A 144,179-nucleotide genomic window follows, 5' to 3' on the forward strand; every position below is an offset into this window, starting at 1 on the left:
TTCCTTAATGGATCTAAATTTTTATAGTCATGTGGGACTGTAAACCATATCGTTACTACCATTGTTTATACCGCCGTATAGAAATCACTGATGTACAAAGTGTGAAGAATAAAGAAGTGATTCTAGTATTTCAAGACAATATTGCTTGAGGACAAGCAACGCTCAAGTGTGGGAATATTTGATAATGCTAAAAACGAACATATATTTCATAGCATTATTCCTCAAGAAAGACAAGCTTTTAGTTGCAATTGTTCTATTTACAAGAGATATTCGTTTAAATAATAAAAGGTGAAGACAAAAGACAGATTCGACGAATTGAAGACGCAAACGACCAAAAAGCTCAAAAGAACAAAAGACAATCAAAAAGGTTCCAATTATTGATAAGAAACGTCTCGAAATTACAAGAGTACAAGATTCAAAACGCAAAGTACAAAATATAAAATTGTACGCGAGGACGTTTGAAAATCCGGAACCGGGACCAGAGTCAACTCTTAACGCTCGACGCAACGGACTAAAAATTACAAGTTAACTATGTATATAAATATAATATAATATATAATTAATTATATTAATTATATATATATTATATTTATATATAAAAAACCGTCGGCAGAGAAAACTCCAAGGACTGAGCTGTAAATACTATCTCCGCGACTCGCGGAGATTGAAGGGGTTTTTGCCGCGAGTCGCGGAGCCCCAAATTTCACTTCTGGCTATAAAGCAAACCGAATTCTGATCAAATTTCATATCTTATTTCAATCTCTTTCTCAATATATACGTAATATATATATATATAATTTATATTTTAATTTTAATTTTAATTTTAAATCCTAATAATAAGGGTATGTTAGCGAATGTTGTAAGGGTGTAAGTCGAAATTCTGTCCGTGTAACGCTACGCTATTTTTAATCATTGTAAGTTATGTTCAACCTTTTTACATTAATGTCTCGTAGCTAAGTTATTATTATGCTTATTTAAAACGAAGTAATCATGATGTTGGGCTAATTACTAAAATTGGGTAATTGGGCTTTGTACCATAATTGGGGTTTGGACAAAAGAACGACACTTGTGGAAATTAGACTATGGGCTATTAATGGGCTTTATATTTGTTTAACTAAATGAAAGTTTGTTAATGTTAATATAAAGATTTACAATTGGGCGTCCTTATAAATTACCATATACACTCGATCGGACACGATGGGCGGGGTATTTATATGTACGAATAATCGTTCATTTAACCGGACACGGGAATGGATTAATAGCCACTAGATTAATTAAAATAGGGGTGAAATTGTAACGACCCTACTTTTTCCGTTATCTTTTACCGTTAATTATTTAACGACCGTTAACTGTTATTCGTGCCACGTCATTTCTATGACCTATATTATTATTTTTGTAGTAATATATTAATTATTATTTGTTATATGAATATTTGTATTGATATTTTAAACTATACATTTCTACGTGTCGCGGATTTCCATCCGGCGAATCTTTTCGGTTTTCAAACCAACGGTCGAGCTTTCGAGATTTTTAAATCCTAAATATTTTAAATATGATATTTTAAGATCATATTATTATATGGTGTATTTATATTTATTTTTCGTCGCGCGTTTGTTATCTTTCCGGATTTTTAATCGCGTACGTGCGTTTTCGCGTTTCGGGATTCGTTCGGGCTTTCGGGCCATAAGGAATTAATCTTTTAGCAAGTTGGCCCACAAATGGGGCCCACCCCATTCAGTTTTGGCCGCACCATTCAAGGGGGAGGGGGGTTTACTCCTCATTTTTCCATTTTCCATCTTATTATTTCACATTCCATTTATTTTTATCAAAACCTAAATTCTCTCTAACTTTTTCTCCCTTCCTCTTTTTCTTTTTTTTGGCCGTCGACTAGCACTCCCCAAACATCATCATCTTCATCAATTTTTATTATTTGGATCAAGGATTAATTAACACCAACGCGTTCCTCATTTCGTTCTCTACGCGATCTTACTACTTGATTATTGATTAGGGTATAAACCCTAACCCTAGCTTTTTGATTTTTCTTATATTTTACTGATTTTGTATGTTATATTGATAGTATGATAATTGTATGTTATTGTATGGTTGATTGGATGCGTAGAATTACTCGTTTGCATATGTTTTCGGTTTGATTTAATTGGGACAGCAGCTTTTTCGTGTGTTTCTGACTTTGTAACTGATATAAAAGTTAAAATAAAGTATATAAATGAGTTCCTCTCATCAAGACATTAATTTTAGACTCCGGATTCATGTCGTTTCGATTCCCGGAGCCCTAGATATGCTTAATTTGATTTTTGGTAAAGATTGAAAGGTGTTATGGGCAAGAACAAGGTATGGTCCGACTTTGTGATCATCCTTGGTGTCTTTAGGGTGTGTCATTTGGTTAGGACTGATGGTGGGACGAATTTTCATGTTCGGGTCACCTAAATCCGAGCCACGGTTCACCCGTTGTGCCTAAATCACTGTTTTGAGTAAATTGAATTCCCAAGTGTTGTCATGGCTGATATCCACGACCTAGGGACTGTTCTTGGAGTGTTCTTGAGTACATAATTGTGTCGGGTGGTTTGAGTAGGCGGAGGTGCATATGTGGCTCGCCCGAAACCGACACCCGGGGCTCAAGATACGACCCGATGAACTTTTAAACTTAAAACTTATGGTTAATGATTAAACTTATGTTAAAATGAATGGCTTTCATTATTAATAAATTACTTATGATAAAAGAAGTAATTATTATTATTTAAGACTTATGATATAAATATTTATTATATCATTTAATTATTAATTATGATTTAATTAACATTTTAATTAAACTTATGATTAATATTACTTTTATTATTAAAGGAAAATACTTATGATAAGTATTAAATTTATTTTTGAGAAATTATTATAAGACTTATAACAAAGATTAAATAATTATTTAATTATTATAAGACTTAATTATTATTTAATTATGATTTAATTATTAAATACTTATGATTTAATAATTTTAATTAGAAACTTATGATATAATTAATAATTCATTATTAATTTATAATACTTATGATATGAATTAAAATTCATTATTAATTAATAAAACTTATATTATGATTAATATTTAATTAATTAAATACTTATGTTATACTAATTATAACACTTCAACTTATATTAACTTTAATAATTCATTTTATTTAATTAAACTTATGTTATGACATAACTTTACACTTTTGACTTTAATAAACATTATAACCTATGTTATTATTATAACTTACACTTTTCAAATTAATGTTGACTATGTTGACCAAGTTTGACTTTTGAGTTGACTTTCGGTTGACTTTGACTTTCAGTTGACTTCTGTTGACTTTCTAAATAAGGAAACTTTCCTAACTTCAAAACTTTCTAAAAATAGAAGTTTCTAAATTTGGAAACTTTCCAAAGATAGAAACTTTCCAAAAATAGAAACTTTCCTAAAATAGAAACTTTCCTAAAATAGAAACTTTCCAAAAATGGAAACCTGCTAAAAATAGAAACTTTCTAAAAATAGAAAGTGTGTGTCCTTATGCTGTTCCAATCAAACCGATGCTTGCTGAGTAATGTTCTATGTCTACTTGCAACATGTACAATAGCTATCATACTAAGACTTGACCTAAGTTAGTTATTTATTTCGACCTGCTTTATTTATAGGTCGGCGTTGTGATCTTTCTTGGTCACTTTACTTTACTTGCTGTTCGCTTGTTTGTGAGATTTCTTCAGTTGCTATTTAAGGTGAGTTATAGTCCCATTTTTCTATTTTAAATCTTTTGGGATGAGAATACATGCAATTTATTTTATATTTTGGACACATGTGGAAGTTGGTTTAATTTATTCATTGTGAGTTGAACAAAAATATTCCCTAGTCTGGTAACTGTAATCACTGGTTTCTACTGGTGAACGCAAATCCTATGGATAGATCTATCGGGTTTGACAACCCCATTTCGAGCTAGTCGCGCTAGCAATTTATAATCGGAATGTTTAGTACTTCGTATTTTGTTGTAGATACACTTGTTCGGTGTATATTATTTATTGTGTTTGGCAAGGGTAAATAAAGGGTTAAGTGGTTACCAGGTGGCTCACGGAAAATGGAATAATGTTTTATTATATGTTTTCTAGCATATAATTTGGTGGTTTAAAAGGAGTTTTATGTTTTCAAACATAAATTTTTATTGTTTAAATTAAATATTGTTTGCAATATTAAACCTATAATTCACTCAACATTTTTGTTGACAGTTACTCGCATGTTTTATTCTCAGGTTCATGATTGATTGCTTCCGCTGTGCTTAGAGAGTCTGCATATTTATGATGGCAGCTTTTGTTAAACATTAACTTGCATTCTATTTTGTTACATTAAAAAGTGGTTGTTTGTTGACTTTATTTTGGTCAACTTTTGGTTAAAGTATTATTGTATAGTTTTTCTAAACTTATACATTTTAGTAGATTTCCTTTATAGGAAATCATTTTTAAATAAAGAATGCAAGGTTGTTTTATTAAATTCATATAGAGTTTCGATCAAGCTGTGGGACCAAGTGACGGAGCCGTTAAGTGTTTTGACGGAGTCGTCACAGTTGGTATCAGAGCTCTGGTTGTAGGGAATTAGGCTGCATTGATGTCGTTACCCGGGTCAATAGGGTGCATTAGTGAGTCTAGTCTACAGCCCGGCCTATTATATATTATTATATGTGATTATTTGTGTCGTGTTGGTATGTATATTGTTATCATACATACATTTCTATTATGTTCTGAATCCGGGAGGAACTCCCATTCCGATTTAAACTTATTCTCCGATTCATGCGAGTTCATCTTTTAAAGGAACACCTCGGTTAGTGAAACCGAGGGGGTGTCATTCTTGACTTCTGGAATTCTCGACATATCTATGTCATAATTAGTGTTTATTGATATAACGTTTAAGTTACATTACGTGTTCTAGAATTCTCGGCATTTCTATGTCATCTATTATGGTTATGTATATAACGTTTGAGTTATATTACGCGAGATGTCATTCTTGACTTCTAAAGGCTCGGCATTTCAATGTCAGCTATTATGTTTAGGTATATAACATTTTTGTTATATTACGTGCATTTGTGCCGTTGTGCCTATGTGCTTTGGTTGTTGAAACGGAAAACGTCATTCTTACTTTTAGAGATTCTTGGTACTTCGAAGACATTTTTATGTCATTGTTACTCCTATTCATTACTTTCGATGTCTTTGTCTCTTGTGCTATCCTTAGCACATTGTTAAGAAATTGTTTTAGGGAAATTGTGTTGAAATTCGAGGTTGACCACGTGTCCTGACCTTATGTAGTGATATTGGAATGGAACTATGAGTTAGTGAAATATAATGGCGTCAGGCCAACGTGATTATATTACGTTAATTCATAAAAAGTCCCAATATTGTGACATGAGGAATAGAAAGCGAGTCGAAGAAAATTTGTACACCACTCATTCGGAAATTCTAACATTGTTACATGAGTAAAGAAGATACTCATTATCTTATTTGTTGATATACGAGAGACTCATCTTAACTGGACTACTCACCCCATGTTTTATCATTCATAACTCGCTTGTTAGTGACAGCTTCGCACGTGAATAGTTTTGACCCAAGGACTCGTGTCCTGATAGAAGTCAAAACAATAATTAACTCATTGGTTTTCATGACCTCGTAGCATTTATTGACTAGATGTCGCAAGACGATTCAAGTCCTTCACTCGAGCTTCAACGATCTTACTTCAACTCGTAACCTCTGTAATGCGGATACCCTGCTTTTCATTAAAATTTTTACACATTTGTGTAATTGGGCGGTTCTCATGAGATTTATGGGCGAATAGAAGTAATGAAATATTTTGTCATGTATACTATTTATAAAATCATATATGTACGTATGAATTCAAATGGACAAATTTACCCTTACCTATTTTGGCTAGTATACACTAAATTATACCTTTAAAATTATTTTAAAAAACCACTCTTGTTGAGTTGTCTAGTTAACTCAAATTGTTTTACGTAAAATGGTACACGTTGTACATACTTCTAAATTTACTAAGAGCTTCGTTCCATTTATGGGGTTACATCAGACGTTTAAAGTTTTTTTTCAAAACTTCTTTGATTGACTACATTAGAATTTTCGCATTACTCTACAGAGTGTTTGGATCACAGTTCTTCTCATCCTCCGTTAAGGATGAAATTTACCATTAAGTTCGTTGATAGGAATTCTTACACCAGTTTGGATGCCGGTTTTATAAAATTTGTTGGAAAGTCTTTGCGCCCATAGAATTTTCCCTCTTATGGTTGGACATGGCCGAAACGCAGACCGATAAATCAAGTTTCTGGGGTACACTCGATGGTCACCCTATTGTAGAAAAGGTGCTAGGTGGGTTTCTACCCCAACTGTTGTTATAGCGGGTATCATGGATATATATTACACTAGACCGTTTGAGGAGTTTCTACTCTCAATATTCGCTGTCAACCGCAACATCGATCCTAGGATTCAATACTTTGAGGTACACGAAATTAATTTTGGAGATTCATCTCACCTGGAGTTGACCATTCTTTATAACCCATGATTCGCGTTCTTTTCATCCGCACATAAATTTAAGGGTATGGATGAACCCTAGATTTCCTCGCTCATTGTACAAGGAAGTTCACTCTCGTTGAGATATCACACCTTTCGTACGTCTTCCTTTCGGAAATGTAATAAAAATTTACTTTGAAGTCCATGATCCTCGTTATTTCCTTTGAGAGAATTGCCTTAAATATCTATGCCACTGATGTGACTACTCCATATATTTCTTCCTTCATTGTTGCAACTATATTTCATTCGTCCCAGTTCGTCCCCTTGGGGAGCTCCTGTTTGATTGTTAAGAAGGAAGGTGGTTCGTTCCGATTGTGTATTGATTATCGCGAGTTGAACGAGCTTACTGTTAAGAATCGTTATCCTCTTTCGAGAATTGATGATCTGTTCGATCAGCTTCAAGGTTCGTCCATTTATTCTAAGATTGATGTTCGTTTCGGTTATCACCAACCGCTGGCTGATATTCTGAAGACCGCTTTTCGTACCCGTTATGGTCACTACGAATTTCTTGTTATGCCGTTCGGATTGACTAACACACCTGTAGTGTTCATGGATCACATGAACCGTGTGTGTAGCCAATATCTGGATAAATTCGTTATCGTTTTCATCGATGATATCCTTATCTGTTCCAAGAGTGATGAAGAACACGAAGAACATTTAAAGTTAGTGCTTGATCTATTGGGAAAGGAAGAATTGTACGCTAAGTTCTCTAAGTGTGCTTTCTGGTTAAGAGAAGTTCAATTCCTTAGACATATTGTTAGTAAACAGGGAATACAAGTTGATCCTGCTAAGATTGAGGCGATTGAAAAGTGGGAAATTTCCGAAAACCCCCACTCAGATTCGTCAGTTTCTAGAGTTGACAGGTTACTAAAGAATGTTCATTCAATATTTCTCTCGTATAGCGGAACCTCTGACTGCTTTAACACACAAGGGGAAGAAGCATGAGTGGAAGGATGAACAAGTGACTGCTTTTCAAATTTTGAAGAAGAAGTTGACTACCGCTCCAATATTATCACTACCTGAGGGTAATGATGATTTGTTTATCTATTGTGATGCTTCGTGTCAAGACTTTGGTTGTGTTTTGATGCAACAAAAGAAAGTCGTTGCTTACGCGTCATGTCAGTTGAAGATTCGTGAACAGAATTATACAACCCATGATGTAGAATTGGGAGCTGTTGTGTTCGCACTCAAGAATTGGAGACATTACTTTTATGGGGTCAAATGTACAGTGTACACTGATCACAAAAGTCTTCAACATATCCTTGATCAGAAACAGCCGAATATGAGGCAATGAAGATGGATTGAGATGTTGAATGATTATGATTGTAAACTTTTATATCATTCGGGGAAGGCTAATGTTGTGGCTGATACGTTAAGTCGAAAAGAGAGAATTGAACCTCGCAGGTTTAGAGCCTCAAACATGACCATTCGAACAAACCTTGCAAGGCAGATTCTTGCAGCTCAGCAAGAAGCTTTGAAGGAGGAGAATTTCGTAACGGGAAGGTCAGAGGCTTAAGTAAACATTTTGAGGTACGAACCGATGGCACTCGGTAATTTTGCGGGACGTCTTTGGGTTCCAAAATTTGGTGGTTTGCGACAACTTGTTTTAGATGAAGCTCATAAGTCTGGGTACTCTATTCATCCTGGTTCAGGAAAAATGTATCATGATCTTAAGGGGCTGTATTGGTGGCCTAATTTGAAAGCTGATGTCGCTACGTATGTGGCTAAGTGTTTGATCTGTGCTAAGGTTAAAGCTTAACATCAGAAACCGTCTGGACTTTTGGTGCAACCTGAAATTCCCGAGTGGAAGTGGGAAGATATTACGATGGACTTCATTACGAAGTTACTGAGAGTTGTGGTGGTTATGATACCATTTGGGTGATTGTTGACCGACTCACACAATCAGCTCATTTCTTACCGATTAAGGAAACAGATTCGAAGGAGAAGCTCACTCGTTTGTATTTGCAGGAGATTGTTTCTAGACATGGTGTTCCCGTATCTATTATTTCGGACCGAGACAGTCGATTTACATCGAGGTTTTGGCAGTCCTTACAAGATGCTTTGGGGACTAAATTGGATATGAGCACCGCTTATCACCCACAGTCGGATGGTCAGAATGAAAGGACCATCCAAACGTTGAAAGGCCTGTTGAGGGCATGCGAAATTGATTTTGGTAATGGTTGGGATAGATACTTACCGTTGGCTAAATTTTCTTATAATAACAAGTTATCATGCAAGTATTAAAGCCGCACTGTTTGAAGCTCTGTATGGTAGGAAGTGTAGGTCTCCTGTCTATTGGAATGAGGTTAGGGATGCTCAACTCACAGGTCCAGAAATTATTCATGAGACTACCGAGGAGATTGTACAGATTAAGGAGAGATTGAAAACCGCCAGGAGTCGGCAAAAGAGTTACGCCGATGTTAGAAGGAACGATATCGACTTTCAGGTCGGTGATCGTGTTATGTTGAAAGTTTCACCTTGGAAGGGTGTGGTACGTTTTGGTAAAAGGGGAAAGTTGAATCCTCGATTTGTTGGACCTTTTGGGATTATTGAGAGAGTTGGACCAGTGGCTTATCGTTTGAAATTGCCACAAGAACTCAGTGCTATTCGTGACGTTTTTCATGTATCGAATTTAAAGAAGTGTTTGGCCGAGGCCAATGAAACTATTCTTTTTGATGAACTTCATGTTGATAAGCAACTTTATTTTATTGAAGAACCTGTTGAAATTATGGACCGAGAGGTAAAGACTCTTAAGCAGAGTAAAATTCCTATTGTTCGAGTTAGATGGAACACCGGACGCGGTCCCGAGTTCACTTGGGAGCGTGAAGGTCAGATGAAGCAAGAAGTAACCGCATTTGTTCCCAGATGCCGAGGAAACCCCTGCACCTGCTTAAATTTCGGGACGAAATTTCCGTAACGGGAAGGTACTGTAACGACCCTACTTTTTCCGTTATCTTTTACCGTTAATTATTTAACGACCGTTAACTGTTATTCGTGCCACGTCATTTCTATGACCTATATTATTATTTTTGTAGTAATATATTAATTATTATTTGTTATATGAATATTTGTATTCATATTTTAAACTATACATTTCTACGTGTCGCGGATTTCCATCCGGCGAATCTTTTCGGTTTTCAAACCAACGGTCGAGCTTTCGAGATTTTTAAATCCTAAATATTTTAAATATGATATTTTAAGATCATATTATTATATGGTGTATTTATATTTATTTTTCGTCGCGCGTTTGTTATCTTTCCGGATTTTTAATCGCGTACGTGCGTTTTCGCGTTTCGGGATTCGTTCGGGCTTTCGGGCCATAAGGAATTAATCTTTTAGCAAGTTGGCCCACAAATGGGGCCCACCCCATTCAGTTTTGGCCGCACCATTCAAGGGGGAGGGGGGTTTACTCCTCATTTTTCCATTTTCCATCTTATTATTTCACATTCCATTTATTTTTATCAAAACCTAAATTCTCTCTAACTTTTTCTCCCTTCCTCTTTTTCTTTTTTTTTGGCCGTCGACTAGCACTCCCCAAACATCATCATCTTCATCAATTTTTATTATTTGGATCAAGGATTAATTAACACCAACGCGTTCCTCATTTCGTTCTCTACGCGATCTTACTACTTGATTATTGATTAGGGTATAAACCCTAACCCTAGCTTTTTGATTTTTCTTATATTTTACTGATTTTGTATGTTATATTGATAGTATGATAATTGTATGTTATTGTATGGTTGATTGGATGCGTAGAATTACTCGTTTGCATATGTTTTCGGTTTGATTTAATTGGGACAGCAGCTTTTTCGTGTGTTTCTGACTTTGTAACTGATATAAAAGTTAAAATAAAGTATATAAATGAGTTCCTCTCATCAAGACATTAATTTTAGACTCCGGATTCATGTCGTTTCGATTCCCGGAGCCCTAGATATGCTTAATTTGATTTTTGGTAAAGATTGAAAGGTGTTATGGGCAAGAACAAGGTATGGTCCGACTTTGTGATCATCCTTGGTGTCTTTAGGGTGTGTCATTTGGTTAGTACTGATGGTGGGACGAATTTTCATGTTCGGGTCACCTAAATCCGAGCCACGGTTCACCCGTTGTGCCTAAATCACTGTTTTGAGTAAATTGAATTCCCAAGTGTTGTCATGGCTGATATCCACGACCTAGGGACTGTTCTTGGAGTGTTCTTGAGTACATAATTGTGTCGGGTGGTTTGAGTAGGCGGAGGTGCATATGTGGCTCGCCCGAAACCGACACCCGGGGCTCAAGATACGACCCGATGAACTTTTAAACTTAAAACTTATGGTTAATGATTAAACTTATGTTAAAATGAATGGCTTTCATTATTAATAAATTACTTATGATAAAAGAAGTAATTATTATTATTTAAGACTTATGATATAAATATTTATTATATCATTTAATTATTAATTATGATTTAATTAACATTTTAATTAAACTTATGATTAATATTACTTTTATTATTAAAGGAAAATACTTATGATAAGTATTAAATTTATTTTTGAGAAATTATTATAAGACTTATAACAAAGATTAAATAATTATTTAATTATTATAAGACTTAATTATTATTTAATTATGATTTAATTATTAAATACTTATGATTTAATAATTTTAATTAGAAACTTATGATATAATTAATAATTCATTATTAATTTATAATACTTATGATATGAATTAAAATTCATTATTAATTAATAAAACTTATATTATGATTAATATTTAATTAATTAAATACTTATGTTATACTAATTATAACACTTCAACTTATATTAACTTTAATAATTCATTTTATTTAATTAAACTTATGTTATGACATAACTTTACACTTTTGACTTTAATAAACATTATAACCTATGTTATTATTATAACTTACACTTTTCAAATTAATGTTGACTATGTTGACCAAGTTTGACTTTTGAGTTGACTTTCGGTTGACTTTGACTTTCAGTTGACTTCTGTTGACTTTCTAAATAAGGAAACTTTCCTAACTTCAAAACTTTCTAAAAATAGAAGTTTCTAAATTTGGAAACTTTCCAAAGATAGAAACTTTCCAAAAATAGAAACTTTCCTAAAATAGAAACTTTCCTAAAATAGAAACTTTCCAAAAATGGAAACCTGCTAAAAATAGAAACTTTCTAAAAATAGAAAGTGTGTGTCCTTATGCTGTTCCAATCAAACCGATGCTTGCTGAGTAATGTTCTATGTCTACTTGCAACATGTACAATAGCTATCATACTAAGACTTGACCTAAGTTAGTTATTTATTTCGACCTGCTTTATTTATAGGTCGGCGTTGTGATCTTTCTTGGTCACTTTACTTTACTTGCTGTTCGCTTGTTTGTGAGATTTCTTCAGTTGCTATTTAAGGTGAGTTATAGTCCCATTTTTCTATTTTAAATCTTTTGGGATGAGAATACATGCAATTTATTTTATATTTTGGACACATGTGGAAGTTGGTTTAATTTATTCATTGTGAGTTGAACAAAAATATTCCCTAGTCTGGTAACTGTAATCACTGGTTTCTACTGGTGAACGCGAATCCTATGGATAGATCTATCGGGTTTGACAACCCCATTTCGAGCTAGTCGCGCTAGCAATTTATAATCGGAATGTTTAGTACTTCGTATTTTGTTGTAGATACACTTGTTCGGTGTATATTATTTATTGTGTTTGGCAAGGGTAAATAAAGGGTTAAGTGGTTACCAGGTGGCTCACGGAAAATGGAATAATGTTTTATTATATGTTTTCTAGCATATAATTTGGTGGTTTAAAAGGAGTTTTATGTTTTCAAACATAAATTTTTATTGTTTAAATTAAATATTGTTTGCAATATTAAACCTATAATTCACTCAACATTTTTGTTGACAGTTACTCGCATGTTTTATTCTCAGGTTCATGATTGATTGCTTCCGCTGTGCTTAGAGAGTCTGCATATTTATGATGGCAGCTTTTGTTAAACATTAACTTGCATTCTATTTTGTTACATTAAAAAGTGGTTGTTTGTTGACTTTATTTTGGTCAACTTTTGGTTAAAGTATTATTGTATAGTTTTTCTAAACTTATACATTTTAGTAGATTTCCTTTATAGGAAATCATTTTTAAATAAAGAATGCAAGGTTGTTTTATTAAATTCATATAGAGTTTCGATCAAGCTGTGGGACCAAGTGACGGAGCCGTTAAGTGTTTTGACGGAGTCGTCACAGAAATTACATTCAAGGGTAATTGGTGTAATTGTTAACAAAGTAGTAAAACCTTGGTTTACACGCAGTCGATAACCTGGTGTATTCATTAAACAAAGTATTAAAACCTTGTTACAATTCGAATCCCCAATTAGTTGGAATATTTAACTTCGGGTATAATAATAATTTGACAAGGACACTTGCAATTTATATTTATGACTGATGGACTGTTATGGACAAAAACCAGACGGACATATTGAATAATCCAGGACAAAGGACAATTAACCCATGGGCATAAAACTAAAATCAACACGTCAAACATCATGATTACGGAAGTTTAAATAAGCATAATTCTTTTATTTCATATTTAATTTCCTTTATTTTATATTTAATTGCACTTCTAATTATCGCACTTTTATTTATTGTTATTTAATCGCACTTTTAATTATCGTACTTTTTAATTATCGCAAGTTTATTTTATCGCATTTTTATTATTCGCAATTTCATTATCGTTATTTACTTTACACTTTAATTTAAGTCTTGTATTTATTTTATATTTTACATTAGGTTTTAACTGCGACTAAAGTTTTAAAATCGACAAACCGGTCATTAAACGGTAAAAAACCCCCCTTTATAATAATAATATTACTTATATATATATTTGTATTTTTAATAAAAGTAAACTAATATAGCGTTGAGCTTTGTTTAAAGATTTCCCTGTGGAACGAACCGGACTTACTAAAAACTACACTACTGTACGATTAGGTACACTGCCTATAAGTGTTGTAGCAAGGTTTAAGTATATCCATTCTATAAATAAATAAATATCTTGTGTAAAATTGTATCATATTTAATAGTATTTTCTGCTAAAATTTAATAGTATTTTATACCCCTTAGCTTTAACATCAAGTATTTTATAATATTTTAATTTCATCATGATACTCTTACTCATTATTTCCTAATCGTTTCGTTTAATAGCTTTTAATCGTCTTTTATATCGTGTTCATAATAATGATAATAATAGTAATCAAAATAATTAGGTGTTACAAATATTTATTTTTATTACACTAATATTAATAATGATAGTTACTATAACATTATTAACAATAATACTAATAATTATCTTAATGATAATATAGTAATAATAATAATAATAACAATAACAATAACCATTTTTAAATAATGATATATATATATATTAAAAATGATAATAATAATAATAATAATAATACTAATAATAATAATAATAATAATAATAATAATAATAATAATAATAATAATAACAATAATAATAATAATTGGATAATAATAATAATAATACTAATTATAACTTTAACGATAATAACGATAGTAATAATAAAAAAAATACAATTTTTAATGATAAATCTCTTTTATTGATAAAGATAATAATAATCATAATAATAAGATAAAACTAGAACGACGATAAAAACGACGATAATAATAATCATTTTTAATAAAAATATCGAAAATTCAATTGATTATAACTTCTAATCCGTTCATCGAAACCATTCGATATCTAAAGGAAAAGTTCTTAATTTTTCGCTAGCTTTCCAAGGACATGCATATCTTATACATTCTCTCAACCGCAAGTGTAACTAATTCAAGATTCAACCTAACCTGTCTAAGGGCAATATCAAAAGTACAAGCATGCATAATCCTAAATACTCGAGCACTAGTCAGGGATACACTATTAGTATGTAAAAGTTAAATTATGAGTACTCACGTATCAATATTGAGATTCAATATTGCAGGAAAGGTACGTAGATGCAACGGAAATGATAAACACTATATTGACCTCACGAGCATACCCATGAACCATACTCAATCACCTCCATAGTTATAACCCATAATTTCCTTAATCCTATCCTACTCGAAAAACAATTTCGAAACCACTCGGACAGCACTCCGCCGTAATATTTTATGTATACTAATAATATCTTGAAATAATATGGAGTAATACATATATGTAAATCGATTGAGAGAGTTTAGAGAAAAATATTTTAAAGTTTCTATGAAATAATGAAACCTATTGAATTCTATTTATAATAGATTTTTGAATTATTAAAGTGAATTATTAAAGTATGAATTATTAAAGTGAATTATTAAAGTATGAATTATTAAAGTGAATTATTAAAGTATGAATTATTAAAGTGAATTATTAAAGTATGAATTATTAAAGTGAATTATTAAAGTTAAAGTAAAGTAAAAATAAAGTAAAGGTAAAGTTTAAGTATAGTAAAAGTATAAAACTATGTACGTATAATACGCGTATAAATATATATAATATTAATTTAAATTGTTATATATATTTAATAAAATAAAATATAAATATCGTTATCTTTATCTTTATCATACTAATTAAGTAGTGAGTTGTCAAAAGTGGTTCTAGATATTTATAAAAGTTATATACATTTTAATAATAAAGTTCTTTTTAAACTGAAAACGTTTTTGTACGTTTGAAACTAAATAGATCAATCGAGTCTTTATGAGATTCAATCTTCCACTATCCTTTGTCTAGTTCTCAATGATTGACAATTTGTTCTTATTTATAAATCACTTTACCATTTCTCGAATATTGTTAAAATGGAAAGATTTCTCAAATCAACGTGGGCCTTTCAGCAGAGACTTGTAATCATAATTCAATATATCTGATAATTCAATCATTTGATCTTATCTTCTAATTCCATTGATAAACATTTTGAAACAGATACAATCATATAAAGTATTTAATCTAATATTTTGTTTTCGTTTCAAGTTATAATATATATACACATATACATATATAATCATATTCGTTTAATGGTTCGTGAATCGTTGGAACTTGGTCGAGGTTGAATGAATGTATGAACATAGTTTAAAATTCTTGAAATTTAACTTAACAAATATTGCTTATCGTGTCGGAAACATATAAAGATTAAAGTTTAAATTTGGTTGAAAATTTCCGGGTTGTCACAGTACCTACCCGTTAAAGAAATTTCGTCCCGAAATTTGAGTGGAAAGGTCGTGAATGATTATAAGTATGTTTTCATGATGCATACGGGCTGAAAATTAGAGTTTTATCATCAGCGAATAATTTGGATAAACAATCCATTTATATGAAGAGTACGAATGAAGCTAACATAGAAGAGTGAAATGAGTAAGTGTAGATTCATCTTATCATTTGATGTAGATATGATTGATTCCCATATTTCAAGGGATTTGAAGAAAATCTTCTTAATAAGATTTGACTCTCCGGTAATCAAGAGAATTAGGATCCGCTTTAAATGCGATCGTCCATTTTAATTGTTCTGTCGGAGATTTTCTTATAAATTCACCTCCTTCGTTTCCTTACAACTCACACCTTCTGTTGATGTATTTTATGCAAGTTCCTAGACATCTACCCACGTCCATTGCAGGTATAACAGTTTACAGGCCACCATGATTGCTCGTTATTATCCTATCCGTGTTTGTATGTGATTACAGGAACTGCAGGAACGAGATTTGGATGTTTGACTATGTTAGACTTAGTCAGACGTACGAGTGAAGCCTCACTAGTACGGCTGACAGGCTCATACGCACGGTTGATGCTGAGCTAAGTCACAATTACAACCTAAATGAGAAGACACGAGTGAGTGATCACCCGTACGGCTAATGAAGCCAACTCGTACGTGTGATGGATGAATCGTACAGGTGAGTCAATAGCAGGGGTATATGAAGTCTTATATTCTTCATTTTTAGGTTAAGCCTCTCATTTATTACACACACTCAGATCTGGTGAGCTCCTCCGATTCTCTTTCAGTCCAAATCTTCTCGGTAGTTTCTTGTATAATCTCCGGACCCGTAATCTGTCTATCCCCCACTTCACTCCAAAAAATCGGAGACCTGCACTTTCTACCATAAAGTGCTTCAAACGGCGCCATCTCAATGCTTGAATGGTAGCTGTTGTTGTAGGAAAATTCTGCTAACGGTAGATGTCGATCCCAACTGTTTCCGAAATCAATAACACATGCTCGTAGCATGTCTTCAAGTGTTTGTATCGTCCTTTCGCTCTGCCCATCAGTTTGTGGATGATAGGCAGTACTCATGTCTAGACGAGTTCCTAATGCTTGCTGTAATGTCTGCCAGAATCTTGAAATAAATCTGCCATCCCTATCAGAGATAATAGAGATTGGTATTCCATGTCTGGAGACGACTTCCTTCAAATACAGTCGTGCTAACTTCTCCATCTTGTCTTCTTCTCTTATTGGCAGGAAGTGTGCTGATTTGGTGAGACGATCAACTATTACCCAAATAGTATCAAAACCACTTGCAGTCCTTGGCAATTTAGTGATGAAATCCATGGTAATGTTTTCCCATTTCCATTCCGGGATTTCGGGTTGTTGAAGTAGACCTGATGGTTTCTGATGCTCAGCTTTGACCTTAGAACACGTCAAACATTCTCCTACGTATTTAGCAACATCGGCTTTCATACCCGGCCACCAAAAATGTTTCTTGAGATCCTTGTACATCTTCCCCGTTCCAGGATGTATTGAGTATCTGGTTTTATGAGCTTCTCTAAGTACCATTTCTCTCATATCTCCAAATTTTGGTACCCAAATCCTTTCAGCCCTATACCGGGTTCCGTCTTCCCGAATATTAAGATGCTTCTCCGATCCTTTGGGTATTTCATCCTTTAAATTTCCCTCTTTTAAAACTCCTTGTTGCGCCTCCTTTATTTGAGTAGTAATGTTATTATGAATCATTATATTCATAGATTTTACTCGAATGGGTTCTCTGTCCTTCCTGTTCAAGGCATCGGCTACCACATTTGCCTTCCCCGGGTGGTAACGAATCTCAAAGTCGTAATCATTCAATAATTCAATCCACCTACGCTGCCTCATATTCAGTTGTTTCTGATTAAATATGTGTTGAAGACTTTTGTGGTCGGTATATATAATACTTTTGACCCCATATAAGTAGTGCCTCCAAGTCTTTAATGCAAAAAACAACCGCGCCTAATTCCAAATCATGCGTCGTATAATTTTGTTCGTGAATCTTCAATTGTCTAGACGCATAAGCAATCACCTTCGTTCGTTGCATTAATACACAACCGAGACCTTGCTTTGATGCGTCACAATAAATCACAAAATCATCATTCCCTTCAGGCAATGACAATATAGGTGCCGTAGTTAGCTTTTTCTTCAATAACTGAAACGCTTTCTCTTGTTCATCATTCCATTCAAATTTCTTCCCTTTATGCGTTAATGCAGTCAAGGGTTTTGCTATTCTGGAAAAGTCTTGGATGAACCTTCTGTAGTAACCAGCTAGTCCTAAAAACTGGCGTATGTGTTTCGGAGTTTTCGGGGTTTCCCACTTTTCAACAGTTTCTATCTTTGCCGGATCCACCTTAATACCTTCTTTGTTCACTATGTGACCGAGGAATTGAACTTCTTCCAACCAAAATGCACACTTTGAAAACTTAGCGTACAATTCTTCCTTCCTCAATACTTCTAACACCTTTCTCAAATGTTCACCGTGTTCTTGGTCATTCTTTGAGTAAATAAGTATGTCATCAATGAAAACAATGACAAACTTGTCAAGGTATGGTCCACACACTCGGTTCATAAGGTCCATGAACACAGCTGGTGCATTAGTTAAACCAAACGGCATGACCATAAACTCGTAATGACCGTAACGTGTTCTGAAAGCAGTCTTTGGAATATCATCTTCTTTCACCCGCATTTGATGATACCCGGAACGTAAGTCAATCTTTGAATAAACAGACGAGCCTTGTAGTTGATCAAATAAGTCGTCGATTCTCGGTAGTGGGTAGCGGTTCTTGATGGTAAGTTTGTTCAACTCTCGGTAGTCGATACACAACCTAAATGTACCATCTTTCTTCTTGACAAACAAAACAGGAGCTCCCCACGGTGATGTGCTTGGTCGAATGAAACCACGCTCTAAAAGTTCTTGTAATTGGCTTTGCAGTTCTTTCATCTCGCTGGGTGCGAGTCTGTAAGGAGCACGAGCTATTGGTGCAGCTCCTGGTACAAGATCTATTTGAAATTCAATGGATCGATGTGGGGGTAATCCCGGTAATTCTTTCGGAAATACATCGGGAAATTCTTTTGCGACGGGAACATCATTGATGCTCTTTTCTTCAGTTTGTACTTTCTCGACGTGTGCTAGAACAGCATAGCAACCTTTTCTTATTAGTTTTTGTGCCTTCAAATTACTAATAAGATGTAGCTTCGTGTTGCCCTTTTCTCCGTACACCATTAAGGGTTTTCCTTTTTCTCGTATAATGTGAATTGCATTTTTGTAAGAGACGATCTCTGCTTTCACTTCTTTCAACCAGTCCATACCGATTATCACATCAAAACTCCCTAACTCTACTGGTATCAAATCAATCTTAAATGTTTCGCTAACCAGTTTAATTTCCCGATTCCGACATATATTATCTGCTGAAATTAATTTACCATTTGCTAATTCGAGTAAAAATTTACTATCCAAAGGCGTCAATGGACAACTTAATTTAGCACAAAAATCTCTACTCATATAGCTTCTATCCGCACCCGAATCAAATAAAACGTAAGCAGATTTATTGTCAATAAGAAACGTACCCGTAACAAGCTCCGGGTCTTCCTGTGCCTCTGCCGCATTAATATTGAAAACTCTTCCGCGGCCTTGTCCATTCGTGTTCTCCTGTTTCGGTCAATTTCTAATAATGTGGCCCGGTTTTCCACATTTATAACAAACTACATTGGCATAACTTGCTCCGACACTACTTGCTCCGCCATTACTCGTTCCGACACCATTTGTTCCTTTCGTTCTATTAACCCCTGGTCCGTAGACCTCACACTTCGCCGCGCTATGACCATTTCTTTTACACTTGTTGCAAAATTTGGTGCAGAACCCCGAGTGATTCTTTTCACACCTTTGGCATAGCTGCTTCTGATTGTTGTTGTTGTTGCGGTTATTATTGTTGTTGGGATGATTGTTGTAGTTGTTGTTGTTGTTGTTGTTGTTGGGCCGTTTGTTGTAGTTGCGATTGATGTTGCGATTGTTGGGATAATTGTTGCGATTATTGTTGTAATTACTGTTGTTGTTGTATTGGTGATTCTTATCACCGTTTTCCTCCCACTTTCTTTTGACTTGCTTCACATTGGCCTCTTCAGCAGTCTATTTTTTAATTCTTTCTTCAATCTGGTTCACTAGTTTATGAGCCATTCTACATGCCTGTTGTATGGAGGCGGGCTCGTGTGAACTTATATCTTCTTGGATTCTTTCCGGTAATCCTTTCACAAATGCGTCGATGTTCTCTTCCTCATCTTCGAATGCTCCCGGACACAATAGGCACAATTCTGTGAATCGTCTTTCGTACGTGGTAATATCAAATCCTTGGGTTCGTAACCCTCTAAGTTCTGTCTTGAGCTTATTGACCTCGGTTCTGGGACGGTACTTCTCGTTCATCAAGTGCTTGAATGCTGACCACGGTAGTGCGTACGCATCGTCTTGTCCCACTTGCTCTAGATAGGTATTCCACCATGTTAACGCAGAACCTGTGAAGGTATGCGTAGCGTACTTCACTTTGTCCTCTTCAGTACACTTACTTATGGCAAACACCGATTCGACCTTCTCGGTCCACCGTTTCAATCCGATCGGTCCTTCGGTTCCATCAAATTCCAAAGGTTTGCAGGCAGTGAATTCTTTGTAGGTGCATCCTACACGATTTCCTGTACTGCTAGATCCAAGGTTATTGTTGGTATGTAGCGCAGCCTGTACTGCGGCTATGTTTGAAGCTAGAAAAGTACGGAATTCCTCTTCATTCATATTCACGGTGTGTCGAGTAGTCGGTGCCATTTCCTTCAAAATAGTCAAATAGAACAAGTTAATCATACAGAATATTAAGAGTAGTTAATAGTATTTCGTAGCATAATATGAACTCATTTATAAAAGCTTTTTCTTCATATTAGCGTTTTATAAGTTTAAATTCGGGTAGTACCTACCCGTTAAGTTCATACTTAGTAGCTAATATACAATTCAACTACTACAATTCTATATGAAAAACTGATTATAATAATATTTCGCGTTCAAACTTTTATACAATATTTTACAAACTTACAATACCGCTTATTTTACATAAAGCATGAAATATAGCACACAATAACTTTGATACAAGATAGTTGTGAAGATAATTCTAGCTAGTACACAAGTCGTTCAGCAAAGGCAATAAAGACACGTAATTCATACATCCAGAAACAAGTCATGCATTCTGGTTTTACTAGGACTACTTCCCATCCTTGGTCTTGTGGAACATAACTGTTATGGCCGTTGATAAGACAGCGTGTTGTAACGTCGTCAAAAGGACGAGGGTTACGTAATGTCCAACAGTCCCGTAACAATCTAAAAACCTCATTTCTTATCCCAATTACCGACTCCGTCACTTGTGGAAACGTTTTGTTTAATAGTTGTAGCCCGATGTTCTTGTTCTCACTTTGGTGAGAAGCGAACATTACTAATCCGTAAGCATAACATGCTTCTTTATGTTGCATGTTAGCCGCTTTTTCTAAATCACGAAGTCCAATATTCGGATATATTGAGTCAAAATAATTTCTTAACCCGTTGCGTAAAATAGCATTTGGGTTCCCCGCAATATATGCGTCAAAGTAAACACATCGTAACTTATGGGTTTCCCAATGTGATATCCCCCATCTTTCAAACGAAAGTCTCTTATAAACCAAGACATTCTTGGAACGTTCTTCGAATGTCTTACAAACTGATCTCGCCTTAAATAGTTGTGCCGAGGAATTCTGACCGACTCTAGACAAGATTTCATCAATCATGTCTCCGGGTAGGTCTCTTAAAATATTGGGTTGTCTATCCATTTTGTGTTTTTAAACTGTAAAATAGACAAGAGTTAGATTCATAAAAAAAATACTTATTAATACAAGCAATTTTTAACATAGTTTTTGATCTCTCTCAAGTTCTATCTTCAAGTTCTAAGTGTTCTTCATAAATTCTACAAGTTCTAGTTACATAAAATCAAGAATACTTTCAAGTTTGCTAGCTCACTTCCAATCTTGTAAGGTGATCATCCAACCTCAAGAAATCTTTGTTTCTTACAGTAGGTTATCATTCTAATACAAGGTAATAATCATATTCAAACTTTGGTTCAATTTCTATAACTATAACAATCTTATTTCAAGTGATGATCTTACTTGAACTTGTTTTCGTGTCATGATTTTGCTTCAAGAACTTCGAGCCATCCAAGGATCCATTGAAGCTAGATCCATTTTTCTCTTTTCCAGTAGGTTTATCCAAGGAACTTAAGGTAGTAATGATGTTCATAACATCATTCGATTCATACATATAAAGCTATCTTATTCGAAGGTTTAAACTTGTAATCACTAGAACATAGTTTAGTTAATTCTAAACTTGTTCGCAAACAAAAGTTAATCCTTCTAACTTGACTTTTAAAATCAACTAAACACATGTTCTATATCTATATGATATGCTAACTTAATGATTTAAAACCTGGAAACACGAAAAACACCGTAAAACCGGATTTACGCCGTCGTAGTAACACCGCGGGCTGTTTTGGGTTAGTTAATTAAAAACTATGATAAACTTTGATTTAAAAGTTGTTATTCTGAGAAAATGATTTTTATTATGAACATGAAACTATATCCAAAAATTATGGTTAAACTCAAAGTGAAAGTATGTTTTCTAAAATGGTAATCTAGACGTCGTTCTTTCGATTGAAATGACTACCTTTACAAAAGCAACTTGTAACTTATTTTTTCGACTATAAACCTATACTTTTCTGTTTAGATTCATAAAATAGAGTTCAATATGAAACCATAGCAATTTGATTCACTCAAAACGGATTTTAAAATGAAGAAGTTATGGGTAAAACAAGATTGGATAATTTTTCTCATTTTAGCTACGTGAAAATTAGTAACAAATCTATTCCAACCATAACTTAATCAACTGGTATTGTATATTATGTAATCTTGAGATACCATAGACACGTATACAATGTTTCGACCTATCATGTCGACACATCTATATATATTTCGGAACAACCATAGACACTCTATATGTGAATGTTGGAGTTAGCTATACAGGGTTGAGGTTGATTCCAAAATATATATAGTTTGAGTTGTGATCAATACTAAGATACGTATACACTGGGTCGTGGATTGATTCAAGATAATATTTATCGATTTATTTCTGTACATCTAACTGTGGACAACTAGTTGTAAGTTACTAACGAGGGCAGCTGACTTAATAAACTTAAAACATCAAAATATATTAAAAGTGTTGTAAATATATTTTGAACATACTTTGATATATATGTATATATTGTTATAGGTTCGTGAATCAACCAGTGGCCAAGTCTTACTTCCCGACGAAGTAAAAATCTGTGAAAGTGAGTTATAGTCCCACTTTTAAAATCTAATATTTTTGGGATGAGAATACATGCAGGTTTTATAAATGATTTACAAAATAGACACAAGTACGTGAAACTACATTCTATGGTTGAATTATCGAAATCGAATATGCCCCTTTTTATTAAGTCTGGTAATCTAAGAATTAGGGAACAGACACCCTAATTGACGCGAATCCTAAAGATAGATCTATCGGGCCCAACAAGCCCCATCCAAAGTACCGGATGCTTTAGTACTTCGAAATTTATATCATATCCGAAGGGTGTCCCGGAATGATGGGGATATTCTTATATATGCATCTTGTTAATGTCGGTTACCAGGTGTTCACCATATGAATGATTTTTATCTCTATGTATGGGATGTGTATTGAAATATGAAATCTTGTGGTCTATTATTATGATTTGATATATATAGGTTAAACCTATAACTCACCAACATTTTTGTTGACGTTTTAAGCATGTTTATTCTCAGGTGATTATTAAGAGCTTCCGCTGTCGCATACTTAAATAAGGACGGGATTTGGAGTCCATGCTTGTATGATATTGTGTAAAAACTGCATTCAAGAAACTTATTTTGTTGTAACATATTTGTATTGTAAACCATTATGTAATGGTCGTGTGTAAACAGGATATTTTAGATTATCATTATTTGATAATCTACGTAAAGCTTTTTAAACCTTTATTGATGAATTAAAGGTTATGGTTTGTTTTAAAAATGAATGCAGTCTTTGAAAAACGTCTCATATAGAGGTCAAAACCTCGCAACGAAATCAATTAAACCTTTATTGATAAAAAACGTTCCATATTAATTGATTTCGTTGCGAGGTTTTGACCTCTATATGAGACGTTTTTCAAAGACTGCATTCATTTTTAAAACAAACCATAACCTTTATTTCATCAATAAAGGTTTAAAAAGCTTTACGTAGATTATCAAATAATGATAATCTAAAATATCCTGTTTACACACGACCATTACATAATGGTTTACAATACAAATATGTTACAACAAAATAAGTTTCTTGAATGCAGTTTTTACACAATATCATACAAGCATGGACTCCAAATCTCATCCTTATTTAAGTATGCGACAGCGGAAGCTCTTAATAATCACCTGAGAATAAACATGCTTAAAACGTCAACAAAAATGTTGGTGAGTTATAGGTATAACCTATATATATCAAATCATAATAATAGACCACAAGATTTCATATTTCAATACACATCCCATACATAGAGATAAAAATCATTCATATGGTGAACACCTGGTAACCGACATTAACAAGATGCATATATAAGAATATCCCCATCATTCCGGGACACCCTTCGGATATGATATAAATTTCGAAGTACTAAAGCATCTGGTACTTTGGATGGGGCTTGTTGGGCCCGATAGATCTATCTTTAGGATTCGCGTCAATTAGGGTGTCTGTTCCCTAATTCTTAGATTACCAGACTTAATAAAAAGGGGCATATTCGATTTCGATAATTCAACCATAGAATGTAGTTTCACGTACTTGTGTCTATTTTGTAAATCATTTATAAAACCTGCATGTATTCTCATCCCAAAAATATTAGATTTTAAAAGTGGGACTATAACTCACTTTCACAGATTTTTACTTCGTCGGGAAGTAAGACTTGGCCACTGGTTGATTCACGAACCTATAACAATATATACATATATATCAAAGTATGTTCAAAATATATTTACAACACTTTTAATATATTTTGATGTTTTAAGTTTATTAAGTCAGCTGTCCTCGTTAGTAACCTACAACTAGTTGTCCACAGTTAGATGTACAGAAATAAATCGATAAATATTATCTTGAATCAATCCACGACCCAGTGTATACGTATCTCAGTATTGATCACAACTCAAACTATATATATTTTGGAATCAACCTCAACCCTGTATAGCTAACTCTAACATTCACATATAGAGTGTCTATGGTTGTTCCGAAATATATATAGATGTGTCGACATGATAGGTCGAAACATTGTATACGTGTCTATGGTATCTCAAGATTACATAATATACAATACAAGTTGATTAAGTTATGGTTGGAATAGATTTGTTACTAATTTTCACGTAGCTAAAATGAGAAAAATTATCCAATCTTGTTTTACCCATAACTTCTTCATTTTAAAATCCGTTTTGAGTGAATCAAATTGCTATGGTTTCATATTGAACTCTATTTTATGAATCTAAACAGAAAAGTATAGGTTTATAGTCGAAAAAATAAGTTACAAGTCGCTTTTGTAAAGGTAGTCATTTCAGTCGAAAGAACGACGTCTAGATGACCATTTTAGAAAACATACTTTCACTTTGAGTTTAACCATAATTTTTGGATATAGTTTCATGTTCATAATAAAAATCATTTTCTCAGAATAACAACTTTTAAATCAAAGTTTATCATAGTTTTTAATTAACTAACCCAAAACAGCCCGCGGTGTTACTACGACGGCGTAAATCCGGTTTTACGGTGTTTTTCGTGTTTCCAGGTTTTAAATCATTAAGTTAGCATATCATATAGATATAGAACATGTGTTTAGTTGATTTTAAAAGTCAAGTTAGAAGGATTAACTTTTGTTTGCGAACAAGTTTAGAATTAACTAAACTATGTTCTAGTGATTACAAGTTTAAACCTTCGAATAAGATAGCTTTATATGTATGAATCGAATGATGTTATGAACATCATTACTACCTTAAGTTCCTTGGATAAACCTACTGGAAAAGAGAAAAATGGATCTAGCTTCAATGGATCCTTGGATGGCTCGAAGTTCTTGAAGCAAAATCATGACACGAAAACAAGTTCAAGTAAGATCATCACTTGAAATAAGATTGTTATAGTTATAGAAATTGAACCAAAGTTTGAATATGATTATTACCTTGTATTAGAATGATAACCTACTGTAAGAAACAAAGATTTCTTGAGGTTGGATGATCACCTTACAAGATTGGAAGTGAGCTAGCAAACTTGAAAGTATTCTTGATTTTATGTAACTAGAACCTGTAGAATTTATGAAGAACACTTAGAACTTGAAGATAGAACTTGAGAGAGATCAATTAGATGAAGAAAATTGAAGAATGAAAGTGTTTGTAGGTGGTTTTGGTCGTTGGTGTATGGATTAGATATAAAGGATATGTAATTTTGTTTTCATGTAAATAAGTCATGAATGATTACTCATATTTTTGTAATTTTATGAGATATTTCATGCTAGTTGCCAAATGATGGTTCCCACATATGTTAGGTTACTCACATGGGCTACTAAGAGCTGATCATTGGAGTGTATATACCAATAGTACATACATCTAAAAGCTGTGTATTGTACGAGTACGAATACGGGTGCATACGAGTAGAATTGTTGATGAAACTGAACGAGGATGTAATTGTAAGCATTTTTGTTAAGTAGAAGTATTTTGATAAGTGTATTGAAGTCTTTCAAAAGTGTATAAATACATATTAAAACACTACATGTATATACATTTTAACTGAGTCGTTAAGTCATCGTTAGTCATTACATGTAAGTGTTGTTTTGAAACCTTTAGGTTAACGATCTTGTTGAATGTTGTTAACCCATTGTTTATTATAAAAAATGAGATGTTAAATTATTATATTATCATGATATTATGATATATAATATATCTTAGTATGATGTATATACAGTTAAATGTCGTTACAACGATAATCGTTACATATATGTCTCGTTTCGAAATCATTAAGTTAGTAGTCTTATTTTTACATATGTATTTCATTGTTAATACACTTAATAATATATTTACTTATCATTTAACATAATTAACCAAGTGTATCAATATCTTAATATGATTCATATGTACCTAGTAAGACGTTGTTATAACGATAATCGTTATATATATCGTTTTCGAGTTTCTTAAATTAATAGTCTCATTTTTATGTATATAACTCATTGTTAAAATACCTAATGAGATACATACTTATAATAAAAACATGTTAACTAAATATATAACCATATATATGTCATTATATAGTTTTTACAAGTTTTAACGTTCGTGAATCACCGGTCAACTTGGGTGGTCAATTGTCTATATGAAACATATTTCAATTAATCAAGTCTTAACAAGTTTGATTGCTTAACATGTTGGAAACATTTCATATGTTAAAAATATATAGTTTCCAACAAAAATGTTTAAGCAATCATTTTTAAAGAAAACACGGTCGAAGTCCAGACTCACTAATGCATCCTAACAAACTCGATAAGACACACTAATGCAAATTTTCTGGTTCTCTAAGACCAACGCTCAGATACCAACTGAAATATTTTACATTAGTGTGTAAATTTTTAAAATATTGTATTATGTGATATATTAATCTCTTATCGTGTTTGATATTATGTGATAGATGTCTACCTCTAGAACAAGTCCCATTGACTCACCTAACAATAATGAAGAGTCAAATGTAAATTGGAATGATTCGTGGACTGATTCACAAGTTCCCGAAGAGGAACCGGAAGAAGAGTCGGAACCGGAAGAAGAATCGGAAGCGGAAGAAGAATCGGAACCGGAAGAAGAAATAGAACCGGTGGGGGAAATAATAAAACGGTTAAGTAAAAGAGAATCCTCAACCAACCGACCAAGGTTAATTATGGTCAATGGTGTTTTCGCCAAGGAAGCAAAATATTGGGAGGATTACCAATTCTCCGATGAATCGGATTCCGACGAGAATTCCGATGATGTTATAGAAATTACCCCAACTGAATTTAAAAAGGCAAAAGAAAATAATAAGGGAAAGGGCATAAAAATAGAGAAATCTAATTCCAACCCCGATGAACTTTATATGTATCATCAACCCCCGAAGTCCTTAAGTTGTAACAATGACCCGGGAACCTCTAAACCACCAGGTTTTTCTAAACCAATGTGGAAAATTACGGCTCGTATTAGGGGAACATCATATATCCCTAGAAACCTGGCAAAACGAACCAAAACCGAAGAAGAAGAAACGAGCGAGTCGGAATAAGATAGTTGTATTCGTGTGGTGTAATATATGTAATATAGTGTGCTTATGCTTTATGATATATGTAAAAATTGCTTGTATTAATAAGTATTTTTTTATGAATCTAACTCTTGTCTATTTTACAGTGTAAAAACACAAAATGGATAGACAACCCAATATTTTAAGAGACCTACCCGGAGACATGATTGATGAAATCTTGTCTAGAGTCGGTCAGAATTCCTCGGCACAACTATTTAAGGCGAGATCAGTTTGTAAGACATTCGAAGAACGTTCCAAGAATGTCTTGGTTTATAAGAGACTTTCGTTTGAAAGATGGGGGATATCACATTGGGAAACCCATAAGTTACGATGTGTTTACTTTGACGCATATATTGCGGGGAACCCAAATGCTATTTTACGCAACGGGTTAAGAAATTATTTTGACTCAATATATCCGAATATTGGACTTCGTGATTTAGAAAAAGGGGCTAACATGCAACATAAAGAAGCATGTTATGCTTACGGATTAGTAATGTTCGCTTCTCACCAAAGTGAGAACAAGAACATCGGGCTACAACTATTAAACAAAACGTTTCTACAAGTGACGGAGTCGGTAATTGGGGTAAGAAATGAGGTTTTTAGATTGTTACGGGACTGTTGGACATTACGTAACCCTCGTCCTTTTGACGACGTTACAACACGCTGTCTTATCAACGGCCATAACGGTTATGTTCCACAAGACCAAGGATGGGAAGTAGTCCTAGTAAAACCAGAATGCATGACTTGTTTCTGGACGTATGAATTACATGTCTTTATTGCCTTTGCTGAACGACTTGTGTACTAGCTAGAATTATCTTCACAACTATCTTGTATCAAAGTTATTGTGTGCTATATTTCATGCTTTATGTAAAATAAGCGGTATTGTAAGTTTGTAAAATATTGTATAAAAGTTTGAACGCGAAATATTATTATAATCAGTTTTTCATATAGAATTGTAGTAGTTAAATTGTATATTAGCTACTAAGTATGAACTTAACGGGTAGGTACTACCCGAATTTAAACTTATAAAACGCTAATATGAAGAAAAAGCTTTTATAAATGAGTTCATATTATGCTACAAAATACTATTAACTACTCTTAATATTCTGTATGATTAACTTGTTCCATTTGACTATTTTGAAGGAAATGGCACCGACTACTCAACACACCGTGAATATGAATGAAGAGGAATTCCGTACTTTTCTAGCTTCAAACATAGCCGCAGTACAGGCTGCGCTACATACCAACAATAACCTTGGATCTAGCAGTCCACGAAATCGTGTAGGATGCACCTACAAAGAATTCACTGCCTGCAAACCTTTGGAATTTGATGGAACCGAAGGACCGATCGGATTGAAACGGTGGACCGAGAAGGTCGAATCGGTGTTTGCCATAAGTAAGTGTACTGAAGAGGACAAAGTGAAGTACGCTACGTATACCTTCACAGGTTCTACGTTAACATGGTGGAATACCTATCTAGAGCAAGTGGGACAAGACGATGCGTACGCACTACCGTGGTCAGCATTCAAGCACTTGATGAACGAGAAGTACCGTCCCAGAACCGAGGTCAATAAGCTCAAGACAGAACTTAGAGGGTTACGAACCCAAGGATTTGATATTACCACGTACGAAAGACGATTCACAGAATTGTGCCAATTGTGTCCGGGAGCATTCGAAGATGAGGAAGAGAAGATCGACGCGTTTGTGAAAGGATTACCGGAAAGAATCCAAGAAGATATAAGTTCACACGAGCCCGCCTCCATACAACAGGCATGTAGAATGGCTCACAAACTAGTGAACCAGATTGAAGAAAGAATTAAAGAACAGACTGCTGAAGAGGCCAATGTGAAGCAAGTCAAAAGAAAGTGGGAGGAAAACGGTGATAAGAATCACCAATACAACAACAACAGTAATTACAACAATAATTGCAACAATTATCCCAACAATCGCAACATCAATCGCAACTACAACAAACGGCCCAACAACAACAACAACAACAACAACAACAACAACAACAGCAACTACAACAATCATCCCAACAACAATAATAACCGCAACAACAACAACAATCAGAAGCAGCTATGCCAAAGGTGTGAAAAGAATCACTCGGGGTTCTGCACCAAATTTTGCAACAAGTGTAAAAGAAATGGTCATAGCGCGGCGAAGTGTGAGGTTTACGGACCAGGGGTTAATAGAACGAAAGGAACAAATGGTGTCGGAATGAGTAATGGCGGAGCAAGTAGTGTCGGAGCAAGTTATGCCAATGTAGTTTGTTATAAATATGTAAAACCGGGCCACATTATTAGAAATTGCCCGAACCAGGAGAACACGAATGGACAAGGCCGTGGAAGAGTTTTCAATATTAATGCGGCAGAGGCACAGGAAGACCTGGAGCTTGTTACGGGTACGTTTCTTATTGACAATAAATCTGCTTACGTTTTATTTGATTCGGGTGCGGATAGAAGCTATATGAGTAGAGATTTTTGTGCTAAATTAAGTTGTCCATTGACGCCTTTGGATAGTAAATTTTTACTCGAATTAGCAAATGGTAAATTAATTTCAGCAGATAATATATGTCGGAATCGAGAAATTAAACTGGTTAGCGAAACATTTAAGATTGATTTGATACCAGTAGAGTTAGGGAGTTTTGATGTGATAATCGGTATGGACTGGTTGAAAGAAGTGAAAGCGGAGATCGTTTGTTACAAAAATGCAATTCGCATTATACGAGAAAAAGGAAAACCCTTAATGGTGTACGGAGAAAAGGGCAACACGAAGCTACATCTTATTAGTAATTTGAAGGCACAAAAACTAATAAGAAAAGGTTGCTATGCTGTTCTAGCACACGTCGAGAAAGTACAAACTGAAGAAAAGAGCATCAATGATGTTCCCGTCGCAAAAGAATTTCCTGATGTATTTCCGAAAGAATTACCGGGATTACCCCCACATCGATCCGTTGAATTTAAAATAGATCTTGTACCAGGAGCTGCACCAATAGCTCGTGCTCCTTACAGACTCGCACCCAGCGAGATGAAAGAACTGCAAAGCCAATTACAAGAACTTTTAGAGCGTGGTTTCATTCGACCAAGCACATCACCGTGGGGAGCTCCTGTTTTGTTTGTCAAGAAGAAAGATGGTACATTCAGGTTGTGTATCGACTACCGAGAGTTGAACAAACTTACCATCAAGAACCGCTACCCACTACCGAGAATCGACGACTTATTTGATCAACTACAAGGCTCGTCTGTTTATTCAAAGATTGACTTACGTTCCGGGTATCATCAAATGCGGGTGAAAGAAGATGATATTCCAAAGACTGCTTTCAGAACATGTTACGGTCATTACGAGTTTATGGTCATGCCGTTTGGTTTAACTAATGCACCAGCTGTGTTCATGGACCTTATGAACCGAGTGTGTGGACCATACCTTGACAAGTTTGTCATTGTTTTCATTGATGACATACTTATTTACTCAAAGAATGACCAAGAACACGGTGAACATTTGAGAAAGGTGTTAGAAGTGTTGAGGAAGGAAGAATTGTACGCTAAGTTTTCAAAGTGTGCATTTTGGTTGGAAGAAGTTCAATTCCTCGGTCACATAGTGAACAAAGAAGGTATTAAGGTGGATCCGGCAAAGATAGAAATTGTTGAAAAGTGGGAAACCCCGAAAACTCCGAAACACATACGCCAGTTTTTAGGACTAGCTGGTTACTACAGAAGGTTCATCCAAGACTTTTCCAGAATAGCAAAACCCTTGACTGCATTAACGCATAAAGGGAAGAAATTTGAATGGAATGATGAACAAGAGAAAGCGTTTCAGTTATTGAAGAAAAAGCTAACTACGGCACCTATATTGTCATTGCCTGAAGGGAATGATGATTTTGTGATTTATTGTGACGCATCAAAGCAAGGTCTCGGTTGTGTATTAATGCAACGAACGAAGGTGATTGCTTATGCGTCTAGACAATTGACGATTCACGAACAAAATTATACGACGCATGATTTGGAATTAGGCGCGGTTGTTTTTGCATTAAAGACTTGGAGGCACTACTTATATGGGGTCAAAAGTATTATATATACCGACCACAAAAGTCTTCAACACATATTTAATCAGAAACAACTGAATATGAGGCAGCGTAGGTGGATTGAATTATTGAATGATTATGACTTTGAGATTCGTTACCACCCGGGGAAGGCAAATGTGGTAGCCGATGCCTTGAGCAGGAAGGACAGAGAACCCATTCGAGTAAAATCTATGAATATAATGATTCATAATAACATTACTACTCAAATAAAGGAGGCGCAACAAGGAGTTTTAAAAGAGGGAAATTTAAAGGATGAAATACCCAAAGGATCGGAGAAGCATCTTAATATTCAGGAAGACGGAACCCGGTATGGGGCTGAAAGGATTTGGGTACCAAAATTTGGAGATATGAGAGAAATGGTACTTAGAGAAGCTCATAAAACCAGATACTCAATACATCCTGGAACGGGGAAGATGTACAAGGATCTCAAGAAACATTTTTGGTGGCCGGGTATGAAAGCCGATGTTGCTAAATACGTAGGAGAATGTTTGACGTGTTCTAAGGTCAAAGCTGAGCATCAGAAACCATCAGGTCTACTTCAACAACCCAAAATCCCGGAATGGAAATGGGAAAACATTACCATGGATTTCATCACTAAATTGCCAAGGACTGCAAGTGGTTTTGATACTATTTGGGTAATAGTTGATCGTCTCACCAAATCAGCACACTTCCTTCCAATAAGAGAAGATGACAAGATGGAGAAGTTAGCACGACTGTATTTGAAGGAAGTCCTCTCCAGACATGGAATACCAATCTCTATTATCTCTGATAGGGATGGCAGATTTATTTCAAGATTCTGGCAGACATTACATCAAGCATTAGGAACTCGTCTAGACATGAGTACTGCCTATCATCCACAAACTGATGGGCAGAGCGAAAGGACGATACAAACGCTTGAAGACATGCTACGAGCATGTGTTATTGATTTCGAAAACAGTTGGGATCGACATCTACCGTTAGCAGAATTTTCCTACAACAACAGCTACCATTCAAGCATTGAGATGGCGCCGTTTGAAGCACTTTATGGTAGAAAGTGCAGGTCTTCGATTTGTTGGAGTGAAGTGGGGGATAGTCAGATTACGGGTCCGGAGATTATACAAGAAACTACCGAGAAGATCATCCAAATTCAACAACGGTTGAAAACCGCCCAAAGTCGACAAAAGAGCTACGCTGACATTAAAAGAAAAGATATAGAATTTGAAATTGGAGAGATGGTCATGCTTAAAGTTGCACCTTGGAAAGGCATTGTTCGATTTGGTAAACGAGGGAAATTAAATCCAAGGTATATTGGACAATTCAAGATTATTGATCGTGTCGGACCAGTAGCTTACCGACTTGAGTTACCTCAACAACTCGCGGCTGTACATAACACTTTCCACGTCTCGAATTTGAAGAAATGTTTTGCTAAAGAAGATCTCACTATTCCGTTAGATGAAATCCAAATCAACGAAAAACTCCAATTCATCGAAGAACCCGTCGAAATAATGGATCGTGAGGTTAAAAGACTTAAGCAAAACAAGATACCAATTGTTAAGGTTCGATGGAATGCTCGTAGAGGACCCGAGTTCACCTGGGAGCGTGAAGATCAGATGAAGAAGAAATACCCGCATCTATTTCCAGAAGATTCGTCAACACCTTCAACAGCTTAAAATTTCGGGACGAAATTTATTTAACGGGTAGGTACTGTAGTGACCCGAACTTTTCCATGTTTATATATATTAATTGAGATTGATATTTACATGATTAAATGTTTCCAACATGTTAAGCAATCAAACTTGTTAAGACTTGATTAATTGAAATATGCTTCATATAGACAATTGACCACCCAAGTTGACCGGTGATTCACGAACGTTAAAACTTGTAAAAACTATACAATGACATATATATGGTTATATATTTAGTTAACATGTTTTTATTATAAGTATGTATCTCATTAGGTATTTTAACAATGAGTTATATACATAAAAATGAGACTATTAATTTAAGAAACTCGAAAACGATATATATAACGATTATCGTTATAACAACGTCTTACTAGGTACATATGAATCATATTAAGATATTGATACACTTGGTTAATTATGTTAAATGATAAGTAAATATATTATTAAGTGTATTAACAATGAAATACATATGTAAAAATAAGACTACTAACTTAATGATTTCGAAACGAGACATATATGTAACGATTATCGTTGTAACGACATTTAACTGTATATACATCATACTAAGATATATTATATATCATAATATCATGATAATATAATAATTTAACATCTCATTTTTTATAATAAACAATGGGTTAACAACATTCAACAAGATCGTTAACCTAAAGGTTTCAAAACAACACTTACATGTAACGACTAATGATGACTTAACGACTCAGTTAAAATGTATATACATGTAGTGTTTTAATATGTATTTATACACTTTTGAAAGACTTCAATACACTTATCAAAATACTTCTACTTAACAAAAATTCTTACAATTACATCCTCGTTCAGTTTCATCAACAATTCTACTCGTATGCACCCGTATTCGTACTCGTACAATACACAGCTTTTAGATGTATGTACTATTGGTATATACACTCCAATGATCAGCTCTTAGCAGCCCATGTGAGTCACCTAACATATGTGGGAACCATCATTTGGCAACTAGCATGAAATATCTCATAAAATTACAAAAATATGAGTAATCATTCATGACTTATTTACATGAAAACAAAATTACATATCCTTTATATCTAATCCATACACCAACGACCAAAAACACCTACAAACACTTTCATTCTTCAATTTTCTTCATCTAATTGATCTCTCTCAAGTTCTATCTTCAAGTTCTAAGTGTTCTTCATAAATTCTACAAGTTCTAGTTACATAAAATCAAGAATACTTTCAAGTTTGCTAGCTCACTTCCAATCTTGTAAGGTGATCATCCAACCTCAAGAAATCTTTGTTTCTTACAGTAGGTTATCATTCTAATACAAGGTAATAATCATATTCAAACTTTGGTTCAATTTCTATAACTATAACAATCTTATTTCAAGTGATGATCTTACTTGAACTTGTTTTCGTGTCATGATTTTGCTTCAAGAACTTCGAGCCATCCAAGGATCCATTGAAGCTAGATCCATTTTTCTCTTTTGAATTAGGTTTATCCAAGGAACTTAAGGTAGTAATGATGTTCATAACATCATTCGATTCATACATATAAAGCTATCTTATTCGAAGGTTTAAACTTGTAATCACTAGAACATAGTTTAGTTAATTCTAAACTTGTTCGCAAACAAAAGTTAATCCTTCTAACTTGACTTTTAAAATCAACTAAACACATGTTCTATATCTATATGATATGCTAACTTAATGATTTAAAACCTGGAAACACGAAAAACACCGTAAAACCGGATTTACGCCGTCGTAGTAACACCGCGGGCTGTTTTGGGTTAGTTAATTAAAAACTATGATAAACTTTGATTTAAAAGTTGTTATTCTGAGAAAATGATTTTTATTATGAACATGAAACTATATCCAAAAATTATGGTTAAACTCAAAGTGAAAGTATGTTTTCTAAAATGGTCATCTAGACGTCGTTCTTTCGACTGAAATGACTACCTTTACAAAAGCGACTTGTAACTTATTTTTTCGACTATAAACCTATACTTTTCTGTTTAGATTCATAAAATAGAGTTCAATATGAAACCTCAGCAATTTGATTCACTCAAAACGGATTTAAAATGAAGAAGTTATGGGTAAAACAAGATTGGATAATTTTTCTCATTTTAGCTACGTGAAAATTAGTAACAAATCTATTCCAACCATAACTTAATCAACTTGTATTGTATATTATGTAATCTTGAGATACCATAGACACGTATACAATGTTTCGACCTATCATGTCGACACATCTATATATATTTCGGAACAACCATAGACACTCTATATGTGAATGTTGGAGTTAGCTATACATGGTTGAGGTTGATTCCAAAATATATATAGTTTGAGTTGTGATCAATGCTGAGATACGTATACACTGGGTCGTGGATTGATTCAAGATAATATTTATCGATTTATTTCTGTACATCTAACTGTGGACAACTAGTTGTAGGTTACTAACGAGGACAGCTGACTTAATAAACTTAAAACATCAAAATATATTAAAAGTGTTGTAAATATATTTTGAACATACTTTGATATATATGTATATATTGTTATAGGTTCGTGAATCAACCAGTGGCCAAGTCTTACTTCCCGACGAAGTAAAAATCTGTGAAAGTGAGTTATAGTCCCACTTTTAAAATCTAATATTTTTGTGATGAGAATACATGCAGGTTTTATAAATGATTTACAAAATAGACACAAGTACGTGAAACTACATTCTATGGTTGAATTATCGAAATCGAATATGCCCCTTTTTATTAAGTCTGGTAATCTAAGAATTAGGGAACAGACACCCTAATTGACGCGAATCCTAAAGATAGATCTATCGGGCCCAACAAGCCCCATCCAAAGTACCGGATGCTTTAGTACTTCAAAATTTATATCATATCCGAAGGGTGTCCCGGAATGATGGGGATATTCTTATATATGCATGTTGTTAATGTCGGTTACCAGGTATTCACCATATGAATGATTTTTATCTCTATGTATGGGATGTGTATTGAAATATGAAATCTTGTGGTCTATTATTATGATTTGATATATATAGGTTAAACCTATAACTCACCAACATTTTTGTTGACGTTTTAAGCATGTTTATTCTCAGGTGATTATTAAGAGCTTCCGCTGTCGCATACTTAAATAAGGACGAGATTTGGAGTCCATGCTTGTATGATATTGTGTAAAAACTGCATTCAAGAAACTTATTTTGTTGTAACATATTTGTATTGTAAACCATTATGTAATGGTCGTGTGTAAACAGGATATTTTAGATTATCATTATTTGATAATCTACGTAAAGCTTTTTAAACCTTTATTAATGAAATAAAGGTAATGGTTTGTTTTAAAAATGAATGCAGTCTTTGAAAAACGTCTCATATAGAGGTCAAAACCTCGCAACGAAATCAATTAATATGGAACGTTTTTTTATCAATAAGAACGGGACATTTCAGTTGGTATCAGAGCAACTGGAAGGACCCGTTCATATACATTATAAACGATTCACAATAATTGATTACATTGGGAGGTATTTGACCTCTATATGATACATTTTACAAACATTGTATTCGTTTTTAAAAGACAAACTTTCTTTACATCGAAAATTGACAGGCATGCATACCATTTCATAATATCCACTATCCAACTATAAATTGATTTAATAATAATCTTTGATGAACACAATGACTCGAATGCAACGTTCTTCGAAATATGCTATGAAAGACTCCAAGTAATATCTTTAAAATGAGCAAATGCACAGCGGAAGATTTCTTTAACACCTGAGAATAAACATGCTTTAAAGTGTCAACCAAAAGGTTGGTGAGTTCATTAGTTTATCATAATCATTTATTTCCATCATTTTAATAGACCATAAGAATTTCATTTACAGTTCTCATAAATATACGTCCCATGCATAGAGACAAAAATAATCATTCATATGGTGAACACCTGGTAACCGACATTAACTAGATACATATAAGAATATCCCCTATCATTCCGGGATCCTCCTTCGGACATGATATAAATTTCGAAGTACTAAAGCATCCGGTACTTTGGATGGGGTTTGTTAGGCCCAATAGATCTATCTTTAGGATTCGCGTCAATTAGGGTGTCTGTTTCCTAATTCTTAGATTACCAGACTTTAATAAAAAGGGGCATATTCGATTTTGATAATTCAACCATAGAATGTAGTTTCAATTACTTGTGTCTATTTCGTCAAACATTTATAAAAGCGCATGTATTCTCAGTCCCAAAAATATAAAGGGTAAAAAGGCAAATGAAACTCACCATACTGTATTTCGTAGTAAAAATACATATAACGTCATTGAACAAGTGCAAGGTTGGCCTTGGATTCACGAACCTAAATTAATTATATATATTTATGTGTTGGTCAATATTTGTCTAACAAATTAGGTCAAGTCATAGTGTACCACAATCCTAATGCTCGAGACTAATATACAAAAGTCAACAAAAGTAAATTTGACTCAAAATAATTTCCAAAAATCTATACATGATTAATATATAGTTTAAATATCGTCGTTTTATATTTTTAAATATTTTTAAAAGATTTATTAGAGTAAATAATATAATTTATTTAATAATAAATAAAATTTTATATTAAATTTATATAATAAAATATACTTTTATATATATTAAGTAATAAAATTTATAGGGTTCATTTAATATCATAAAGATAATATGATAGGTATTATTAAAGTAAGTTATTACACGTAGTAAAATATGTTGGTATCACATATTTATTTGATAAAATAATATTTATAATGATAGTAAGTAAAAGTTGTATTATTTTATAATAATAATTATTATTATAAAAATATCAATATTTATAATTACTAAGATGACATTATGATAAAACGATAATTCTAATTATGATAACTTTAATATTTATGATAATTTTTAATATTATCTTTAAAATAATAATTCTATTTAAAATAATAACAATAATGATATTTTATAGTAACAATGACATTTCTATTAATATGATAATTTTTGTTAAAATGATAGTTTTAATACTAACGATACTTTTAATAATAATAGTAATGATAAAAAATAATAAGAACGATAATTTTATCTAAATCAATATCTTATAATATTTTAATTTCATCATGATACTCTTACTCATTATTTCCTAATCGTTTCTTTTAATAGCTTTCAATCGTCTTTTATATCGTGTTCATAATAATGATAATAATAGTAATCGAAATAATTAGATGTTACAAATATTTGTTTTAGTTACAGTAATATTAATAATGATAGTTACTATAACATTACTAACGATAATACTAATAATTATCTTAATGATAATATAGTAATAATAATAATAACAATAACAATAACCATTTTTAAATAATGATATATATATTAATGATAATAATAATAATAATAATAATAATAATAATAATAATAATAATAATAATAATAATAATAATAATAATAATAATAATAATTGGATAATAATAATAATACTAATTATAACTTTAATGATAATAATGATAGTAATAATAAAAAAAATAACAATTTTTAATGATAAATCCCTTTTATTGATAAAGATAATAATAATGATAATAATAAGATAAAACTGGAACGACGATAAAAACGACGATAATAATAATCATTTTTAATAAAAATATCGAAAATTTAATTGATTATAACTTCTAATCCGTTTAACGAAACCATTCGATATCTAAAGGAAAAGTTCTTAATTTTTCGCTAGCTTTCCAAGGACATGCATATCTTATACCTTATCTCAACCGCAAGAGTAACTAATTCAAGATTCAACCTAACCTGTCTAAGGGCAATATCAAAAGTACAAGCATGCATAATCCTAAATACTCGAGCACTAGTCAGGGATACACTATTAGTATGTAAAAGTTAAATTATGAGTACTCACGTATCAATATTGAGATTCAATATTGCAGGAAAGGTACGTAGACGCAACGGAAATGATAAACACTATATTGACCTCACGAGCATACCCATGAACCATACTCAATCACCTCCATAGCTATAACCCATAATTTCCTTAATCCTATCCTACTCGAAAAACAATTTCGAAATCACTCAGACAGCACTCCGTCGTAATATTTTATGTATACTAATAATATCTTGAAATAATACGGAGTAAATATATATATGTAAATCGATTGAGAGAGTTTAGAGAAAAATATTTTCAAGTTTCTATGAAATAATGAAACCTATTGAATTCTATTTATAATAGATTTTTGAATTATTAAAGTGAATTATTAAAGTATGAATTATTAAAGTGAATTATTAAAGTATGAATTATTAAAGTGAATTATTAAAGTATGAATTATTAAAGTGAATTATTAAAGTATGAATTATTAAAGTGAATTATTAAAGTATGAATTATTAAAGTGAATTATTAAAGTTAAAGTAAAGTAAAAATAAAGTAAAGGTAAAGTTTAAATATAGTAAAAGTATAAAACTATGTACGTATAATACGCGTATAAATATATATAATATTAATTTAAATCGTTATATATATATATATATATAATAAAATAAAATATAAATATCGTTATCTTTATCATTCTAGTTAAGTAATGAGTTGTCAAAAGTGGTTCTAGATATTTATAAAAGTTATATACGTTTTAATAATAAAGTTCTTTTTAAACTGAAAATGTTTTTGTACGTTTGAAACTAAATAGATCAATCGAGTCTTTATGAGATTCAATCTTCCACTATCATTTGTCTAGTTCTCAATGATTGACAATTTGTTCTTATTTATAAATCACTTTACCATTTATTGTTAAAATGGAAAGATTTCTCAAATCAATGTGGGCCTTTCAACAGAGACTTGTAATCATAATTTAATATATCTGATAATTTAATCATTTGATCTTATCTTCTAATTCCATTGATAAACATTTTGAAACATATACAATCATGTAAAGTATTTAATCTAATATTTTGTTTACGTTTCAAGTTATAATATATATACACATATACATATATAATCATATTCGTTTAATGGTTCGTGAATCGTTGGAACTTGGTCGAGGTTGAATGAATGTATGAACATAGTTTAAAATTCTTGAAATTTAACTTAACAAATATTGCTTATCGTGTCGGAAACATATAAAGATTAAAGTTTAAATTTGGTTGGAAATTTCCGGGTTGTCACAGTACCTACCCGTTAAAGAAATTTCGTCCCGAAATTTGAGTGGAAAGGTCGTGAATGAAGGATGCATTAGTGAGTCTGGACTTCGATACCAACTTTAAACCATACACCAAATTTCCAATATTTTATGGTATACCTGAGAATACATAATAAATGTTACAATATTTTAAACAATATTTTATTATTTTTAACGGGTAGGTAATACCCGAGAGATATATAAATTCACAATTAATATGTTACATTCTTTGAATCTGATTCAGCAAATCATCCATTATAATCTCTACTTTCACAACAATATACATTCTTTTATAGAAATCAAAACAACCATACTCATTCAAAATTTAATTACATATTCTGATTTTGAAATCTCAAAATTCAACTTGAGATATGACCAAAATCATCACTCTTAGATCCTTACATCTTTCACAAGCTATATTTTGACTTCAAAACTGTGTTAGAACATCAAATGTTTGTTAACGATTACAATCTGTGTTCAAACCCTTCGAAAATTTCTGAAGACACTTCGAATGATGAGCAATCGAGATGATGATCCAACCACATGTTACCCACAGTTATGTACCCGAAAAACTCTTGAAACCAAAGTAAAAGTTTAAACAACGTATCCGCGTCAGATTCTTTGGCATTTATTAGCAAAAATAACTTTGCGACTCCAATTCAAAGTAGCCAGTTTTGTCACAGCTCCAGCAAGTCAACTTCGACTTTTCAGTCAGACTAACCTTATTATAACCTTGAGATATACACCATCGTTACCAGAGAACCTTTTACATTCCACCACATTATTAGCAGATGTACCAACAACTTCATTACCCTTTGACTTTAGCCTCTCCAAAAAAAAAGTCATTATAATTATTCATTGAAACCCCATCATTTACTCATTCGCATCTTGTAATGAGAATTGCCATACGAATCATTGAGAATTAGCAATCAGTATTATGAAATCTCGCATCATGTCTACGCCAACAGTTATATGTGTATATATAACGTCTATCTTCTGGACTTAATTTGAATGTGAAGTTTATGAAAAACACTCCGAACTACGAATTGGTTCTCCGAAAGAAAAAAATGCTGATGAAGCAGCAAAAAAACTATAAACGACTTTAAACGGTAAAAGCTGGATGATAATGATGAAGTGTGCTGGCAAAGCACAGAAAAAGAGAAGTTTTGGAACTGGAAAACGGATTGAGCAAAGTAGGAAGGAGGCTGTGGACAAATTACAAAGACTGAATCTGACTTCAAAGGATCCAAATGATTCAGTACCTACTGAAGTCATTAATGAATACCTTGCTCCTGACTCTAAACCCCTGCGGACAATATTCTTCATCGTCCTCTAATATTAGAAATTCTAAAATATCATCATACCTTTCATTATAAATATCCTCCATATTTCTGAAGATATTTTCCTAATTTTTCTTATTTGAAATCATTTACCTCTTCGCGCTATCTGTATTACATCATAAAAGAAACTATTTTGGTTTCTAAATTCTGAAACATTCAAGTTTAAAATAGGAATATTTTGAAGTAGTGTTGGGAACTGAAGCATGAATTAGTATAATATAATGACACTTGATCAATGTGATTATATTACAGTAAGTCATGCTGAGCTTCTAAATGGAACGTGATGATTCACAGATCATAACATCATCATGTGCCATGTTATACGACTCTTGTATTCTATTTAACCTCTAAAATATCAAGAAAATATTTCTTGATGATTCGGCCTTTTCCAAGGTATTCTAGTAATTTGACAAGTCAAGATCGTGCCATCACAATTTCCTTCCTAAAACATTAACAATGTTCATTTCGAAATTCATATCTGTGAATTCTGGACCATTACAAGCAGTACTTAATCGCAAGAAGAAGAAACAAAAGGACAAAACTACGAAATAGAAATTGGGGTATAAATTGCAGCAAATAAAAGAGAGCATTAACTGTGAATGATAATGATTATAGAAGACATAAGCAGAGACTTTGAAATATAAGGGAACATATAAAGCCCAACGACAAACCAGAAATTATTAACCATATATATCGATGCATATAGCAATATAAAGACACGGGAGAACTATAAACACTATAAACCCAAGAGTATAGTAGAAGTAAATAGATTCTTCCGGCGGTAGATGAAAAAGAAGAATGACCGATATGAAAGTTAGAAGTATATCGAGAATCAGAACTGGATGGAGCATATTGATGAATACTTTAAAATATGAGTTGAGGGGGAAAGAATAGAAGGTGATGAAACATGACTAGGAACTTAGAAATCAACAGATTTAACTCACACAATGGCGGAATAAGTGAATCAAACCCTCTAGTGAATAGGTTAAGTTTTTTTTTTTTTTTTTTAATTTAGTCAAACCACAACTAAATCAAGTGTGATTAGATCAACACCTAGAGCTATTATTCACCACCTGGGTGATTTGGACTGAAAGAGAATCGGAGGAGCTCACCAGATCTGAGTGTGTGTAATAAATGAGAGGCTTAACCTAAAAATGAAGAATATAAGACTTTATATACCCCTGCTATTGACTCACCTGTACGATTCATCCATCACACGTACGAGTTGGCTTCATTAGCCGTACGGGTGATCACTCACTCGTGTCTTCTCATTTAGGTTGTAATTGTGACTTAGCTCAGCATCAACCATGCGTATGAGCCTGTCAGCCGTACTAGTGAGGCTTCACTCGTACGTCTGACTAAGTCTAACATAGTCAAACTTCCAAATCTCGTTCCTGCAGTTCCTGTAGTCACATACAAACACGGATAGGATAATAACGAGCAATCATGGTGGCCTGTAAACTGTTATACCTGCAATGGACGTGGGTAGATGTCTAGGAACTTGCATAAAATACATCAACAGAAGGTGTGAGTTGTAAGGAAACGAAGGAGGTGAATTTATAAGAAAATCTCCGACAGAACAATTAAAATGGACGATCGCATTTAAAGCGGATCCTAATTCTCTTGATTACCGGAGAGTCAAATCTTATTAAGAAGATTTTCTTCAAATCCCTTGAAATCTGGGAATCAATCATATCTACATCAAATGATAAGATGAATCTACACTTACTCATTTCACTCTTCTATGTTAGCTTCATTCGTACTCTTCATATAAATGGATTGTTTATCTAAATTATTCTCTGATGATAAAACTCTAATTTTCAGCCCGTATGCATCATGAAAACATACTTATAATCATTCACGACCTTTCCACTCAAATTTCGGGACGAAATTTCTTTAACGGGTAGGTACTGTGACAACCCGGAAATTTTCAACCAAATTTAAACTTTAATCTTTATATGTTTCCGACACGATAAGCAATATTTGTTAAGTTAAATTTCAAGAATTTTAAACTATGTTCATACATTCATTCAACCTCGACCAAGTTCCAACGATTCACGAACCATTAAACGAATATGATTATATATGTATATGTGTATATATATTATAACTTGAAACGAAAACAAAATATTAGATTAAATACTTTATATGATTGTATCTGTTTCAAAATGTTTATCAATGGAATTAGAAGATAAGATCAAATGATTGAATTATCAGATATATTGAATTATGATTACAAGTCTCTGTTGAAAGGCCCACGTTGATTTGAGAAATCTTTCCATTTTAACAATATTCGAGAAATGGTAAAGTGATTTATAAATAAGAACAAATTGTCAATCATTGAGAACTAGACAAAGGATAGTGGAAGATTGAATCTCATAAAGACTCGATTGATCTATTTAGTTTCAAACGTACAAAAACGTTTTCAGTTTAAAAAGAACTTTATTATTAAAATGTATATAACTTTTATAAATATCTAGAACCACTTTTGACAACTCACTACTTAATTAGTATGATAAAGATAAAGATAACGATATTTATATTTTATTTTATTAAATATATATAACGATTTAAATTAATATTATATATATTTATACGCGTATTATACGTACATAGTTTTATACTTTTACTATACTTAAACTTTACCTTTACTTTATTTTTACTTTACTTTAACTTTAATAATTCACTTTAATAATTCATACTTTAATAATTCACTTTAATAATTCATACTTTAATAATTCACTTTAATAATTCATACTTTAATAATTCACTTTAATAATTCATACTTTAATAATTCACTTTAATAATTCAAAAATCTATTATAAATAGAATTCAATAGGTTTCATTATTTCATAGAAACTTGAAAATATTTTTCTCTAAACTCTCTTAATCGATTTACATATATGTATTACTCCATATTATTTCAAGATATTATTAGTATACATAAAATATTACGACGGAGTGCTGTCCGAGTGGTTTCGAAATTGTTTTTCGAGTAGGATAAGATTAAGGAAATTATGGGTTATAACTATGGAGGTGATTGAGTATGGTTCATGGGTATGCTCGTGAGGTCAATATAGTGTTTATCATTTCCGTTGCATCTACGTACCTTTCCTGCAATATTGAATCTCAATATTGATACGTGAGTACTCATAATTTAACTTTTACATACTAATAGTGTATCCCTGACTAGTGCTCGAGTATTTAGGATTATGCATGCTTGTACTTTTGATATTGCCCTTAGACAGGTTAGGTTGAATCTTGAATTAGTTACACTTGCGGTTGAGAGAAGGTATAAGATATGCATGTCCTTGGAAAGCTAGCGAAAAATTAAGAACTTTTCCTTTATATATCGAATGGTTTCGATGATCGGATTAGAAGTTATAATCAATTGAATTTTCGATATTTTTATTAAAAATGATTATTATTATCGTCATTTTTATCGTCGTTCTAGTTTTATCTTATTATTATGATTATTATTATCTTTATCAATAAAAGAGATTTATCATTAAAAATTGTATTTTTTTTATTATTACTATCGTTATTATCGTTAAAGTTATAATTAGTATTATTATTATTATTATCCAATTATTATTATTATTATTATTATTATTATTATTATTATTATTATTATTAGTATTATTATTATTATTATTATTATCATTTTTAATATATATATATATATATCATTATTTAAAAATGGTTATTGTTATTGTTATTATTATTATTATTATTACTATATTATCATTAAGATAATTATTAGTATTATTGTTAATAATGTTATAGTAACTATTATTATTAATATTAGTGTAATAAAAATAAATATTTGTAACACCTAATTATTTTGATTACTATTATTATCATTATTATGAACACGATATAAAAGACGATTAAAAGCTATTAAACGAAACGATTAGGAAATAATGAGTAAGAGTATCATGATGAAATTAAAATATTATAAAATATTGATTTAGATAAAATTATCGTTCTTATTATTTTTATCATTACTATTATTATTAAAAGTATCGTTAGTATTAAAACTATCATTTTAACAAAAATTATCATTTTAATAGAAATGTCATTGTTACTATAAAATATCATTATTATTATTATTTTAAATAGAATTATTATTTTAAAGATAATATTAAAAATTATCGTAAATATTAAAGTTATCATAATTAGAATTATCGTTTTATCATAATGTCATCTTAGTGATTATAAATATTGATATTTTTATAATAATAATTATTATTACAAAATAATACAACTTTTACTTACTATCATTATGGATATTATTTTATCAAATAAATATGTGATACAAAATATTTTACTACGTGTAATAACTTAGTTTAATAATACCTATCATATTATCTTTATGATATTAAATGAACCCTATAAATTTTATTACTTAATATATATAAAAGTATATTTTATTATATAAATTTAATATAAAATTTTATTTATTAATAAATAAATTATATTATTTACTCTAATAAATCTTTTAAAAAAATATTTAAAAATATAAAACGACGATATTTAAACTATATATTAATCATGTATAGATTTTTGGAAATTATTTTGAGTCAAATTTACTTTTGTTGACTTTTGCATATTAGTCTCGAGCATTAGGATTGTGGTACACTATGACTTGACCTAATTTGTTAGACAAATATTGACCAACACATAAATATATATAATTAATTTAGGTTCATGAATCCGAGGCCAACCATGCACTTGTTCAATGATGTTATATGTATTTTTACTACGAAATACAGTATGGTGAGTTTCATTTGCCCTTTTACCCTTTATATTTTTGGGACTGAGAATACATGCGCTTTTATAAATGTTTGACGAAATAGACACAAGTAATTGAAACTACATTCTATGGTTGAATTATCGAAATCGAATATGCCCCTTTTTATTAAAGTCTGGTAATCTAAGAATTAGGGAACAGACACCCTAATTGACTTGAATCCTAAAGATAGATCTATTGGGCCTAACAAACCCCATCCAAAGTACCGGATGCTTTAGTACTTCGAAATTTATATCATGTCCGAAGGAGGATCCCGGAATGATAGGGGATATTCTTATATGTATTTAGTTAATGTCGGTTACCAGGTGTTCACCATATGAATGATTATTTTTGTCTCTATGCATGGGACGTATATTTATGAGAACTGGAAATGAAATTCTTGTGGTCTATTAAAATGATGGAAATAAATGATTATGATAAACTAATGAACTCACCAACCTTTTGGTTGACACTTTAAAGCATGTTTATTCTCAGGTGTTAAAGAAATCTTCCGCTGTGCATTTGCTCATTTTAAAGATATTACTTGGAGTCTTTCATAGCATATTTCGAAGAACGTTGCATTCGAGTCATTGAGTTCATCAAAGATTATTATTAAATCAATTTATAGTTGGATAGTGGATATTATGAAATGGTATGCATGCCTGTCAATTTTCGATGTAAAAAAAGTTTGTCTTTTAAAAACGAATGCAATGTTTGTAAAATGTATCATATAGAGGTCAACTGAAATGTCCCGTTCTTATTGATTAAAAACGTTCCATATTAATTGATTTCGTTGCGAGGTTTTGACCTCTATATGAGACGTTTTTCAAAGACTGCATTCATTTTAAAACAAACCATAACCTTTATTTCATCAATAAAGGTTTAAAAAGCTTTACGTAGATTATCAAATAATGATAATCTAAAATATCCCGTTTACACACGACCATTACATAATGGTTTACAATACAAATATGTTACAACAAAATAAGTTTCTTGAATGCAGTTTTTACACAATATGATACAAGCATGGACTCCAAAACTCGTCGTTATTTAAGTATGCGACAGCGGAAGCTCTTAATAATCACCTGAGAATAAACATGCTTAAAACGTCAACAAAAATGTTGGTGAGTTATAGGTTTAACCTATATATATCAAATCATAATAATAGACCACAAGATTTCATATTTCAATATACATCCCATACATAGAGATAAAAATCATTCATATGGTGAACACCTGGTAACCGACATTAACAAGATGCATATATAAGAATATCCCCATCATTCCGGGACACCCTTCGGATATGATATAAATTTCGAAGTACTAAAGCATCCGGTACTTTGGATGGGGCTTGTTGGGCCCGATAGATCTATCTTTAGGATTCGCGTCAATTAGGGTGTCTGTTCCCTAATTCTTAGATTACCAGACTTAATAAAAAGGGGCATATTCGATTTCGATAATTCAACCATAGAATGTAGTTTCACGTACTTGTGTCTATTTTGTAAATCATTTATAAAACCTGCATGTATTCTCATCCCAAAAATATTAGATTTTAAAAGTGGGACTATAACTCACTTTCACAGATTTTTACTTCGTCGGGAAGTAAGACTTGGCCACTGGTTGATTCACGAACCTATAACAATATATACATATATATCAAAGTATGTTCAAAATATATTTACAACACTTTTAATATATTTTGATGTTTTAAGTTTATTAAGTCAGCTGTCCTCGTTAGTAACCTACAACTAGTTGTCCACAATTAGATGTACAGAAATAAATCGATAAATATTATCTTGAATCAATCCACGACCCAGTGTATACGTATCTCAGTATTGATCACAACTCAAACTATATATATTTTGGAATCAACCTCAACCCTGTATAGCTAACTCCAACATTCACATATAGAGTGTCTATGGTTGTTCCGAAATATATATAGATGTGTCGACATGATAGGTCGAAACATTGTATACGTGTCTATGGTATCTCAAGATTACATAATATACAATACAAGTTGATTAAGTTATGGTTGGAATAGATTTGTTACCAATTTTCACGTAGCTAAAATGAGAAAAATTATCCAATCTTGTTTTACCCATAACTTCTTCATTTTAAATCCGTTTTGAGTGAATCAAATTGCTATGGTTTCATATTGAACTCTATTTTATGAATCTAAACATAAAAAGTATAGGTTTATAGTCAGAAAAATAAGTTACAAGTTGTTTTTGTAAAGGTAGTCATTTCAGTCGAAAGAACGACGTCTAGATGACCATTTTAGAAAACATACTTCCACTTTGAGTTAAACCATAATTTTTGGATATAGTTTCATGTTTATAATAAAAATAATTTTCTCAGAATAACAACTTTTAAATCAAAGTTTATCATAGTTTTTAATTAACTAACCCAAAACAGCCCGCGGTGTTACTACGACGGCGTAAATCCGGTTTTACGGTGTTTTTCATGTTTCCAGGTTTTAAATCATTAAGTTAGCATATCATATAGATATAGAACATGTGTTTAGTTGATTTTAAAAGTCAAGTTAGAAGGATTAACTTTTGTTTGCGAACAAGTTTAGAATTAACTAAACTATGTTCTAGTGATTACAAGTTTAAACCTTCGAATAAGATAGCTTTATATGTATGAATCGAATGATGTTATGAACATAATTACTACCTTAAGTTCCTTGGATAAACCTACTAGAAAATAGAAAAATGGATCTAGCTTTAACGGATCCTTGGATGGCTCGAAGTTCTTGAAGCAGAATCATGACACGAAAACAAGTTCAAGTAAGATCATCACTTGAAATAAGATTATTATAGTTATAAAAATTGAACCAAAGTTTGAATATGATTATTACCTTGTATTAGAATGATAACCTACTATAAGAAACAAAGATTTCTTGAGGTTGGATGATCACCTTACAAGATTGGAAGTGAGCTAGCAAACTTGAAAGTATTCTTGATTTTATGTAACTAGAACTTGTAAAATATATGAAGAACACTTAGAACTTGAAGATAGAACTTGAGAGAGATCAATTAGATGAATAAAATTGAAGAATGAAAGTGTTTGTAGGTGTTTTTGGTCGTTGGTGTATGGATTAGATATGAAGGATATGTAATTTTGTTTTCATGTATATGAAGGCAAACTTCGACTTTTCAGTCAGACTAACCTTATTATAACCTTGAGATATACACCATCGTTACCAGAGAACCTTTTACATTCCACCACATTATTAGCAGATGTACCAACAACTTCATTACCCTTTGATTTAGCCTCTCCAAAAAAAAAAAGTCATTATAATTATTCATTGAAACCCCATCATTTACTCATTCGCATCTTGTAATGAGAATTGCCATAAGAATCATTGAGAATTAGCAATCAGTATTTTGAAATCTCGCAGCATGTCTACGCCAACAGTTATATGTGTATATATAACGTCTATCTTCTGGACTTAATTTGAATGTGAAGTTTATGAAAAACACTCCGAACTACGAATTGGTTCTCCGAAAGAAAAAAATGCTGATGAAGCAGCAAAAAAACTATAAACGACTTTAAACGGTAAAAGCTGGATGATAATGATGAAGTGTGCTGGCAAAGCGCAGAAAAAGAGAAGTTTTGGAACTGGAAAACGGATTGAGCAAAGTAGGAAGGAGGCTGTGGACAAATTACAAAGACTGAATCTGACTTCAAAGGATCCAAATGATTCAGTACCTACTGAAGTCATTAATGAATACCTTGCTCCTGACTCTAAACCCCTTTGGACAATATTCTTCATCATCCTCTAATATTAGAAAATCTAAAATATCATCATACCTTTCATTATAAATATCCTCCATATTTCTGAAGTTATTTTCCTAATTTTTCTTATTTGAAATCATTTACCTCTTCGCGCTATCTGTATTACATCATAAAAGAAACTATTTTAGTTTCTAAATTCTGAAACATTCAAGTTTAAAATAGGAATATTTTGAAGTAGTGTTGGGAACTGAAGCATGAATTAGTATAATATAATGACAGTTGATCAATGTGATTATATTACAGTAAGTCATGCTGAGCTTTTAAATGGAACGTGATGATTCACAGATCATAACATCATCATGTGCCATGTTATACGACTCTTGTATTCTATTTAACCTCTAAAATATCAAGAAAATATTTCTTGATGATTCGGCCTTTTCCAAGGTATTCTAGTAATTTGACAAGTCAAGATCGTGCCATCACAATTTCCTTCCTAAAACATTAACAATGTTCATTTCGAAATTCATATCTGTGAATTCTGGACCATTACAAGCGGTACTTAATCGCAAGAAGAAGAAACAAAAGGACAAAACTACAAAATAGAAATTGGGGTATAAATTGCAGCAAATAAAAGAGAGCATTAACTGTAAATGATAATGATTATAGAAGACATAAGCAGAGACTTTGAAATATAAGGGAACATATAAAGCCCAACGACAAACCAGAAATTATTAACCATATATATCGATGCACATAGCAATATAAAGACACGGGAGAACTAGAAACACTATAAACCCAAGAGTATAGTAGAAGTAAATAGATTCTTCCGGCGGTAGATGAAAAAGAAGAATGACCGATATGAAAGTTAGAAGTATATCGAGAATCAGAACTGGATGGAGCATATTGATGAATACTTTAAAATATGAGTTGAGGGGGAAAGAATAGAAGGTGATGAAACATGACTAGGAACTTAGAAATCAACAGATTTAACTCACACAATGGCGGAATAAGTGAATCAAACCCTCTAGTGAATAGGTTAAGTTTTTTTTTTTTTTTTTTTTAATTTAGTCAAACCACAACTAAATTAAGTGTGATTAGATCAACACCTAGAGCTATTATTCACCACCTGGGTGATTTGGACTGAAAGAGAATCGGAGGAGCTCACCAGATCTGAGTGTGTGTAATAAATGAGAGGCTTAACCTAAAAATGAAGAATATAAGACTTTATATACCCCTGCTATTGACTCACCTGTACGATTCATCCATCACACGTACGAGTTGGCTTCATTAGCCGTACGGGTGATCACTCACTCGTGTCTTCTCATTTAGGTTGTAATTGTGACTTAGCTCAGCATCAACCGTGCGTATGAGCCTGTCAGCCGTACTAGTGAGGCTTCACTCGTACGTCTGACTAAGTCTAACATAGTCAAACATCCAAATCTCGTTCCTGCAGTTCCAGTAATCACATATAAACACGGATAGGATAATAACGAGCAATCATGGTGGCCTGTAAACTGTTATACCTGCAATGGACGTGGGTAGATGTCTAGGAACTTGCATAAAATACATCTACATAAGGTGTGAGTTGTAAGGAAACGAAGGAGGTGAATTTATAAGAAAATCTCCGACAGAACAATTAAAATGGACGATCGCATTTAAAGCGGATCCTAATTCTCTTGATTACCGGAGAGTCAAATCTTATTAAGAAGATTTTCTTCAAATCCCTTGAAATCTGGGAATCAATCATATCTACATCAAATGATAAGATGAATCTACACTTACTCATTTCACTCTTCTATGTTAGCTTCATTCGTACTCTTCATATAAATGGATTGTTTATCCAAATTATTCGCTGATGATAAAACTCTAATTTTCAGCCCGTATGCATCATGAAAACATACTTATAATCATTCACGACCTTTCCACTCAAATTTCGGGACAAAATTTCTTTAACGTGTAGGTACTGTGACAACCCGGACCGGTGATTCACGAACGTTAAAACTTGTAAAAACTATACAATGACATATATATGGTTATATATTTAGTTAACATGTTTTTATTATAAGTATGTATCTCATTAGGTATTTTAACAATGAGTTATATACATAAAAATGAGACTATTAATTTAAGAAACTCGAAAACGATATATATAACGATTATCGTTATAACAACGTCTTACTAGGTACATATGAATCATATTAAGATATTGATACACTTGGTTAATTATGTTAAATGATAAGTAAATATATTATTAAGTGTATTAACAATGAAATACATATGTAAAAATAAGACTACTAACTTAATGATTTCGAAACGAGACATATATGTAACGATTATCGTTGTAACGACATTTAACTGTATATACATCATACTAAGATATATTATATATCATAATATCATGATAATATAATAATTTAACATCTCATTTTTTATAATAAACAATGGGTTAACAACATTCAACAAGATCGTTAACCTAAAGGTTTCAAAACAACACTTACATGTAACGACTAACGATGACTTAACGACTCAGTTAAAATGTATATACATGTAGTGTTTTAATATGTATTTATACACTTTTGAAAGACTTCAATACACTTATCAAAATACTTCTACTTAACAAAAATGCTTACAATTACATCCTCGTTCAGTTTCATCAACAATTCTACTCGTATGCACCCGTATTCGTACTCGTACAATACACAGCTTTTAGATGTATGTACTATTGGTATATACACTCCAATGATCAGCTCTTAGCAGCCCATGTGAGTCACCTAACATATGTGGAAACCATCATTTGGCAACTAGCATGAAATATCTCATAAAATTACAAAAATATGAGTAATCATTCATGACTTATTTACATGAAAACAAAATTACATATCCTTTATATCTAATCCATACAACAACGACCAAAAACACCTACAAACACTTTCATTCTTCAATTTTCTTCATCTAATTGATCTCTCTCAAGTTCTATCTTCAAGTTCTAAGTGTTCTTCATAAATTCTACAAGTTCTAGTTACATAAAATCAAGAATACTTTCAAGTTTGCTAGCTCACTTCCAATCTTGTAAGGTGATCATCCAACCTCAAGAAATCTTTGTTTCTTACAGTAGGTTATCATTCTAATACAAGGTAATAATCATATTCAAACTTTGGTTCAATTTCTATAACTATAACAATCTTATTTCAAGTGATGATCTTACTTGAACTTGTTTTCGTGTCATGATTTTTCTTCAAGAACTTCGAGCCATCCAAGGATCCATTGAAGCTAGATCCATTTTTCTCTTTTCCAGTAGGTTTATCCAAGGAACTTAAGGTAGTAATGATGTTCATAACATCATTCGATTCATACATATAAAGCTATCTTATTCGAAGGTTTAAACTTGTAATCACTAGAACATAGTTTAGTTAATTCTAAACTTGTTCGCAAACAAAAGTTAATCCTTCTAACTTGACTTTTAAAATCAACTAAACACATGTTCTATATCTATATGATATGCTAACTTAATGATTTAAAACCTGGAAACACGAAAAACACCGTAAAACCGGATTTACGCCGTCGTAGTAACACCGCGGGCTGTTTTGGGTTAGTTAATTAAAAACTATGATAAACTTTGATTTAAAAGTTGTTATTCTGAGAAAATGATTTTTATTATGAACATGAAACTATATCCAAAAATTATGGTTAAACTCAAAGTGAAAGTATGTTTTCTAAAATGGTCATCTAGACGTCGTTCTTTCGACTGAAATGACTACCTTTACAAAAGCGACTTGTAACTTATTTTTTCGACTATAAACCTATACTTTTCTGTTTAGATTCATAAAATAGAGTTCAATATGAAACCATAGCAATTTGATTCACTCAAAACGGATTTAAAATGAAGAAGTTATGGGTAAAACAAGATTGGATAATTTTTCTCATTTTAGCTACGTGAAAATTAGTAACAAATCTATTCCAACCATAACTTAATCAACTTGTATTGTATATTATGTAATCTTGAGATACCATAGACACGTATACAATGTTTCGACCTATCATGTCGACACATCTATATATATTTCGGAACAACCATAGACACTCTATATGTGAATGTTGGAGTTAGCTATACAGGGTTGAGGTTGATTCCAAAATATATATAGTTTGAGTTGTGATAAATACTGAGATACGTTTACACTGGGTCATGGATTGATTCAAGATAATATTTATCGATTTATTTCTGTACATCTAACTGTGGACAACTAGTTGTAGGTTACTAACGAGGACAGCTGACTTAATAAACTTAAAACATCAAAATATATTAAAAGTGTTGTAAATATATTTTGAACATACTTTGATATATATGTATATATTGTTATAGGTTCGTGAATCAACCAGTGGCCAAGTCTTACTTCCCGACGAAGTAAAAATCTGTGAAAGTGAGTTATAGTCCCACTTTTAAAATCTAATATTTTTGGGATGAGAATACATGCAGGTTTTATAAATGATTTACAAAATAGACACAAGTACGTGAAACTACATTCTATGGTTGAATTATCGAAATCGAATATGTCCCTTTTTATTAAGTCTGGTAATCTAAGAATTAGGGAACAGACACCCTAATTGACGCGAATCCTAAAGATAGATCTATCGGGCCCAACAAGCCCCATCCAAAGTACCGGATGCTTTAGTACTTCGAAATTTATATCATATCCGAAGGGTGTCCCGGAATGATGGGGATATTCTTATATATGCATCTTGTTAATGTCGGTTACCAGGTGTTCACCATATGAATGATTTTTATCTCTATGTATGGGATGTGTATTGAAATATGAAATCTTGTGGTCTATTATTATGATTTGATATATATAGGTTAAACCTATAACTCACCAACATTTTTGTTGACGTTTTAAGCATGTTTATTCTCAGGTGATTATTAAGAGCTTCCGCTGTTGCATACTTAAATAAGGACGAGATTTGGAGTCCATGCTTGTATGATATTGTGTAAAAACTGCATTCAAGAAACTTATTTTGTTGTAACATATTTGTATTGTAAACCATTATGTAATGGTCGTGTGTAAACAGGATATTTTAGATTATCATTATTTGATAATCTACGTAAAGCTTTTTAAACCTTTATTGATGAAATAAAGGTTATGGTTTGTTTTAAAAATGAATGCAGTCTTTGAAAAACGTCTCATATAGAGGTCAAAACCTCGCAACGAAATCAATTAATATGGAACGTTTTTTATCAATAAGAACGGGACATTTCAGTTGGTAGTGGAAGTATTTTGATAAGTGTCTTGAAGTCTTTCAAAAGTGTATGAATACATATTAAAACACTACATGTATATACATTTTAACTGAGTCGTTAAGTCATCGTTAGTCGTTACATGTAAATGTTGTTTTGAAACCTTTAGGTTAACGATCTTGTTAAATGTTGTTAACCCAATGTTTATAATATCAAAAGAGATTTTAAATTATTATATTATCATGATATTATGATGTACGAATATCTCTTAATATGATATATATACATTAAATGTCGTTACAACGATAATCGTTACATATATGTCTCGTTTCAAAATCATTAAGTTAGTAGTCTTATTTTTACATATGTAGTTCGTTGTTGATATACTTAATGATATGTTTACTTATCATAATATCATGCTAACTATATATATATAACCATATATATGTCATCATATAGTTTTTACAAGTTTTAACGTTCGTGAATCACCGGTCAACTTGGGTGGTCAATTGTCTATATGAAACATATTTCAATTAATCAAGTCTTAACAAGTTTGATTTCTTAACATGTTGGAAACATTTAATCATGTAAATATCAATCTCAATTAATATATATAAACATGGAAAAGTTCGGGTCACTACAGTACCTACCCGTTAAATAAATTTCGTCCCGAAATTTTAAGCTGTTGAAGGTGTTGACGAATCTTCTGGAAATAGATGCGGGTATTTCTTCTTCATCTGATCTTCACGCTCCCAGGTGAACTCGGGTCCTCTACGAGCATTCCATCGAACCTTAACAATTGGTATCTTGTTTTGCTTAAGTCTTTTAACCTCACGATCCATTATTTCGACGGGTTCTTCGATGAATTGAAGTTTTTCGTTGATTTGGATTTCATCTAACGGAATAGTGAGATCTTCTTTAGCAAAACATTTCTTCAAATTCGAGACGTGGAAAGTGTTATGTACAGCCGCGAGTTGTTGAGGTAACTCAAGTCGGTAAGCTACTGGTCCGACACGATCAATAATCTTGAATGGTCCAATATACCTTGGATTTAATTTCCCTCGTTTACCAAATCGAACAACGCCTTTCCAAGGTGCAACTTTAAGCATGACCATCTCTCCAATTTCAAATTCTATATCCTTTCTTTTAATGTCAGCATAGCTCTTTTGTCGACTTTGGGCGGTTTTCAACCGTTGTTGAATTTGGATGATCTTCTCGGTAGTTTCTTGTATAATCTCCGGACCCGTAATCTGTCTATCCCCCACTTCACTCCAACAAATCGGAGACCTGCACTTTCTACCATAAAGTGCTTCAAACGGCGCCATCTCAATGCTTGAATGGTAGCTGTTGTTGTAGGAAAATTCTGCTAATGGTAGATGTCGATCCCAACTGTTTCCGAAATCAATAACACATGCTCGTAGCATGTCTTCAAGCGTTTGTATCGTCCTTTCGCTCTGCCCATCAGTTTGTGGATGATAGGCAGTACTCATGTCTAGATGAGTTCCTAATGCTTGCTGTAATGTCTGCCAGAATCTTGAAATAAATCTGCCATCCCTATCAGAGATAATAGAGATTGGTATTCCATGTCTGGAGATGACTTCCTTCAAATAAAGTCGTGCTAACTTCTCCATCTTGTCATCTTCTCTTATTGGCAAGAAGTGTGCTGATTTGGTGAGACGATCAACTATTACCCAAATAGTATCAAAACCACTTGCAGTCCTTGGCAATTTAGTGATGAAATCCATGGTAATGTTTTCCCATTTCCATTCCGGGATTTCGGGTTGTTGAAGTAGACCTGATGGTTTCTGATGCTCAGCTTTGACCTTAGAACACGTCAAACATTCTCCTACGTATTTAGCAACATCGGCTTTCATACCCGGCCACCAAAAATGTTTCTTGAGATCCTTGTACATCTTCCCCGTTCCAGGATGTATTGAGTATCTGGTTTTATGAGCTTCTCTAAGTACCATTTCTCTCATATCTCCAAATTTTGGTACCCAAATCCTTTCAGCCCTATACCGGGTTCCGTCTTCCCGAATATTAAGATGCTTCTCCGATCCTTTGGGTATTTCATCCTTTAAATTTCCCTCTTTTAAAACTCCATGTTGCGCCTCCTTTATTTGAGTAGTAAGGTTATTATGAATCATTATATTCATAGATTTTACTCGAATGGGTTCTCTGTCCTTCCTGCTCAAGGCATCGGCTACCACATTTGCTTTCCCCGGGTGGTAACGAATCTCAAAGTCGTAATCATTCAATAATTCAATCCACCTACGCTGCCTCATATTCAGTTGTTTCTGATTAAATATGTGTTGAAGACTTTTGTGGTCGGTATATATAATACTTTTGACCCCATATAAGTAGTGCCTCCAAGTCTTTAATGCAAAAACAACCGTACCTAATTCCAAATCATGCGTTGTATAATTTTGTTCGTGAATCTTCAATTGTTTAGACACATAAGCAATCACCTTCGTTCGTTGCATTAATACACAACCGAGACCTTGCTTTGATGCGTCACAATAAATCACAAAATCATCATTCCCTTCAGGCAATGACAATATAGGTGCCGTAGTTAGCTTTTTCTTCAATAACTGAAACGCTTTCTCTTGTTCATCATTCCATTCAAATTTCTTCCCTTTATGCGTTAATGCGGTCAAGGGTTTTGCTATTCTGGAAAAGTCTTGGATGAACCTTCGGTAGTAACCAGCTAGTCCTAAAAACTGGCGTATGTGTTTCGGAGTTTTCGGGGTTTCCCACTTTTCAACAGTTTCTATCTTTGCCGGATCCACCTTAATACCTTCTTTGTTCACTATGTGACCGAGGAATTGAACTTCTTCCAACCAAAATGCACACTTTGAAAACTTAGCGTATAATTCTTCCTTCCTCAATACTTCTAACACCTTTCTCAAATGTTCACCGTGTTCTTGGTCATTCTTTGAGTAAATAAGTATGTCATCAATGAAAACAATGACAAACTTGTCAAGGTATGGTCCACACACTCGGTTCATAAGGTCCATGAACACAGCTGGTGCATTAGTTAAACCAAACGGCATGACCATAAACTCGTAATGACCGTAACGTGTTCTGAAAGCAGTCTTTGGAATATCATCTTCTTTCACCCTCATTTGATGATACCCGGAACGTAAGTCAATCTTTGAATAAACAGACGAGCCTTGTAGTTGATCAAATAAGTCGTCGATTCTCGGTAGTGGGTAGCGGTTCTTGATGGTAAGTTTGTTCAACTCTCGGTAGTCGATACACAACCTGAATGTACCATCTTTCTTCTTGACAAACAAAACAGGAGCTCCCCACGGTGATGTGCTTGGTCGAATGAAACCACGCTCTAAAAGTTCTTGTAATTGGCTTTGCAGTTCTTTCATCTCGCTGGGTGCGAGTCTGTAAGGAGCACGAGCTATTGGTGCAGCTCCTGGTACAAGATCTATTTGAAATTCAACGGATCGATGTGGGGGTAATCCCGGTAATTCTTTCGGAAATACATCGGGAAATTCTTTGCGACGAGAACATCATTGATGCTCTTTTCTTCAGTTTGTACTTTCTCGACGTGTGCTAGAACAGCATAGCAACCTTTTCTTATTAGTTTTTGTGCCTTCAAATTACTAATAAGATGTAGCTTCGTGTTGCCCTTTTCTCCGTACACCATTAAGGGTTTTCCTTTTTCTCGTATAATGCGAATTGCATTTTTGTAACAGACGATCTCTGCTTTCACTTCTTTCAACCAGTCCATACCGATTATCACATCAAAACTCCCTAACTCTACTGGTATCAAATCAATCTTAAATGTTTCTCTAACCAGTTTAATTTCCCGATTCCGACATATATTATCTGCTGAAATTAATTTACCATTTGCTAATTCGAGTAAAAATTTACTATCCAAAGGCGTCAATGGACAACTTAATTTAGCACAAAAATCTCTACTCATATAGCTTCTATCCGCACCCGAATCAAATAAAACGTAAGCAGATTTATTGTCAATAAGAAACGTACCCGTAACAAGCTCCGGGTCTTCCTGTGCCTCTGCCGCATTAATATTGAAAACTCTTCCGCGGCCTTGTCCATTCGTGTTCTCCTGATTCGGGCAATTTCTAATAATGTGGCCCGGTTTTCCACATTTATAACAAACTACATTGGCATAACTTGCTCCGACACTACTTGCTCCGCCATTACTCGTTCCGACACCATTTGTTCCTTTCGTTATATTAACCCCTGGTCCGTAGACCTCACACTTCGCCGCGCTATGACCATTTCTTTTACACTTGTTGCAAAATTTGGTGCAGAACCCCGAGTGATACTTTTCACACCTTTGGCATAGCTGCTTCTGATTGTTGTTGTTGTTGCGGTTATTATTGTTGTTGGGATGATTGTTGTAGTTGCTGTTGTTGTTGTTGTTGTTGGGCCGTTTGTTGTAGTTGCGATTGATGTTGCGATTGTTGGGATAATTGTTGCGATTATTGTTGTAATTGCTGTTGTTGTTGTATTGGTGATTCTTATCACCGTTTTCCTCCCACTTTCTTTTGACTTGCTTCACATTGGCCTCTTCAGCAGTCTGTTCTTTAATTCTTTCTTCAATCTGGTTCACTAGTTTGTGAGCCATTCTACATGCCTGTTGTATGGAGGCGGGCTCGTGTGAACTTATATCTTCTTGGATTCTTTCCGGTAATCCTTTCACAAACGCGTCGATCTTCTCTTCCTCATCTTCGAATGCTCCCGGACACAATAGGCACAATTCTGTGAATCGTCTTTCGTACATGGTAATATTAAATCCTTGGGTTCGTAACCCTCTAAGTTCTGTCTTGAGCTTATTGACCTCGGTTCTGGGACGGTACTTCTCGTTCATCAAGTGCTTGAATCCTGACCACGGTAGTGCGTACGCATCGTCTTGTCCCACTTGCTCTAGATAGGTATTCCACCATGTTAACGCAGAACCTGTGAAGGTATGCGTAGCGTACTTCACTTTGTCCTCTTCAGTACACTTACTTATGGCAAACACCGATTCGACCTTCTCGGTCCACCGTTTCAATCCGATCGGTCCTTCGGTTCCATCAAATTCCAAAGGTTTGCAGGCAGTGAATTCTTTGTAGGTGCATCCTACACGATTTCCTGTACTGCTAGATCCAAGGTTATTGTTGGTATGTAGCGCAGCCTGTACTGCGGCTATGTTTGAAGCTAGAAAAGTACGGAATTCCTCTTCATTCATATTCACGGTGTGTCGAGTAGTCGGTGCCATTTCCTTCAAAATAGTCAAATGGAACAAGTTAATCATACAGAATATTAAGAGTAGTTAATAGTATTTCGTAGCATAATATGAACTCATTTATAAAAGCTTTTTCTTCATATTAGCGTTTTATAAGTTTAAATTCGGGTAGTACCTACCCGTTAAGTTCATACTTAGTAGCTAATATACAATTCAACTACTACAATTCTATATGAAAAACTGATTATAATAATATATCGCGTTCAAACTTTTATACAATATTTTACAAACTTACAATACCGCTTATTTTACATAAAGCATGAAATATAGCACACAATAACTTTGATACAAGATAGTTGTGAAGATAATTCTAGCTAGTACACAAGTCGTTCAGCAAAGGCAATAAAGACACGTAATTCATACGTCCAGAAACAAGTCATGCATTCTGGTTTTACTAGGACTACTTCCCATCCTTGGTCTTGTGGAACATAACCGTTATGGCCGTTGATAAGACAGCGTGTTGTAACGTCGTCAAAAGGACGAGGGTTACGTAATGTCCAACAGTCCCGTAACAATCTAAAAACCTCATTTCTTACCCCAATTACCGACTCCGTCACTTGTGGGAACGTTTTGTTTAATAGTTGTAGCCCGATGTTCTTGTTCTCACCTTGGTGAGAAGCGAACATTACTAATCCGTAAGCATAACATGCTTCTTTATGTTGCATGTTAGCCGCTTTTTCTAAATCACGAAATCCTATATTCGGATATACTGAGTCAAAATAATTTCTTAACCCGTTGCGTAAAATAGCATTTGGGTTCCCCGCAATATATGCGTCAAAGTAAACACATCGTAACTTATGGATTTTCCAATGTGATATCCCCCATCTTTCGAACGAAAGCCTTTTATAAACCAAGGCATTCTTGGAACGTTCTTCGAATGTCTTACAAACTGATCTCGCCTTAAATAGTTGTGCCGAAGAATTCTGACCGACTCTAGACAAGATTTCATTAATCATGTCTCCGGGTAGGTCTCTTAAAATATTGGGATGTCTATCCATTTTGTGTTTTTATACTGTAAAATAGACAAGAGTTAGATTCATAAAAAAAATACTTATTAATACAAGCAATTTTTACATATATCATAAAGCATAAGCACACTATATTACATATATTACACCACACGAATACAACTATCTTATTCCGACTCGCTTGTTTCTTCTTCTTCGGTTTTGGATCGTTTTGCCAAGTTTCTAGGGATATATGATGTTCCCCTAATACGAGCCGTCGTTGTCCACATTGGTTTAGAAAAACCTGGTGGTTTAGAGGTTCCCAGGTCATTGTTACAACTTAAGGACTTCGGGGGTTGACGATACATATAAAGTTCATCGGGGTTGGAATTAGATTTCTCTATTTTTATGCCCTTTCCCTTATTATTTTCTTTTGCCTTTTTAAATTCAGTTGGGGTAATTTCTATAACATCATCGGAATTCTCGTCGGAATCCGATTCATCGGAGAATTGGTAATCCTCCCAATATTTTGCTTCCTTGGCGGAAACACCATTGACCATAATTAACCTTGGTCGGTTGGTTGAGGATTTTCTTTTACTTAACCGTTTTATTATTTCCCCCACCGGTTCTACATCTTTATCCGGTTCCGATTCTTCTTCCGGTTCCGACTCTTCTTCCGGTTCCTCTTCGGGAACTTGTGAATCAGTCCACGAATCATTCCAATTTACATTTGACTCTTCATTATTATTAGGTGAGTCAATGGGACTTGTTCTAGAGGTAGACATTTATCACATAATATCAAACGCATTAAGAGATTAATATATCACATAATATTCACATGTTAAAAATATATAGTTTCCAACAAAATTTGTTAAGCAATCATTTTTCAAGTAAACACGGTCGAAGTCCAGACTCACTAATGCATCCTAACAAACTCGATAAGACACACTAATGCAAAATTCTGGTTCTCTAAGACCAACGCTCTGATACCATTCTGTAACACCCCAGCTTAACATGACCACAATATTGTCCGCTTTGCCCGCAGGCGCACGGCTTTTTCTTGGCGACCACACACGAGAAGCACTTTCCCAAGAGGTCACCCATCCTGGTAGTGCTCTCGCCCGAGCACGCTTAACCACAACGTACTCGCACTTACATCGAAAATTGACAGGCATGCATACCATTTCATAATATCCACTATCCAACTATAAATTGATTTAATAATAATCTTTGATGAACTCAATGACTCGAATGCAACGTTCTTCGAAATATGCTATGAAAGACTCCAAGTAATATCTTTAAAATGAGCAAATGCACAGCGGAAGATTTCTTTAACACCTGAGAATAAACATGCTTTAAAGTGTCAACCAAAAGGTTGGTGAGTTCATTAGTTTATCATAATCATTTATTTCCATCATTTTAATAGACCACAAGAATTTCATTTCTAGTTCTCATAAATATACGTCCCATGCATAGAGACAAAAATAATCATTCATATGGTGAACACCTGGTAACCGACATTAACTAAATACATATAAGAATATCCCCTATCATTCCGGGATCCTCCTTCGGACATGATATAAATTTCGAAGTACTAAAGCATCCGGTACTTTGGATGGGGTTTGTTAGGCCCAATAGATCTATCTTTAGGATTCGCGTCAATTAGGGTGTCTGTTCCCTAATTCTTAGATTACCAGACTTTAATAAAAAGGGGCATATTCGATTTCGATAATTCAACCATAGAATGTAGTTTCAATTACTTGTGTCTATTTCGTCAAACATTTATAAAAGCGCATGTATTCTCAGTCCCAAAAATATAAAGGGTAAAAGGGCAAATGAAACTCACCATACTGTATTTCGTAGTAAAAATACATATAACATCATTGAACAAGTGCATGGTTGGCCTCGGATTCATGAACCTAAATTAATTATATATATTTATGTGTTGGTCAATATTTGTCTAACAAATTAGGTCAAGTCATAGTGTACCACAATCCTAATGCTCGAGACTAATATGCAAAAGTCAACAAAAGTAAATTTGACTCAAAATAATTTCCAAAAATCTATACATGATTAATATATAGTTTAAATATCGTCGTTTTATATTTTTAAATATTTTTTTAAAAGATTTATTTGAGTAAATAATATAATTTATTTATTAATAAATAAAATTTTATATTAAATTTATATAATAAAATATACTTTTATATATATTAAGTAATAAAATTTATAGGGTTCATTTAATATCATAAAGATAATATGATAGGTATTATTAAACTAAGTTATTACACGTAGTAAAATATTTTGTATCACATATTTATTTGATAAAATAATATCCATAATGATAGTAAGTAAAAGTTGTATTATTTTGTAATAATAATTATTATTATAAAAATATCAATATTTATAATCACTAAGATGACATTATGATAAAACGATAATTCTAATTGTGATAACTTTAATATTTACGATAATTTTTAATATTATCTTTAAAATAATAATTCTATTTAAAATAATAATAATAATGATATTTTATAGTAACAATGACATTTCTATTAAAATGATAATTTTTGTTAAAATGATAGTTTTAATACTAACGATACTTTTAATAATAATAGTAATGATAAAAATAATAAGAACGATAATTTTATCTAAATCAATATTTTATAATATTTTAATTTCATCATGATACTCTTACTCATTATTTCCTAATCGTTTCGTTTAATAGCTTTTAATCGTCTTTTATATCGTGTTCATAATAATGATAATAATAGTAATCAAAATAATTAGGTGTTACAAATATTTATTTTTATTACACTAATATTAATAATGATAGTTACTATAACATTATTAACAATAATACTAATAATTATCTTAATGATAATATAGTAATAATAATAATAATAACAATAACAATAACCATTTTTAAATAATGATATATATATATATATTAAAAATGATAATAATAATAATAATAATAATAATACTAATAATAATAATAATAATAATAATAATAATAATAATAATAATAATAATAATAATAATAATTGGATAATAATAATAATAATACTAATTATAACTTTAACGATAATAACGATAGTAATAATAAAAAAAATACAATTTTTAATGATAAATCTCTTTTATTGATAAAGATAATAATAATCATAATAATAAGATAAAACTAGAACGACGATAAAAACGACGATAATAATAATCATTTTTAATAAAAATATTGAAAATTCAATTGATTATAACTTCTAATCCGTTCATCGAAACCATTCGATATCTAAAGGAAAAGTTCTTAATTTTTCGCTAGCTTTCCAAGGACATGCATATCTTATACCTTCTCTCAACCGCAAGTGTAACTAATTCAAGATTCAACCTAACCTGTCTAAGGGCAATATCAAAAGTACAAGCATGCATAATCCTAAATACTCGAGCACTAGTCAGGGATACACTATTAGTATGTAAAAGTTAAATTATGAGTACTCACGTATCAATATTGAGATTCCATATTGCAGGAAAGGTACGTAGATGCAACGGAAATGATAAACACTATATTGACCTCACGAGCATACCCATGAACCATACTCAATCACCTCCATAGTTATAACCCATAATTTCCTTAATCCTATCCTACTCGAAAAACAATTTCGAAACCACTCGGACAGCACTCCGTCGTAATATTTTATGTATACTAATAATATCTTGAAATAATATGGAGTAATACATATATGTAAATCGATTGAGAGAGTTTAGAGAAAAATATTTTCAAGTTTCTATGAAATAATGAAACCTATTGAATTCTATTTATAATAGATTTTTGAATTATTAAAGTGAATTATTAAAGTATGAATTATTAAAGTAAATTATTAAAGTATGAATTATTAAAGTGAGACACTTATCAAAATACTTCTACTTAACAAAAATGCTTACAATTACATCCTCGTTCAGTTTCATCAACAATTCTTCTCGTATGCACCCGTATTCGTACTCGTACAATACACAGCTTTTAGATGTATGTACTATTGGTATATACACTCCAATGATCAGCTCTTAGCAGCCCATGTGAGTCACCTAACACATGTGGGAACCATCATTTGGCAACTAGCATGAAATATCTCATAAAATTACAAAAATATGAGTAATCATTCATGACTTATTTACATGAAAACAAAATTACATATCCTTTATATCTAATCCATACACCAACGACCAAAAACACCTACAAACACTTTCATTCTTCAATTTTCTTCATCTAATTGATATCTCTCAAGTTCTATCTTCAAGTTCTAAGTGTTCTTCATAAATTCCAAAAGTTCTAGTTTCATAAAATCAAGAATACTTTCAAGTTTGCTAGCTCACTTCCAATCTTGTAAGGTGATCATCCAACCTCAAGAAATCTTTGTTTCTTACAGTAGGTTATCATTCTAATACAAGGTAATAATCATATTCAAACTTTGGTTCAATTTCTATAACTATAACAATCTTATTTCAAGTGATGATCTTACTTGAACTTGTTTTCGTGTCATGATTTTGCTTCAAGAACTTCAAGCCATCCAAGGATCCATTGAAGCTAGATCCATTTTTCTCTTTTCCAGTAGGTTTATCCAAGGAACTTAAGGTAGCAATGATGTTCATAACATCATTCTATTCATACATATAAAGCTATCTTATTCGAAGGTTTAAACTTGTAATCACTAGAACATAGTTTAGTTAATTCTAAACTTGTTCGCAAACAAAAGTTAATCCTTCTAACTTGACTTTTAAAATCAACTAAACACATGTTCTATATCTATATGATATGCTAACTTAATGATTTAAAACCTGGAAACACGAAAAACACCGTAAAACCGAATTTACGCCGTCGTAGTAACACCGCGGGCTGTTTTGGGTTAGTTAATTAAAAACTATGATAAACTTTGATTTAAAAGTTGTTATTTTGAGAAAATAATTTTTATTATGAACATGAAACTATATCCAAAAATTATGGTTAAACTCAAAGTGGAAGTATGTTTTCTAAAATGGTCATCTAGACGTCGTTCTTTCGACTGAAATGACTACCTTTACAATTTCGACTTGTAACTTATTTTTCCGACTATAAACCTATACTTTTATGTTTAGATTCATAAAATAGAGTTCAATATGAAACCATAGCAATTTGATTCACTCAAAACGGATTTAAAATGAAGAAGTTATGGGTAAAACAAGATTGGATAATTTTTCTCATTTTAGCTACGTGAAAATTGGTAACAAATCTATTCCAACCATAACTTAATCAACTTGTATTGTATATTATGTAATCTTGAGATACCATAGACACGTATACAATGTTTCGACCTATCATGTCGACACATCTATATATATTTCGGAACAACCATAGACACTCTATATGTGAATGTTGGAGTTAGCTATACAGGGTTGAGGTTGATTCCAAAATATATATAGTTTGAGTTGTGATCAATACTGAGATACGTATACACTGGGTCGTGGATTGATTCAAGATAATATTTATCGATTTATTTCTGTACATCTAACTGTGGACAACTAGTTGTAGGTTACTAACAAGGACAGCTGACTTAATAAACTTAAAACATCAAAATATATTAAAAGTGTTATAAATACATTTCAGTTTGTCCCGTTCTTATTGATTAAAAACGTTCCATATTAATTGATTTCGTTGCGAGGTTTTGACCTCTATATGAGACGTTTTTCAAAGACTGCATTCATTTTTAAAACAAACCATAACCTTTATTTCATAAATAAAGGTTTAAAAAGCTTTACGTAGATTATCAAATAATGATAATCTAAAATATCCTGTTTCACACGACCATTACATAATGGTTTAAAATACAAATATGTTACATCGAAATCAGTTTCTTGAATGCAGTTTTTACACAATATCATACAAACATGGACTCCAAATCTTGTCCTTATTTTAGTATGCAATAGCGGAAGCTCTTAATAATCACCTGAGAATAAACATGCTTAAAACGTCAACAAAAATGTTGGTGAGCTATAGGTTTTACCTATATATATCAAATCGTAACAATAGACCACAAGATTTCATATTTCAATACACATCCCATACATAGAGATAAAAATCATTCATATGGTGAACACCTGGTAACCGACATTAACAAGATGCATATATAAGAATATCCCCATCATTCCGGGACACCCTTCGGATATGATATAAATTTCGAAGTACTAAAGCATCCGGTACTTTGGATGGGGTTTGTTAAGCCCAATAGATCTATCTTTAGGATTCGCGTCAATTAGGGTGTCTGTTCCCTAATTCTTAGATTACCAGACTTAATAAAAAGGGGCATATTCGATTTCGATAATTCAACCATAGAATGTAGTTTCACGTACTTGTGTCTATTTTTTAAATCATTTATAAAACCTGCATGTATTCTCATCCCAAAAATATTAGATTTTAAAAGTGGGACTATAACTCACCTTCACAGATTTTTACTTCGTCGGGAAGTAAGACTTGGCCACTGGTTGATTCACGAACCTATAACAATATATACATATATATCAAAGTATGTTCAAAATATATTTATAACACTTTTAATATATTTTGATGTTTTAAGTTTATTAAGTCAGCTGTCCTCGTTAGTAACCTACAACTAGTTGTCCACAGTTAGATGTACAGAAATAAATCGATAAATATTATCTTGAATCAATCCACGACCCAGTGTATACGTATCTCAGTATTGATCACAACTCAAACTATATATATTTTGGAATCAACCTCAACCCTGTATAGCTAACTCCAACATTCACATATAGAGTGTCTATGGTTGTTCCGAAATATATATAGATGTGTCGACATGATAGGTCAAAACATTGTATACGTGTCTATGGTATCTCAAGATTACATAATATACAATACAAGTTGATTAAGTTATGGTTGGAATAGATTTGTTACCAATTTTCACGTAGCTAAAATGAGAAAAATTATCCAATCTTGTTTTACCCATAACTTCTTCATTTTAAATCCGTTTTGAGTGAATCAAATTGCTGTGGTTTTATATTGAACTCTATTTTATGAATCTAAACAGAAAAGTATAGGTTTATAGTCGGAAAAATAAGTTACAAGTCGAAATTGTAAAGGTAGTCATTTCAGTTGAAAGAACGACGTCTAGATGACCATTTTAGAAAACATACTTCCACTTTGAGTTTAACCATAATTTTTGGATATAGTTTCATGTTCATAATAAAAATTATTTTCTCAGAATAACAACTTTTAAATCAAAGTTTATCATAGTTTTTAATTAACTAACCCAAAACAGCCCGCGGTGTTACTACGACGGCGTAAATCCGGTTTTACGGTGTTTTTCGTGTTTCCAGGTTTTAAATCATTAAGTTAGCATATCATATAGATATAGAACATGTGTTTAGTTGATTTTAAAAGTCAAGTTAGAAGGATTAACTTTTGTTTGCGAACAAGTTTAGAATTAACTAAACTATGTTCTAGTGATTACAAGTTTAAACCTTCGAATAAGATAGCTTTATATGTATGAATCGAATGATGTTATGAACATCATTGCTACCTTAAGTTCCTTGGATAAACCTACTGGAAAATAGAAAAATGGATCTAGCTTCAATGGATCCTTGGATGGCTCGAAGTTCTTGAAGCAAAATCATGACACGAAAACAAGTTCAAGTAAGATCATCACTTGAAATAAGATTGTTATAGTTATAGAAATTGAACCAAAGTTTGAATATGATTATTACCTTGTATTAGAATGATAACCTACTGTAAGAAACAAAGATTTCTTGAGGTTGGATGATCACCTTACAAGATTGGAAGTGAGCTAGCAAACTTGAAAGTATTCTTGATTTTATGAAACTAGAACTTTTGGAATTTATGAAGAACACTTAGAACTTGAAGATAGAACTTGAGAGAGATCAATTAGATGAATAAAATTGAAGAATGAAAGTGTTTGTAGGTGTTTTTGGTCGTTGGTGTATGGATTAGATATAAATGATATGTAATTTTGTTTTCATGTAAATAAGTCATGAATGATTACTCATATTTTTGTAATTTTATGAGATATTTCATGCTAGTTGCCAAATGATGGTTCCCACATGTGTTAGGTGACTCACATGGGCTGCTAAGAGCTGATCATTGGAGTGTATATACCAATAGTACATACATCTAAAAGCTATGTATTGTACGAGTACGAATACGGGTGCATACGAGTAGAATTGTTGATGAAACTGAACGAGGATGTAATTGTAAGCATTTTTGTTAAGTAGAAGTATTTTGATAAGTGTCTTGAAGTCTTTCAAAAGTGTATGAATACATATTAAAACACTACATGTATATACATTTTAACTGAGTCGTTAAGTCATCGTTAGTCGTTACATGTAAATGTTGTTTTGAAACCTTTAGGTTAACGATCTTGTTAAATGTTGTTAACCCAATGTTTATAATATCAAAAGAGATTTTAAATTATTATATTATCATGATATTATGATGTACGAATATCTTTTAATATAATATATATACATTAAATGTCGTTACAACGATAATCGTTACATATATGTCTTGTTTCAAAATCATTAAGTTAGTAGTCTTGTTTTTACATATGTAGTTCATTGTTGATATACTTAATGATATGTTTACTTATCATAATATCATGTTAACTATATATATAACCATATATATGTCATCATATAGTTTTTACAAGTTTTAATGTTCGTGAATCACCGGTCAACTTGGGTGGTCAATTGTCTATATGAAACATATTTCAATTAATCAAGTCTTAACAAGTTTGATTGCTTAACATGTTGGAAACATTTAATCATGTAAATATCAATCTCAATTAATATATATAAACATGGAAAAGTTCGGGTCACTACAGTACCTACCCGTTAAATAAATTTCGTCCCGAAATTTTAAGCTGTTGAAGGTGTTGACGAATCTTCTGGAAATAGATGCGGGTATTTCTTCTTCATCTGATCTTCACGCTCCCAGGTGAACTCGGGTCCTCTACGAGCATTCCATCGAACCTTAACAATTGGTATATTGTTTTGCTTAAGTCTTTTAACCTCACGATCCATTATTTCGACGGGTTCTTCGATGAATTGGAGTTTTTCGTTGATTTGGATTTCACTAACGGAATAGTGAGATCTTCTTTAGCAAAACATTTCTTCAAATTCGAGACGTGGAAAGTGTTATGTACAGCCGCGAGTTGTTGAGATAACTCAAGTCGGTAAGCTACTGGTCCGACATGATCATTGCATATAATACTATTATCATTGTTGAATACTTATGTAATTAGATGATATATGAATTTGATAAATTTATTATTATTGTATCCAATTGTGTAAAGACATCTACCGTTAGCAGAATTTTCCTACAACAACAGCTACCATTCAAGCATTGAGATGGCGCCGTTTGAAGCACTTTATGGTAGAAAGTGCAGGTCTCCGATTTGTTGGAGTGAAGTGGGGGATAGACAGATTACGGGTCCGGAGATTATACAAGAAACTACCGAGAAGATCATCCAAATTCAACAACGGTTGAAAACCGCCCAAAGTCGACAAAAGAGCTACGCTGGCATTAAAAGAAAAGATATAGAATTTGAAATTGGAGAGATGGTCATGCTTAAAGTTGCACCTTGGAAAGGCGTTGTTCGATTTGGTAAACGAGGGAAATTAAATTCAAGGTATATTGGACCATTCAAGATTATTGATCGTGTCGGACCAGTAGCTTACCGACTTGAGTTACCTCAACAACTCGCGGCTGTACATAACACTTTCCACGTCTCGAATTTGAAGAAATGTTTTGCTAAAGAAGATCTCACTATTCCATTAGATGAAATCCAAATCAACGAAAAACTCCAATTCATCGAAGAACCCGTCAAAATAATGGATCGTGAGGTTAAAAGACTTAAGCAAAACAAGATACCAATTGTTAAGGTTCGATGGAATGCTCGTAGAGGACCCGAGTTCACCTGGGAGCGTGAAGATCAGATGAAGAAGAAATACCCGCATCTATTTCCAGAAGATTCGTCAACACCTTCAACAGCTTAAAATTTCGGGACGAAATTTATTTAACGGGTAGGTACTGTAGTGACCCGAACTTTTCCATGTTTATATATATTAATTGAGATTGATATTTACATGATTAAATGTTTCCAACATGTTAAGAAATCAAACTTGTTAAGACTTGATTAATTGAAATATGTTTCATATAGACAATTGACCACCCAAGTTGACCGGTGATTCACGAACGTTAAAACTTGTAAAAACTATATGATGACATATATATGGTTAAATATATAGTTAACATGATATTATGATAGGTAAACATATCATTAAGTATATCAACAATGAACTACATATGTAAAAACAAGACTACTAACTTAATGATCCCTCAACTCATATTTTAAAGTATTCATCAATATGCTCCATCCAGTTCTGATTCTCGATATACTTCTAACTTTCATATCGGTCATTCTTCTTTTTCATCTACTGCCGGAAGAATCTATTTACTTCTACTATACTCTTGGGTTTATAGTGTTTCTAGTTCTCCCGTGTCTTTATATTGCTATATGCATCGATATATATGGTTAATAATTTCTGGTTTGTCGTTGGGCTTTATATGTTCCCTTATATTTCAAAGTCTCTGCTTATGTCTTCTATAATCATTATCATTCACAGTTAATGCTCTCTTTTATTTGCTGCAATTTATACCCCAATTTCTATTTCGTAGTTTTGTCCTTTTGTTTCTTCTTCTTGCGATTAAGTACCGCTTGTAATGGTCCAGAATTCACAGATATGAATTTCGAAATGAACATTGTTAATGTTTTAGGAAGGAAATTATGATGGCACGATCTTGACTTGTCAAATTACTAGAATACCTTGGAAAAGGCCGAATCATCAAGAAATATTTTCTTGATATTTTAGAGGTTAAATAGAATACAAGAGTCGTATAACATGGCACATGATGATGTTATGATCTGTGAATCATCACGTTCCATTTAGAAGCTCAGCATGACTTACTGTAATATAATCACATTGATCAAGTGTCATTATATTATACTAATTCATGCTTCAGTTCCCAACACTACTTCAAAATATTCCTATTTTAAACTTGAATGTTTCAGAATTTAGAAACTAAAATAGTTTCTTTTATGATGTAATACAGATAGCGCGAAGAGGTAAATGATTTCAAATAAGAAAAATTAGGAAAATATCTTCAGAAATATGGAGGATATTTATAATGAAAGGTATGATGATATTTTAGAATTTCTAATATTAGAGGATGATGAAGAATATTGTCCGCAGGGGTTTAGAGTCAGGAGCAAGGTATTCATTAATGACTTCAGTAGGTACTGAATCATTTGGATCCTTTGAAGTCAGATTCAGTCTTTGTAATTTGTCCACAGCCTCCTTCCTACTTTGCTCAATCCGTTTTCCAGTTCCAAAACTTCTCTTTTTCTGCGCTTTGCCAGCACACTTCATCATTATCATCCAGCTTTTACCGTTTAAAGTCGTTTATAGTTTTTTTGCTGCTTCATCAGCATTTTTTTCTTTCGGAGAACCAATTCGTAGTTCGGAGTGTTTTTCATAAACTTCACATTCAAATTAAGTCCAGAAGATAGACGTTATATATACACATATAACTGTTGGCGTAGACATGCTGCGAGATTTCAAAATACTGATTGCTAATTCTCAATGATTCGTATGGCAATTCTCATTACAAGATGCGAATGAGTAAATGATGGGGTTTCAATGAATAATTATAATGACTTTTTTTTTGGAGAGGCTAAAGTCAAAGGGTAATGAAGTTGTTGGTACATCTGCTAATAATGTGGTGGAATGTAAAAGGTTCTCTGGTAACGATGGTGTATATCTCAAGGTTATAATAAGGTTAGTCTGACTGAAAAGTCGAAGTTGACTTGCTGGAGCTGTGACAAAACTGGCTACTTTGAATTGGAGTCGCAAAGTTATTTTTGCTAATAAATGCCAAAGAATCTGACGCGGATACGTTGTTTAAACTTTTACTTTGGTTTCAAGAGTTTTTCGGGTACATAACTGTGGGTAACATGTGGTTGGATCGTCATCTCGATTGCTCATCATTCAAAGTGTCTTCAGAAATTTTCGAAGGGTTTGAACACAGATTGTAATCGTTAACAAACATTTGATGTTCTAACACAGTTTTGAAGTCAAAATATAGCTTGTGAAAGATGTAAGGATCTAAGAGTGATGATTTTGGTCATATCTCAAGTTGAATTTTGAGATTTCAAAATCAGAATATGTAATTAAATTTTGAATGAGTATGGTTGTTTTGATTTCTATAAAAGAATGTATATTGTTGTGAAAGTAGAGATTATAATGGATGATTTGCTGAATCAGATTCAAAGAATGTAACATATTAATTGTGAATTTATATATCTCTCGGGTATTACCTACCCGTTAAAAAAATTTCACAATTAATATTTTGTACAAAAGAATTTTATTACAGTCTTTATGAAAATATATATATATGTATATTTTCTTCAGATGTAATATAGATTTAATGAGTTAATGTTAAATTAAACTCATTTGATTTACGGTTGAAACTAGAATTGAATAATCCCTAAAGGCTTTAAGAAGTACATAACTTTTACGCAGTATTTCTTTAATGACATTTAAATTATGAATCAATACTTCGTTCTTTGTTGATGTATGATGTTCGTTTCATGGAATTCTTGTGAATTTCTCAAAGTACGAATGATGTTATCTGAAAAGTTTTGGGTACATCGATGATGAAAGTGTAAAATCAAATATATACTTGATTTATTATGAATTGGAATTTGTTGAATTGCGACAGAGATTGTAGTTAACGCTGGTTAAGTTGCGGCCGAAGGACGTACATTATTGCATATTTGTAATATGAATTAACCGAGTAGTTAAGATTCACACACAATAGATTCACACATCTTAGGTGCGAATTCGGTAGGACTGAGGATGAACTAAATGGTGGAGGGATTATCAACATTGGGGACCAGATCTTGCACCCACAAGAGTCGTTTAGATATCTAGGTTCGGTCCTCCACAAATCGGGGAGGATAGACGAAGACGTGACTCATCGTATTAAGGTAGGTTGGTTGAAGTGGAGAGCGGCGAAAGGGGTCTTGTGCGACAAGAAGATCCCACTCAAATTAAAAGGGAAATTCTTTAAAGTAGCTATTAGACCTGCCATGTTGTACGGATCAGAATGTTGGCCAATGACGAAGGCCCAAGAGAGAAGGATGGAAGTAGCAGAAATGAGGATGCTTAGGTGGACGTGTGGTAAAACCATGTTAGATAGGATCCCAAATGGTGTGTTTAGGGAAAACCTTGGAGTCTGTAGCATCATCGACAAGCTAAGGGAAGAACGGCTTCGATGGTTTGGGCATGTGATGAGGCGACCTCGTATTGCCCCGGTAAGGAGAGTCGAGGCACTCACGGTCGATGGCGTAAGGAGAAGGGGTAGACCTACACGTAGGTGGATGGATAGACTTAGGCTCGACATGAGGGAGCTTTCGCTGACTGAGGACATGACTTCTGATAGGGGTGCGTGGAGGGCTAGAATTAGAATAGTCGAGTAGGGTTACGTCCTATTATGTTATTTTTTATTTTTAATAGTATTTCTCATTAGGTTTCTTACTTTTGCTTTTTTTGCTTTTTATTACTTTTTTTATTATTATTATTACTATATTTATTATTATTATTATCTCTATATTATTATTGTTAGTTTTTATTATTATTATTATTTTTATTATTATTATTTTTATTATTACTATTATTTTTATTATTATTATTATTATTATTATTATTATTATTATTATTATTATTATTATTACTATTACTATTAGTATTATTTTTATTATTGTTACTACTACTATAATACTCTTGGTATTACTAGTACTGGTACTATTACGACTACTACTATTACTTTTATTATTATTATTTTTATTATTATTATTATTATTATTATTATTATTATTATTATTATTATTATTATTATTATTATTATTATTATTATTACTAGTATTGTATTATTGTATTATGGGTGTGTTAATATTAATTATTAATATTATTTGTGGTATTAATATTATTACTATTGCTTTTAACTATTTTTTACTAACACTAGTACTAGTATTAGTATTTTTATTTTTTAGCCGCTTAGAGCCTAAATTGATTTTCAGGGAGACTTTTAAACCCATGAAATTTTGATTCTATCATTTTCATGGCGTCTCAATATATATATATATATATATATATATATATATATATATATATATATATATATATATATATATATATATATATTTTTTTTTTTTTTTTTTTTTTTTTTAAATAAATAAAAAAAGGGCCGGAGGTCCACTCGGAAGCAATCTCTTTATCCGCCGAATAAAGAGAGGGATGACTTTCTCTACTTTTCTGGGTGGAGAAATGACTTGTTTTTATTCTCGGATAAGGGAAGGATTGTCTACATCTCACCTCCCCCATACACCACTCAAGTGGTATTGGGTACTGTTGTTGTTGTTGTTGTATATATATATATATAATATACATATAATTTCTTCAGAGGGAATGAGTTAATTCTTCATAACTCGTTGATACAATATACACGTTATTGATTCGTAATGATGTCTACAGTGATTCTTGAACTGACGGAGTTTGTGATGTTATCTGTGTTGTTGATTCGGATGTTGACTGTACTGACGATGCTGGTAACGCTGACGGTACTGTTGATGCTATTGGTAAAGCAAGTTTAGCTTGTTAATCACACACCATTTTTGTCAGGGTTTCTACTCTTCCTTCTATCATTTTGTGTAACGACCCGGAAATTTCCGACCAAATCTAAACTCTAATCTCTATATGTTTCCGACACGATAAGCAAAAACCCTAATGTTGAGTTTAGAAAGTCTGAAATCTATATTGGAATGATTAGTTACCTTTGACCAAGCCTGACGATTCACGAACATTATGTGTATGTATGATATATATTTATTAACTGATAACGTTAACAAGATATTAGATATGTAATATCAGGTTTCGATATAAGATTACTATAATTATCGACAAGTGTAAAAGATAATATAAATTTTATAAATATCTGAAACTGTCTTTGTCAAATTATTAACGAGTCATTTTAATAAAATAAAGATTTTTAATAAGCACCAAAAGACTACAACATTTCATCACATGATTTTAAGTTAAAACTTTGGAAATCACTAAACCTGCGCACTTGCACGAGAAAAATCATAACTAATTCATACTGACTCGAAAAAGGGTGATCCTGGTGTCCAGACGACCGTAACTCAAAAATCTACAACTTTCGTGAAGACACCTTACACGAATCGTGTACCCATCTACACGAATCGTGTAATGTTTGCCGACATAAAAAAAGTGGACACCATAAATTCGCTGGATTTGGTCATTTACACTTATTTTTTTTTTAAACTTCTCTTTCTCTCTATATTACTCCGTAAGATTTATTTATTTAATTTATTTATTTACTTATCTACTAATATTATTAATTCAAGTATTATTATTAGTAGCATAAACAAGTATTATTAGTAGTATTAGGAGTGATATTATCAGCTTATACATAAAATACTACGACAAGGTTCTGTCCAAATGCTTCCAAAAATGGTTTCATGAGTGGGAGTGATTGAGCTAGATTATGGGTTATAGCTATGGAGGTTATGGGTAATGTCCGGGGGTTTTGCTCGTGAGACAAACTAGTGTTTGTCATCTCCATTGCGTCTAAATAATATCCTGCAATATTGAATCTCAATATTGATACGTGAGCACTCTAAACTTAACTTTTATTTACTTTTAATGTATCCCTGACTAGTGCTCGAGAAATTAGGATCATGCATGCTATTTTATCTATTTTTGACAAAATATGTTTTAGGACAGAATCTGAATTAGATACTCCTGCGGTTAAGATAAGGTATATGAATAATATGTTTTTGGAAAGGTGGCGAAAAACTATAAACTTTTCTTTTAGATGTCGAATGGATTCGACGGATGGATTTGACGTTATAGTCAATTGAACTTTTGTACAAATTATCAAAAGTAAATATTTTAACATTATATCGACGTTATAAATTTCTATTATTATTGATATTATGATTTTTATGGGAAAACTAATTAACAACTATAAAATTATTATTTTAGTTGTTATTATTATTAAAACTACTAAATATCATTTTACTAAAAATATTATTTTTACGATTATTATGTTTGTTGTTATTAATATTTCAAAGAAACTAATATTTTTATCAAAACTATAAACTTATTATTTTTGTTGTAACTAAAAATATTATTTATGTTAAAACTATAAAATTTTAATTATCAATATTATCAAAATTAAAATTTTTATTTAAAAATATCATCTAAAAGTGAAAAGTATCTTTATATCAAAAGTTAGTATAATTTTAAGATATTATAAAAGAATTATATTATTATTTACTTTAATAAGTATTGTAAAAATATTTGAGAATATAAAACGGTGATATATAACTGTATTTAGAATTTTTGGAAATCTTTTTGAGTCAATCAAATTTCTGTTAACTTTTACATATTAGTCTCGAGCATTAGGATTGGTACACTATAAATTTGACTTCATTTGTTAATTAGATATTAATCGATATATAATTATATAATTAATTAGGTTCGTGAATCGAAGGCCAAACCTTCTAAGTTACCAATGATGTTATATGTATTTTTACTACAAAATACAATTGGTGAGTTTCATTTGCTCCCTTTTTAATTGCTTTTGCAATATATATATATTTTTGGGACTGAGAATACATGCGAAGCTTTTATAAATATTTACGAAATAGACACAAGTACTAAAAACACATTCTACGTTGAGTTGTACCACTGGCATACTTCCCTGTAGCTTGGTAACTAATATTTACAGCGGTATTGTAAACGCGAATCCTGTTGATAGATCTATCGGGCCTGACAACCCCAACCGGACTGGACGACCAGTATTCAACGGTTGCACAGTACTTCGTTAAAGCGACTACACTTTGGTACAGTGTAGTAAGATTATATATATTAAAGGGAATATGCGACGTGATTAAATGTTAAGTATGGTTACCAAGTGCTCAACCACTTAGAATGCTTTTATACACTTGCGAGTGTACAGATATTTATAACTATGAAATCTTGTGGTCTATTGAAACTTTTGATAACTGTTGTTGCGATAAACTTATGAACTCACCAACCTTTTGGTTGACACTTTTAAGCATGTTTATTCTCAGGTACAAATTAAGTCTTCCGCTGTGCATTAGCTCATATAAAGGATACTAGTTGGGACCATTTAAGTCATGATACAAGAACGTTGCATTCGAGTCATTGAAGATCATTAAGAGCTAAAATTTAGTTATTTGAATTTTGGGAAATGTTAGACGAACATGTCAATTTTGATGTAATGGTAGATTGTCTTTTTAAGAATAAATGCAACGTTTGTAAAATGTATCATATAGAGGTCAAATACCTCGCGATGTTATCAACTATTATAATTCGTTTGTAATCGATATGGACGTTGTCCGAATGGATTAGGAACGGATCGTTATAGGTGGTATCAGAGCGTTGGTCTTAGCGAACCAGGTCACCCATTAGTGTGTCTAACTGGTGGTTGTTAGGATACATTAGTGAGACTGGACTTTGACCGTGTCTGCTTGTCAAAAAGTTTTGCTTATCACATTAGTCGGAAATCATCTGCTTATCATCTTTAGGGAATTGCCTGCTTAGCATTCTTAAGCCTAGACACGTCTTACTGCATTTAGTGCATCGATAGTGTATAGACGAAATTCATATCTTAGCGCATCCTAGATTTGCCTGATACACGCCGTAAATTTCTTTGAAGACTACGAAATCTTTGGTAATATATATAGATATTCTATATAGTTAGAATATCATACGACATCCGGAAATCATTTCACATTGAAGAACCTTTCCATCCACTAAATTACTCTTTTGACGATAAACCTGAAACACTTACCGACGAACCTGTTCGAGAAACCATTTCTTTTCTCCTTTTTACGGATATCTCATCATAATTATATACCATCTCATATTCCGAATTTTATACATCCGCTCGCTTCAATCGCCAATCATTCCGGTGTACAAGTATAAGTTAATAAACTTCGCGTTTGTGTGACAGCAATGGAAAATATGGTGTGACGGTTACAAACACCAGCAGCAGCCACAGTCGCGTCATAAACCTCAACGTCATAAACTATACCATGAGTATAGTCACCGTTCTACGTATCGTTCCATCTACTAAATTTTCGTTCGACATCGATTACCTTCGCCTTACGTCCTACCTCATTTACTTCCGTTTAACATGACAACTACGTAATCTCTAATGTTCAGAGATCATGAAATCAAGTGCCAACAGTAAATCAAATGAGTATAATATTTTCTTTACTCATTAAATCCATAATTACATCCGATGAAAATATATATGCAAGTATATTTTCATAAAGATTGTAATTAAAAATTTCTTTCGTACAAACTGTTAATGATGAAAATATTTTAACGGGTGGGTAGCACCCGAGGAATATTTAGAATTCACATTAATAAGTACACTGTACATTCTTTGAATCTGATTCAACGGTCATCTATTATTTTACTCGCAACCACCGGTATTCGTATCCGCTCATCCCAGAATAACCATTCTCATTTCATATTCGGATTTTGACTTATCAGAATCCAACAAGTGGCATAATGAAGAAAACATTGGATATATTAAAATTGTTAGAAACACACGATTTAACTAATTGAAAATCTATTAAGGATTTCACGCTAACTGTTCCGGCTAACTGTTCCCAGCTAACTGATTAACATTTAATTTATCGCAATTTATATTCTCGCAATTTACATTCTCGCAATTTACATTTCCGCAATTTACATTCCCGCAATTTTAATTTCCGCACTGTACTACTGTCGGGACACATGTACGCAACACGTCGGATTAATTCTGAGACAACACCGGTGCATGGGTCATGATATACATTTATTTATTTTACGCACTTTATATAACGGGACACGTATACAAGGTTTCGATTTATCATATCGACCCATCTATATATATAGTTTGAGTTGTGATCAATACCGAGACCGGTACACGGGTCACGATATGTATTATTTAATTCGAATATTATAATATATATATATTATTTAACTATTGTATTATTGGACAATCGAACTAACAGACTGCTAACTATGGACAAGTAAAATGAATTAAAATATAGAATATAACATATGAAACTAAACAATTCTTCAAGTTTGCCACTTGATTCTATCATAAACCTCATTTGTATCGTGACAAATTACAAATCGCATTCACAACTTTTCATGATACTTGAAAACACCTCGAATGAGAAGTCGAACCTGCCGTACCTCGTCTACAGAAGAAAAGGTTTACGCACCTGCAAACTCTCGAATCCAAATTCATAGTTTAAACACATACCGTGTTGAATCCTTTGCTGTTTATTAGCAAAAAACAACCCTACAATTCCTTTTCAAGAAGCTAATTTTGTCACAGCTTCACTTCGGCTTCTCAGTGAAACTGCTCCTATTATAACCTCGATATTTATACGTTGTCCTTTCGCCGCCGTTACTAGAGAACCTTTCACGATATCATGTACCAGCAGCTTGACATTCCTAGGACGAAATCCGCAAGTCGTATTTTGAAAATCTTGCAGAATTTCTTCATCTATACTTATGATATTATCTCTAAGAACTTCATACCCCGAATGTGAAGTTTCTGAAGAACGTCTTGAACTATGAAGTAGTTCTTGAAATACCGACGAAGCAACATGTTGTAAGACAGTCATAATGACCAAAACTTGATGATAAAAAGAGGAAGTGTTAGGAATGCTCGATAGAAAATTTGGTACTGAAAACCGGATTGAGCAAATCGTGAAGGAGACTCTGAACAAATTACAAGGACTAAACTTGTACATAAAAGAATCATGACAATTCCATAGCAAACACCTTGCTTCCGAATCTAAACCCTTACGGGTCAATCTTCATCATCATCCTTCGACATTAGAAATTCTAAAACATTATCATATCATTCATTATAAATATCCTCAATATTTCTGAAGATGTTTTCGAAGCTATCCTTATTTGAAATCATTCATTCCTCCGTAATATCTACGTTACAACGTAAAAGAAACTGTGTTAGTTTCTAAATTCTGAAACCTTCAGGTTAAAATAAGAATGTTCTGAAGCAGTGTTGAGAACTGATGCATAAATTAGTATAATATAATGAAACTTGATCAACTTCATTATATTACATTAAGTTATGATAAGTTTTTAATGAAATGTGATGATTCACAGTACCATCCTCATGTGCCATGTTACGCGGCTCTTACATTCTATACAATCTTCAAACATATTAGAACGTATCACCCTGATAGTTCTAATTTCCCAAAATATTCTGGTAATTTTTACTAATCAAAATCATACCATTACCATTTCTTTCTAAGAGCAATATCTATGTTCATTCTGAATCTCATACCTACGAAATTCGGATCATTATTCGCTTGGCTCAAGGACGGGAAGAAGAAACGAAGGGACAAAGCCTCAAAATAGAAATTGAGGTATAAATCGCAGCAAACAGGAGAAAGTATTAACTATGGATGACAATGATTATAGAAAACAGAAGCAGGAACATTGAAGTGTAAGGAAAGATATCAAACTCAATAACGACCCAGAAACTACAAACCGTGTATATCAATACGTATAGCGACGTAAAGACACGGGAGAATTAGAAACATTATAATTCCAAGAAAATCATAAAAGTGAATAGATTCTTCTGGCGGTAGATGAAAGAGAAAGAATAGAAGGTGTGGGCAGTAAGGAAAAGAAGGAGGTAAATTTATAGTGAGATGTTCGACAAAGAAATCAAAATAGATTGCTGCGTTAAATCAAAGAAGATCCTGATCGCCGCAAAGCCAAATCTTATTACATAAGATTTTTCTCGAAACCCTTAAATTCCGGAAATCAATCATAATCATGTCATCGGTTACAACAATTCTATATTTACTCATTTCACTCCCTTTTAGCTTCGCTAGTACGCTTCACATAATCGAAATGTTTTATCTATATCTAATAATGATAAAACTTTGTTATCACTACATATTCGTCATGAAAGCATTCCTATTGTTATCCATAACGACCTCTAACAAATTTCGGGACGAAATTTCTTTAACGGGTGGGTACTGTAACGACCCGGAAATTTCCGACCAAATCTAAACTCTAATCTCTATATGTTTCCGACACGATAAGCAAAAACCCTAATGTTGAGTTTAGAAAGTCTGAAATCTATATTGGAATGATTAGTTACCTTTGACCAAGCCTGACGATTCACGAACATTATGTGTATGTATGATATATATTTATTAACTGATAACGTTAACAAGATATTAGATATGTAATATCAGGTTTCGATATAAGATTACTATAATTATCGACAAGTGTAAAAGATAATATAAATTTTATAAATATCTGAAACTGTCTTTGTCAAATTATTAACGAGTCATTTTAATAAAATAAAGATTTTTAATAAGCACCAAAAGACTACAACATTTCATCACATGATTTTAAGTTAAAACTTTGGAAATCACTAAACCTGCGCACTTGCACGAGAAAAATCATAACTAATTCATACTGACTCTAAAAAGGGTGATCCTGGTGTCCAGACGACCGTAACTCAAAAATCTACAACTTTCGTGAAGACACCTTACACGAATCGTGTACCCATCTACACGAATCGTGTAATGTTTGCCGACATAAAAAAAGTGGACACCATAAATTCGCTGGATTTGGTCATTTACACTTATTTTTTTTTTAAACTTCTCTTTCTCTCTATATTACTCCGTAAGATTTATTTATTTAATTTATTTATTTACTTATCTACTAATATTATTAATTCAAGTATTATTATTAGTAGCATAAACAAGTATTATTAGTAGTATTAGGAGTGATATTATCAGCTTATACATAAAATACTACGACAAGGTTCTGTCCAAATGCTTCCAAAAATGGTTTCATGAGTGGGAGTGATTGAGCTAGATTATGGGTTATAGCTATGGAGGTTATGGGTAATGTCCGGGGGTTTTGCTCGTGAGACAAACTAGTGTTTGTCATCTCCATTGCGTCTAAATAATATCCTGCAATATTGAATCTCAATATTGATACGTGAGCACTCTAAACTTAACTTTTATTTACTTTTAATGTATCCCTGACTAGTGCTCGAGAAATTAGGATCATGCATGCTATTTTATCTATTTTTGACAAAATATGTTTTAGGACAGAATCTGAATTAGATACTCCTGCGGTTAAGATAAGGTATATGAATAATATGTTTTTGGAAAGGTGGCGAAAAACTATAAACTTTTCTTTTAGATGTCGAATGGATTCGACGGATGGATTTGACGTTATAGTCAATTGAACTTTTGTACAAATTATCAAAAGTAAATATTTTAACATTATATCGACGTTATAAATTTCTATTATTATTGATATTATGATTTTTATGGGAAAACTAATTAACAACTATAAAATTATTATTTTAGTTGTTATTATTATTAAAACTACTAAATATCATTTTACTAAAAATATTATTTTTACGATTATTATGTTTGTTGTTATTAATATTTCAAAGAAACTAATATTTTTATCAAAACTATAAACTTATTATTTTTGTTGTAACTAAAAATATTATTTATGTTAAAACTATAAAATTTTAATTATCAATATTATCAAAATTAAAATTTTTATTTAAAAATATCATCTAAAAGTGAAAAGTATCTTTATATCAAAAGTTAGTATAATTTTAAGATATTATAAAAGAATTATATTATTATTTACTTTAATAAGTATTGAAAAAATATTTGAGAATATAAAACGGTGATATATAACTGTATTTAGAATTTTTGGAAATCTTTTTGAGTCAATCAAATTTCTGTTAACTTTTACATATTAGTCTCGAGCATTAGGATTGGTACACTATAAATTTGACTTCATTTGTTAATTAGATATTAATCGATATATAATTATATAATTAATTAGGTTCGTGAATCGAAGGCCAAACCTTCTAAGTTACCAATGATGTTATATGTATTTTTACTACAAAATACAATTGGTGAGTTTCATTTGCTCCCTTTTTAATTGCTTTTGCAATATATATATATTTTTGGGACTGAGAATACATGCGAAGCTTTTATAAATATTTACGAAATAGACACAAGTACTAAAAACACATTCTACGTTGAGTTGTACCACTGGCATACTTCCCTGTAGCTTGGTAACTAATATTTACAGCGGTATTGTAAACGCGAATCCTGTTGATAGATCTATCGGGCCTGACAACCCCAACCGGACTGGACGACCAGTATTCAACGGTTGCACAGTACTTCGTTAAAGCGACTACACTTTGGTACAGTGTAGTAAGATTATATATATTAAAGGGAATATGCGACGTGATTAAATGTTAAGTATGGTTACCAAGTGCTCAACCACTTAGAATGCTTTTATACACTTGCGAGTGTACAGATATTTATAACTATGAAATCTTGTGGTCTATTGAAACTTTTGATAACTGTTGTTGCGATAAACTTATGAACTCACCAACCTTTTGGTTGACACTTTTAAGCATGTTTATTCTCAGGTACAAATTAAGTCTTCCGCTGTGCATTAGCTCATATAAAGGATACTAGTTGGGACCATTTAAGTCATGATACAAGAACGTTGCATTCGAGTCATTGAAGATCATTAAGAGCTAAAATTTAGTTATTTGAATTTTGGGAAATGTTAGACGAACATGTCAATTTTGATGTAATGGTAGATTGTCTTTTTAAGAATAAATGCAACGTTTGTAAAATGTATCATATAGAGGTCAAATACCTCGCGATGTTATCAACTATTATAATTCGTTTGTAATCGATATGGACGTTGTCCGAATGGATTAGGAACGGATCGTTATATTTTGGTTCGCTTAACTGATTTATGGTTAGGGCTAGATTAGATAATCTCTAAGACTTTAGAGATTACATAATCGCCGCGGAATGTTTCTCCAATGAAGTTATGAATTAATACTTCATCAGTTATTGTTGTTGGTACTCCTTGGTATCTATGGTGCGTATGACGTTGATGCTCGTGGGACAGATTGTGAAGTTGAGGTTTACGACGCGGTTGTGGTTGGATGTGGTAATGGTACTATTGGCGTTGATGATGGTGGTACTGGTTATGCTGCTGATGATGCTGCAGGTGTTTGTAATCTCTGCACCATATTCTCCAAAGCCACTACCCGAGCGCGAAGCTCGTTGACTTCTTCTATTACACCGGGGTGATTGTCGGTTCGGACGAGTGGATAAATAAAATCTAAAATTTGATGTAATATATAATCGTGACGAGATACTCTGGAAATGAGCGAGAAAATGGTGTTTCGGACAGGTTCGCCAGTAAGTGCTTCAGGTTCTTCGTCAAGAGGGCAATGTGGTGGATGGAAGGGATCACCTTCTTCTTGTCTCCAATGATTGAGGAGGCTACGAACCCATCCCCAATTCATCCAGAATAGGTGATGACTGATTGGTTGATCCATTCCGGTCACATTGCTTTCGGAGCTTGAGTGAGATTCCATTTCGGAATCCGAGTGACTTGAACTAACAACGAATTCCATTTCGTACGATTTGATAAAGGATTTTTCGATATAAAATGATTTTTCTGGCTATCGGGTGATATTCTATTTACATAGGATATCTATATATATAGATCAAAAGATTTCGTAGATTACGGAGGAATTTGCGGGATATGTCTGGCAAAGTTTAAAGTAATAGATACGATAAGATATGATTTAGCAGATACGCTAAGATATGAATTTTGTCTATACACTACTCATGCAATTAATGTAGCAAGACGTGTCTAGACTAATAATGATAAGTAGGTAATTTCATAAGGATGATAAGCAGATGATTTCCAAAGACTGCTTTCAGAACACGTTACGGTCATTACGAGTTTATGGTCATGCCGTTTGGTTTAACTAATGCACCAGCTGTGTTCATGGACCTTATGAACCGAGTGTGTGGACCATACCTTGACAAGTTTGTCATTGTTTTCATTGATGACATACTTATTTACTCAAAGAATGACCAAGAACACGGTGAACATTTGAGAAAGGTGTTAGAAGTATTGAGGAAGGAAGAATTGTACGCTAAGTTTTCAAAGTGTGCATTTTGGTTGGAAGAAGTTCAATTCCTCGGTCACATAGTGAACAAAGAAGGTATTAAGGTGGATCCGGCAAAGATAGAAACTGTTGAAAAGTGGGAAACCCCGAAAACTCCGAAACACATACGCCAGTTTTTAGGACTAGCTGGTTACTACAGAAGGTTCATCCAAGACTTTTCCAGAATAGCAAAACCCTTGACCGCATTAACGCATAAAGGGAAGAAATTTGAATGGAATGATGAACAAGAGAAAGCGTTTCAGTTATTGAAGAAAAAGCTAACTACGGCACCTATATTGTCATTGCCTGAAGGGAATGATGATTTTGTGATTTATTGTGACGCATCAAAGCAAGGTCTCGGTTGTGTATTAATGCAACGAACGAAGGTGATTGCTTATGTGTCTAGACAATTGAAGATTCACGAACAAAATTATACAACGCATGATTTGGAATTAGGCGCGGTTGTTTTTGCATTAAAGACTTGGAGGCACTACTTATATGGGGTCAAAAGTATTATATATACCGACCACAAAAGTCTTCAACACATATTTAATCAGAAACAACTGAATATGAGGCAGCGTAGGTGGATTGAATTATTGAATGATTACGACTTTGAGATTCGTTACCACCCGGGGAAGGCAAATGTGGTAGCCGATGCCTTGAGCAGGAAGGACAGAGAACCCATTCGAGTAAAATCTATGAATATAATGATTCATAATAACCTTACTACTCAAATAAAGGAGGCGCAACAAGGAGTTTTAAAAGAGGGAAATTTAAAGGATGAAATACCCAAAGGATCGGAGAAGCATCTTAATATTCGGGAAGACGGAACCCGGTATAGGGCTGAAAGGATTTGGGTACCAAAATTTGGAGATATGAGAGAAATGGTACTTAGAGAAGCTCATAAAACCAGATACTCAATACATCCTGGAACGGGGAAGATGTACAAGGATCTCAAGAAACATTTTTGGTGGCCAGGTATGAAAGCCGATGTTGCTAAATACGTAGGAGAATGTTTGACGTGTTCTAAGGTCAAAGCTGAGCATCAGAAACCATCAGGTCTACTTCAATAACCCGAAATCCCGGAATGGAAATGGGAAAACATTACCATGGATTTCATCACTAAATTGCCAAGGACTGCAAGTGGTTTTGATACTATTTGGGTAATAGTTGATTGTCTCACCAAATCAGCACACTTCTTGCCAATAAGAGAAGATGACAAGATGGAGAAGTTAGCACGACTTTATTTGAAGGAAGTCATCTCCAGACATGGAATACCAATCTCTATTATCTCTGATAGGGATGGCAGATTTATTTCAAGATTCTGGCAGACATTACAGCAAGCATTAGGAACTCGTCTAGACATGAGTACTGCCTATCATCCACAAACTGATGGGCAGAGCGAAAGGACGATACAAACGCTTGAAGACATGCTACGAGCATGTGTTATTGATTTCGGAAACAGTTGGGATCGACATCTACCATTAGCAGAATTTTCCTACAACAACAGCTACCATTCAAGCATTGAGATGGCGCCGTTTGAAGCACTTTATGGTAGAAAGTGCAGGTCTCTGATTTGTTGGAGTGAAGTGGGGGATAGACAGATTACGGGTCCGGAGATTATACAAGAAACTACCGAGAAGATCATCCAAATTCAACAACGGTTGAAAACCGCCCAAAGTCGACAAAAGAGCTATGCTAACATTAAAAGAAAAGATATAGAATTTGAAATTGGAGAGATGGTCATGCTTAAAGTTGCACCTTGGAAAGGGGTTGTTCGATTTGGTAAACGAGGGAAATTAAATCCAAGGTATATTGGACCATTCAAGATTATTGATCGTGTCGGACCAGTAGCTTACCGACTTGAGTTACCTCAACAACTCGCGGCTGTACATAACACTTTCCACGTCTCGAATTTGAAGAAATGTTTTGCTAAAGAAGATCTCACTATTCCGTTAGATGAAATCCAAATCAACGAAAAACTTCAATTCATCGAAGAACCCGTCGAAATAATGGATCGTGAGGTTAAAAGACTTAAGCAAAACAAGATACCAATTGTTAAGGTTCGATGGAATGCTCGTAGAGGACCCGAGTTCACCTGGGAGCGTGAAGATCAGATGAAGAAGAAATACCCGCATCTATTTCCAGAAGATTCGTCAACACCTTCAACAACTTAAAATTTCGGGACGAAATTTATTTAACGGGTAGGTACTGTAGTGACCCGAACTTTTCCATGTTTATATATATTAATTGAGATTGATATTTACATGATTAAATGTTTCCAACATGTTAAGAAATCAAACTTGTTAAGACTTGATTAATTGAAATATGTTTCATATAGACAATTGACCACCCAAGTTGACCGGTGATTCACGAACGTTAAAACTTGTAAAAACTATATGATGACATATATATGGTTATATATATAGTTAACATGATATTATGATAAGTATAACAAGTTTGATTGCTTAACATGTTGGAAACATTTAATCATGTAAATATCAATCTCAATTAATATATATAAACATGGAAAAGTTCGGGTCACTACAGTACCTACCCGTTAAATAAATTTCGTCCCGAAATTTTAAGCTGTTGAAGGTGTTGACGAATCTTCTGGAAATAGATGCGAGTATTTCTTCTTCATCTGATCTTCACGCTCCCAGGTGAACTCGGGTCCTCTACGAGCATTCCATCGAACCTTAACAATTGGTATCTTGTTTTGCTTAAGTCTTTTAACCTCACGATCCATTATTTCGACGGGTTCTTCGATGAATTGGAGTTTTTTGTTGATTTGGATTTCATCTAACGGAATAGTGAGATCTTCTTTAGCAAAACATTTCTTCAAATTCGAGACGTGGAAAGTGTTATGTACAGCCGCGAGTTGTTGAGGTAACTCAAGTCGGTAAGCTACTGGTCTGACACGATCAATAATCTTGAATGGTCCAATATACCTTGGATTTATTTTCCCTCGTTTACCAAATCGAACAACGCCTTTCCAAGGTGCAACTTTAAGCATGACCATCTCTCCAATTTCAAATTCTATATCTTTTCTTTTAATGTCAGCGTAGCTCTTTTGTCGACTTTGGGCGGTTTTCAACCGTTGTTGAATTTGGATGATCTTCTCGGTAGTTTCTTGTATAATCTCCGGACCCGTAATCTGTCTATCCCCCACTTCACTCCAACAAATCGGAGACCTGCACTTTCTACCATAAAGTGCTTCAAACGGCGCCATCTCAATGCTTGAATGGTAGCTGTTGTTGTAGGAAAATTCTGCTAAAGGTAGATGTCGATCCCAACTGTTTCCGAAATCAATAACACATGCTCGTAGCATGTCTTCAAGCGTTTGTATCGTCCTTTCGCTCTGCCCATCAGTTTGTGGATGATAGGCAGTACTCATGTCTAGACGAGTTCCTAATGCTTGCTGTAATGTCTGCCAGAATCTTGAAATAAATCTGCCATCCCTATCAGAGATAATAGACTGTAATAATATATTTACTTATCATTTAACATAATTAACCAAGTGTATCAATATCTTAATATGATTCATATGTACATTAATAATTTAATACATACAAGTGTAAAAGAAATGGTCATAGCGCGGCGAAGTGTGAGGTCTACGGACCAGGGGTTAATAGAACGAAAGGAACAAATGGTGTCGGAACGAGTAATGGCGGAGCAAGTAGTGTCGGAGCAAGTTATGCCAATGTAGTTTGTTATAAATGTGGAAAACTGGGCCACATTATTAGAAATTACCCGAATCAGGAGAACACGAATGGACAAGGCCGCGGAAGAGTTTTCAATATTAATGCGGCAGAGGCACAGGAAGACCCGGAGCTTGTTACGGGTACGTTTCTTATTGACAATAAATCTGCTTACGTTTTATTTGATTCGGGTGCGGATAGAAGCTATATGAGTAGAGATTTTTGTGCTAAATTAAGTTGTCCATTGACGCCTTTGGATAGTAAATTTTTACTTGAATTAGCAAATGGTAAATTAATTTCAGCAGATAATATATGTCGGAATCGAGAAATTAAACTAGTTAGCGAAACATTTAAGATTGATTTGATACCAGTAGAGTTAGGGAGTTTTGATGTGATAATCGGTATGGACTGGTTGAAAGAAGTGAAAGCAGAGATCGTTTGTTACAAAAATGCAATTCGCATTATACGAGAAAAAGGAAAACCCTTAATGGTGTACGGAGAAAAGGGCAACACGAAGCTACATCTTATTAGTAATTTGAAGGCACAAAAACTAATAAGAAAAGGTTGCTATGCTGTTCTAGCACACGTCGAGAAAGTACAAACTGAAGAAAAGAGCATCAATGATGTTCCCATTGCAAAAGAATTTCCCGATGTATTTCCGAAAGAATTACCGGGATTACCCCCACATCGATCCGTTGAATTTCAAATAGATCTTGTACCAGGAGCTGCACCAATAGCTCGTGCTCCTTACAGACTCGCACCCAGCGAGATGAAAGAACTGCAAAGCTAATTACAAGAACTTTTAGAGCGTGGTTTCATTCGACCAAGCACATCACCGTGGGGAGCTCCTGTTTTGTTTGTCAAGAAGAAAGATGGTACTTTCAGGTTGTGTATCGACTACCGAGAGTTGAACAAACTTACCATCAAGAACCGCTACCCACTACCGAGAATCGACGACTTATTTGATCAACTACAAGGCTCGTCTGTTTATTCAAAGATTGACTTACGTTCCGGGTATCATCAAATGAGGGTGAAAGAAGATGATATTCCAAAGACTGCTTTCAGAACACGTTACGGTCATTACGAGTTTATGGTCATGCCGTTTGGTTTAACTAATGCACCAGCTGTGTTCATGGACCTTATGAACTGAGTGTGTGGACCATACCTTGACAAGTTTGTCATTGTTTTCATTGATGACATACTTATTTACTCAAAGAATGACCAAGAACACGGTGAACATTTGAGAAAGGTGTTAGAAGTATTGAGGAAGGAAGAATTGTACGCTAAGTTTTCAAAGTGTGCATTTTGGTTGGAAGAAGTTCAATTCCTCGGTCACATAGTGAACAAAGAAGGTATTAAGGTGGATCAGGCAAAGATAGAAACTGTTGAAAAGTGGGAAACCCCGAAAACTCCGAAACACATACGCCAGTTTTTAGGACTAGCTGGTTACTACAGAAGGTTCATCCAAGACTTTTCCAGAATAGCAAAACCCTTGACCGCATTAACGCATAAAGGGAAGAAATTTGAATGGAATGATGAACAAGAGAAAGCGTTTCAGTTATTGAAGAAAAAGCTAACTACGGCACCTATATTGTCATTGCCTGAAGGGAATGATGATTTTGTGATTTATTGTGACGCATCAAAGCAAGGTCTCGGTTGTGTATTAATGCAACGAACGAAGGTGATTGCTTATGTGTCTAGACACATAAGCAATCACCTTCGTTCGTTGCATTAATACACAACCGAGACCTTGCTTTGATGCGTCACAATAAATCACAAAATCATCATTCCCTTCAGGCAATGACAATATAGGTGCCGTAGTTAGCTTTTTCTTCAATAACTGAAACGTTTTCTCTTGTTCATCATTCCATTCAAATTTCTTCCCTTTATGCGTTAATGCGGTCAAGGGTTTTGCTATTCTGGAAAAGTCTTGGATGAACCTTCTGTAGTAACCAGCTAGTCCTAAAAACTGGCGTATGTGTTTCGGAGTTTTCGGGGTTTCCCACTTTTCAACAGTTTCTATCTTTGCCGGATCCACCTTAATACCTTCTTTGTTCACTATGTGACCGAGGAATTGAATTTCTTCCAACCAAAATGCACACTTTGAAAACTTAGCGTACAATTCTTCCTTCCTCAATACTTCTAACACCTTTCTCAAATGTTCACCGTGTTCATGGTCATTCTTTGAGTAAATAAGTATGTCATCAATGAAAACAATGACAAACTTGTCAAGGTATGGTCCACACACTCGGTTCATAAGGTCCATGAACACAGCTGGTGCATTAGTTAAACCAAACGGCATGACCATAAACTCGTAATGACCGTAACGTGTTCTGAAAGCAGTCTTTGGAATATCATCTTCTTTCACCCTCATTTAATGATACCCGGAACGTAAGTCAATCTTTGAATAAACAGACGAGCCTTGTAGTTGATCAAATAAGTCGTCGATTCTCGGTAGTGGGTAGCGGTTCTTGATGGTAAGTTTGTTCAACTCTCGGTAGTCGATACACAACCTGAAAGTACCATCTTTCTTCTTGACAAACAAAACAGGAGCTCCCCACGGTGATGTGCTTGGTCGAATGAAACCACGCTCTAAAAGTTCTTGTAATTGGCTTTGCAGTTCTTTCATCTCGCTGGGTGCGAGTCTGTAAGGAGCACGAGCTATTGGTGCAGCTCCTGGTACAAGATCTATTTGAAATTCAACGGATCGATGTGGGGGTAATCCCGGTAATTCTTTCGGAAATACATCGGGAAATTCTTTTGCAATGGGAACATCATTGATGCTCTTTTCTTCAGTTTGTACTTTCTCGACGTGTGCTAGAACAGCATAGCAACCTTTTTTTATTAGTTTTTGTGCCTTCAAATTACTAATAAGATGTAGCTTCGTGTTGCCCTTTTCTCCGTACACCATTAAGGGTTTTCCTTTTTCTCGTATAATGCGAATTGCATTTTTGTAACAAACGATCTCTGCTTTCACTTCTTTCAACCAGTCCATACCGATTATCACATCAAAACTCCCTAACTCTACTGGTATCAAATCAATCTTAAATGTTTCGCTAACCAGTTTAATTTCTCGATTCCGACATATATTATCTGCTGAAATTAATTTACCTTTTGCTAATTCAAGTAAAAATTTACTATCCAAAGGCGTCAATGGACAACTTAATTTAGCACAAAAATCTCTACTCATATAGCTTCTATCCGCACCCGAATCAAATAAAATGTAAGCAGATTTATTATCAATAAGAAACGTACCCGTAACAAGCTCCGGGTCTTCCTGTGCCTCTGCCGCATTAATATTGAAAACTCTTCCGCGGCCTTGTCCATTCGTGTTCTCCTGATTCGGGCAATTTCTAATAATGTGGCCCGGTTTTCCACATTTATAACAAACTACATTGGCATAACTTGCTCCGACACTACTTGCTCCGCCATTACTCGTTCCGACACCATTTGTTCCTTTCGTTCTATTAACCCCTGGTCCGTAGACCTCACACTTCACCGCGCTATGACCATTTCTTTTACACTTGTTGCAAAATTTGGTGCAGAACCCCGAGTGATACTTTTCACACCTTTGGCATAGCTGCTTCTGATTGTTGTTGTTGTTGTTGCAGTTATTATTGTTGTTGGGATGATTGTTGTAGTTGCTGTTGTTGTTGTTGTTGTTGTTGGGCCGTTTGTTATAGTTGCGATTGATGTTGCGATTATTGGGATAATTGTTGCGATTATTGTTGTAATTGCTGTTGTTGTTGTATTGGTGATTCTTATCACCGTTTTCCACCCACTTTCTTTTGACTTGCTTCACATTGGCCTCTTCAGCAGTCTGTTCTTTAATTCTTTCTTCAATCTGGTTCACTAGTTTGTGAGCCATTCTACATGCCTGTTGTATGGAGGCGGGCTCGTGTGAACTTATATCTTCTTGGATTCTTTCCGGTAATCCTTTCACAAACGCGTCGATCTTCTCTTCCTCATCTTCGAATGCTCCCGGACACAATAGGCACAATTCTGTGAATCGTCTTTCGTACGTGGTAATATCAAATCCTTGGGTTCGTAACCCTCTAAGTTCTGTCTTGAGCTTATTGACCTCGGTTCTGGGACGGTACTTCTCGTTCATCAAGTGCTTGAATGCTGACCACGGTAGTGCGTACGCATCGTCTTGTCCCACTTGCTCTAGATAGGTATTCCACCATGTTAACGCAGAACCTGTGAAGGTATGCGTAGCGTACTTCACTTTGTCCTCTTCAGTACACTTACTTATGGCAAACACCGATTCAACCTTCTCGGTCCACCGTTTAAATCCGATCGGTCCTTCGGTTCCATCAAATTCCAAAGGTTTGCAGGCAGTGAATTCTTTGTAGGTGCATCCTACACGATTTCCTGTACTGCTAGATCCAAGGTTATTGTTGGTATGTAGCGCAGCCTGTACTGCGGCTATGTTTGAAGCTAGAAAAGTACGGAATTCCTCTTCATTCATATTCACGGTGTGTCGAGTAGTCGGTGCCATTTCCTTCAAAATAGTCAAATGGAACAAGTTAATCATACAGAATATTAAGAGTAGTTAATAGTATTTCGTAGTATAATATGAACTCATTTATAAAAGCTTTTTCTTCATATTAGCGTTTTATAAGTTTAAATTCGGGTAGTACCTACCCGTTAAGTTCATACTTAGTAGCTAATATACAATTCAACTACTACAATTCTATATGAAAAACTGATTATAATAATATATCGCATTCAAACTTTTATACAATATTTTACAAACTTACAATACCGCTTATTTTACATAAAGCATGAAATATAGCACACAATAACTTTGATACAAGATAGTTGTGAAGATAATTCTAGCTAGTACACAAGTCGTTTAGCAAAGGCAATAAAGACACGTAATTCATACGTCCAGAAACAAGTCATGCATTCTGGTTTTACTAGGACTACTTCCCATCCTTGGTCTTGTGCAACATAACCATTATGGCCGTTGATAAGACAGCGTGTTGTAACGTCGTCAAAGGGACGAGGGTTACGTAATGTCCAACAGTCCCGTGACAATCTAAAAACCTCATTTCTTACCCCAATTACCGACTCCGTCACTTGTGGGAACGTTTTGTTTAATAGTTGTAGCCCGATGTTCTTGTTCTCACCTTGGTGAGAAGCGAACATTACTAATCCGTAAGCATAACATGCTTCTTTATGTTGCATGTTAGCCGCTTTTTCTAAATCACGAAGTCCTATATTCGGATATACTGAGTCAAAATAATTTCTTAACCCGTTGCGTAAAATAGCATTTGGGTTCCCCGCAATATATGCGTCAAAGTAAACACATCGTAACTTATGGATTTCCCAATGTGATATCCCCCATCTTTTGAACGAAAGCCTTTTATAAACCAAGGCATTCTTGGAACGTTCTTCGAATGTCTTACAAACTGATCTCGCCTTAAATAGTTGTGCCGAAGAATTCTGACCGACTCTAGACAAGATTTCATCAATCATGTCTCCGGGTAGGTCTCTTAAAATATTGGGATGTCTATCCATTTTGTGTTTTTATACTGTAAAATAGACAAGAGTTAGATTCATAAAAAAAAATACTTATTAATACAAGCAATTTTTACATATATCATAAAGCATAAGCACACTATATTACATATATTACACCACACGAATACAACTATCTTATTCCGACTCGCTTGTTTCTTCTTCTTCGGTTTTGGATCGTTTTGCCAAGTTTCTAGGGATATATGATGTTCCCCTAATACGAGCCGTCGTTGTCCACATTGGTTTAGAAAAACCTGGTGGTTTAGAGGTTCCCAGGTCATTGTTACAACTTAAGGACTTCGGGGGTTGACGATACATATAAAGTTCATCGGGGTTGGAATTAGATTTCTCTATTTTTATGCCCTTTCCCTTATTATTTTCTTTTGCCTTTTTAAATTCAGTTGGGGTAATTTCTATAACATCATCGGAATTCTCGTCGGAATCCGATTCATCGGAGAATTGGTAATCCTCCCAATATTTTGCTTCCTTGGCGGAAACACCATTGACCATAATTAACCTTGGTCGGTTGGTTGAGGATTTTCTTTTACTTAACCGTTTTATTATTTCCCCCACCGGTTCTACATCTTTATCCGGTTCCGATTCTTCTTCCGGTTCCGACTCTTCTTCCGGTTCCTCTTCGGGAACTTGTGAATCAGTCCACGAATCATTCCAATTTACATTTGACTCTTCATTATTAAATTATTATATTTGTTAAGTTAAATTTCAAGAATTTTAAACTATGTTCATACATTCATTCAACCTCGACCAAGTTCCAACGATTCACGAACCATTAAACGAATATGATTATATATGTATATGTGTATATATATTATAACTTGAAACGAAAACAAAATATTAGATTAAATACTTTATATGATTGTATCTGTTTCAAAATGTTTATCAATGGAATTAGAAGATAAGATCAAATGATTGAATTATCAGATATATTGAATTATGATTACAAGTCTCTGTTGAAAGGCCCACGTTGATTTGAGAAATCTTTCCATTTTAACAATATTCGAGAAATGGTAAAGTGATTTATAAATAAGAACAAATTATCAATCATTGAGAACTAGACAAAGGATAGTGGAAGATTGAATCTCATAAAGACTCGATTGATCTATTTAGTTTCAAACGTACAAAAACGTTTTCAGTTTAAAAAGAACTTTATTATTAAAATGTATATAACTTTTATAAATATCTAGAACCACTTTTGACAACTCACTACTTAATTAGTATGATAAAGATAAAGATAACGATATTTATATTTTATTTTATTAAATATATATAACGATTTAAATTAATATTATATATATTTATACGCGTATTATACGTACATAGTTTTATACTTTTACTATACTTAAACTTTACCTTTACTTTATTTTTACTTTACTTTAACTTTAATAATTCACTTTAATAATTCATACTTTAATAATTCACTTTAATAATTCATACTTTAATAATTTACTTTAATAATTCATACTTTAATAATTCACTTTAATAATTCATACTTTAATAATTCACTTTAATAATTCAAAAATCTATTATAAATAGAATTCAATAGGTTTCATTATTTCATAGAAACTTGAAAATATTTTTCTCTAAACTCTCTCAATCGATTTACATATATGTATTACTCCATATTATTTCAAGATATTATTAGTATACATAAAATATTACGACGGAGTGCTGTCCGAGTGGTTTCGAAATTGTTTTTCGAGTAGGATAGGATTAAGGAAATTATGGGTTATAACTATGGAGGTGATTGAGTATGGTTCATGGGTATGCTCGTGAGGTCAATATAGTGTTTATCATTTCCGTTGCATCTACGTACCTTTCCTGCAATATTGAATCTCAATATTGATACGTGAGTACTCATAATTTAACTTTTACATACTAATAGTGTATCCCTGACTAGTGCTCGAGTATTTAGGATTATGCATGCTTGTACTTTTGATATTGCCCTTAGACAGGTTAGGTTGAATCTTGAATTAGTTACACTTGCGGTTGAGAGAAGGTATAAGATATGCATGTCCTTGCAAAGCTAGCGAAAAATTAAGAACTTTTCCTTTAGATATCGAATGGTTTCGATGAACGGATTAGAAGTTATAATCAATTGAATTTTCGATATTTTTATTAAAAATGATTATTATTATCGTCGTTTTTATCGTCGTTCTAGTTTTATCTTATTATTATGATTATTATTATCTTTATCAATAAAAGAGATTTATCATTAAAAATTGTATTTTTTTTATTATTACTATCGTTATTATCGTTAAAGTTATAATTAGTATTATTATTATTATTATCCAATTATTATTATTATTATTATTATTATTATTATTATTATTAGTATTATTATTATTATTATTATTATCATTTTTAATATATATATATATATCATTATTTAAAAATGGTTATTGTTATTGTTTTTATTATTATTATTACTATATTATCATTAAGATAATTATTAGTATTATTGTTAATAATGTTATAGTAACTATCATTATTAATATTAGTGTAATAAAAATAAATATTTGTAACACCTAATTATTTTGATTACTATTATTATCATTATTATGAACACGATATAAAAGACGATTAAAAGCTATTAAACGAAACGATTAGGAAATAATGAGTAAGAGTATCATGATGAAATTAAAATATTATAAAATATTGATTTAGATAAAATTATCGTTCTTATTATTTTTATCATTACTATTATTATTAAAAGTATCGTTAGTATTAAAACTATCATTTTAACAAAAATTATCATTTTAATAGAAATGTCATTGTTACTATAAAATATCATTATTATTATTATTTTAAATAGAATTATTATTTTAAAGATAATATTAAAAATTATCGTAAATATTAAAGTTATCATAATTAGAATTATCGTTTTATCATAATGTCATCTTAGTGATTATAAATATTGATATTTTTATAATAATAATTATTATTACAAAATAATACAACTTTTACTTACTATCATTATGGATATTATTTTATCAAATAAATATGTGATACAAAATATTTTACTACGTGTAATAACTTAGTTTAATAATACCTATCATATTATCTTTATGATATTAAATGAACCCTATAAATTTTATTACTTAATATATATAAAAGTATATTTTATTATATAAATTTAATATAAAATTTTATTTATTAATAAATAAATTATATTATTTACTCTAATAAATCTTTTAAAAAAATATTTAAAAATATAAAACGACGATATTTAAACTATATATTAATCATGTATAGATTTTTGGAAATTATTTTGAGTCAAATTTACTTTTGTTGACTTTTGCATATTAGTCTCGAGCATTAGGATTGTGGTACACTATGACTTGACCTAATTTGTTAGACAAATATTGACCAACACATAAATATATATAATTAATTTAGGTTCATGAATCCGAGGCCAACCATGCACTTGTTCAATGATGTTATATGTATTTTTACTACGAAATACAGTATGGTGAGTTTCATTTGCCCTTTTACCCTTTATATTTTTGGGACTGAGAATACATGCGCTTTTATAAATGTTTGACGAAATAGACACAAGTAATTGAAACTACATTCTATGGTTGAATTATCGAAATCGAATATGCCCCTTTTTATTAAAGTCTGGTAATCTAAGAATTAGGGAACAGACACCCTAATTGACGCGAATCCTAAAGATAGATCTATTGGGCCTAACAAACCCCATCCAAAGTACCGGATGCTTTAGTACTTCGAAATTTATATCATGTCCGAAGGAGGATCCCGGAATGATAGGGGATATTCTTATATGTATTTAGTTAATGTCGGTTACCAGGTGTTCACCATATGAATGATTATTTTTGTCTCTATGCATGGGACGTATATTTATGAGAACTGGAAATGAAATTCTTGTGGTCTATTAAAATGATGGAAATAAATGATTATGATAAACTAATGAACTCACCAACCTTTTGGTTGACACTTTAAAGCATGTTTATTCTCAGGTGTTAAAGAAATCTTCCGCTGTGCATTTGCTCATTTTAAAGATATTACTTGGAGTCTTTCATAGCATATTTCGAAGAACGTTGCATTCGAGTCATTGAGTTCATCAAAGATTATTATTAAATCAATTTATAGTTGGATAGTGGATATTATGAAATGGTATGCATGCTTGTCAATTTTTGATGTAAAAAAAGTTTGTCTTTTAAAAACGAATGCAATGTTTGTAAAATGTATCATATAGAGGTCAAATACCTCGCAATGTAATCAACTATTGTGAATCGTTTATAATGTATATGAACGGGTCCTTTCAGTTGGTATCAGAGCTGAAATGTCCCGTTCTTATTGATTAAAAACGTTCCATATTAATTGATTTCGTTGCGAGGTTTTGACCTCTATATGAGACGTTTTTCAAAGACTGCATTCATTTTAAAACAAACCATAACCTTTATTTCATCAATAAAGGTTTAAAAAGCTTTACGTAGATTATCAAATAATGATAATCTAAAATATCCTGTTTACACACGACCATTACATAATGGTTTACAATACAAATATGTTACAACAAAATAAGTTTCTTGAATGCAGTTTTTACACAATATCATACAAGCATGGACTCCAAATCTCGTCGTTATTTAAGTATGCGACAGCGGAAGCTCTTAATAATCACCTGAGAATAAACATGCTTAAAACGTCAACAAAAATGTTGGTGAGTTATAGGTTTAACCTATATATATCAAATCATAATAATAGACCACAAGATTTCATATTTCAATACACATCCCATACATAGAGATAAAAATCATTCATATAGTGAACACCTGGTAACCGACATTAACAAGATGCATATATAAGAATATCCCCATCATTCCGGGACACCCTTCGGATATGATATAAATTTCGAAGTACTAAAGCATCCGGTACTTTGGATGGGGCTTGTTGGGCCCGATAGATCTATCTTTAGGATTCGCGTCAATTAGGGTGTCTGTTCCCTAATTCTTAGATTACCAGACTTAATAAAAAGGGGCATATTCGATTTCGATAATTCAACCATAGAATGTAGTTTCACGTACTTGTGTCTATTTTGTAAATCATTTATAAAACCTGCATGTATTCTCATCCCAAAAATATTAGATTTTAAAAGTGGGACTATAACTCACTTTCACAGATTTTTACTTCGTCGGGAAGTAAGACTTGGCCACTGGTTGATTCACGAACCTATAACAATATATACATATATATCAAAGTATGTTCAAAATATATTTACAACACTTTTAATATATTTTGATGTTTTAAGTTTATTAAGTCAGCTGTCCTCGTTAGTAACCTACAACTAGTTGTCCACAATTAGATGTACAGAAATAAATCGATAAATATTATCTTGAATCAATCCACGACCCAGTGTATACGTATCTCAGTATTGATCACAACTCAAACTATATATATTTTGGAATCAACCTCAACCCTGTATAGCTAACTCCAACATTCACATATAGAGTGTCTATGGTTGTTCCGAAATATATATAGATGTGTCGACATGATAGGTCGAAACATTGTATACGTGTCTATGGTATCTCAAGATTACATAATATACAATACAAGTTGATTAAGTTATGGTTGGAATAGATTTGTTACCAATTTTCACGTAGCTAAAATGAGAAAAATTATCCAATCTTGTTTTACCCATAACTTCTTCATTTTAAATCCGTTTTGAGTGAATCAAATTGCTATGGTTTCATATTGAACTCTATTTTATGAATCTAAACAGAAAAAGTGTAGGTTTATAGCCAGAAAAATAAGTTACAAGTCGTTTTTGCAAAGGTAGTCATTTCAGTCGAAAGAACGACGTCTAGATGACCATTTTAGAAAACATACTTCCACTTTGAGTTAAACCATAATTTTTGGATATAGTTTCATGTTTATAATAAAAATCATTTTCTCAGAATAACAACTTTTAAATCAAAGTTTATCATAATTTTTAATTAACTAACCCAAAACAGCCCGCGGTGTTACTACGACGGCGTAAATCCGGTTTTACGGTGTTTTTCGTGTTTCCAGGTTTTAAATCATTAAGTTAGCATATCATATAGATATAGAACATGTGTTTAGTTGATTTTAAAAGTCAAGTTAGAAGGATTAACTTTTGTTTGCGAACAAGTTTAGAATTAACTAAACTATGTTCTAGTGATTACAAGTTTAAACCTTCGAATAAGATAGCTTTATATGTATGAATCGAATGATGTTATGAACATCATTACTACCTTAAGTTCCTTGGATAAACCTACTAGAAAAGAGAAAAATGGATCTAGCTTTAACGGATCCTTGGATGGCTCGAAGTTCTTGAAGCAAAATCATGACACGAAAACAAGTTCAAGTATGATCATCACTTGAAATAAGATTGTTATAGTTATAAAAATTGTACCAAAGTTTGAATATGATTATTACCTTGTATTAGAATGATAACCTACTATAATAAACAAAGATTTCTTGAGATTGGATGATCACCTTACAAGATTGGAAGTGAGCTAGCAAACTTGAAAGTATTCTTGATTTTATGTAACTAGAACTTGTAAAATATATGAAGAACACTTAGAACTTGAAGATAGAACTTGAGAGAGATCAATTAGATGAAGAAAATTGAAGAATGAAAGTGTTTGTAGGTGTTTTTGGTCATTGGTGTATGGATTAGATATAAAGGATATGTAATTTTGTTTTCATGTAAATAAGTCATGAATGATTACTCATATTTTTGTAATTTTATGAGATATTTCATGCTAGTTGCCAAATGATGGTTCCCACATGTGTTAGGTGACTCACATGGGCTGCTAAGAGCTGATCATTGGAGTGTATATACCAATAGTACATACATCTAAAAGCTGTGTATTGTACGAGTACGAATACGGGTGCATACGAGTAGAATTGTTGATGAAACTGAACGAGGATGTAATTGTAAGCATTTTTGTTAAGTAGAAGTATTTTGATAAGTGTCTTGAAGTCTTTCAAAAGTGTATGAATACATATTAAAACACTACATGTATATACATTTTAACTGAGTCGTTAAGTCATCGTTAGTCGTTACATGTAAATGTTGTTTTGAAACCTTTAGGTTAACGATCTTGTTGAATGTTGTTAACCCATTGTTTATTATAACAAATGAGATGTTAAATTATTATATTATCATGATATTATGATATATAATATATCTTAGTATGATGTATATACAGTTAAATGTCGTTACAACGATAATCGTTACATATATGTCTCGTTTCGAAATCATTAAGTTAGTAGTCTTATTTTTACATATGTATTTCATTGTTAATACACGTAATAATATATTTACTTATCATTTAACATAATTAACCAAGTGTATCAATATCTTAATATGATTCATATGTACCTAGTAAGACGTTGTTATAACGATAATCGTTATATATATCGTTAGGTTGAATCTTGAATTAGTTACACTTGCGGTTGAGAGAAGGTATAAGATATGCATGTCCTTGGAAAGCTAGCGAAAAATTAAGAACTTTTCCTTTAGATATCGAATGGTTTCGATGAACGGATTAGAAGTTATAATCAATTGAATTTTCGATATTTTTATTAAAAATGATTATTATTATCGTCGTTTTTATCGTCGTTCTAGTTTTATCTTATTATTATGATTATTATTATCTTTATCAATAAAAGAGATTTATCATTAAAAATTGTATTTTTTTTTATTATTACTATCGTTATTATCGTTAAAGTTATAATTAGTATTATTATTATTATTATCCAATTATTATTATTATTATTATTATTATTATTATTATTATTATTATTATTATTATTAGTATTATTATTATTATTATTATTATTATTATTATCATTTTTAATATATATATATATATATATCATTATTTAAAAATGGTTATTGTTATTGTTATTATTATTATTATTACTATATTATCATTAAGATAATTATTAGTATTATTGTTAATAATGTTATAGTAACTATCATTATTAATATTAGTGTAATAAAAATAAATATTTGTAACACCTAATTATTTTGATTACTATTATTATCATTATTATGAACACGATATAAAAGACGATTAAAAGCTATTAAACGAAACGATTAGGAAATAATGAGTAAGAGTATCATGATGAAATTAAAATATTATAAAATATTGATTTAGATAAAATTATCGTTCTTATTATTTTTATCATTACTATTATTATTAAAAGTATCGTTAGTATTAAAACTATCATTTTAACAAAAATTATCATTTTAATAGAAATGTCATTGTTACTATAAAATATCATTATTATTATTATTTTAAATAGAATTATTATTTTAAAGATAATATTAAAAATTATCGTAAATATTAAAGTTATCATAATTAGAATTATCGTTTTATCATAATGTCATCTTAGTGATTATAAATATTGATATTTTTATAATAATAATTATTATTACAAAATAATACAACTTTTACTTACTATCATTATGGATATTATTTTATCAAATAAATATGTGATACAAAATATTTTACTACGTGTAATAACTTAGTTTAATAATACCTATCATATTATCTTTATGATATTAAATGAACCCTATAAATTTTATTACTTAATATATATAAAAGTATATTTTATTATATAAATTTAATATAAAATTTTATTTATTAATAAATAAATTATATTATTTACTCTAATAAATCTTTTAAAAAAATATTTAAAAATATAAAACGACGATATTTAAACTATATATTAATCATGTATAGATTTTTGGAAATTATTTTGAGTCAAATTTACTTTTGTTGACTTTTGCATATTAGTCTCGAGCATTAGGATTGTGGTACACTATGACTTGACCTAATTTGTTAGACAAATATTGACCAACACATAAATATATATAATTAATTTAGGTTCATGAATCCGAGGCCAACCATGCACTTGTTCGATGATGTTATATGTATTTTTACTACGAAATACAGTATGGTGAGTTTCATTTGCCCTTTTACCCTTTATATTTTTGGGACTGAGAATACATGCGCTTTTATAAATGTTTGACGAAATAGGCACAAGTAATTGAAACTACATTCTATGGTTGAATTATCGAAATCGAATATGCCCCTTTTTATTAAAGTCTGGTAATCTAAGAATTATGGAACAGACACCCTAATTGACGCGAATCCTAAAGATAGATCTATTGGGCCTAACAAACCCCATCCAAAGTACCGGATGCTTTAGTACTTCGAAATTTATATCATGTCCGAAGGAGGATCCCGGAATGATAGGGGATATTCTTATATGTATTTAGTTAATGTCGGTTACCAGGTGTTCACCATATGAATGATTATTTTTGTCTCTATGCATGGGACGTATATTTATGAGAACTGGAAATGAAATTCTTGTGGTCTATTAAAATGATGGAAATAAATGATTATGATAAACTAATGAACTCACCAACCTTTTGGTTGACACTTTAAAGCATGTTTATTCTCAGGTGTTAAAGAAATCTTCCGCTGTGCATTTGCTCATTTTAAAGATATTACTTGGAGTCTTTCATAGCATATTTTGAAGAACGTTGCATTCGAGTCATTGAGTTCATCAAAGATTATTATTAAATCAATTTATAGTTGGATAGTGGATATTATGAAATGGTATGCATGCCTGTCAATTTTCGATGTAAAAAAAGTTTGTCTTTTAAAAACGAATGCAATGTTTGTAAAATGTATCATATAGAGGTCAAATACCTCGCAATGTAATCAACTATTGTGAATCGTTTATAATGTATATGAACGTGATACCAACTGAAATGTCCCGTTCTTATTGATAAAAAAACGTTCCATATTAATTGATTTCATTGCGAGGTTTTGACCTCTATATGAGACGTTTTTCAAAGACTGCATTCATTTTTAAAACAAACCATAACCTTTATTTCATCAATAAAGGTTTAAAAAGCTTTACGTAGATTATCAAATAATGATAATCTAAAATATCCTGTTTACACACGATCATTACATAATGGTTTACAATACAAATATGTTACAACAAAATAAGTTTCTTGAATGCTGTTTTTACACAATATCATACAAGCATGGACTCCAAATCTCGTCCTTATTTAAGTATGCGACAGCGGAAGCTCTTAATAATCACCTGAGAATAAACATGCTTAAAACGTCAACAAAAATGTTGGTGAGTTATAGGTTTAACCTATATATATCAAATCATAATAATAGACCACAAGATTTCATATTTCAATACACATCCCATACATAGAGATAAAAATCATTCATATGGTGAACACCTGGTAACCGACATTAACAAGATGCATATATAAGAATATCCCCATCATTCCGGGACACCCTTCGGATATGATATAAATTTCGAAGTACTAAATCATCCGGTACTTTGGATGGGGTTTGTTAAGCCCAATAGATCTATCTTTAGGATTCGCGTCAATTAGGGTGTCTGTTCCCTAATTCTTAGATTACCAGACTTAATAAAAAGGGGCATATTCGATTTCGATAATTCAACCATAGAATGTAGTTTCACGTACTTGTGTCTATTTTGTAAATCATTTATAAAACCTGCATGTATTCTCATCCCAAAAATATTAGATTTTAAAAGTGGGACTATAACTCACTTTCACAGATTTTTACTTCGTCGGGAAGTAAGACTTGGCCACTGGTTGATTCACGAACCTATAACAATATATACATATATATCAAAGTATGTTCAAAATATATTTATAACACTTTTAATATATTTTGATGTTTTAAGTTTATTAAGTCAGCTGTCCTCGTTAGTAACCTACAACTAGTTGTCCACAGTTAGATGTACAGAAATAAATCGATAAATATTATCTTGAATCAATCCATGACCCAGTGTATACGTATCTCAGTATTGATCACAACTCAAACTATATATATTTTGGAATCAACCTCAACCCTGTATATCTCACTCCAACATTCACATATAGAGTGTCTATGGTTGTTCCGAAATATATATAGATGTGTCGACATGATAGGTCGAAACATTGTATACGTGTCTATGGTATCTCAAGATTACATAATATACAATACAAGTTGATTAAGTTATGGTTGGAATAGATTTGTTACTAATTTTCACGTAGCTAAAATGAGAAAAATTATCCAATCTTGTTTTACCCATAACTTCTTCATTTTAAATCCGTTTTGAGTGAATCAAATTGCTATGGTTTCATATTGAACTCTATTTTATGAATCTAAACAGAAAAGTATAGGTTTATAGTCGAAAAAATAAGTTACAAGTCACTTTTGTAAAGGTAGTCATTTCAGTCGAAAGAACGACGTCTAGATGACCATTTTAAAAAAACATACTTCCACTTTGAGTTTAACCATAATTTTTGGATATAGTTTCATGTTCATAATAAAAATCATTTTCTCAGAATAACAACTTTTAAATCAAAGTTTATCATAGTTTTTAATTAACTAACCCAAAACAGCCCGCGATGTTACTACGACGGCGTAAATCCGGTTTTACGGTGTTTTTCGTGTTTCCAGGTTTTAAATCATTAAGTTAGCATATCATATAGATATAGAACATGTGTTTAGTTGATTTTAAAAGTCAAGTTAGAAGGATTAACTTTTGTTTGCGAACAAGTTTAGAATTAACTAAAGTATGTTCTAGTGATTACAAGTTTAAACCTTCGAATAAGATAGCTTTATATGTATGAATCGAATGATGTTATGAACATCATTACTACCTTAAGTTCCTTGGATAAACCTACTGGAAAAGAGAAAAATAGATCTAGCTTCAATGGATCCTTGGATGGCTCGAAGTTCTTGAAGCAGAATCATGACACGAAAACAAGTTCAAGTAAGATCATCACTTGAAATAAGATTGTTATAGTTATAGAAATTGAACCAAAGTTTGAATATGATTATTACCTTGTATTAGAATGATAACCTACTGTAAGAAATAAAAATTTCTTGAGGTTGGATGATCACCTTACAAGATTGGAAGTGAGCTAGCAAACTTGAAAGTATTCTTGATTTTATGAAACTAGAACTTTTGGAATTTATGAAGAACACTTAGAACTTGAAGATAGAACTTGAGAGAGATCAATTAGATGAATAAAATTGAAGAATGAAAGTGTTTGTAGGTGTTTTTGGTCGTTGGTGTATGGATTAGATATAAAGGATATGTAATTTTGTTTTCATGTAAATAAGTCATGAATGATTACTCATATTTTTGTAATTTTATGAGATATTTCATGCTAGTTGCCAAATGATGGTTCCCACATGTGTTAGGTGACTCACATGGGCTGCTAAGAGCTGATCATTAGAGTGTATATACCAATAGTACATACATCTAAAAGCTGTGTATTGTACGAGTACGAATACGGGTGCATACGAGTAGAATTGTTGATGAAACTGAACGAGGATGTAATTGTAAGCATTTTTGTTAAGTAGAAGTATTTTGATAAGTGTCTTGAAGTCTTTCAAAAGTGTATGAATACATATTAAAACACTACATGTATATACATTTTAACTGAGTCGTTAAGTCATCGTTAGCCGTTACATGTAAGTGTTGTTTTGAAACCTTTAGGTTAACGATCTTGTTAAATGTTGTTAACCCAATGTTTATAATATCAAATGAGATTTTAAATTATTATATTATCATGATATTATGATGTACGAATATCTCTTAATATGATATATATACATTAAATGTCGTTACAATGATAATCGTTACATATATGTCTCGTTTAAAAATCATTAAGTTAGTAGTCTTGTTTTTACATATGTAGTTCATTGTTAATATACTTAATGATATGTTTACTTATCATAGTATCATGTTAACTATATATATATCCATATATATGTCATCATATAGTTTTTACAAGTTTTAACGTTCGTGAATCACCGGTCAACTTGGGTGGTCAATTGTCTATATGAAACATATTTCAATTAATCAAGTCTTAACAAGTTTGATTGCTTAACATGTTGGAAAAATTTAATCATGTAAATATCAATCTCAATTAAAATATATAAACATGGAAAAGTTCGGGTCACTACAGTACCTACCCGTTAAATAAATTTCGTCCCGAAATTTTAAGCTGTTGAAGGTGTTGACGAATCTTCTGGAAATAGATGCGGGTATTTCTTCTTCATCTGATCTTCACGCTCCCAGGTGAACTCGGGTCCTCTACGAGCATTCCATCGAACCTTAACAATTGGTATCTTGTTTTGCTTAAGTCTTTTCTTCATCTAATTGATCTCTCTCAAGTTCTATCTTCAAGTTCTAAGTGTTCTTCATAAATTCTACAAGTTCTAGTTACATAAAATCAAGAATACTTTCAAGTTTGCTAGCTCACTTCCAATCTTGTAAGGTGATCATCCAACCTCAAGAAATCTTTGTTTCTTACAGTAGGTTATCATTCTAATACAAGGTAATAATCATATTCAAACTTTGGTTCAATTTCTATAACTATAACAATCTTATTTCAAGTGATGATCTTACTTGAACTTGTTTTCGTGTCATGATTTTGCTTCAAGAACTTCGAGCCATCCAAGGATCCATTGAAGCTAGATCCATTTTTCTCTTTTCCAGTAGGTTTATCCAAGGAACTTAAGGTAGTAATGATGTTCATAACATCATTCGATTCATACATATAAAGCTATCTTATTCGAAGGTTTAAACTTGTAATCACTAGAACATAGTTTAGTTAATTCTAAACTTGTTCGCAAACAAAAGTTAATCCTTCTAACTTGAGTTTTAAAATCAACTAAACACATGTTCTATATCTATATGATATGCTAACTTAATGATTTAAAACCTGGAAACACGAAAAACACCGTAAAACCGGATTTACGCCGTCGTAGTAACACCCTGTTTTGGTTTAGTTAATTAAAAACTATGATAAACTTTGATTTAAAAGTTGTTATTCTAAGAAAATGATTTTTATTATAAACATGAAACTATATCCAAAAATTATGGTTTAACTCAAAGTGGAAGTATGTTTTCTAAAATGGTCATCTAGACGTCGTTCTTTCGACTGAAATGACTACCTTTACAAAAACGACTTGTAACTTATTTTTCTGACTATAAACCTATACTTTTTCTGTTTAGATTCATAAAATAGAGTTCAATATGAAACCATAGCAATTTGATTCACTCAAAACGGATTTAATATGAAGAAGTTATGGGTAAAACAAGATTGGATAATTTTTCTCATTTTAGCTACGTGAAAATTGGTAACAAATCTATTCCAACCATAACTTAATCAACTTGTATTGTATATTATGTAATCTTGAGATACCATAGACACGTATACAATGTTTCGACCTATCATGTCGACACATCTATATATATTTCGGAACAACCATAGACACTCTATATGTGAATGTTGGAGTTAGCTATACAGGGTTGAGGTTGATTCCAAAATATATATAGTTTGAGTTGTGATCAATACTGAGATACGTATACACTGGGTCGTGGATTGATTCAAGATAATATTTATCGATTTATTTCTGTACATCTAATTGTGGACAACTAGTTGTAGGTTACTAACGAGGACAGCTGACTTAATAAACTTAAAACATCAAAATATATTAAAAGTGTTGTAAATATATTTTGAACATACTTTGATATATATGTATATATTGTTATAGGTTCGTGAATCAACTAGTGGCCAAGTCTTACTTCCCGACGAAGTAAAAATCTGTGAAAGTGAGTTATAGTCCCACTTTTAAAATCTAATATTTTTGGGATGAGAATACATGCAGGTTTTATAAATGATTTACAAAATAGACACAAGTACGTGAAACTACATTCTATGGTTGAATTATCGAAATCGAATATGCCCCTTTTTATTAAGTCTGGTAATCTAAGAGTTAGGGAACAGACACCCTAATTGACGCGAATCCTAAAGATAGATCTATCGGGCCCAACAAGCCCCATCCAAAGTACCGGATGCTTTAGTACTTCGAAATTTATATCATATCCGAAGGGTGTCCCGGAATGATGGGGATATTCTTATATATGCATCTTGTTAATGTCGGTTACCAGGTGTTCACCATATGAATGATTTTTATCTCTATGTATGGGATATATATTGAAATATGAAATCTTGTGGTCTATTATTATGATTTGATATATATAGGTTAAACCTATAACTCACCAACATTTTTGTTGACGTTTTAAGCATGTTTATTCTCAGGTGATTATTAAGAGCTTCCGCTGTCGCATACTTAAATAATGACGAGATTTGGAGTCCATGCTTGTATGATATTGTGTAAAAACTGCATTCAAGAAACTAATTTTGTTGTAACATATTTGTATTGTAAACCATTATGTAATGGTCGTGTGTAAATATGATATTTTAGATTATCATTATTTGATAATCTACGTAAAGCTTTTTAAACCTTTATTGATGAAATAAAGGTTATGGTTTGTTTTAAAATAAATGCAGTCTTTGAAAAACGTCTCATATAGAGGTCAAAACCTCGCAACGAAATCAATTAATATGGAACGTTTTTAATCAATAAGAACGGGACATTTAAAATTTCCACGGCGATTATGTAATCTCTAAAGTCTTAGAGATTATCTAATCTAGCCCTAACCATAAATCAGTTAAGCGAACCAAAATGATAGAAGGAAGAGTAGAAACCCTGACAAAAATGGTGTGTGATTAACAAGCTAAACTTGCTTTACCAACAGCATCAACAGTACCGTCAGCGTTACCAGCATCGTCAGTACAGTCAACATCCGAATCAACAACACCGATAACGTCACAAACTCCGTCAGTTCAAGAATCACTGTGGACATCATTACGAATCTATAACGTGTATATTGTATCAACGAGTTATGAAGAATTAACTCATTCCCTCTGAAGAAATTATATGTATATTATATATATATATATATATATATATATATATATATATATATATATATATATATATATATATATATATATATATATATATTGAAATAAATCTTTCCGTCCTAAGCTATTGAGTGTGAATCTTAACTACTCGGTTAATTCATATTACAAATATGCAATAATGTACGTCCTTCGGCCGCAACTTAACCAGCGTTAACTACAATCTCTGTCGCAACTCAACAAATTCCAATTCATAATAAATCAAGTATATATTTGATCTTACACTTTCATCATCGATGTACCCGAAACTTTTCAGATAACATCATTCGTACTTTGCGAAATTCACAAGAATTCCACGAACCGAACATCATACATCAACACATAACGAAGTATTGATTCATAATTTCAATGTCATTAAAGAAATACTGCGTAAAAGTTATGTACTTTTTAAAGCCTTTAGGGATTATTCAATTCTAGTTTCAACCGTAAATCAAATGAGTTTAATTTAACATTAACTCATTAAATCTATGTTACATCTGAAGAAAATATACATATATATATTTTCATAAAGACTGTAATAAAATTCTTTTGTACAAAATATTAATTGTGAAATTTTTTTTAACGGGTAGGTAATACCCGAGAGATATATAAATTCACAATTAATATGTTACATTCTTCGAATCTGATTCAGCAAATCATCCATTATACTCCCTACTTTCACAACAATATACATTCTTTTATAGAAATCAAAACAACCATACTCATTCAAAATTTAATTACATATTCTGATTTTGAAATCTCAATATTCAACTTGAGATATGACCAAAATCATCACTCTTAGATCCTTACATCTTTCACAAGCTATATTTTGACTTCAAAACTGTGTTAGAACATCAAATGTATATTAACGATTACAATCTGTGTTCAAACCCTTCAAAAATTTCTGAAGACACTTCGAATGATGAGCAATCGAGATGATGATCCAACCACATGTTACCCACAGTTATGTACCCGAAAAACTCTTAAAACCAAAGTAAAAGTTTAAACAACGTATCCGCGTCAGATTCTTTGGCATTTATTAGCAAAAATAAATTTGCGACTCCTATTCAAAGTAGCCAGTTTTGTCACAGCTCCAGCAAGTCAACTTCGACTTTTGAGTTAGACTAACCTTATTATAACCTTGAGATATACACCATCGTTACCAGGGAACCTTTTACATTCCACCACATTATTAGCAGATGTATCAACAACTTCATTACCCTTTGACTTTAGCCTCTCCAAAAAGTCATTATAATTATTCATTGAAACCCCATCATTTACTCATTCGCATCTTGTAATGAGAATTGCCATACTAATCATTGGGAATTAGCAATCAGTATTTTAAAATCTCGCAGCATGTCTACGCCAACAGTTATATGTGTATATATATAACGTCTATCTTCTGGACTTAATTTGAATGTGAAGTTTCTGAAAAACACTCCGAACTACGAATTGGTTCTCCGAAAATGGAAAAAAAAAATGCTGATGAAGCAGCAAAAACTATAAACGACTTTAAACGGTAAAAGCTGGATGATAATGATGAAGTGTGCTGGCAAAGCGCAGAAAAAGAGAAGTTTTGAAACTGAAAAACGGATTGAGCAAAGTAGGAAGGAGGCCGTGGACAAATTACAAAGACTGAACCTGACTTCAAAGGATCCAAATGATTCAGTACCTGCTGAAGTCATTAACGAATACCTTGCTCCTGACTCTAAACCCCTGCGGACAATATTCTTCATCATCCTCTGATATTAGAAATTCTAAAATATCATCATATCTTTCATTATAAATATCCTCCATATTTCTGAAGATATTTTCTTAATTTTTCTTATTTGAAATCATTTACCTCTTCGCACTATATGTATTACATCATAAAAGAAACTATTTTAGTTTCTAAATTCTGAAACATTCAAGTTTAAAATAGGAATATTTTGAAGTAGTGTTGGGAACTGAAGCATGAATTAGTATAATATAATGACACTTGATCAATGTGATTATATTACAGTAAGTCATGCTGAGTTTCTAAATGGAACGTGATAATTCACAGATCATAACATCATCATGTGCCATGTTATACGACTCTTGTATTCTATTTAACCTCTAAAATATCAAGAAAATATTTCTTGATGATTCGGCCTTTTCCAAGGTATTCTAGTAATTTGACAAGTCAAGATCGTGCCATCACAATTTCCTTCCTAGAACATTAACAATGTTCATTCTGAAATTTATATCTGTGAATTCTGGACCATTACAAGCGGTGCTTAATCGCAAGAAGAAGAAACGAAAGGACAAAACTCTGAAATAGAAATTGGGGTATAAATTGCAGCAAATAAAAGAGAGCATTAACTGTGAATGATAATGATTATAGAAGACAGAAGCAGAGACTTTGAAATATAAGGGAACATATAAAGCTCAACGACAAACCCGAAATTATAAACCATATATATCGATGCATATAGCAATATAAAGACACGGGAGAACTAGAAACACTATAAACCCAAGAGTATAGTAGAAGTAAATAGATTCTTCCGGCGGTAGATGAAAAAGAAGAATGACCGATATGAAAGTTAGAAGTATATCGAGAATCAGAACTGGATGGAGCATATTGATGAATACTTTAAAATATGAGTTGAGGGGGAAAGAATAGAAGGTGATGAAACATGACTAGGAACTTAGAAATCAACAGATTTAACTCACACAATGGCGGAATAAGTGAATCAAACCCTCTAGTAAATAGGTTAAGTTTTTTTTGATTAATTTAGTCAAACCACAACTAAATCAAGTGTGATTAGATCAACACCTAGAGCTATTATTCACCACCTGGATGATTTGGACTGAGAGAGAATCAGAGGAGCTCACTAGATCTGAGTGTGTGTAACAAATGAGAGGCTTAACCTAAAATGAAGAACATAAGACTTTATATACCCCTGCTGTTGACTCACCCATACGATTCATTCATCACACGTACGAGTTGGCTTCATCAGCCGTACGGGTGATCACTCACTCGTGTCTTCTCATTTAGGTTGTAATTGTGACTTAGCTCAGCATCAACCGTGCGTATGAGCCTGTCAGCCGTACTAGTGAGGCTTCACTTGTACGTCTGACTAAGTCTAATGTCACGACCCTACTTTTTCCGTTATCTTTTTCCGTTAATTATTTAACGACCGTTAACTGTTAGTGTGCCACGTCATTTCCATGACCTATATTATTATTTCTGTAATAATATATATATAATAATTATTATGTGTTATGTGGATATATGTATTCATATTTTAAATTATACGTTTCTACGTTCCGCGGATTTCCATCCGGCGAATCTTTTCGGTTTTTAAACCAACGGTCGAGCTTTTGGGATTTTTAAATCCTAAATATTTTAAATATGATATTTTAAGGTCATATTATTAATAGGTGTATTTATATTTATTTTTCGTCGCGCGTTTGTTATCTTTCCGGATTTTAAATCGCGTAAGTGTGTTTTCGCGTTTCGGGCTTCGTTCGGGTTTTCGGGCCACAAGTAATTTAGCATTTGAGTGAGATGGACCCATGGGGCCCACCCCCATGCAATTTTCGGCCGAACCCCCTTAGAGGGGGGGAGTATTTTGTTTTTCCCATTCTATTTTTTCATTCTCACTTTTACAATTTTCCCTAAAACCTAATACTTGCAATTTTCTCCCAACTTCTCCTCTCCTCTCCCTCTTTGGCCGTGACCCACCTCCATCATCATCATCATCATCATCAAACAAAATAATACTTGGATCATTAAATCGTTTATACAATCGGATTACTCTCTTCGTTCTCTACACATCTATATACTTTGATTCTCGATTAGGGTATAAACCCTAACCCTAGCTTTTTGATTTTTCATATATATTACTGATTTTATATGTTATATGATTAGTATGATATGTATAAGTTGTTGTAATGTTGTTTGAATGCGTAGAATTACTCGTTTGTACATGTTTTCGGTTTGTAAATTTTGGACAGCAGTTTGATTCGTATATTCTGACTTTATAACTGATATGAATGTTAAAATAAAGTACATAAATGAGTTCCTCTCATCAAGACATTAATTTTAGACTCCGGATTCATGTCGTTTCGATTCCCGGAGCCCTAGATATGCTTAATTTGGTTTTTGTTAAAGATTGAAAGGTGTTCTTGGCATGAACAAGGTTGGGTCCGACTTTGTGACCATCCTTGGTGTCTTTAGGGTGCCTCATTTGGTTAGGACTGATGGTGAGACGAATATTCATGTTCGGGTCACCTAAATCCGAGCCACGGTTCACCCGTTTTGCCCGAATTACTGTTTTGAGTAAAATGATTTTCCCAATTGAAGTCATGGCTGATATGCACGACTTAGGGACTGTTCTTGGAGTGTTCTTGAGTTCATAAATGTGTCGGGTGGTTTGAGTAGGTGAAGTTACATATGTGGCTTGCCCGAAACCGACACCCGGGGCTCAAGATACGACCCGGCGAACTTTTAAACTTAAAACTTATGGTTAATGATTAAACTTATGATAAAATTTATGGAATTCATTATTAATTAATTACTTAAGATAAAAGAAGTAATTATTATTATTTAAAACTTATGATATAAATATTTATTATATCATTTAATTATTAATTATAATTTCATTAACATTTTAATTAGACTTATGATTAATAATACTTTTATTATTAAAGGAAAATACTTATGATAAGTATTAAATTTGTTTTTGAGAAATTATTAAAAGACTTATAATAAATATTAAATAATTATTTAATTATTATAAGACTTAATTATTATTTAATTATGACTTAATTATTAAATACTTATGATTTAATAATTTTAATTAGAAACTTATGATATGATTAATAATTCATTATTAATTAATAATACTTATGATATGATTTAAAATTTATTATAAATTAATAATATTTATATTATGATTAATATTTAATTAATTAATTAAATACTTATGTTATACTAATTATAACATTTCAACTTATATTAACTTTAATAATTCATTTTATTTAATTAAACTTATGTTAAGACATTATTATACACTTTTGACTTTAAATAACATTATAACCTATGTTATTATTATAACTTACACTTTTAAAATTAATGTTGACTATGTTTGACCAAGGTTGACTTTTGAGTTGACTTTCGGTTGACTTTGACTTTCAGTTGACTTCTGTTGACTTTCTAAATAAGGAAACTTTCCTAACTTCAAAACTTTCCAAAAATAGAAACTTTCCAAAAATAGAAACTTTCCAAAAATAGAAACTTTCCAAAAATAGAAACTTTCCAAAAATAGAAAACTTTCCAAAAATGGAAACCTGCTAAAAATAGAAACTTTCTAAAAATAGAAAGTGTGTGTCCTTATGCTGTTCCAATCAAACCGATGCTTGCTGAGTAATGTTCTATGCCTACTTGCAACATGTACAATAGCTATCATACTAAGACTTGGCCTAAGTTAGTTATTTATTTCGACCTGCGTTATTTATAGGTCGGCGTTGTGATCTTTCTTGATCACTTTACTTTACTTGCTGTTCGCTTGTTTGTGAGATTTCTTCAGTTGCTATTTAAGGTGAGTTATAGTCCCGTTTTTACATACTTTTCAAAGTATATTTTTGGGATGTGATTACATGCAGATTTTTATTTACGTTTAGACACAAGTAACAGTTAAATTTAATTATTCATTGTGAGTTGGACAAAAATATTCCCTAGTCTGGTAACTATAATCATTGGTTTCTACCGGTGAACGCGAATCCTACGGATAGATCTATCGGGTTTGACAACCCCATTTCGAGCTAGTCGCGCTAGCAATTTATAATCGGAATGTTTAGTACTTCGTAATTTGTTGTAGATACACTGTCCAAGTGTATATTTTTATTGTGTTTGGCAAGGGTAAATAAAGGGTTAAGTGGTTACCAGGTGGCTCATTGATAATGGAATAATGTTTAATGTTTTCTAACATTTTTAAATCTTGTGGTCTAAAGTTTACTTATTTATTTAAACCTATAATTCACTCAACCTTTGTGTTGACAGTTTACTTGCATGTTTTCACAGGTACTTGAGTTATTTGATGCTTCCGCTGTCGTTAGAAGAGTCTGCATGCATTTTGGGCAGATTTTATGAAACTATTTATGAAACTTAAGTTTGCATTCTATTTTGGATAATTTAAATTGTGGGTTTGTTGGCAATGTTTTGTGTCAACTTTTGGTTTCATATTATGGTTGGTTGGTTTTCAAACTACTTAATTTGGTTTGTTTCCTTTTTGGGGAACATTTTGAAATAAAAGAATGCAACTTTGTTTATTTAATTCATTTAAGTCCGATCAAGCTATGGGACCAAATGACGGATCCGTTAAGTGTTTTGACGGGGTCGTCACATGTGGTATCAGAGCGCTGGTTGTAGGGAACTAGGCGGTCTTAATGTGGTCAACCCGTGGTTATTAGGGTGCATTAGAGTCTAGTCTACAGCCCGACCATTTTGCTATAGCATTATTATGCATTTCATTTCGTATAAGTTATATTATTAGCTTTCATATCTTTTGGTATATGGTTTGCGGTTTTGCTGTTTGCAGATGTCGACTTCGAGCGATAACTCTGTTGCTGCTCCTGCTCCACCGTCTCCTGCTAGACGTCGTGCTAATCAACCGGAGATCGATGATCCTGTTCATTACTATTTTTCTACCATTACTCATATGAACCGGGCTTATAATGAGGTGACACGTATTAACGCCCTTAGTGATTGTTTGCGCACCTTGCCACATAATGAAGTTATGGACGAGATCCGTGCCGACATGGGTAACTTTATCACTTTCAAGCATAGGGTTGAGGATGCGAACCGCAAGCGTGATCGAGAAGTTAATGCTAAGTTCGAGGCTCTCAAGAGCACTGTTCGTGTGTTGAAGGAAGAGTTGGATGATGTGAAAGGGAAGTTGCGTAAGTATGAGGATCCTGCTGAGACTCATGCTGGACCAGCTTATCACACCCGCTCTAAGCGAATGTGATGTGATTATTCATATTGATTATCTATTTCATCAGACTTAATGTCCTTTTTATACATACATTTTGGGTTATGTACGGCGTTTTGCCGAGGATTTTATTAAGATTTTGTTATGGGATATTTTTCATTATGTATGGATGGTTATTTTTATGACATCTATTATCATTATCATGTTTTATTTCTGATGTTGTGGCTCTTGGCATGTTATATTATGCGTAATATATGTTCATGTATGTTAGGTGCTATGTATGTTGTATGATGTTATCATAAAATATGTATGCATGCGATGGTTATTTCTATAACAATCATAACTGTCATGTTATTACTCATAGTGTTAGTTGACTAATATCTTAATGGTTAGTCTTTTCGTGTTTTGATCTATTCCTTTATGACACTAGTATTATTCTTGGTACTAACGGATGTGTTATTCTATTTTGAAGATCATGCCTCCAAGAGAGTCCACTGAAGCGCGTATGCAACGCCTGATCAATGAAGGAATTGCTGCTGCTATGGCAGCAAATGCTAATGTTAACGCCAATGCGAACAACAACGTGGGATGCTCCCACAAAACTTTTATGGCTAGTCGACCTCAAGAATTCAGTGGTACGGAAGGACCAATAGGGCTTACTCGTTGGTTCGAGAAAATCGAATCTATTTTCAGGGTCAGTCGGGTCCGTGAAGAGGACAAAGTTAGTTTCGCTAGTTGCACTCTCAAGGATAGTGCCTTGACATGGTGGAACAATCTGGTTAGTAGTTTGGGAAGCGATGTAGCTTATGGTTTGGCCTGGAATGATTTTAAGGAAAGATTGATCACCCGCTATAGACCTCGGGGTGAGCTTAAGAAGCTAGAGGTTGAGCTCAAGAATTTGAAAATGCATGGCACCGAGTTAGATGCCTATGAACGAAGGTTTTTCGAGTTAACTTTGCTGTGTCCTAGGGTTTATGCGGATGAGGACCGCAAAATTGAGGCTTACATTGATGGTTTGTCCGAGAAGATTGAACACGGGGTTGAGTCCAGTGAACCCCAGACTATTGAGGCAGCTATGACTATGGCCCACAAACTTAATGACAAGGTGTTGAGAAGAAGCAAGACTACAGTTGTTGAAAGTAGTGAGGAGGTTGTCAAGAAAGCTGATAATGGGAAACGAAAGTGGGATAACAACCGCAATCAAAACCAAAATCAGCAGAAGAAACAGGATACCTCAGGTGCTAACAACAGAAATCAGCGTGTGTGTCCTCGTTGCTATAAAGTTCATGATGGTTACTGCACAGTTACTTGTAAGAGGTGCTCTAAGCAAGGGCACATTGCTAAAGATTGTACAGTGCTTTTGCCGGGATCTGCTACTCCCGCGACTGGTGGTAATAATAATAATGTTGGTAATAGAGGTGGTAACGGTAACGGTAATGGGAAATCGAATAACGGAGGTAATCCGAGGGTTTGTTATGAGTGTGGGAAGCCGGGGCATTTCCGAGATGCTTGTCCCAACAAGAAGACTGCAGAGACTGCACGCGGCCGAGCGTTCAACATTAATGCTAAGGATGCGGAGGAAGATCCTAAGCTTGTTACTGGTACGTTCTCAGTCAACGATTTATCAGTTTATGTTCTATTTGATTCAGGGGCTGATTTAAGTTTCGTGTCGAGTAAATTAAGTCCGAGAATCAAAACGCCGTTAACTCTCTTAGACAATACTTATGTTATTGAAGTAGCTAATGGTAAGGAACTTACTGCTAAGACTGTACATCGTAAGTGTAACATTAATCTGGGTGGTAGGGATTTCGAGATAGATTTGATACCGATTGAACTTGGTAGTTTTGATATTGTTATTGGTATGGATTGGTTGTCCGCGAACCGTGCCGAGATCGTCTGTTATGATAAGGCTATTCGTATTACTGATGTGATTGGAGAGCCACTGATGGTCTTTGGAGATAAGAAATGCACACAGTTAAACCTTATTAGCTGTATGAAAGTTCGAAAACATCTTCACAAAGGCTGTCATGCTATTCTTGCTCATGTTGTTGATCCTTGTAAGGAAGTAAAGAACGTTGATGACGTTCATATTGTCAGGGATTTTCCCGAGGTGTTTCCCGATGACTTACCTGGCCTTCCGCCGCAACGCGCGGTAGAATTTCAAATTGATCTTGTTCCCGGTGCTGCTCCTGTAGCACGTGCTCCTTATCGTCTTGCGCCTTCTGAACTTCAAGAATTGTCAAGTCAACTCCGTGAGTTGATAGACAAAGGTTTTATTCGTCCTAGTTCGTCCCCTTGGGGAGCTCCTGTTCTGTTTGTTAAGAAGAAGGATGGTTCTTTTCGTTTATGCATTGATTATCGTGAACTGAATAAGCTCACTGTTAAAAATCGTTATCCTCTTCCGAGAATTGATGATTTGTTCGATCAGCTTCAGGGTTCTTCTGTTTATTCAAAAATTGATCTTCGTTCTGGCTATCATCAGTTGCGTGTTAAAGAATCTGATGTTTCAAAAACTGCTTTTCGCACCCGTTACGGTCACTTTGAATTTCTTGTTATGCCGTTCGGATTGACAAATGCACCTGCTGTGTTCATGGACCTCATGAACCGTGTGTGTAGACCCTATCTGGACAAGTTCGTTATTGTTTTCATCGACGACATCCTTATCTATTCTAAGAGTGATGAAGAGCACGAAGAACACTTGAGGTTAGTGCTTGATTTGTTAAAGAAAGAAGAGTTGTACGCTAAGTTCTCTAAGTGTGCTTTTTGGTTAAGAGAAGTTCAGTTCCTTGGTCACATTGTTAGCAAACAAGGAATACAAGTTGATCCTGCTAAAATTGAGGCGATTGAAAAGTGGGAAACCCCGAAAACTCCTACTCAAATTCGTCAGTTCTTAGGATTGGCAGGTTACTATCGAAGGTTCATCCAGGATTTCTCTCGTATAGCGAAACCTCTGACTGCTTTAACGCATAAAGGGAAGAAGTATGAGTGGAAGGATGAACAGGAGAATGCTTTTCAGATTTTGAAGAAGAAACTGACTACCGCTCCGATATTGTCTCTACCGGAGGGTAATGATGATTTTGTTGTTTATTGTGACGCATCACGACAAGGCTATGGTTGCGTTTTGATGCAACGAAAGAAGGTTATTGCGTACGCATCACGTCAGTTGAAGATTCACGAGCAGAACTATACAACTCATGATTTAGAGTTGGGGGCCGTTGTTTTTGCACTTAAGATTTGGAGACATTATTTGTATGGGGTCAAGAGTACTGTGTACACAGATCACAAAAGTCTTCAACATATCCTCGATCAGAAACAGTTGAACATGAGACAACGAAGATGGATTGAGACGTTGAATGATTACGATTGTGACCTTTTGTATCACCCGGGTAAGGCCAATGTTGTGGCTGATGCATTGAGTCGTAAAGAAAGGACTGAACCTCGCAGGGTTAGGGCCTTGAATATGACTGTTAGATCAAACCTCGCAAGGCAGATTCTTGAGGCACAACAAGAAGCCTTAAAGGAAGAGAATTTTGTGAAAGAGAACGTAAGAGGTATGGCTAAGAAATTTGAGATTCGAGCAGATGGTACTAGGTACTTTGTAGGCCGTCTTTGGGTTCCGAAGTTTGGTGAACTGCGACAACTTGTTTTGGATGAGGCTCACAAGTCTAGGTACTCTATTCATCCTGGTTCAGGGAAGATGTACCATGATCTTAAGGAGCTGTATTGGTGGCCAAATTTGAAAGGTGATGTGGCTACGTATGTGGCTAAGTGTTTGACCTGTTCTAAGGTCAAAGCTGAACATCAAAAACCGTCCGGATTGTTGGTACAACCAGAAATTCCCGAGTGGAAGTGGGAAGGTATCACTATGGATTTTATCACTAAGTTACCAAGAGTTTCGGGTGGCTACGATGCGATTTGGGTGATTGTAGATCGACTCACTAAGTCGGCTCACTTTTTGCCGATTAGGGAAACCGATTCCATGGAGAAACTCACCCGTTTGTATTTGAAAGAGATTGTTTCGAGGCATGGTGTTCCCGTTTCTATAATTTCCGACAGAGATAGTCGATTTGTATCGAGATTTTGGCAATCGTTGCAAGAAGCCTTGGGCACTAGATTGGATATGAGCACCGCTTATCATCCTCAAACGGATGGTCAAAGTGAGAGGACCATTCAGACATTAGAAGATATGTTGCGAGCTTGTGTGATTGATTTTGGAAATGGGTGAGATAAGTATTTGCCGTTAGCTGAGTTTTCTTATAACAACAGCTACCACGCAAGTATTAAAGCCGCACCGTTTGAAGCTTTGTACGGTAGGAAATGTAGATCTCCTATTTGTTGGAATGAGGTTGGGGATGCTCAACTTACAGGTCCAGAGATTATTCACGAGACTACTGAGAAGATTGTTCAAATTAAAGAAAGGTTGAGAACTGCTAGAAGTCGGCAAAAGAGTTATGCCGACAAAGGAAGGAAAGATGTTGAATTTCAAGTTGGTGATCGTGTTATGTTAAAAGTTTCGCCTTGGAAGGGTGTTATTCGTTTTGGTAAAAGAGGGAAGTTAAGTCCTCGTTTCGTGGGACCGTTTGAGATCATTGAAAGAGTTGGACCGGTGGCTTATCGTTTGAAGTTGCCACAAGAACTCAGTGCTGTTCACGATGTTTTCCATATTTCGAACTTAAAGAAGTGTTTGGCTGAATTTGATCAGACTATTCCTTTGGAGGAACTTCAAGTTGACAAGCAAATGCATTTTATTGAGGAGCCAGTTGAGATCATGGACCGAGAGGTTAAGACTCTTAAACAGAGCAGAATTCCTATTGTTCGGGTCCGATGGAACGCTAGACGCGGTCCCGAGTTCACTTGGGAGCGTGAAGACCAAATGAAGCAGAAGTATCCGCATTTGTTCTCAGATGCCGAGTTAACCCCTGCGCCTGCTTAAATTTCGGGACGAAATTTCCGTAACGGGGAGGTACTGTCACGACCCTACTTTTTCCGTTATCTTTTTCCGTTAATTATTTAACGACCGTTAACTGTTAGTGTGCCACGTCATTTCCATGACCTATATTATTATTTCTGTAATAATATATATATAATAATTATTATGTGTTATGTGGATATATGTATTCATATTTTAAATTATACGTTTCTACGTTCCGCGGATTTCCATCCGGCGAATCTTTTCGGTTTTTAAACCAACGGTCGAGCTTTTGGGATTTTTAAATCCTAAATATTTTAAATATGATATTTTAAGGTCATATTATTAATAGGTGTATTTATATTTATTTTTCGTCGCGCGTTTGTTATCTTTCCGGATTTTAAATCGCGTAAGTGTGTTTTCGCGTTTCGGGCTTCGTTCGGGTTTTCGGGCCACAAGTAATTTAGCATTTGAGTGAGATGGACCCATGGGGCCCACCCCCATGCAATTTTCGGCCGAACCCCCTTAGAGGGGGGGAGTATTTTGTTTTTCCCATTCTATTTTTTCATTCTCACTTTTACAATTTTCCCTAAAACCTAATACTTGCAATTTTCTCCCAACTTCTCCTCTCCTCTCCCTCTTTGGCCGTGACCCACCTCCATCATCATCATCATCATCATCAAACAAAATAATACTTGGATCATTAAATCGTTTATACAATCGGATTACTCTCTTCGTTCTCTACACATCTATATACTTTGATTCTCGATTAGGGTATAAACCCTAACCCTAGCTTTTTGATTTTTCATATATATTACTGATTTTATATGTTATATGATTAGTATGATATGTATAAGTTGTTGTAATGTTGTTTGAATGCGTAGAATTACTCGTTTGTACATGTTTTCGGTTTGTAAATTTTGGACAGCAGTTTGATTCGTATATTCTGACTTTATAACTGATATGAATGTTAAAATAAAGTACATAAATGAGTTCCTCTCATCAAGACATTAATTTTAGACTCCGGATTCATGTCGTTTCGATTCCCGGAGCCCTAGATATGCTTAATTTGGTTTTTGTTAAAGATTGAAAGGTGTTCTTGGCATGAACAAGGTTGGGTCCGACTTTGTGACCATCCTTGGTGTCTTTAGGGTGCCTCATTTGGTTAGGACTAATGGTGAGACGAATATTCATGTTCGGGTCACCTAAATCCGAGCCACGGTTCACCCGTTTTGCCCGAATTACTGTTTTGAGTAAAATGATTTTCCCAATTGAAGTCATGGCTGATATGCACGACTTAGGGACTGTTCTTGGAGTGTTCTTGAGTTCATAAATGTGTCGGGTGGTTTGAGTAGGTGAAGTTACATATGTGGCTTGCCCGAAACCGACACCCGGGGCTCAAGATACGACCCGGCGAACTTTTAAACTTAAAACTTATGGTTAATGATTAAACTTATGATAAAATTTATGGAATTCATTATTAATTAATTACTTAAGATAAAAGAAGTAATTATTATTATTTAAAACTTATGATATAAATATTTATTATATCATTTAATTATTAATTATAATTTCATTAACATTTTAATTAGACTTATGATTAATAATACTTTTATTATTAAAGGAAAATACTTATGATAAGTATTAAATTTGTTTTTGAGAAATTATTAAAAGACTTATAATAAATATTAAATAATTATTTAATTATTATAAGACTTAATTATTATTTAATTATGACTTAATTATTAAATACTTATGATTTAATAATTTTAATTAGAAACTTATGATATGATTAATAATTCATTATTAATTAATAATACTTATGATATGATTTAAAATTTATTATAAATTAATAATATTTATATTATGATTAATATTTAATTAATTAATTAAATACTTATGTTATACTAATTATAACATTTCAACTTATATTAACTTTAATAATTCATTTTATTTAATTAAACTTATGTTAAGACATTATTATACACTTTTGACTTTAAATAACATTATAACCTATGTTATTATTATAACTTACACTTTTAAAATTAATGTTGACTATGTTTGACCAAGGTTGACTTTTGAGTTGACTTTCGGTTGACTTTGACTTTCAGTTGACTTCTGTTGACTTTCTAAATAAGGAAACTTTCCTAACTTCAAAACTTTCCAAAAATAGAAACTTTCCAAAAATAGAAACTTTCCAAAAATAGAAACTTTCCAAAAATAGAAACTTTCCAAAAATAGAAAACTTTCCAAAAATGGAAACCTGCTAAAAATAGAAACTTTCTAAAAATAGAAAGTGTGTGTCCTTATGCTGTTCCAATCAAACCGATGCTTGCTGAGTAATGTTCTATGCCTACTTGCAACATGTACAATAGCTATCATACTAAGACTTGGCCTAAGTTAGTTATTTATTTCGACCTGCGTTATTTATAGGTCGGCGTTGTGATCTTTCTTGATCACTTTACTTTACTTGCTGTTCGCTTGTTTGTGAGATTTCTTCAGTTGCTATTTAAGGTGAGTTATAGTCCCGTTTTTACATACTTTTCAAAGTATATTTTTGGGATGTGATTACATGCAGATTTTTATTTACGTTTAGACACAAGTAACAGTTAAATTTAATTATTCATTGTGAGTTGGACAAAAATATTCCCTAGTCTGGTAACTATAATCATTGGTTTCTACCGGTGAACGCGAATCCTACGGATAGATCTATCGGGTTTGACAACCCCATTTCGAGCTAGTCGCGCTAGCAATTTATAATCGGAATGTTTAGTACTTCGTAATTTGTTGTAGATACACTGTCCAAGTGTATATTTTTATTGTGTTTGGCAAGGGTAAATAAAGGGTTAAGTGGTTACCAGGTGGCTCATTGATAATGGAATAATGTTTAATGTTTTCTAACATTTTTAAATCTTGTGGTCTAAAGTTTACTTATTTATTTAAACCTATAATTCACTCAACCTTTGTGTTGACAGTTTACTTGCATGTTTTCACAGGTACTTGAGTTATTTGATGCTTCCGCTGTCGTTAGAAGAGTCTGCATGCATTTTGGGCAGATTTTATGAAACTATTTATGAAACTTAAGTTTGCATTCTATTTTGGATAATTTAAATTGTGGGTTTGTTGGCAATGTTTTGTGTCAACTTTTGGTTTCATATTATGGTTGGTTGGTTTTCAAACTACTTAATTTGGTTTGTTTCCTTTTTGGGGAACATTTTGAAATAAAAGAATGCAACTTTGTTTATTTAATTCATTTAAGTCCGATCAAGCTATGGGACCAAATGACGGATCCGTTAAGTGTTTTGACGGGGTCGTCACATCTAATATAGTCAAACATCTAAATCTCATTCCTGCAGTTCCTGTAACCACATACAAACACGGATAGGAAAATAACGAGCAATCATGGTGGCCTGTAAACTGTTGTACCTGCAATGGACGTGGGTAGATGTCTAGGGACTTGCATAAAATGCATCAACAGGAGGTGTGAGTTGTAAGGATACGAAGGAGGTGAATTTATAAGAAAATCTCCGATAGAACAATTAAAATGGACGATCGCATTTAAAGCGGATCCTAATTCCCTTGATTACCGGATAGTCAAATCTTATTAAGAAGATTTTCTTCAAATCCATTGAAATCTGGGAATCAATCATATCTACGTTAAATGATAAGATGAATCTACACTTACTCATTTCACTCTTCTATGTTAGCTTCATTCGTACTCTTCATATAAATGGATTGTTTATCCAAATTATTCGCTGATGATAAAACTCTAATTTTCAGCCCGTATGCATCATGAAAACATACTTATTATCATTCACGACCTTTCCACTCAAATTTCGGGACGAAATTTCTTTAACGGGTAGGTACTGTGACAACCCGGAAATTTCCAACCAAATTTAAACTTTAATCTTTATATGTTTCCGACACGATAAGCAATATTTGTTAAGTTAAATTTCAAGAATTTTAAACTATGTTCATACATTCATTCAACCTCGACCAAGTTCCAACGATTCACGAACCATTAAACGAATATGATTATATATGTATATGTGTATATATATTATAACTTGAAACGAAAACAAAATATTAGATTAAATACTTTATATGATTGTATCTGTTTCAAAATGTTTATCAATGGAATTAGAAGATAAGATCAAATGATTGAATTATCAGATATATTGAATTATGATTACAAGTCTCTGTTGAAAGGCCCACGTTGATTTGAGAAATCTTTCCATTTTAACAATATTCGAGAAATGGTAAAGTGATTTATAAATAAGAACAAATTGTCAATCATTGAGAACTAGACAAAGGATAGTGGAAGATTGAATCTCATAAAGACTCGATTGATCTATTTAGTTTCAAACGTACAAAAACGTTTTCAGTTTAAAAAGAACTTTATTATTAAAATGTATATAACTTTTATAAATATCTAGAACCACTTTTGACAACTCACTACTTAATTAGTATGATAAAGATAAAGATAACGATATTTATATTTTATTTTATTAAATATATATAACGATTTAAATTAATATTATATATATTTATACGCGTATTATACGTACATAGTTTTATACTTTTACTATACTTAAACTTTACCTTTACTTTATTTTTACTTTACTTTAACTTTAATAATTCACTTTAATAATTCATACTTTAATAATTCACTTTAATAATTCATACTTTAATAATTCACTTTAATAATTCATACTTTAATAATTCACTTTAATAATTCATACTTTAATAATTCACTTTAATAATTCAAAAATCTATTATAAATAGAATTCAATAGGTTTCATTATTTCATAGAAACTTGAAAATATTTTTCTCTAAACTCTCTCAATCGATTTACATATATGTATTACTCCATATTATTTCAAGATATTATTAGTATACATAAAATATTACTACGGAGTGCTGTCCGAGTGGTTTCGAAATTGTTTTTCGAGTAGGATAGGATTAAGGAAATTATGGGTTATAACTATGGAGGTGATTGAGTATGGTTCATGGGTATGCTCGTGAGGTCAATATAGTGTTTATCATTTCTGTTGCATCTACGTACCTTTCCTGCAATATTGAATCTCAATATTGATACGTGAGTACTCATAATTTAACTTTTACATACTAATAGTGTATCCCTGACTAGTGCTCGAGTATTTAGGATTATGCATGCTTGTACTTTTGATATTGCCCTTAGACAGGTTAGGTTGAATCTTGAATTAGTTACACTTGCGGTTGAGAGAAGGTATAAGATATGCATGTCCTTGGAAAGCTAGCGAAAAATTAAGAACTTTTCCTTTAGATATCGAATGGTTTCGATGAATGGATTAGAAGTTATAATCAATTGAATTTTCGATATTTTTATTAAAAATGATTATTATTATCGTCGTTTTTATCGTCGTTCTAGTTTTATCTTATTATTATGATTATTATTATCTTTATCAATAAAAGAGATTTATCATTAAAAATTGTATTTTTTTATTATTACTATCGTTATTATCGTTAAAGTTATAATTAGTATTATTATTATTATTATCCAATTATTATTATTATTATTATTATTATTATTATTATTATTAGTATTATTATTATTATTATTATCATTATCATTTTTAATATATATATATATCATTATTTAAAAATGGTTATTGTTATTGTTATTATTATTATTATTACTATATTATCATTAAGATAATTATTAGTATTATTGTTAATAATGTTATAGTAACTATCATTATTAATATTAGTGTAATAAAAATAAATATTTGTAACACCTAATTATTTTGATTACTATTATTATCATTATTATGAACACGATATAAAAGACGATTAAAAGCTATTAAATGAAACGATTAGGAAATAATGAGTAAGAGTATCATGATGAAATTAAAATATTATAAAATATTGATTTAGATAAAATTATCGTTCTTATTATTTTTATCATTACTATTATTATTAAAAGTATCGTTAGTATTAAAACTATCATTTTAACAAAAATTATCATTTTAATAGAAATGTCATTGTTACTATAAAATATCATTATTATTATTATTTTAAATAGAATTATTATTTTAAAGATAATATTAAAAATTATCGTAAATATTAAAGTTATCATAATTAGAATTATCGTTTTATCATAATGTCATCTTAGTGATTATAAATATTGATATTTTTATAATAATAATTATTATTACAAAATAATACAACTTTTACTTACTATCATTATGGATATTATTTTATCAAATAAATATGTGATACAAAATATTTTACTACGTGTAATAACTTAGTTTAATAATACCTATCATATTATCTTTATGATATTAAATAAACCCTATAAATTTTATTACTTAATATATATAAAAGTATATTTTATTATATAAATTTAATATAAAATTTTATTTATTAATAAATAAATTATATTATTTACTCTAATAAATCTTTTAAAAAAATATTTAAAAATATAAAACGACGATATTTAAACTATATATTAATCATGTATAGATTTTTGGAAATTATTTTGAGTCAAATTTACTTTTGTTGACTTTTGCATATTAGTCTCGAGCATTAGGATTGTGGTACACTATGACTTGACCTAATTTGTTAGACAAATATTGACCAACACATAAATATATATAATTAATTTAGGTTCATAAATCCGAGGCCAACCATGCACTTGTTCAATGATGTTATATGTATTTTTACTACGAAATACAGTATGGTGAGTTTCATTTGCCCTTTTACCCTTTATATTTTTGGGACTGAGAATACATGCGCTTTTATAAAAGTTTGACGAAATAGACACAAGTAATTGAAACTACATTCTATGGTTGAATTATCGAAATCGAATATGCCCCTTTTTATTAAAGTCTGGTAATCTAAGAATTAGGGAACAGACACCCTAATTGACGCGAATCCTAAAGATAGATCTATTGGGCCTAACAAACCCCATCCAAAGTACCGGATGCTTTAGTACTTCGAAATTTATATCATGTCCGAAGGAGGATCCCGGAATGATAGGGGATATTCTTATATGTATTTAGTTAATGTCGGTTACCAGGTGTTCACCATATGAATGATTATTTTTGTCTCTATGCATGGGACGTATATTTATGAGAACTGGAAATGAAATTCTTGTGGTCTATTAAAATGATGGAAATAAATGATTATGATAAACTAATGAACTCACCAACCTTTTGGTTGACACTTTAAAGCATGTTTATTCTCAGGTGTTAAAGAAATCTTCCGCTGTGCATTTGCTCATTTTAAAGATATTACTTGGAGTCTTTCATAGCATATTTCGAAGAACGTTGCATTCGAGTCATTGAGTTCATCAAAGATTATTATTAAATCAATTTATAGTTGGATAGTGGATATTATGAAATGGTATGCATGCCTGTCAATTTTCGATGTAAAAAAAGTTTGTCTTTTAAAAATGAATGCAATGTTTGTAAAATGTATCATATAGAGGTCAAATACCTCGCAATGTAATCAACTATTGTGAATCGTTTATAATGTATATGAACGGGTCCTTTCAGAAAGTTGACAAGTATGCATACCATTTCGTAATATATCCAACTATAATTGACTTAATAATAATCTTGATGAACTCGACTACTCGAATGCAACGTCTTTTGAAATATGCCATGAAATGACTCCAAGTAATATCTATAACATGAGCAAATGCACAGCGGAAGATTTCTTTCGTACCTGAGAATAAACATGCCTTCAAGTGTCAACCAAAAGGTTGGTGAGTTCATTAGTTTACATAAATAATCATTTCATAATTTTAATAGACCACAAGATTTCATATTTCCATTTCTCATAAACATACGTCCCATGCATAGAGACAAAAATATCATTCATATGGATTGAACACCTGGTAACCGACATTAACAATATGCATATATAAGAATATCCCCATCATTCCGGGATCCTCCTTCGGACATGATATAAATTTCGAAGTACTAAAGCATCCGGTACTTTGGATGGGGTTTGTTAGGCCCAATAGATCTATCTTTAGGATTCGCGTCAATTAGGGTGTTTGTTCCCTAATTCTTAGATTACCAGACTTAATAAAAAGGGGCATATTCGATTTCAATAATTCAACCATATAATGTAGTTTCAATTACTTGTGTCTATTTCGTAAAACATTTATAAAAATTGCGCATGTATTCTCAGTCCCAAAAATATATATTGCAAAAGCATTTAAAAAGGGAATAATGAAACTCACGCATGTAAATATGGTAAAACAGTTAATAAAGCATTTGCATGTATTCTCAGCCCAAAAATGTAAAGAGAGAAAAAGGGCAAATGAAACTCACCATACTGTATTTTGTAGTAAAAATACATATGACGTCATTGAACAATTATAGGGTTGGCCTCGGATTCACGAACCTATATCATTTATATATATTAACACATATGATTTTAATCGAACAAATTTATATTATTAGTGATATACTTATTATTTTAAATAACTTATAGGTTATATGTTTTAAATACAGTGTTATGTACTAATTTGTTATTTGGTAAAATAATACTATAACTAGTAATTAAAAGTTGCAATCTCTTTATAATGTTAAAAATAATGATCTCAATAATGTCAAAATAATATTAAAATTGATAATTTTTATAAAAATATAGTTTTAGTAAAGATAATAATTTTAACAATAATGATAACAGAATAACAAGTTGTATTATTTTTACAATAAAAATTATAATTTTGATAATGACTCTCATTACTAGTAATACTTGATAGTAACTAATGTTAATAATAAAAATAACATTAATGATAATAATAGTTATAATATTGATAATAATAATAATAATAACAATAATAATAATAATAATAATAATAATGATAATGAGTGATAAGTAAACTACCTCATAGCTTTTCTAACAAAAAGGAAAATGCCACAGGCCGGGCTTGAACCCATAACCTCTCGTTCCAACCAAACACACATAACCATCCCTCTAATCGTTTTATCTGTTTAAATTCCCAGATTAATCTATATAATCCTTATCCCCTCTACTTGGCCTAATTTTCTTTCGGCCCAACAGTTATACGGCCCAACAATAGCAGTAGCCTGGTTAACTTATGGAAGTCCAATAGCAGCTGTTGTTTAAATAAAAAAAAAATGCAGCAGGCTAGGATTGAACTCAGGACCTCCTGTTTAGAAAATATCCACCATACCAACGAGCTGTTCTATACTTCCTGAATTAATTAACTCATTAAATTTCTTTATCTCATATCAGTATGCTGTCTTCTTCATCAAACAATACCCATTTAACATCATCATCTAATATCGATATCATATTCATGATTATAGCATCTCAGCTCATCATAATCATCCTCATCATCTTATCAACATCTTTCTTTCATCACTATTCATCATTATCAAAACTAAATTACTTCCTCATTATCATCGTGGATCGACATCATCTGCACCTTCATTATTCGGTTATCATCCTTGTAATCATCATTATCGTTCCTCGCCATTTTCACTACTATCATCGTAACCAACAGAAAAATTTATCATCTTCATTTCACTGTTGTAAAACGTTATCATCATAATCATATATCATCATCAACATATAGTTATCATTAACTATAATCTATCTCGCCATCTTCGTTAATCATAATATAATTCTTATGATTTCATCATCATCATTATCTTATGATATCATCAATCTTCTTGTTATCATCTTCATTCTTCATGTTATCGTCACCATCACCAATCAATAAGGGTTTAAACAGTACCAAGTTTGTATGGGTCCAGATAACAGCAGATCTTTTATTTATTTATCTATTTATAATATTCATACTTTAACCTCAAGTGGACGTTTGCTTTTGGAAACCTTGACGCACAACCGAAAAGTAGCACCATCAATTTATCAAGTGGGAGTTTAATAATCACACAGGAAGGTAAAGAAAAATTTAATATTCACATCATCCTTATAATCCTTCATCATTTTCAGTAATTGGGGTAAGAAATGAGGTTTTTAGATTGTTACGGGACTGTTGGACATTACGTAACCCTCGTCCCTTTGACGACGTTACAACACGCTGTCTTATCAACGGCCATAACGGTTATGTTCCACAAGACCAAGGATGGGAAGTAATCCTAGTAAAACCAGAATGCATGACTTGTTTCTGGACGTATGAATTACGTGTCTTTATTGCCTTTGCTGAACGACTTGTGTACTAGCTAGAATTATCTTCACAACTCTCTTGTATCAAAGTTATTGTGTGCTATATTTCATGCTTTATGTAAAATAAGCGGTATTGTAAGTTTGTAAAATATTGTATAAAAGTTTGAACGCGAAATATTATTATAATCAGTTTTTCATATAGAATTGTAGTAGTTGAATTGTATATTAGCTACTCAGTATGAACTTAACGGGTAGGTACTACCCGAATTTAAACTTATAAAACGCTAATATGAAGAAAAAGCTTTTATAAATGAGTTCATATTATGCTACGAAATACTATTAACTACTCTTAATATTCTGTATGATTAACTTGTTCCATTTGATTATTTTGAAGGAAATGGCACCGACTACTCGACACACCGTGAATATGAATGAAGAGGAATTCCGTACTTTTCTAGCTTCAAACATAGCCGCAGTACAGGCTGCGCTACATACCAACAATAACCTTGGATCTAGCAGTACAGGAAATCGTGTAGGATGCACCTACAAAGAATTCACTGCCTGCAAACCTTTGGAATTTGATGGAACCGAAGGACCGATCGGATTGAAACGGTGGACCGAGAAGGTTGAATCGGTGTTTGCCATAAGTAAGTGTACTGAAGAGGACAAAGTGAAGTACGCTACGCATACCTTCACAGGTTCTGCGTTAACATGGTGGAATACCTATCTAGAGCAAGTGGGACAAGACGATGCGTACGCACTACCGTGGTCAGCATTCAAGCACTTGATGAACGAGAAGTACCGTCCCAGAACCGAGGTCAATAAGCTCAAGACAGAACTTAGAGGGTTACGAACCCAAGGATTTGATATTACCATGTACGAAAGACGATTCACAGAATTGTGCCTATTGTGTCCGGGAGCATTCGAAGATGAGGAAGAGAAGATCGACGCGTTTGTGAAAGGATTACCGGAAAGAATCCAAGAAGATATAAGTTCACACGAGCCCGCCTCCATACAACAGGCATGTAGAATGGCTCACAAACTAGTGAACCAGATTGAAGAAAGAATTGAAGAACAGACTGCTGAAGAGGCCAATGTGAAGCAAGTCAAAAGAAAGTGGGAGGAAAACGGTGATAAGAATCACCAATACAACAACAACAGCAATTACAACAATAATCGCAACAATTATCCCAACAATCGCAACATCAATCGCAACTACAAAAAACGGCCCAACAACAACAACAATAACAACAGCAACTACAACAATCATCCCAACAACAATAATAACCGCAACAACAACAACAATCAGAAGCAGCTATGCCAAAGGTGTGAAAAGTATCACTCGGGGTTCTGCACCAAATTTTGCAACAAGTGTAAAAGAAATGGTCATAGCGCGGCGAAGTGTGAGGTCTACGGACCAGGGGTTAATAGAACGAAAGGAACAAATGGTGTCGGAACGAGTAATGGCGGAGCAAGTAGTGTCGGAGCAAGTTATGCCAATGTAGTTTGTTATAAATGTGGAAAACCGGGCCACATTATTAGAAATTGCCCGAATCAGGAGAACACGAATGGACAAGGCCGCGGAAGAGTTTTCAATATTAATGCGGCAGAGGCACAGGAAGACCCGGAGCTTGTTACGGGTACGTTTCTTATTGACAATAAATCTGCTTACGTTTTATTTGATTCGGGTGCGGATAGAAGCTATATGAGTAGAGATTTTTGTGCTAAATTAAGTTGTCCATTGACGCCTTTGGATAGTAAATTTTTACTTGAATTAGCAAATGGTAAATTAATTTCAGCAGATAATATATGTCGGAATCGAGAAATTAAACTGGTTAGCGAAACATTTAAGATTGATTTGATACCAGTAGAGTTAGGGAGTTTTGATGTGATAATCGGTATGGACTGGTTGAAAGAAGTGAAAGCAGAGATCGTTTGTTACAAAAATGCAATTCGCATTATACGAGAAAAAGGAAAACCCTTAATGGTGTACGGAGAAAAGGGCAACACGAAGCTACATCTTATTAGTAATTTGAAGGCACAAAAACTAATAAGAAAAGGTTGCTATGCTGTTCTAGCACACGTCGAGAAAGTACAAACTGAAGAAAAGAGCATCAATGATGTTCCCATTGCAAAAGAATTTCCCGATGTATTTCCGAAAGAATTACCGGGATTACCCCCACATCGATCCGTTGAATTTCAAATAGATCTTGTACCAGGAGCTGCACCAATAGCTCGTGCTCCTTACAGACTCGCACCCAGCGAGATGAAAGAACTGCAAAGCCAATTACAAGAAATTTTAGAGCGTGGTTTCATTCGACCAAGCACATCACCGTGGGGAGCTCCTGTTTTGTTTGTCAAGAAGAAAGATGGTACTTTCAGGTTGTGTATCGACTACCGAGAGTTGAACAAACTTACCATCAAGAACCGCTACCCACTACCGAGAATCGACGACTTATTTGATCAACTACAAGGCTCGTCTGTTTATTCAAAGATTGACTTACGTTCCGGGTATCATCAAATGAGGGTGAAAGAAGATGATATTCCAAAGACTGCTTTCAGAACACGTTACGGTCATTACTAGTTTATGGTCATGCCGTTTGGTTTAACTAATGCACCAGCTGTGTTCATGGACCTTATGAACCGAGTGTGTGGACCATACCTTGACAAGTTTGTCATTGTTTTCATTGATGACATACTTATTTACTCAAAGAATGACCAAGAACACGGTGAACATTTGAGAAAGGTGTTAGAAGTATTGAGGAAGGAAGAATTGTACGCTAAGTTTTCAAAGTGTGCATTTTGGTTGGAAGAAGTTCAATTCCTCGGTCACATAGTGAACAAAGAAGGTATTAAGGTGGATCCGGCAAAGATAGAAACTGTTGAAAAGTGGGAAACCCCGAAAACTCCGAAACACATACGCCAGTTTTTAGGACTAGCTGGTTACTACAGAAGGTTCATCCAAGACTTTTCCAGAATAGCAAAACCCTTGACCGCATTAACGCATAAAGGGAAGAAATTTGAATGGAATGATGAACAAGAGAAAGCGTTTCAGTTATTGAAGAAAAAGCTAACTACGGCACCTATATTGTCATTGCCTGAAGGGAATGATGATTTTGTGATTTATTGTGACGCATCAAAGCAAGGTCTCGGTTGTGTATTAATGCAACGAACGAAGGTGATTGCTTATGTGTCTAGACAATTGAAGATTCACGAACAAAATTATACAACGCATGATTTGGAATTAGGCGCGGTTGTTTTTGCATTAAAGACTTGGAGGCACTACTTATATGGGGTCAAAAGTATTATATATACCGACCACAAAAGTCTTCAACACATATTTAATCAGAAACAACTGAATATGAGGCAGCGTAGGTGGATTGAATTATTGAATGATTACGACTTTGAGATTCGTTACCACCCGGGGAAGGCAAATGTGGTAGCCGATGCCTTGAGCATGAAGGACAGAGAACCCATTCGAGTAAAATCTATGAATATAATGATTCATAATAACCTTACTACTCAAATAAAGGAGGCACAACAAGGAGTTTTAAAAGAGGGAAATTTAAAGGATGAAATACCCAAAGGATCGGAGAAGCATCTTAATATTCAGGAAGACGGAACCTGGTATAGGGCTGAAAGGATTTGGGTACCAAAATTTGGAGATATGAGAGAAATGGTACTTAGAGAAGCTCATAAAACCAGATACTCAATACATCCTGGAACGAGAAAGATGTACAAGGATCTCAAGAAACATTTTTGGTGGCCGGGTATGAAAGCCGATGTTGCTAAATACGTAGGAGAATGTTCGACGTGTTCTAAGGTCAAAGCTGAGCATCAGAAACCATCAGGTCTACTTCAACAACCCGAAATCCTGGAATGGAAATGGGAAAACATTACCATGGATTTCATCACTAAATTGCAAAGGACTGCAAGTGGTTTTGATACTATTTGGGTAATAGTTGATCGTCTCACCAAATCAGCACACTTCCTGTCAATAAGAGAAGATGACAAGATGGAGAAGTTAGCACGACTGTATTTGAAGGAAGTCGTCTCCAGACATGGAATACCAATCTCTATTATCTCTGATAGGGATGGCAGATTTATTTCAAGATTCTGGCAGACATTACAGCAAGCATTAGGAACTCGTCTAGACATGAGTACTGCCTATCATCCACAAACTGATGGGCAGAGCGAAAGGACGATACAAACGCTTGAAGACATGCTACGAGCATGTGTTATTGATTTCGGAAACAGTTGGGATCGACATCTACCGTTAGCATAATTTTCCTACAACAACAGCTACCATTCAAGCATTGAGATGGCGCCGTTTGAAGCACTTTATGGTAGAAAGTGCAGGTCTCCGATTTGTTGGAGTGAAGTAGGGGATAGACAGATTACGGGTCCAGAGATTATACAAGAAACTACCGAGAAGATCATCCAAATTCAACAACGGTTGAAAACCGCCCAAAGTCGACAAAAGTGCTATGCTGACATTAAAAGAAAAGATATAGAATTTGAAATTGGAGAGATGGTCATGCTTAAAGTTGCACCTTGGAAAGGCGTTGTTCGATTTGGTAAACGAGGGAAATTAAATCCAAGGTATATTGGACCATTCAAGATTATTGATCGTGTCGGACCAGTAGCTTACCGACTTGAGTTACCTCAACAACTCGCGGCTGTACATAACACTTTCCACGTCTCGAATTTGAAGAAATGTTTTGCTAAAGAAGATCTCACTATTCCATTAGATGAAATCCAAATCAATGAAAAACTTCAATTCATCGAAGAACCCGTCGAAATAATGGATCGTGAGGTTAAAAGACTTAAGCAAAACAAGATACCAATTGTTAAGGTTCGATGGAATGCTCGTAGAGGACCCGAGTTCACCTGGGAGCGTGAAGATCAGATGAAGAAGAAATACCCGCATCTATTTCCAGAAGATTCGTCAACACCTTCAACATCTTAAAATTTCGGGACGAAATTTATTTAACGGGTAGGTACTGTAGTGACCCGAACTTTTCCATGTTTATATATATTAATTGAGATTGATATTTACATGATTAAATGTTTCCAACATGTTAAGAAATCAAACTTGTTAAGACTTGATTAATTGAAATATGTTTCATATAGACAATTGACCACCCAAGTTGACCGGTGATTCACGAACGTTAAAACTTGTAAAAACTATATGATGACATATATATGGTTATATATATAGTTAACATGATATTATGATAAGTAAACATATCATTAAGTATATCAACAATGAACTACATATGTAAAAACAAGACTACTAACTTAATGATTTTGAAACGAGACATATATGTAACGATTATCGTTGTAACGACATTTAATGTATATATATCATATTAAGAGATATTCGTACATCATAATATCATGATAATATAATAATTTAAAATCTCTTTTGATATTATAAACATTGGGTTAACAACATTTAACAAGATCGTTAACCTAAAGGTTTCAAAACAACATTTACATGTAACGACTAACGATGACTTAACGACTCAGTTAAAATGTATATACATGTAGTGTTTTAATATGTATTCATACACTTTTGAAAGACTTCAAGACACTTATCAAAATACTTCTACTTAACAAAAATGCTTACAATTACATCCTCGTTCAGTTTCATCAACAATTCTACTCGTATGCACCCGTATTCGTACTCGTACAATACACAGCTTTTAGATGTATGTACTATTGGTATATACACTCCAATGATCAACTCTTAGCAGCCCATGTGAGTCACCTAACACATGTGGGAACCATCATTTGGCAACTAGCATGAAATATCTCATAAAATTACAAAAATATGAGTAATCATTCATGACTTATTTACATGAAAACAAAATTACATATCCTTTATATCTAATCCATACACCAACGACCAAAAACACCTACAAACACTTTCATTCTTCAATTTTCTTCATCTAATTGATCTCTCTCAAGTTCTATCTTCAAGTTCTAAGTGTTCTTCATAAATTCCAAAAGTTCTAGTTTCATAAAATCAAGAATACTTTTAAGTTTGCTAGCTCACTTCCAATCTTGTAAGGTGATCATCCAACCTCAAGAAATCTTTGTTTCTTACAGTAGGTTATCATTCTAATACAAGGTAATAATCATATTCAAACTTTGGTTCAATTTCTATAACTATAACAATCTTATTTCAAGTGATGATCTTACTTGAACTTGTTTTCGTGTCATGATTTTGCTTCAAGAACTTCGAGCCATCCAAGGATCCATTGAAGCTAGATCCATTTTTCTCTTTTCCAGTAGGTTTATCCAAGGAACTTAAGGTAGCAATGATGTTCATAACATCATTCGATTCATACATATAAAGCTATCTTATTCGAAGGTTTAAACTTGTAATCACTAGAACATAGTTTAGTTAATTCTAAACTTGTTCGCAAACAAAAGTTAATCCTTCTAACTTGACTTTTAAAATCAACTAAACCCATGTTCTATATCTATATGATATGCTAACTTAATGATTTAAAACCTGGAAACACGAAAAACACCGTAAAACCGGATTTACGCCGTCGTAGTAACACCGCGGGCTGTTTTGGGTTAGTTAATTAAAAACTATGATAAACTTTGATTTACAAGTTGTTATTCTGAGAAAATGATTTTTATTATGAACATGAAACTATATCCAAAAATTATGGTTAAACTCAAAGTGGAAGTATGTTTTCTAAAATGGTCATCTAGACGTCGTTCTTTCGACTGAAATGACTACCTTTACAAAAACGACTTGTAACTTATTTTTCCGACTATAAACCTATACTTTTTCTGTTTAGATTCATAAAATAGAGTTCAATATGAAACCATAGCAATTTGATTCACTCAAAAAGGATTTAAAATGAAGAAGTTATGGGTAAAACAAGATTGGATAATTTTTCTCATTTTAGCTACGTGAAAATTGGTAACAAATCTATTCCAACTATAACTTAATCAACTTGTATTGTATATTATGTAATCTTGAGATACCATAGACACGTATACAATGTTTCGACCTATCATGTCGACACATCTATATATATTTCGGAACAACCATAGACACTCTATATGTGAATGTTGGAGTTAGCTATACAGGGTTGAGGTTGATTCCAAAATATATATAGTTTGAGTTGTGATCAATACTGAGATACGTATACACTGGGTCGTGGATTGATTCAAGATAATATTTATCGATTTATTTCTGTACATCTAACTGTGGACAACTAGTTGTAGGTTACTAACGAGGACAGCTGACTTAATAAACTTAAAACATCAAAATATATTAAAAGTGTTGTAAATATATTTTGAACATACTTTGATATATATGTATATATTGTTATAGGTTCGTGAATCAACCAGTGGCCAAGTCTTACTTCCCGACGAAGTAAAAATCTGTGAAAGTGAGTTATAGTCCCACTTTGAAAATCTAATATTTTTGGGATGAGAATACATGCAGGTTTTATAAATGATTTACAAAATAGACACAAGTACGTGAAACTACATTCTATGGTTGAATTATCGAAATCGAATATGCCCCTTTTTATTAAGTCTGGTAATCTAAGAATTAGGGAACAGACACCCTAATTGACGCGAATCCTAAAGATTGATCTATTGGGCTTAACAAACCCCATCCAAAGTACCGGATGCTTTAGTACTTCGAAATTTATATCATATCCGAAGGGTGTCCCGGAATGATGGGGATATTCTTATATATGCATCTTGTTAATGTCGGTTACCAGGTGTTCACCATATGAATGATTTTTATCTCTATGTATAGGATGTGTATTGAAATATGAAATCTTGTGGTCTATTGTTACGATTTGATATATATAGGTTAAACATATAACTCACCAACATTTTTGTTGACGTTTTAAGCATGTTTATTCTCAGGTGATTATTAAGAGCTTCCGCTGTTGCATACTAAAATAAGGACAAGATTTGGAGTCCATGTTTGTATGATATTGTGTAAAAACTGCATTCAAGAAACTGATTTCGATGTAACATATTTGTATTGTAAACCATTATGTAATGGTCGTGTGAAACAGGATATTTTAGATTATCATTATTTGATAATCTACGTAAAGCTTTTTAAACCTTTATTTATGAAATAAAGGTTATGGTTTGTTTTAAAAATGAATGCAGTCTTTGAAAAACGTCTCATATAGAGGTCAAAACCTCGCAACGAAATCAATTAATATGGAACGTTTTTAATCAATAAGAACGGGACATTTCGGTTGAAAGGACCCGTTCATATACATTATAAACGATTCACAATAGTTGATTACATTGCGAGGTATTTGACCTCTATATGATACATTTTACAAACATTGCATTCGTTTTTAAAAGACAAACTTTTTTACATCGAAAATTGACAGGCATGCATACCATTTCATAATATCCACTATCCAACTATAAATTGATTTAATAATAATCTTTGATGAACTCAATGACTCGAATGCAACGTTCTTCAAAATATACTACGAAAGACTCCAAGTAATATCTTTAAAATGAGCAAATGCACAGCGGAAGATTTCTTTAACACCTGAGAATAAACATGCTTTAAAGTGTCAACCAAAAGGTTGGTGAGTTCATTAGTTTATCATAATCATTTATTTCCATCATTTTAATAGACCACAAGAATTTCATTTCCAGTTCTCATAAATATACGTCCCATGCATAGAGACAAAAATAATCATTCATATGGTGAACACCTGGTAACCGACATTAACTAAATACATATAAGAATATCCCCTATCATTCCGGGATCCTCCTTCGGACATGATATAAATTTCGAAGTACTAAAGCATCCGGTACTTTGGATGGGGTTTGTTAGGCCCAATAGATCTATCTTTAGGATTCGCGTCAATTAGGGTGTCTGTTCCCTAATTCTTAGATTACCAGACTTTAATAAAAAGGGGCATATTCGATTTCGATAATTCAACCATAGAATGTAGTTTCAATTACTTGTGTCTATTTCGTCAAACATTTATAAAAGCGCATGTATTCTCAGTCCCAAAAATATAAAGGGTAAAAGGGCAAATGAAACTCACCATACTGTATTTCGTAGTAAAAATACATATAACATCATTGAATAAGTGCATGGTTGGCCTCGGATTCATGAACCTAAATTAATTATATATATTTATGTGTTGGTCAATATTTGTCTAACAAATTAGGTCAAGTCATAGTTTACCACAATCCTAATGCTCGAGACTAATACGCAAAAGTCAACAAAAGTAAATTTGACTCAAAATAATTTCCAAAAATCTATACATG

Source organism: Rutidosis leptorrhynchoides, chromosome 4 (genome assembly GCF_046630445.1).
Source record: "Rutidosis leptorrhynchoides isolate AG116_Rl617_1_P2 chromosome 4, CSIRO_AGI_Rlap_v1, whole genome shotgun sequence".
Lineage (NCBI taxonomy): Eukaryota > Viridiplantae > Streptophyta > Magnoliopsida > Asterales > Asteraceae > Rutidosis > Rutidosis leptorrhynchoides.